Source organism: Dipodomys spectabilis, unplaced genomic scaffold (assembly GCF_019054845.1).
Source record: "Dipodomys spectabilis isolate Male_0828 unplaced genomic scaffold, ASM1905484v1 ptg000173l, whole genome shotgun sequence".
In the NCBI taxonomy this organism is placed as follows: domain Eukaryota; kingdom Metazoa; phylum Chordata; class Mammalia; order Rodentia; family Heteromyidae; genus Dipodomys; species Dipodomys spectabilis.
This window is the reverse complement of record NW_024870850.1, coordinates 3375993-3513434: the sequence shown is the minus strand read 5'-3', so window position 1 is coordinate 3513434 and position 137442 is coordinate 3375993. Positions and strand designations below refer to the sequence as shown.

General features: G+C 49.9%; 6 protein-coding genes across 17 annotated transcripts in view; 2 read left to right on the top strand and 4 right to left on the bottom strand.

Moving 5' to 3' along the window:
• Positions 1-15468, top strand: part of Marchf2 (membrane associated ring-CH-type finger 2) — a 20434-nt gene extending 4966 nt beyond the window's left edge. Inside the window, exons 2-5 of one of the 2 annotated variants that reach the window (XM_042693820.1) lie at positions 1156-1382; positions 6372-6567; positions 8411-8620; positions 14855-15468. In XM_042693820.1, the coding sequence (XP_042549754.1) occupies positions 1207-1382; positions 6372-6567; positions 8411-8620; positions 14855-15013 (741 nt within the window). In that variant the 5' untranslated portion in view covers positions 1156-1206 and the 3' untranslated portion in view covers positions 15014-15468. Of the gene's footprint in view, positions 1-1143; positions 1383-6371; positions 6568-8410; positions 8621-14854 lie in introns of both variants that reach the window. The other variant, XM_042693821.1, reaches the window with a different exon arrangement.
• A 2629-nt stretch (positions 15469-18097) lies between these two features.
• On the top strand, positions 18098-60042 carry Hnrnpm (heterogeneous nuclear ribonucleoprotein M). 7 transcript variants are annotated; one of them, XM_042693560.1, is made up of 18 exons: positions 18216-18358; positions 26809-26978; positions 35101-35153; positions 36078-36085; positions 36174-36267; positions 40122-40160; positions 40278-40313; positions 40952-41105; positions 42724-42773; positions 44022-44082; positions 47328-47429; positions 48487-48531; positions 48962-49039; positions 51751-51849; positions 55064-55117; positions 56765-57567; positions 58187-58238; positions 59623-60042. In XM_042693560.1, the coding sequence occupies exons 1-18, from the start codon at positions 18246-18248 to the stop codon at positions 59784-59786; spliced, it is 2175 nt and encodes a 724-aa protein (XP_042549494.1). In that variant the 5' UTR covers positions 18216-18245; the 3' UTR covers positions 59787-60042. The 7 variants fall into 7 exon arrangements, with proteins under 7 accessions (XP_042549493.1, XP_042549497.1, XP_042549494.1 ...); XM_042693563.1 differs by lacking the exon at positions 51751-51849 and having other exon boundaries at positions 18175-18358; XM_042693557.1 differs by having other exon boundaries at positions 40122-40313.
• Positions 60043-60594: 552 nt separating this feature from the next.
• On the bottom strand, positions 60595-69537 carry Pram1 (PML-RARA regulated adaptor molecule 1). Its single transcript, XM_042693822.1, has 10 exons — positions 69482-69537; positions 66000-67266; positions 65854-65914; positions 65705-65775; positions 61612-61669; positions 61356-61464; positions 61104-61266; positions 60982-61015; positions 60846-60880; positions 60595-60729 (listed from the first exon to the last, which is right to left on the bottom strand). Exons 1-10 carry the CDS (start codon positions 69482-69484, stop codon positions 60692-60694), a joined length of 1839 nt encoding a protein of 612 aa, XP_042549756.1. The 5' UTR covers positions 69485-69537; the 3' UTR covers positions 60595-60691.
• A 2921-nt stretch (positions 69538-72458) lies between these two features.
• Positions 72459-75943, bottom strand: Znf414 (zinc finger protein 414). Of its 2 annotated transcripts, XM_042693759.1 has the most exons (8): positions 75818-75943; positions 74963-75215; positions 74576-74683; positions 74378-74483; positions 73670-73763; positions 73423-73639; positions 73283-73333; positions 72459-72805 (listed from the first exon to the last, which is right to left on the bottom strand). In XM_042693759.1, exons 1-8 carry the CDS (start codon positions 75818-75820, stop codon positions 72537-72539), a joined length of 1101 nt encoding a protein of 366 aa, XP_042549693.1. In that variant the 5' UTR covers positions 75821-75943; the 3' UTR covers positions 72459-72536. The 2 variants fall into 2 exon arrangements, with proteins under 2 accessions (XP_042549693.1, XP_042549692.1); XM_042693758.1 differs by having other exon boundaries at positions 72460-72805; positions 73423-73763.
• Positions 75944-78812: 2869 nt separating this feature from the next.
• On the bottom strand, positions 78813-112214 carry Myo1f (myosin IF). The gene is given in 29 exon segments (XM_042693833.1): positions 78813-79262; positions 79476-79645; positions 79741-79936; positions 80797-80880; positions 81315-81463; positions 81637-81783; positions 82404-82549; positions 83570-83739; positions 83830-83944; positions 86181-86325; positions 86599-86697; positions 87079-87185; positions 89116-89197; positions 90533-90618; positions 91029-91196; positions 91535-91621; positions 92931-93017; positions 93151-93231; positions 94508-94704; positions 95137-95269; positions 96092-96226; positions 96341-96472; positions 98496-98585; positions 98687-98774; positions 99508-99602; positions 99693-99719; positions 99722-99784; positions 100192-100328; positions 112065-112214. Coding segments are annotated over 29 exon segments (3297 nt in total). The 5' UTR covers positions 112069-112214; the 3' UTR covers positions 78813-79185.
• Positions 112215-113598: 1384 nt separating this feature from the next.
• On the bottom strand, positions 113599-135601 carry Adamts10 (ADAM metallopeptidase with thrombospondin type 1 motif 10). Of its 4 annotated transcripts, XM_042693900.1 has the most exons (25): positions 135531-135601; positions 133939-134123; positions 133023-133369; positions 131528-131684; positions 130211-130428; positions 128574-128657; positions 128314-128459; positions 127676-127719; positions 127448-127553; positions 127204-127350; positions 126896-127037; positions 124742-124849; positions 124211-124356; positions 124041-124104; positions 122585-122687; positions 122204-122337; positions 121966-122089; positions 120193-120273; positions 119938-120101; positions 119660-119786; positions 119436-119565; positions 117238-117442; positions 116612-116788; positions 116362-116521; positions 113599-114350 (listed from the first exon to the last, which is right to left on the bottom strand). In XM_042693900.1, exons 2-25 carry the CDS (start codon positions 134024-134026, stop codon positions 114241-114243), a joined length of 3312 nt encoding a protein of 1103 aa, XP_042549834.1. In that variant the 5' UTR covers positions 134027-134123; positions 135531-135601; the 3' UTR covers positions 113599-114240. The 4 variants fall into 4 exon arrangements, 3 of the variants coding, with proteins under 3 accessions (XP_042549834.1, XP_042549835.1, XP_042549836.1); XR_006149610.1 differs by lacking the exons at positions 113599-114350; positions 116362-116521 and having other exon boundaries at positions 116706-116788; positions 119436-119561; XM_042693901.1 differs by lacking the exons at positions 127204-127350; positions 127448-127553; positions 127676-127719; ... (5 more) ...; positions 133939-134123; positions 135531-135601 and having other exon boundaries at positions 126907-127027.
• Positions 135602-137442: the final 1841 nt, after the last annotated feature.

Sequence of the window (137442 nt, the reverse complement as noted above, 5' to 3'; positions counted from 1 at the left end):
TTCTTGGTTGGGATGGGGATCTTGCTAACTTTTTGCCATGAATGGCCTCAAACTGGGATCTTCCTATTCTCTTCCTCCTGGATAGCTTGGATTACAGGCATGACCAGCCATGCCTGACTTTCCACTTAGAAGTTTCTTTTGGTCAGACCAGGGCCAGAAAGCAGAATTCTCCAGAAGTCATCTAGAATGGACTTCATAATTGCTACCTAAGGCTCCCACTGTCTCCCTGTAGCCGAGAGGACAGAGGCTGCCACCGACTTGCCTGGCCTGGGCCACTTCCTTGATGGCCTGAAGTGTCATTGCATGGCCCGACAAATGGCCAGATCAGAGTAGTGACTCACCATTCCAGCCATGAGGCCAAGTTTATAGCTCTGTTCTTTTCCTTTTTGTTTTGTTTTGGTTTTTATTGGTGCTGGAGAGAGAACCTACGGCCTTGAACATGCTGAGCAAGTGCTCTATCACCAGCTACACCCCCAGCCCCTTGGCTCACATGCTGAGAGCCCAACTCTAGGAGTTCCCTCTACAATGATTGGTGGATCTAGCACAGTTCTGGCCTCCCCTGGGATGGGATCCAGCACATAGGAAGTGCTCAATAACTGTCAAATGCTGTTCCCAAGTCTGGAAAGTTCATGTGAAAACTTCCTCTAGGCCTCAGGCCTAGATGGTGGAACCTTGCTTGCTTTTCTTTTCTTTTCTTTTTTTTTTGGTCTTGGGGCTTGAACTCTGGGCCTGGGCACTGTCCCTGAGCTCTTCAGCTCAAGGCTAGCACTCTACCACTTGAGCCACAGTACCACTTCCAGTTTTCTGGTGGTTCATTGGTGATAAGAGTCTCAAGGACTTTCCTGTTTGAGCTGGCTTTGAACCGTGATCCTCAGATCTGAGCCTCCTGAGTAGCTAGGATTATAGGCGTGAGCCACTGGCACCTGGCTTGCTTGCCTTGTCTTAGGACAAAGAGAGATTGTTTTTTTTTTTCCCTTGAGCCTCTATTGCCTGCCAGGCATAGAATCCTCCAGTCTCTGTAACAGAGCTCTATTTCACAGATCTGACAAACGAGGCTCAGTCAAGTCTCTTTGCATGTTTGCTACAGTCCTGACAACTCTAGTCCATTGGGCTCACTACTTTTGCCCCTTGATCGCTCTGCTGGACTCTCTCCAGGCTCCTGGGACCATGGGCCTCGGGCCCTGAGGACACAGGCTCCCTGTGGCCATGACGACAGGCGACTGCTGCCACCTCCCGGGCTCCCTGTGTGACTGCTCTGGAAGCCCTGCCTTCTCCAAGGTGGTGGAGGCCACTGGCCTTGGGCCACCCCAGTATGTGGCACAGGTGACTTCAAGGGATGGCCAGCTCCTTTCAGCCGTCATCCGGGCCTTGGACACACCCAGGTAAGTGGTAGCCACATGGTGGCCTGACCTTTTGTCCCCTTTTCTCCCCCTGGGCTGAGTGATTTTCTGCCAATGTGGGGTGTAGCCATTGCCAGAGGCCAGCGTGAATACTCCAAGATGCCAGGCAGTAACTTCAACATGGGAACAGAGGCCCAGGCTGAATAGCTCTGATTCCCCCAATCCCGGGTAATTCTGGGACACAAGAGGGTCCCAGGTAAGCAAGTCACTCACTAGGTTTTGGTAAGAGTCAAGCCCTACACTCAAGCAGGCACCTTGGCACTGGGGCTGTTGGGCTTCCAGTCCAGGGCCCCCCACTTCTGTCTGTCTTTCTGTCTCTGTCTGTCTGTCTCTCTTTTCTCTGTCTGGCTAAGTGACCTGGGTCATTTCACCCCCAGATCTCTAAAATAGAGTTTTGTTTGTTTGTTTGTTTGATTGTTTGTGTCAGTTCTAGAGCTTGAGCCCAGGGCTCAGGCACTGTTCCTGAGCTTGTTCATTCAAGGCTAGTGCTCTACCACTTTGAGCCATAGCTCCACTTGCAGCTTTTGGTAGTTAATCGAAGATAAACATTTCATGGCTTTTCCTGTCTGGGCTGGCTTCGAACCTTGATCCTCAGATCTGCACCTCTTAAGAAGCTAGGATGACAGATGTGAGCCAGCCATGCTCAGCTTAGAAACAGCATCTTCTTCAGTTTGTTCTGAGAACATGAAGTGATGGCAGGTTACCACCCCCACTTACTCTGTCATTGGGCAGCAGTGTCAGCTGCTCCAAGATGTCATACCCAGATGTCTTGACTGGTTCTGTGACTGTAAAAGTCAAACCTTCCTTCCTTCCTTCCTTTCTTCTTTCTTTCTTTCTTTCTTTCTTTCTTTCTTTCTTTCTTTCTTTCTTTCTTTCTTTCTTTCTTTCTTTCTTTCTTTCTTTCTTTCCCTCCCTCCCTCCCTCCCTCCCTCCCTCCCTCCCTCTCTCTCTCTCTCTCTCTCTCTCTCTCTCTCTCTCTCTCTCTCTCCCTTCCTTCTTTCCTTCCTTCCTTCCTTTCTTGTCCTGGTCAGGGTCTGACCTATTTCACTTATGGCTAGCACTCTATCATTTGAGCCACAGCTCCACTTCTGGCTTTTTGATGGTTCATTGGACATAAGAGTCTCATAGACTTTCCTGCCCAAGCTGTCTTCAAACCATGATTTCTAGATCTCAGCCTCCTGAGTGGCTAGGATTGCAGGCATGAGCCATGATGCCCAACATTATGCTTTCTCTTCTGTTGTGGCTCCAGGAGCATTCTCTGGCAACAACACTGAGACTGTGGACAACTCCCCAAGTCCCCCTCCTTCCATTTCCTCCTAATCTCTGTTCTTTGTGTTATTTTCCTGCCAGAATGTTATGAGCAAAAGCCGTTTTTCCTGTGTGTCACCTCTGGAAGGGCAGTGTAGCCACAGCCTAGGATGGTCAGGTCTGAAGTGAGAATTGATGGATGCTTTTCTCCACGTTTGCAGAGTTTTAGGAATGAACATTTGCACAAACAAATTGAAATTTCTCCATGCCTTGGCATAACCAAATGTAAAATGGGGACCAAAGGCAGGGCATGCTGGTGCATGCCTGTAATCCCAGCTGCTCAGGAGGCAGAGGTAGGAGGATCATAGAAAGCCTGAGAGCCTATCTGTAAAGCAAACTAAATGCAAAAGGGCACCTGTGTCCCCAGCATGAAATCCTGAGTTCATATTCCAGTACTACCACAAAGTAGGAAAAAAAATGGAGTCTGGACAGTTTTGAGAATGAGATCAGGCGCTTGTGCCCAGTGCATAGCCAGTGCTTTATAAATATTAAGATTTCCTTTATCCAAATTTGTTCTTCCCAAAATTTCCAGGATTTCTCAGAATAAATTCTAAACTGCTGTGGCTCTTCCTTCCTCCAGGTTCTTGTGATTTCCGTTTCCCTAAGCTGCTTTCTGGTGTGGAGATTCCTCTCCTGCAACTGTGTGTGTGTGTGTGTGTGTGTGTGTGTGTGTGTGTGTGTGTGTGTGTGTGTGTGTGTGTGTGTGTGTGTGTGTGTGTGTGTGTGTGTGTGTGTGTGTGTGTGTGTGTGTGTGTGTGTGTGTGTGTGTGTGTGTGTGTGATATCAGGATAGAGCCAAGGCCCATACAGAGGCCTGGGTATCTTCTGGGCCTGGGCCTCTTGGGGACCCTTTTAAAAGCAGCTAGGCCCCACTTCACAGCAGGACAGCTTGAGAAATGGATGGAAAAGTTTCTGAGGGAAATGGCTTCCTCTGGGAAACAGCTCTCAGACTCAGCCCCCTTTCAGTGTTCCCGACAATTTCTGCTTTCTGGGCAGAGATGTTAGGAAAACAGTGAGTCACATAGTGGATTCTGGGCCCACAAGGGCCACTCCCCCTTCCTCCTCATTGCCCTGGGAAGGACCAAGTGCCTGGGCTGGCTTTTTTTTTTTTTTGAGACAGGATCTCTCTATGTGGCTTTCAAACTGGCTTTAAATTCACAGTCCTAGCTGGGAACCAGTGGTTCATGCCTGTAATTCTCTCTAGTCAGGAGGCTGAGATCTAAGAATCACAGTTTAAAGCCAGCCCAGGCAGGAAAGTCCATGAGCCTTTCATATCTAATAAACTACCAAAAAAAAAAAAAAAAAAGGCTGGAAGTAGAGCTTTGGCTGAAGTAACAGAGCATTAGCCTTGGGGACAAAAGCCCAGATGCAGTGCCTAGAGTTCAAATTCCAGGACCAGCACACACACACACACACACACACACACACACACACACACACACACACACACGCACACACACACTAAGCCTGCTGCTGGTGGCTCACACCTGGAATCTTATACACTCAAGTGGCTGAGATCCGAGGATCATGGTTCAACCTGGACAAGAAAGCACATGAGACTTTTTTTCTTTTTGGTTGGTTGTGGGGCCTGAACTCTGGGCCTGGGTGCTGTCCCCCAGCTCTTCAGCTCAAGGCAAGCGCTTTACCACTTGAGCCACAGTACCACTTCTGGCTTTTTCTGCTTATGTGGTGCTGAGGAATCGAAGTTAGGGCCTCATGCATGCAAGGCAAGCACTCTACCACTGAGCCACTTTCACAGCCCTCATAAGACTTTTATCTCCAACTAGTCACCAAAAAAGCTGGAAGCAGAGTTGTGGCTCTGGTGATAGAGTGCTCAGGGAAAACACCCAGGCCTTGAGTTCAAGCTCAAAGACTGGCATGCATGCACACACGCACACACACACACACACACACACACACACACACACATCTAAATAAATAAATAAAATAATAACAGAGTCACCCTTCTGCAGCCTCCTGAGTAATGGGATGACAAGTATGTCCCATTCTGATAATATTTAAAGATATTCTTTTCTTTGTTTCTTTTTCTTTCTTTCTTTCTTTTTCTTTCTTTCCTTTCTTTTCTTTCCTTCCTTCCTTCCTTTCTTTCTTTCTTTCTTTCTTGCCACTCCTGGAGCTCAAACTCTAGGCTTGGGTGCTGTCTCTGAGCTCCTTTTTGCTCAAGGCTAGCACTCTACCACTTGAGCCCCAGTACCACTTCCAGCTTTTTCTGGTGGTTAATTGGAGATAAGTCTCACAGACTTTCCTGCCAAGCCTGGCTTTGAACCATAATCCTTAGACTCCTGAGTAGCTAAGATTAAAGGCATAAGCCGCCATGCCATTTAAAAATATTCTTAAGAATCCATCTTTCCCTGTCTCTTGGCTCTGTGTTCCCCTGTGTGGGCTACATTCCCAGGCTCCACATGGAGATCAAGTGACTGCCAGCAGCTTACATCAGCCTTGCTGTTTTGATATCTGGGGTAGGAGAGGTAGGGGGACAGAATATCAAGTATTGCTTCCCAGGGACTCTGATTATATCATACAAATCCTCCTCTGGGTTGGGCCCTGCAGCCCATGCTGCTCTGATTGGTCAGACCTGAAGTCCTTAGGGTGACATTGGCTCTGCCTCAGTCCTTGAGGACCAATGAAAAAGAGTGACTAGTTGTATTGCAGAAGACAGATTGGCCATTGGGCAGATAGGCATGCAAGATGCACACTCTGGCTACAGCACCTGTTGAGAGCAAGTGCCCAATTCAGAGTTCAAAACCTTAGCTGATGGGTACCAGTGGCTCGTGCCTGTAATCCTCAATACTTAGAAAGCTGAAATCTGATGCTCGGCTGACCCTACGACTCTTATCTTCACTTAGCCAGCAAAAAGCTGGAAGTGGAGGTATGGCTCAAGTGGTAGAGGGCCAGCCTTGAGTAAAATAAAAAAAAAGCTGGGCACTGGTGACTCATGCCTGTAATCCTAATTACTCAAGAGGCTAAGCTCTGAGGATCCCAGTTCAAAGCCAGCCCAAGCAGGAAAGGCCATGAGACTCTTATTGCCAATGAACCACCAGAAAACTTGAGCTGTGGCTCAAGTGGTAGAGTGCTAGCCTTGAGCTGAAGAGCTGAGGGACAGTGCCCAGCCCCAGAGTTCAAGCCCATGACCGATTAAAAAAAAAAAAAAAAAGAGGCCCTGAGTTCAGGCTAAGCATGTGAGCATGCACACGCACACACACACACGCACACACACAAATAAATATATAAATAAATAAAACCAAGCACTGGGCTCATGCCTGCAATCCTAGCTATTCAGGACAAGATCTAAGGATTGAGGTTTGAAGCCAGCCTGGCAGCAAAGTCCATGAGACTTTGGTGCTGGCAGAATCAGCACCAAAAAATAAAAAATAAAAACAACCCAAATCTCAAAGCCTCAGTATTGATTTAAAAAAAAATAAAAAGATGCTCACCCTGGGTCTACAATGGTTTCTACTCTGCCTCCCCTGTAAGACTCTTGAGAAAACTTTCTGAAGGAGAGGACATTTGGAGCCTGGCATTGGAGATTGAGTAGGAGTTCTCCAAGGAGCCACCCGGGGGCGATAGTGAGCTGGTAATCCAGTGAGTAGCTGGGTAGGTTTTAAGTAGGAAGCTGGATCATTGTCTCCTCTTGGTATTCTAGTGACTGTCCCTTCTGCCGGATCTGCCATGAGGGAGCCAATGGAGAGAGCTTGCTGTCCCCTTGTGGCTGCACTGGCACGCTGGGAGCCGTGCACAAGAGCTGCCTGGAGAAGTGGCTTTCCTCATCCAACACCAGCTACTGTGAGCTGTGCCACACGGAGTTTGCAGTGGAGAAGCGGCCTCGCCCTCTCACAGAGGTAAGTATTGCCAACTTGTGCTGGGGTGGGCCTGGCCTACGCAGGGGAAGAATGGCAGTGGGGGGAGTGGGGATGCAGATGCTACCCTGGGGGGCCCTGGGCTAGCTGGGGAAATGGACCTCCTTGCCATCCCTTTGTGACTAGGCCTGTGCTTACAGGCATGCCAAACCCTGTATCCTGACCTGCAAGTTCCTTTCCTTTTTTTTCCCCTTTTCTTTTGTGTGTGTGTGTATCTGCACGCATGCATGCGTGCTGTACTAGGGGCTTGCACTCAGGACCTGGGTCCTGTCTCTTAGCATTTTTCTTTTTTCTTTTTGGTTGGTAGTAAGGCCTGAACTCTGGGCCTGGGCGCTGCCCCTCAACTCTTCAGCTCAAGGCTAACACTCTACCACTTGAGCCACAGCACCACTTCCAGTCTTTTCTGCTTATGTGGTACTGAGAAAATCGAATGCAGAGCCTCATGCATGCAAGAGCCTCATTCATGCAAGGCAAGCACTCTACCACTGAGCCACCTTTCCAGCCCCTTAGCTTTTTTCTTGGTACTGACCCTGGGGCTTGATTCAGGGCTCTGTCCCTTAACTTATTCATGCAAGGTTGTTGCTCTATCACTTGACCCACAGCTCCATTGTCAGTTTTTTTTTTTGGGTCCGGTCATGGGGCCTGAACTCTGAGCCTGGGCGCTGTCCCTCAGCTCTTCAGCTCAAGGCTAGCGCTCTACCACTTGAGCCACAGTGCCACTTCCAGCTTTTTTCTTTTTGCTTATGTGGTCCTGAGGAATCGAACCCAGAGCCTCAGGCATGCAAGGCAAGCGCTCTACCACTGAGCCACCTTCCCAGCCCTTGTCAGCTTTTTTTATTTTGATAGTTAATTGGATAAGAGTTTCATGGGCTTTCTTGCCTACGCTGGCTTTGAACTGTAATCCTCATATCTCAGTCTCCTGAGTAGCTAGGATTACAGGTAAAAGCCACTGGTGCTTGGCTGTCCCTTAGCTTTTTCACTCAGCCCTGGAGCTCTACCACTTGAGCCACTCCTCCACTTCTGGCTTTTTGCTGGTTAATTGGTGATAAGAGTCTTATAGACTTTTCTGCTTCAGCCAGCTTCAAACTGCAATCCTTAGATCTTAGCCTCATGAGTAGCTAGGATTACAGGTATGAGCCACAGGTACCAGGTTTGCCATCCAATTCTTTATCTATCTACCTCAGCCTCCTATGAGCTGAGATTACAGATGTGTATTTCCACACCTAACTGAACTGTTAATATTCTTTATTTCTGAAAAGTTATTTATTACTTAATTTTTTTTTTTTTTGGTCAGTCATGGGGCTTGAACTCTGGGCTTGGGCGCTATCCATGAGCTTTTCAACTCAAGGCGAACGCTTTACTACAGAGCCACTTCTGGTTTTCTGGTGGTTTATTGGAGATAAGAGTTTCATGGACTATTCTGCCCATGCTGGCTTTGAACCCTGATCCTCAGATCTCAGCCCCCTGAGTAGTTAGGATGACAGGTGTGAGCCACCAGCGCAGGGCTCCTTAATATATTCTTAATAATCTGTGTATAAGACAAAGTTAGACCATGTAGAATTTTCCCCTTGTGACATCATTTAGAAAGTTTCAGGTTTTGGAGCTTTGCAGATTCAATCTGTACTACCAGTGTGAATTTACACAAACAAGTTTATCCTTGTATGACTCATTTTGCTCATCTGTAAAATGGGGGCAGACGTGGTCAACACCTCGCAGGCAGGAAAGAAATGAAGGACTGACTGAGGGAGGTGTAGGCCCGGTGTAGGCCTGCAGGGTCCCCCACCCCTCAGTTCTCTTTCCCCCCTATTTATCTGCTCCCCTACAGTGGCTAAGGGACCCGGGGCCTCGGACAGAGAAACGGACGCTGTGCTGTGACATGGTATGTTTTCTGTTCATCACGCCCCTGGCTGCCATCTCCGGCTGGCTGTGCCTGCGCGGGGCCCAGGACCACCTCCGCCTGCACAGCCGACTGGAGGCTGTGGGGCTCATTGCTCTCACCATAGCCCTCTTCACCATCTACGTCCTCTGGACACTGGTGAGTGACTGCAGGGGGAGGAGCTCAGCTGGGAGAGGCTGGGCCTGGGGTTTGCTCAGTGATAAGGTTAGGGAAAAGTTGTGTGTGTGTGTGTGTGTGTGTGTGTGTGTGTGTGTGTGTGTGTGTGTGTGTGTGTGTGTGTGTGTGTGTGTGTGTGCAGGGCCTGGGTGTATATGGGTCGAAGCCATTCCCTAATTCACCTTGCCTTGGGGAGCTCCAGATTTTTATTATTATTATTTATTATTTTTCTTTTTGGTCCGGTCGTGGGGCCTGAACTCTAGGCCTGGGCACTGTCCCTCAGCTCTTCAGCTCAAGGCTAGCGCTCTACCACTTGAGCCACAGCGCCACTTCCGGCTTTTTTCTTATGTGTTGCTGAGAAATCGAACCCAGGGCCTCTGGCATGCAAGGCAAGCGCTCTACCACTGAGCCACCTTTCCAGCCCTATTATTATTATTTATTTTATTTTATTTTTTTGCCAGTTCTAGGGCTTGAACTCTGGGCTTGGGCGCTGTCCTTGGCTCCTCTTGCTCAAGGCTAGCACTCTACCACTTGAGCCACAGTGCCACTTCCAGCTTTTTCTGTGACTAATTGGAGATAAGAATCTCATGGGCTTTCCTGCCAAAGCTGCCTTCAAACCACAATCCTCAGATCCCAGCCTCCTGAGTAGCTAGGATTAATGTGTAAGCCACTGGAGCCCAGCGTGGGAGCTCCAGATTCTGAGCTTGACAAAGATTTAGGGAAATTTGAACCAGGTGACATAGCAGAGAGAGAGAGACTGAGACAGAGAGACAGAGACAGAGCATGCACAGCAAAAGCATAAGCAAGAAAGACTCAGAGAAAGGGAGATGGGAGAGATATTGAGAAATTAGGGAACCCAGACACCAGTGTCTCATGTCTATAATTCTAGGTACTTAGGAGGCTGAGATCTGAGGATCCTGATTTGAACCCAATCCTGCTAGACCAATTTGTTAAGACTTTTTTTTTTGCCAGTCCTGGGGTTTGAACTCAGGGTCTGGGCACTGTCCCTGAGTTTCTTTTGCTCAAGACTAGTGCTCTACCACTTAATCCAGCACTACTTCCAGCTTTTTCTGTTTATGTGGTACTGAGGAATGGAACCCAGGGCTTCATGCATGCAAGGCAAACACTACCACTAACCCACATTCCCAGCCCATTGTTAAGACTCTTATCTCCAGTTTCCCAGCAACAAGCTGCAGGTGGAGACATGGTAGAGTGCCAGCCTTGAGTGAAAAAAACCAAGGGAGAGCATAAGGCCCTGAGTTCAAGTCCAGTACTGGCATATACACATGCATATACCCCCTCCCCAAAGACACCAAAATAAATGAACAAAAAAAGAAAAGAAAAAGAGATTGAGGAATGCCAACTATAGTGGCTCCCACCTGTAATCTCAGCATTTGGAATCCTAAGGGAAGAGATAGTTTCAAGGCCAGCCTGGGCTACATAGAGCCAGACTGAGGATGTGGATCCAGTAGAAGAGCACTTGCTTCGCAAGCGTGAGGCCCAGAGTTCAATCCCCAGTACTGCCCCCCACCCAAAAGAAATTGGAAGAGATGTCCGTAAATACGTACAATTTATATGTTCTTATGAATCCATGAGAAAACACAAAAAGAAACTGGGAGAATGAGACAGACAGATGAAGGACTGAGACCAAGGATGGAAGGGAGAGAGACTGAAGCAGAGAGGGGGACTTGTATTAGAGGAAGTCTCCCACACTGTCAGACCTCACACTCCACTATTGTCCAGCTCCGGGAAAACTAACCCTCAAGAAGTAGTGTTCAGGGCTGAAGCCCAGTGGTAGAACTTGTGCTGATCCCAGGAGAGGCCCTGGCTTCCATCCCAGCACTCCAAAAGCAATGTTGTTTTTCTTTTTCTTTTTTTTTTGGCCTGTCTTGGGGCTTAAACTCAAGGCCTAGGCACTGTCCCTGAGCTTCTTTTGCTCAAGGCTACCACTCTACCACTTGATGGGGCTGAGAAGGTGGCTCAGTGGTAGAGTGTTCAGGCCCCACAACCAACAAAAACAAAAACCCCACTCTACCACTTGTGCCACAGTACCACTTCTGGCTTTTTCTGTTTATGTGGTACTGAGGAATGGAAACCAGGGCTTCATGCATGCTAGGCAAACACTACCAGTAACTAACCACATTCCCAGACCTTATTTTTCTTTTAAGCAATGGGGTCTTGCTGTGTTGCTCAGGCTGGTCTAGACTCATGGCTCAATGCTTCAGTGTTTCATGTACTGGAGACTACAGGCCTATGTCACTGTACCTGTCTCTAAAAACTTCTTTTCTTTTTGTGTAGTACTAGGATTTGAACTCAAGGCTTAATATTTGCTAGGCAGACTTTTTTTTTTGGTACTGTTCCTGAGCTTCTTTGCTCAAGGCTAGTGCTTTACCCTTGAGCCACAGCTTCACTTCAAGGTTTTTCTGAGTGGTTAATAGGAGATAAGAGTCTCACAGATGGGCTGGGAAGGTGGCTCAGTGGTAGAGTGCTTGCCTTGCATTCATGAGGCCCTGGGTTTGATTCCTCAGCACCACATAAGCAGAAAAAACTGGAAGTGGTGCTGTGGCTCAAGTGGTAGAGCACTAGTCTTGAGCTGAAGAGCTGAGGGACAGCACCCAGGCCCAGAGTTCAGGCCCTATGACTGACAAAAAAAAAAAAAAAACTCTCAAGGACTTTTCTGCCTTTACTGCCTTTAAACTGAGTTCTTCAGATCTCAACCTCCTTAGTAGCTAGGATGACAGGTGTGAGCCACTAGCACCATCTTAGGCAGACACTCTTACCACAGGAGCCACACCCCCAACCTTCTTTGGGCTTTAGATATTTTTCAGGTATGATCTTAAGTGTCTTTTGTTTTGGCCAGTCATGGGACTCAGAGCCTAGGAGCTCTTTTTGCTCAAGGCAGGTGCTCTACAACTTCGGTTTTCTGGTGGTTCATTGGAGATAAGAGTCTCATGGACTTTTCTTCCCAGGCTGGCTTTGAACCATGATTCTCAGATTCAGTCTCCTGAGTAGCTACGATTACAAGCACCCAGCTGGTCTCAGTTTGATTTTTGTTTTTGTCAGTTGTGGGTTTTGAACTCTGGCCCTGGGCAGATAATTGGAGATAAGGGTCTCATGGACTTTGCTGCCCAGGCTGGCTTTGAACCACAGTCCTCAGATCTCAGCCTCCTGAGTAGCTAGGATTACAGGTATGAGCCACCAGTGCTCCATAGGTCTCAAGATTTTTTTTTTTGGGTCCGGTCGTGGGGCCTGAACTCTGGGCCTGGGTACTGTCCCTCAGCTCTTCAGCTCAAGGCTAGCACTCTACCACTTGAGTCAAGCCCCACTTCTGGCTTTTTCTGCTTATGTGGTGCTGAGGAATCGAATCCAGGGCCTCATGCATGCAAGGCAAGCGCTCTACCACTGAGCCACCTTCCCAGCCCTACGTCTCAAGATTTTGACTCAGTATTCTGTACCATGATCCTTCTACCTATCCTTCCCAAGTAGCTAATATTGCAGAAGTGAATCACTTTACTCAGCTTACTCTAGGATGGCCTTAAACCCTAATTTTTCTGATCTTTGCTTTTTAAGTGTCTGTGATTACAATTGTAAGCCACTATGCCTGTCTTGAAAAATATTTTTTTTTCTCTCTCTCTTTTTAAATTTTTGGCAGTATTGAGGTTTAAACTCATACTTGCTAGGCTGGTGTTCTACCACTTGAGTCATGCTCCAGTCTTTTTTGCCTTTGTTAATTTTTAAAGGTCTTTTATATCCTGGCTAGTCTGAATTTCAACACTCTTATTTACACTTCCTTACCAAGCTGAGATGACAGGCATAAATCACCAGGCCCAGCTGCTTTTTTTTTTTTTTTTTTTTTTTTGGGTCTGGTCGTGGGGCCTGAACTCTGGGCCTGGGCGCTGTCCTTCAGCTCTTCAGCTCAAGGCTAGCGCTCTTCCACTTGAGCCATAGCGCCACTTCTGGCTTTTTTCTTTTTGCTTATGTGGTGCAGGGGAATCGAACCCAGAGCCTCATGCATGCAAGGCAAGGGCTCTACCACTGAGCCACCTTCCCAGCCCCACCAGGCCCAGCTTCTTATTGGTTGAGATAAGACCTCATGAACTTTTTGCTCCAGACTGGCCTTTAACATTGTCCTCTGGATCTAAGTCTCTACAGTAACTATGATTACAGGTGGAACCTCTATGCCTGGGTGAAACTTACTTCTTGAAAGAAGCTGGTTACAGTGGTTCAACTTTTTGGAAGGTGGATTACTAGAGCTCTTCATTTGAGACCAGCCTGGGCAACAAAGTGAGACCCTAACTATGAGTGAATGAACAAATGAAGAATGACTATTCAATGCACTTACCAGTATAAATAGTCATGCATTGTGTAGTGATGTTTTCTATAACAGACCCAATAGTGGTCTCCAAAGAGTATGTTGCTAATAATAACATAGCTGTTATAGTATATAAAGACATCATGTTAGTTGGGAATGTGGTTTAATGGTAGAGTGCTTGCTTAGCATGCATGAAGTCCTGGGTTCAATTCTTTAGTACCACAGAAACAGAAAAAGCCAGAAGTGGCACGGTGGCTCAAGTGGTAGAGTACTAGCTTTGAGCGAAAGAAGCTCAGGGACAGTGCCCTGAGTTCAAGACCCAGGACTGGCACATCATCCTTGAACAAGAAAGCTAAGGGATAGCACCCAGGCTCTGAGTTCAAGCCTCAGCCCAAAAAGCAAAAAAAGGGGACTGGGAATGTGGCTCAGTGGTAGAGTGCTTGCCTTGCATGCATAAGGCCCTAGGTTCAATTCCTCAGCACCACATAAGCAGAAAAAGCCAGAAGTGGCATTGTAGCTCAAGGTAGAGCACTAGCCTTGAGCTGAAGAGCTGAGGGACAGCGCCCAGGCCCAGAATTCAGGCCCCACAACCGACAAAACAAAACAAAATGAAACAAAAAAGCAAAAAAAAAATTCCAATCAGTAATCAATTTAGGACTTTTTTTGTGTATATGTATGTGTGTGTATATGTGCCGATTCTAGGGCTTGAACTTAGGGCCTGGAGCTGTTCCTGAGCTTTTTTGCTCAAGGCTGACATTCTACCCCTTGAGTCACACATAACCCCATTTCTAGCTTTTTGCTGGTTAGTTGGAAATCAGTCTCCTAGACTTTCCTGCCTGGGCTACCTTTGAACCCTTGATCCTCAGATGTCAGCCTCCTGAGTAACTAGGATTACAGGCTTGAGCCATGGGTGTCTGGCATCCATGACTGCATTTGTAAAATAGAAACAGTATGAAACCAAAGATACTGTTTTGCAATCTGCTCCTTTTCACTTTGCTGATGTCCTTTGGGAAGAAAAAAAAAAAAAAAAAGGCAGCCAGCCAGCAGTCCTTCATTGTTTGAGTGTGCCATATTTATTTAGCCAATCCCTTTGACAGACACTGGGATTCTTTCCAGTGTGGCTTTATTCCTCTTTCCCTTCTTCCCTCTTCCCTTTCTCTCCCCCCTTTTTCTCTTTCTCTCTTCCTCTCTTTTCTTTTTCTTTTTGCAGGTCTTGGAGCTTGAACTCAGTGCCTGGGCACTGTCCCTGAGCTTCTTTTGCTCAAGGCTAGCGCTCTACCACTTAAGTCACAGTACTACTTCCAGCTTTTTCTGAGAAGTTTATTGGAGATAAGTCTCACAGACTTCCCTGTCAGGGCTGGGTTTGAACTGCAATCCTCAGATCACAGCCTCCTGAGTAATTAAGATTATAGGCATGAGCCAGGAGGAGTGCCCAGTTCCTCCTCCCTTTCTTTTTCTCTTTCTCTCCTTCCTATCCTTCCTTCCCTCATTCCTTCTTTCTCTCCCTTCTTCCTCCTCTCCTTCTATCCCCCCTGCTTCTGCCTCTGTTTCCCTAGAGTTGGGATGGAAACCAGGGTCTGACACATGTTAATTAGACAATCACTCTACCACTGAGCCACACCTTCTTTTTAGCACAGGATAATACTAGATAGATGTGCATTCATTCATTCATTCACATAGTGAGGTGCTCTTAGGCTTCCATGTTATGTGGCTGACTGACATTGAATCCTTTTCCAAGAGCCTGGATGATTTCATTCCCCCAAAGCAGAAAAGGGAGGCGGGGTGCTGGATTCTTGCTGGGGTGCTGGAATGCCTCACTTTTCAGGACTCTCTGAGGCCCCTTTTCCTCCTTTGGGCATGGAGCCTCTCTGGACCTTCCCCCTGACAGCAGGACTGCTCCACAGGTCTCTTTCCGCTACCATTGCCAGCTGTATTCCGAGTGGAGGAGAACTAACCAGAAAGTTCGGCTAAAGATCCGGGACACAGATGGCTCTGAGAACTCACGCCAATCACCACTGGCTGCTGGACTCCTTAAAAAGATGGCGGAGGAAACCCCTGTGTGAAAGCCAGGCTGCCAGGACCCTGCAGTGTGTACAGGGGCCAGAGTGACCTGGCAATGCCCTGGCATTTGGAAGGCCGGAAACTGCCCGATCCTTCTTGCACGGCCAGAATGCTTCTCAGGCTGAAAACCACGCCAATTGGAGATCCTGTGTGAATATAGTTTGGGTTTTTTCTTTCTTTGCACACTAGTACATGACAAAGACAGACGGACGTGGTCCTGAGCTTGGATGGAGCAGGCACTCTGATCTCTCATGTGTGCTTGGCGCCTCTTGGGCCAGCAACTGTGGCCAGTTGTGTCAAGGGTGTCCTTTGGGCTGGAAGGTTCCAGCAAGCTTCTTGCGCTTTTCTGCACCTTGGCAGGCTTGCTTTCCTGGCACCCTTGACTTTATAAAGTTGCACTGCGTTTCCAAAACCCACCCCTGAATGAATAAAAGGAGCTCTTGCTGGACAAAATGGATTTGTCAGGTACATTTCTAAACTGCTCAAAGGGAAGGACTATCTGAGGGAAAATATAAACATCTTGGCTTGTTTTGAGGGATCCCTTATTAAGCCCCCCCCCCCCCCCCCGGGGAAGAAGCAAGCTGAGTTTTAAAGTGAGGAGCAGGTCGCAGGGTTTTATAATAAATGCTTAAGATGAGCTTGGCATTGCACCCTTGTAATATCAGCCCTGAGAATTCTGAGGTAGGATTGCATGTTCTATACAATCATAGCTTAGGCTATATTTAATAAATGATTTAAATGTATACAATGGGTTGGGGTATGGCTCAGTAGTAGAACATGTGGTTAGTCTATGTGAAGCCCTGGTATTGTAAAACAGTTTCTTTGCATTGTCCATGAGTAGGCTAGTTCCTTGGCATTTATTACTCACTAGTGGTGCTACTGTCCACGTTTATCTGGTGTCACCATGGATGAGGCCCCATTTTGAGTTTTCTTGGGTCTCCTCCCCTTCTCTGAGTCCTGCTATCAGTTATAGGTGATTAAATTTGAGATCCAGTGCAGAAAAACCTTTATCTGAATCCTTACAAAGCTGCCCTGATCAAGGCTGAGCTGTGTGTCTTACCTTCTAGGATGACAGAAAAGAAGTTGAATGTGGTCATGCTCATAGGACCTATTTCTTGAACACTTGTGTGTGTGTGCTGGTACTAGGGCTTGAACTCAGGGCCTAGGCACTGTTCTTAGTTTTTCCACTCAAGGCCAGCTCTACTACTTGAACTGTGACTCTTAAGAGTGTCACAGACTCTCCTGCTGGGGCTAGCTTCAAATTTTGATCCTCAGATCTTAGCCTCCTGAGTAGCTAGGATTGCAGGTGTGAGCCATGGGTGTCCAGCTTTCTGATCACTATTTGTCTGCTGAGCTAGTTCCATTCCAGGGCTCTGTTTACATTTAATGCTCAGCCCTGAAAGAGGGCTTCTGGGGAATCTCTCTTTCTCTCTCTTTTTTTGCCAGTTGTGGGGTCTGAACTCTGGGCCTGGGCACTGTCCCTTAGCTCTTCAGCTCAAGGCTAGCGTTCTAACACTTGAGGCACAGCACCACTTGTGGCTTTTACTGCTTATGTGGTGCTGAGGAATTGAACTCAAGGCCTCATGCATGCAAGGCAAGCACTCTACCACTGAGCCACCTTCCCAGCCCTGGGGAATCTCTTTTTAACCCCCAGTTTACAGATGTGCAACAAACTGAGCTCAGAACAGTTGGGTAAGTTGCTCAAGGTTACAACTGATGGATTTGCTTTCTGTTGTTTTTGCACAAATATAGTCCTGATACATAACTCTTTTTTTTTTTTTTCCATGGGGCCTGAACTCTGGTCCTGAGCACTATCCCTCAGCTCTTCAGCTCAAGGCTAGCACTCTACCACTTGAGCCATAGTGCCACTTCTGGTTTTCTGGTGGTTTATTTGAGATAAGAGTTACACTGCTTTTCCTTCTCAGACTGGCTTTGAACCATAATCCTCAGCTCTCAACCTCCTGAGTAGCTAGGATTACGGGTGTAAGCCACCAGTGCCCTGCATAACTCACTTATAAAGAAGAAAAAGAGGGGCTGGGAAGGTGGCTCAGTGGTATAGTGCTTGCCTTGCATATATGAGGCCCTGGGTTCTATTCCTCAGCACCACATAAGCAAAAAGAAAAAAGCCAGAAGTGGCGCTGTGGCTCAAGAGGTAGAGCGCTAGACTTGAGCTGAAGAGCTGAGGGACAGCACCAGCCCAGAGTTCAGGCCCCACGACCGGGCCCCCCCCCCCCAAAAAAAAAAAAAAAAGAAGAAAAAGATATGCTAAGATGGGAAGGGAAAGGGGAAGCCAGTTTTGCAAAGGGGAAAAACCCAGGTGCTGGTGGCTCATGCCTGTAAGCCTAGCTATTCAGAAGATTGAGATCTGAGGATCATAGTTCCAGAGGCTGTGACTCTATCTCCATTTAATGAGCAAAAAGCCAGAAGTGAAACTGTGGCTTAAGTGGTAGAGTGTCAGCCTTGGGTGGGAAAAGCTGAGAGAACTCCAGGCCTAATTCACGCCCAGTACTGGAAGAAAAACAAAACAACTAGAAAACAAATGTTGGGAGCTGCTAGGCCTGTAGGAAAGAGAGTGGAGAAGACTTGGAAAGGCTGGAACCTTGAGATTGCTCATTCCGGCTCAGGCAGGTGGGCGGGGCCTCACAGACATCAGGTGAGTGGCGAGCTGCTTGTGTTTTCTTGGGATCATAGCCAAGCACGTTAGCTCTCTTGGCCTCTCCTAAGGAGCCACACAGCTTGGAACTCACTTTGGAATGTGGCGCCCCTAGAAATGATGTAGGGATGCTCCAGAGATGCCATTAAGGAGAGGAAGCAGTTTCCTTTGTAAATCTAATACTTTCCGATTACACGAGGGAGAAAGGTCAAGTTTGATGTTACCCTGTCTATAATAATCCTTTAGACCTTGCAGGACCCCACCTCTGGTTACAGAAAGATGGCAGTGACTAGGTCCAGGTGGGTGCATGTAAGTTTGCGAAGAGCGATGCTTCTCCAACTTGACTTGTTGGGCCGGCAGAGTGTTTGAACCCAAGTTTGTCCCAGGCAATGAATGAAAGCCACGAAACGGTTAGTCTCCGGCTGCGGGGGGCGAGGGGGCGTGGCCCTGGGTGAGGGGCGTGGCCCGAGGCTTCCAGTCGCGGCGCGCGCAGGCGTTACTGGTCACGTCGGGTCACGTGAGTGCGCAGGCGCATTTCCGCGCAGCTCCGCTCTCTTACACAAAGCCCAGACGCGGAGAAAATGGCGGCAGGGGTCGAAGCAGCGGCGGAGGTGACGGCGACGGAGCCCAAAATGGAGGAAGAAAGCGGCGCGCCCGGCGTGCCAAGCGGCAACGGGGCTCCGGGTCCGAAGGGGTGAGTATCCCAGGGTTCCTGGCTCCCGGGTCGGGCTCCCGGTCGGCGGCCTCCCCCTCAGCGCGGCCTTGGCTCGGGCCTTTCGCTGCAGGTGGTGGGGGCAGCCAAGGCTGTGAGGCGGGGATCCGGACGGCCCCGCGGTGCGTCTCCAGGCTCGTTTCCTGCCGTTGCCGGGCCTTAAGTACCTCAGGGCCAGACAGGCACCGTTGGCGGTGCAGCCGCTGCGCGTAGCGGGGTGATGGCGCGGGTTCTGGAGTTGGAGATTGCCGAGTTCGAGACCCGCTTGCTTCTGAAACTGATCTTGGACGAGTGGTTTCAACCCCTCTCCCAATCCCCGGGGCCTTTCGGCCTCGGATCTCAGTTTCCCGAGCCTAAGAGTGGGGGGAGGGGGGGGGGGAGAGTGCGCGCGCAAAGCCTCTCGCGCGGTCAGCCGGGGATAAACGGCTGCCGAGCCGGAGTCGGGGATCCTACTCCACCCCCTACCCCCACCCCACCCCACCCCTCGGCTTGGTCCCTGCCTTCGAACCTCCCCGGCTGGTCCCGGCCCAATGAGTCCTCCGATGCTTCTCGCGCCTCCTCCCCAGGTGCGCAGTAGGTATTAGTAGAGAATTGCTACTCTGTTGAGAAAGGGAGATAACTCCGTTATTTAGGGTCACCCGTTTCCACATTCCCATCATCTTTCTCATCTTTCAGAGCCCTGCTTTGAACTCAGCCTTAGGGTCCCTGGTTGTTGTTGTTTTGTTGTTGTTGTTTTTGGTATTATTTTGTGTGTGTCTTTTTGTTTGTTTTTGTTTGTTTCCTTAAAGGAGGAAAGGATCAGCTGTGTTGCCTTGGAACTCAAAATAGCAGTCACTTGAGAAAAAGACTCAGAGAAGGGTTTTTGGCTTCAAATGCCAGCAGTCGTGGGCACGCAGTGCTAATATCCGTTCTCCCCCCCCCCCCCCATTTCCCTACATAAGATTTGCCATTTTTAAGTGTGCAGTTCAGTTGACATTGACCGTGTTGGGCAACTGTCACCACTGTCCTTGTTCTGAACTTGTTTTGTTTTCATCCTGTGAATAAAATGTAAAATGTAGCCATCAGCCACTAAACTCCTCCCCCCCCCCCCAATTTCCTGCTGTGCTTTGCTCAAACTTTTTAAGGAGTGAAACTTTGTGATACACTCTGCGGATTGAAAGTAAATGTATTTAATGAGCATGCACTTGAGTATTGGCTACTTTACTATTATGTTTCTTCTGTAAGAAATTCCAGCCTCTTAGGTGAGGAAGAAAAACAGTTTCTGGTCCTTGGAAATCAAAGAGAAAGGGCTGGGAATGTAGTTAAGTAGTTCACTGCTAGTTTAATCCTCAGTTCTGAGGGCAACAACAAAACAGCAACAAGAGAAAAGTGTCCTCTGTTCCCAACACCTTACTGTGGAAGCCTCTGAATAGGGATGTGTCTTCCTACCCATTTGTTGGTGGTGTTGATGTGGGGGAGAGAGGGCTTGAATATGTGTTATAGCGAAGTATTGTACTAAGAATATTCCTAGCTTCATTTTGACTTTTTTCAGCATTTGTTCCCAGAAGACTTGTTGAAGGGCCTATTTGGAGGGCTTTAAAGATACTTTTATGTTGGGGCTGGGAAGGTGGCTCAGTGGTAGAGTGCTTGCCTTGCATGCATGAAGCCCTGGGTTCAATTCCTCAGCACCACATAAGCAAAAAGAAAAAAGCCGGAAGTGGCGCTGTGGCTCAAGTGGTAGAGCGCCAGCCTTGAGCTGAAGAGCTGAGGGACAGCGCCCAGGTCCAGAGTTCAGACCCCACAACCCTGCCCTCCCCTCCCCCCAAAAAAGATACTTTTATGTCCACATAGGAGTACTGCTACAACCTTTATAGGTGAGAGTTAAATTTGTTGAGGATTATAGCACTGGGACTAAATTTTAGGCAAATTTTCCACTGTCCATTTTCTTTTTTTATATGCTTTTTTTTAATTGTAAAAATAGTGTATGGTTACATGAGTAAGGTAGTGAGTATATTTCCTATCTAGCACTGTTACCTCCTCCTTTTGTTTTTCCCCTACCATCCCTTCCTTCCCCACCTCCCCAATTTCTCCATCCCCCCCCAAGTTGTAAAGTTCATTTCAACATAGTGTCCACTATGCATTTTCAAATAGCCATCTTGTAATGGAATCACTTGGCAGACTACCCGAATTTTACTTTTCATTGGAAAGGCTGAGCCAGGCTTAATATACCTCTATGCCAGGTGGAAAACATACCTTTGCAACAATAAAGTTCTGGAAGGAACTCTTTAGAAACCTATTCCTTGAGGAGGGAGATCAGTTAATATTTTTGTAGTGATTATGCTGTAGTAGAAGTGGCAGGGTAGAGTGTGGAACTCCACCTTCCACTACTGTTTAGGGGCTAAGAGGAAGAGAATAGAAAATGATTGAGATGAGGTAAAGATCAGGGATTTCGAGTATGCTCTTTTTTTTTTTTAAACCAGTCCTGGGGTGTGAACTCAGGGCCTGGGCACTGCTGCTGAGCTGCTTTTGCTCAAGGGTAGCACTGTAACACCTGAGGCACAGCATCCCTTTCAGTTTTTTCTATTTATGTGGTACTGAGGAATGGAACCAGGGCTTCATGCATGCTAGGCAAACACTGTACTGCTAAGCCGCATTCCCAGCCCTTGCTTTAATTTTATTTGTCGGTTGTGGGGCTTGAACCCTGGGTCTGGATGCTGTCCCTCAGCTCTTCAGCTCAAGGCTAGTGTTCTACCACTTGAACCACAGCACCCCTTCCAGCTTTTACTGAGGAATTGAACCCTGGGCCTCATGCATGCAAGGCAAGCACTCTACCACTGAGCCACCTTCCCAGCCCCCCTGCTTTATTTTTTAAATAGAATAATTTGAATGCATGATGGTTCTAGGAATAGAACTCAGGGCCTCATGCATGCCAAACAAGTGCTCCACCACTGAGCTGTATACCCAACCCTGTCGTATTTATTTATTTTCATTCCTGGGCTTGAACTCAGGGCCTGGACACTGACACTGAGCTTTTTTACCCAAGACTAGTACTCTACCACTTGAGCCACAGCTCCAGTTCTGACTTTTTGGTAATTAATTGGAGATGAGGATCTCATGGACTTTCCTGCCTGGGCTGGTGTTGAACTGTGATCCTGAAATCTCAGCCTCCTGAGCAGTTAGGATGATAGATGTGAACCACTGGCACCTCCTCTGTTTCTTTTGTTGATTGGGGTACTTAAACTCAGGGCCTGGGCCCCTCAGCTCTTTTCTGCTCCAGGCTAGCACTCTTTCACTTTGATTTACGGTGCAACTTCTGGTTTTCTGGTGGTTAATTGGAGATGAGAGTCTTGGACTTTTTGCCCAGGCTGGCTTTGAACTGTTATCCTCAGATGTCAGCCTTCTAAGTAGATAGGATTACAGATGTGAGCCCCCAACACCTACCTACCTTTTTTCCTTTCCCCTCCCTTCTTTTTTTTTTTTTTTGCTGGGCTTGGACACTGTACCTGAACCTCTGTGTTCAAGGCTAGCCCTCTACCACTTGAGCCACAGAACCACTTCTGGCTTTTTTTGTCAGTTGTGGGGCTTGAACTCTGGGCCTAGACGCTGTCCCTCAGCTCTTTAGCTCAAGGTGAGCACTCTACCACTTGAGCTATAGTGCCATCTCCTGTTTTCTTGTGGTTAATTGGAGATAAGAGTCTCACTGAGCTATAGTGCCACTTCCTGTTTTCTTGTGGTTAATTGGAGATAAGAGTCTCACTGACTTTCTTGCCCAGGCTGGCTTTGAACTGCAATCCTAAAATCTCAGCCTCCTGAGTAACTAGGATTACAGGTGTGAGCCACCAGCGCCCAGCTGAAAGTTTTTTTTTTTTCTAAAGTTTAGGTGTGATTACACACACACACACACACACTCACTCGCACGTGCATACACACAGGCAAAGTCTGATTTCACCTATTTCCTGATTGAATGGTTGTTTTAAAGATAAAAATGTATACTTAGTTTAATTTGTAGAGGCACTACTGCTAGTATTAACTCCTATGATTGAGAACTTCAGTTCCCAGCCCTTGCCATATACTATTCCAGTAACCTATCTTAAGTTATTTGAACTGGTTTACCCAGGCTTCCTATGTTTCCCCATTCTTTTAAAGATGATGCTGCACTTTAAAAAGTGAAGGTAGGCTGAGAATGTGGCTTAGTGGTAGAGTGCTAGCCTTGAGCAAAAAGAAGCTCAGGGAGAGCTCCCAGGCCCTGAGTTCAAGCCCAGACTGGCAGAGGGGGGAAAAAAAGGTATACTTGGGAAAAGGATTTTTGAGGACATTAGATTATGGGGTTTCTAGTTGATTGGAATGGACACTGTCAGATCTTTGCTTTCACCTTGTCTTTCTTTGATCTTATTCAGGACCAGAGAAAGATCCCAGGGCACAGAGATCTGCCTGTTTTGCTTGTTTTGTTTCGATGGCAATTCGCAAATGGGCTCTCCATTTCCATGGTTTTCAGTCATAGAGTTTAAAACTGAATTTTCTTCAGGAGGCTCAATGTTTAGGTTTCCCCAGCTAGAGCTCTTGATTGGTACCTTTTTTTTTTTTTTTTGGGTCCGGTCGTGGGGCCTGAACTCTGGGCCTGGGCGCTGTCCCTCAGCTCTTCAGCTCAAGGCTAGCGCTCTACCACTTGAGCCACAGCGCCACTTCTGGCTTTTTTCTTATGTGGTGCTGAGGAATCGAACCCAGGACCTTGAGCATGCAAGGCAAGTGCTCTACCACTGAGCCACCTTCCCAGCCCTTGATTGGTATGTTTTAAAACAATGTTTATAGCATGTTTTGTTGTTGTTAAAATGCTATGTGTGGGCCAGGTGCTGGTGGCTCATGCCTGTAATCCTGCCTACTTAGGAGGCTGAGATCTGAGGCTCCTGGTTCGAAGCTAGCCTGGGAAGGAAAGTCTGAGACTCTTAATTAAGTGGTAGAACAATATAGCATTGAGCAAAAAAAGTTTAGGAACAGTGCCCAATCCCTGAGTTCAAGCCTCAGGAATGGCACCCCCTCAGAAAGGGGGAGGGGAAACATATGTATAGATCTCCTTTGCTCTGTCAAGAAAATTATTGTAGGAAAATCATTGCCTTAAGACACTGTGTCAAGTCCCAACATGGAAACATAAGAACTAACACCTCTGTTTATACATGAGAAAACAGGCCAAACAAAGGCCAGTAACTTTGGGGTTCAGACTTAGAAGTGACCCTAGTACCTGCAGTACTGCTAGAAGTGGTAGGAATTCTAACCCTGTTTACTTAGGAGGAGAGTTGATGGGAGAGATCATGATTAGCCAGAGCAGGATTTGTTGTGGTGGTGTGCTCAGTGTTGAGCCATGTGATGTGGATTAGCCCCAAACCAAATGCCCAGCACCTGCAATTAGATTGGGTAGTTTATTCTTAGTTCTATGTTGATCAGGAGAATATAGACTACTCTATTACCTGCTGTGGCTGTAATTATTTATTTTTGGGGGGAGGAGGTCTGGTCGTGGGGCCTGAACTCTGGGCCTGGGCGCTGTCCCTCAGCTCTTCAGCTCAAGGCTAGTGTTCTACCACTTGAGCCACAGCGCCACTTCCGGCTTTTTTCTTTTTGCTTATGTTGTGCTGAGGAATTGAACCCAGGGCCTCAGGCATGCAAGGCAAGCGCTGAGCCACCTTCCCAGCCCCTGTAATTATTTATGTACAGTTGTAACATGTAAGCTGAGCAGTCTATACTTGTATTAAAGTAAAATGAAAGTCTTCAAAATTTGCGGTTTAAGTAGTAACTATTAGGGCTGGGAGTCTGGCTTAGTGGTAGAATGCTCGCCTAGCATGCATGAAGGTACTGGGTTAGATAAGTCAGCACCACATACACAGAAAAAGCTGAAAGTGGTGCTGTGGTTCAAGTGTTAAGAGTGCTAGCCTTGAGCAAAAGAAGCTCAGGCTGTGCCCAGGCCTTGAGTTCAAGCCCTAGGACTGGCCAAAAAAGAAAATAAAAACAGCAACAGCAACTAACTATTAAAATGCAGGCTCAAGCCTATAATCCTAGCTACTTAGGAGGCTGAGATCTGAGGATGGAAGTTTAAAGCCAGCCCAGGCAGAAAAGTCCCCATGAAACTCCTCAAATAACTACTCAAAAACTGGAAGTGAAACTATGGCTAAAAGTGGTAGAGGGCTAGCCTTGAGCAAAAGAGCTCCGGGACAGTGCCCAGGCCCTGAGGTCAAGGCTCACAACCAACAACAAAATAAAAATACACTTTTATCCATAGACCTTCTGGTGGACTGGGATATGTTGATATCTATTTTATGAATTTTTACCAACACTTTTCCTCATTTGCTAAGAAAGAATAAAGGACAGTTTGGCAGATCATGCTGCTCGCAAACTTTGGAGGGGGGGGTCAGGGCTTTTTTGCTGAGTATGCAGATGACCTGTGTCATAGTTGTGAGTTCATTTTGAGATGGGTTCTGTATTCAGCTATGTGTGCTTGTACAACATTCAGGGAGACAGTGCTAGAGAAAAGTTCTGCTGAGTGCTAGAGAAGAGTTCTAGGAATCTGGGAGTTAGAGAGGCCCTAACACATGTCCTTCTGCCAGCCATAAGTAGGGAAGCCTGCTGAATGTGGAGGAAGCAGCTTTGCTTTGTGTTAGTCAAGTAGGGATATAAGTTACACTAATGGTACCTTCATTGGTAGAGAACACTGTCCCCTTTTCCACCAAAGAAAGTCATATCCCAGAATATAAGCCCTTTAAATTAAAAGTAGCTTTATAAATCATTGATATCATAGTTGTGGCTTTTTTTTTTTCCTAATGATTTTGTGGATCACAAATTCTGCTAGAGCCTGGACTTTGGGGGGGAGGGTCACTAGGTGGGAAGCAGAAATGTACACATTTAGTCTCCCACTTGTCATCTCCCATTGGGGTCTCTATAGTCTGAGATGGCTGAACTCACACAGCATCTAAGAGAACAGCACAGTCTACCTGTACATACCTGCTGCTCTGGCTGTGCACAGGATTGCTGACACTCTTTATTTGGTCCATCTTAGGGCTTGAACTCAAGGCCTGGGCACTGTCCCTGATCTCTTTTGTTCAGGGTTAGTGCTCTATCACTTTGAGCCACAGTGCCACTTCTAGTTTTCTCATAGTTAATTGGAGATGATAGTATCATGGACTTTGTTGCTCTTGCTGGCTTTGAACCACAATCCTCAGATCTTAGCCTCTTAAGTAGCTGGGCTTGTAGGCGTGAGCCACCAGTACCTGGCTTGCAGTTAGCTTTTGATGACCTGTGCTGTGCTTTGGAAGTGTGTATTTCTTTTGAAACTTTGTCATGTTCTATTCCAAACCAGAATTGTATCTGTAGAACCTAGAGAAGTCCAGCATGGCAGTCTCCAATGCTTTATTTTCCAGACAGAGACTGGAAAAGAGATTATCAGGGAAGGGGAAGCCAACAGAGTCTCCACCCTTATTTGCCAAAGGTGGATTTGTTTGCATGTTGGCGTCTACCTAGCAGAATTGAGAGGCTAATGCTTCCTTTTCCCACTCCATGCTAGGAGTAGAGTAGAAACCAGGGACTTGCACATGCTGTAAGCACATCCTCTACCACTGAATTATCCTCCTAGCCCTTCCCAGTAATTTAGTTTTAACTAAACACTGAACTCTACTAAATATCAGCCTCATCTTTCTTTTTTTTTCCCCCCCAGAAGCTAGAAAGATTTTAATCATGATTCCTAACATGGATTAAGCACTAAAAATTTCACGAAGTTATGTGTGAACACAAACCGATTGGCTAACTAGAAACTAGCAAAGTTGCACTCTGATATCAATAAGAGGCAAAATAAAAAATAAGGAAATGTAACTTGATAAGCAAAACCTTGGACCTGTGACCCTTGGAAGGTAGAAATTCAGCATCTTTCTATATCCCCCCAACACAGCAGAAGATATGAAACTAGAATTGGTTCAGCCCTTCATCACCTGAGCCATCCTTTTAGCTTTTTTTCCCTTCTGGTATTATTCAGATAGGGTCTAATGGTTTTTGCCTGTGGCTGCAGTTCTCTAGATCCTTTAGTAACCAGTATTGCAGGACTTTGCTCCTCTGCTTTCTAAAATACCCTCCCTTTTTCCTTTTTCTACTTTGGAATAAGAGCACTTGAGCTGGGACCCCGTCTCTTGTTACAGTCCATAAGGATGGTCATAAGCCTAGGAAAGTTTTTCTCTTGAGAAAGGTATACTCCTCAGATCTCAACCTCCTGAATAGCTAGGATTACTGGCATGAGCCACCAGAATCCATCATTACAACTTTCTGCCTGGTATGGAGGCTTTTAGCTTGAATGTCCCAAATAAAAACCAGTATTGGTCTTGTTCTACATGCCTACAGAATTGCAAGCTGGCAAGTCAGCATTGGCTTTCACACTGTGGTGACATATAAACCCTTTATTATTTTTCTCTTTTTGAATTCAGTGAAGGAGAACGACCTACTCAGAATGAGAAGAGGAAGGAGAAAAACATAAAAAGAGGAGGCAGCCGCTTTGAGCCCTACGCCAACCCAACTAAAAGATACAGAGCCTTCATTACAAACATACCTTTTGATGTGAAATGGCAGTCACTTAAAGACCTGGTTAAAGAAAAAGGTAATGGTACTGGTGGTGGAGTAGGGTAAGAAGGTTGGTGTGTCTTCTCTGTGGCTAATTCCTTGCTTCTCTTTTGTCAATGGAAGTTGCTCTGGAAGAGAGTGTGTTGTGTCCAGTTTAGACTTAACCCCACCTCACTTCTTACTGTTGTCAAGTCCATGTGTCAGACCAAGGTATAGGTCTTTGGCCTACAGATGATTTTATTGGCTTACTACCATTAGTAGGGCTCAGTTAGGTTTGAGGGGAGCCTATTTGTGTTAAAGAAGTTTATCAAATTCTTCACGTTATTTTTCTTTTTAACTAAAATGGAGATTAATCTCCTAGAGTCTGGCAGGAAGGTAATTTGTTTAAATTTTGTGATGTCCTTCTAGGATCAATATTTGGTAGCTGGAATTTGTGCTGCTCAATTCCAGATTGTAAAATCCTAGCTTCTGTTTTGAGCTGTTAGGCTTCCCCACTTTGGGTTAAAAAAAAAAGAAAAGAAAAAAAGAGATTATATAGTTGGAGAGTTCAAAGAAATCTCCTGTGATGAAATGTCTTAAATAAGGGTGCACATTGTTCTAGTCAGGTGTCCAAATCCTGGCTTAGGACAGGGGAAGCAAACTCAGCTCTACTGCCACCAGGAGGTCTGAGGAGGCCACCCCATTGTCATTTGCCTCCCCTCTGAACACTGCTGAATCCTCTCCTTCATTCCTGTTCTGTTATTGTCTTCTGTTTGCTGATTCTTGGTCCTGCTGGTGGCACTGAGGACTAAAGAGATCACTCAGCCCTGGTTTAGATAAAACATTCATAGAGAACAAGTTGTGTGGTGCCTTGAGCTCCTCTCCTGGCAGAAGCTAGAATCAATCAGCCTTAATGAAGGCTGTGAAGGAGTGTTTGAAGGCTGTTTGAAGGAGTGAAAGGTATTGCTTTTCTGGAGCATTCATATTGAAGAGAGAGATAGGCTTGATTTGTCAAATGATTGACATTTCAGTGGCAAAGATGCCTCTTGGCCAGGCCTTTCGGTATGTGTATTGGTGCTCCCTGAATTGGGTTTTGAAGCCATTAATGGCCACTGCCATCCTTATCCTATCACTTCCTTTACCATGACATATAAGAAGCACTGGGCACAGGGAGACTGCATACAGTCATGTATGCTGCTCCCGTTTGTACTTCTCCAGATAACACAGATGGAAACATGTTCTGGTGTGACGTGTGTTTTCCTGCCTTGATCAGCCAAATCATTCCTGCCAGTGCTCCTGGGGCAAGAGTGAAGTTTCTTTTGTCTGAAGGACGTGTCATGTGGCATCCCAGATGCAGTGTTCTTGGTTTTTGGGACTGCTGCTTTAATATAAGTTTAGAATTTCTGAACAGTATGGTTGGGTATTATTTGACTTAGTTTTGGGATAACCCCCAAATTTGTGTTCTTGTGATTTGGTTGAACTGCTGAATTGCTATTTCCATTGATAATAAGGCATAGTAGTTCCAAGAACCAGGAATGTGGCTTTGAAAATGTAATTTGTTAGAATTTTTGTAAGAGATTGCAGGCCAAATTATTTTTCATTTTTAGGAGTGTGTAATCCAGTTTTGGGACATGATGGATAAATAGGTGATATTTTTACTGCTTTACAATTAATTCAGTAATTCAGTTTTGGAAGCCTTCAAGCTGGTAGCAGCAGCAGCAGCCATGCCGTTTCTGGATGTAGAAGCAGTTCACCTCAATCTACTATTTGCACAGTATTAAGTGTGGAGCCAGCCTGGTGGTTTATTTGGATACTTCCAAACTGGTTCTCATATTCCCCTGGCATACTGCTATGAATGCCTGGGCTCAGCCCTTTCAGTGTATTTTTGGTGGTGTAATTTAGAATTACAGGTGTGCAGTAAATCTGTTTGTTATTTTTAATGAACCTTAAAATGTTCTTGTTTAGAGCTCCCCTGTTCTGGTTAAATTAATTACTTTGCTATTAATTAAATTAGTCATAGTGCATTGTGGGTAAAGTGATTCATAACAGAAAGGTAATATTTTTTATAGTGATGTTCATCTTTTCAGTATATGAAATCTAAAGAAATTGTTTACATGTATAGGGCTCCTTAAGAAATATCTATTCATTATGAGGTTTGAAAAATAGACTTACACTCATGTCTTGGAATACCAAAAATATGTCTACATGGTTATTTTAAATAATTATTTGAAATCTCTTGGCAGGAGATCTTAAGTTCTTTTGAAGACTTGGCAAAAGAAAAAATGCATATAGACACTAATGGCCTGAAAGTATAGTCTCCAAATAATCCCAGGTGGACAGACCACAGAGATTGGGAAGACACAATAATCAAACCCCTCTTCTGTCTGCATTTGAAGAGACTATGATTGATGAAACCCTAGTCCTGTTGTTTGAGGAAACTAGTGGAATGAGAACTAGAATTAGTTGTCCTCAACTTGAATTTTCTGTCATTTGCAGCAGTGTCTAATTGCAGCTTCTGGGAGCTAAAGTAGTACTTTTGCCAAGAGTGGAGCTTTTCTAAGGATAATCATGCATGAAATTGTCTTTTAAGTACCAGTACCCTTCCTGATTCCTAATCTTCCCCTTCTTTGTTCACCAGGTGTATATTTTCCATTCTAGGACATTCTGGTGTTAATCTGATACCATATGAACTAGACTTTTACACTTTTCCTTCTCTATAGAATCACAAAACAGTTTTTTTTTGCTTGGTTGGGGGGCTTGAACTCAGGGCCTGGGCAGTCCTTGAGCTCTTCTGCTCAAGGCTAGTACTCTACCATTTTGAGCCACAGCTCCACTTCCTGTTTTCTGGTGGTAAGAGTCTCAAGGACTTTCCTGCCCGGTTGGCTTTGAACTGTGATCCTCTGATCTTAACCTCCTGAGTAGCTAGGATTACACGTATGAGCCACCACTGCCTGGCTCACAAGACTTTTTTGGTTGGCATTAGTCATGAAGTCAACATTGCTGGTTTTAAAGAGAAAAATGCATTTTGAGAGCTTTGTTTTGTTCTAAGCCAAATTTACTTTTTCTTAACCCCCTCTTCCTATCAATCAGGAACATGGGATAGGCACTTTATATCTTGCCTTTGCCTGCATACCTGTTTTCCACTTCCTACTCTAGCTGACCTAGTGGAACAGAGGAAAAGATTCTCTTGCCTTTCCTCTTGTTTAGGCTTTATTTTACTAGTTTTGTTTTGAGACAAGGTCTCACTATGTAGTGGAGCTGACCTTGATCTTACTATTGTAGCCTAGGCTGGCCTTGAACTTATCTCATGCAGAGTGCTATGAGTTTCTGGTTGAAAAAACAGTTGGGAGCTGAAAAGTAAAAAAACAAAAAAACATAGCTCAAAACAAGACAATTAAGAACCATTGTTATATGAAATTTGAATCGGGATTGTCAGACCAGGTTGGAAAGTGTCTATAACAGTCCACAGCTACTCAGTTGCTTCAACGGAGAGATGATAAGAGCCACAAGTTAAAAGTGTTTTATTGGGCTGGGAAGGTGGCTCAGTGGTAGAGTGCTTGCCTTGCATGCCTGAGGCCCTGGGTTGGATTCCTCAGCACCACATAAGCAAAAAGGAAAAAGCCAGAGTGGCGCTGTGGCTCAAGTGGTAGAGCTCTAGCCTTGAGCTGAAGAGCTGAGGGATAGTGCCTAAGCCCAGCGTTCAAGGCCCCATGACCAGACCCCCTCCCCCCCCCAAAAAAAAAGTTTTATCATAAGGGCACAAAGCATAAAAATTTCTGTGGCCAGAGGATCCTTAGAAATTTAAAATTAAAGTAGTATTGCACTCCACTGGAGAACATGAAATCCTCCGGGTGCTGGGCTGCTTTTTCCTGGTCTACCCAGAGAGCCAGTATGGAGCTGGGGCAGCTGCCTCCTACGCAGGCCTGGGCTTACCACTGAATAAACATGGAGCCTAGGTAGGAGGGGGTAGAAAGGAAGGTCCCTGATGTCCTTTATACTTAAATCAATCCTTAGTTTAGGAGCAGTCAATTTAACTTGTGTATGCAGATTTCTTTAGGCACTTAATCCATCTGTTATTATTTAATGTATTACTTTAAGTAAATTTCAGATTGCAACTGACTGAAAACTGAGGCCCAGAGGGCAATTGTAGTCCAGTAGAAAGTTTCTGCTGGTTCTTGGAGGTAATCTGCATTGTGAGTCTATAGGGCAGGATTCTTTCAATTTAAACATAGTCTCTACCCAGTCTAGTTTCCCTTGTGGGAAATTAGACTGGTGCTGAAACACTCATGCTGTGTGAGCTGAAGATGAGCCCCAGCGGTGCAGCCTGTGTGGCTCAGTCATTTTCTGACTTGTACATGTCAAGATGTCACTGGGTGGAATACTTAAGTAGTTGTCATATCCGAGAAAGAAGCTTCTGAAACCTGCAACGACTGATGATTCTATGTGACAATCTCTTAGAGTGACTATCTCAAAGTTGACCACTATGAGGTAAATAAGCTGTTTAGCAACATGCCCTGCTTTCTACTCCATGCTCTGTCCCATTTTTGTGGGGGCTGAGGTTAGTTATGTAGCTTCGTGGCATAGTGCATGCCTGTATGAGGTGCTAGGTTTAGTCCCAGCACCCCTGCTCCCCTCAAAGAAAAACAAAAAAATTAAAGGCCTTATCACATACGAATTCTCTTCAGTGAAACTTTGGCCTCTGTATTATCTTGATTTTCTTTTCTTGATGCTTCAGACTGAGCAGTAAATGGAAACACAAAAGCAATCATTTATTGTGATGAAAGTTTGTATGGAATGATTGAATCAAATTAACTCCAAACTGCTTGAGTTCTTTTTGAGTTGCTCACTGAGAATGTATTTTGTTTGTGAAGCAGTATTTTTATAATCCACTTAAATGTTGGCCAAACTGATTTCTTAGCATATTAAAATAAGGTAGAGTGTGACGTTTGGTGTTAGATTTGTCAGACGTTACTATTTTCATTTACGTACTTTCATGTTTAAAGCTGCAGTGGAATTTATCTTAGCCACCTCTTGGGGTTTCATGGGCTCTATCATTGCACCAGGAGCAGAGTATTATTTTCATTGGTGCCAAATAATTCCACCTCTGGCCTTGCTCCAGCTTGCTTGAGACAGTGCTGTGCTCTGGATGGTTTGTTCTTATACACTTGCTTTGTGGAATGTGACAGGCTTATGTGTATGTAATTGGCAAGTTTTGCCTTCAAATTCTGACACTGTCCTTACTACACAAAATTTGGCTTTAGTAAAGTAGAACTAAAAAATGAGCTTTTTTTTTTTTTTCTTCGCTAGTCCTAGTTGAACTCAGGAATTGGGCGCTGTCCCTGAGCCTCTTTGTGATCTACCATAGTGCCACTAAGGAAGCTGTCTCTTCCTACAGGGAAAGCACAAATTAGAAACAAATGCAGACCTCCTAATCTAACCTGATAAAGGTTTACAGATTTACAGTGTTAAGATCTGGTAAAGAGCATGGTTAGTTGCTGCTGGTGCCCTAGAATTACTCAAGTTCAAGCCATGTATGTCACTTACTCCACTGGAAGGGGAAAAGGGAGTAACAAATTTTTCCTTTTTTGTTGGTTGTGGGGCTTGAACTCAGGGCCTGGGCACTGTCCCTGAGCTCCTTTGCTCAAGGCTGGCACTCTTTGTCACTTGAGCCACAGTGGATCCACATCCTGCTTTTTGGTGGTTAGTAGAGGATAAGGGTCTTGCTGCTGAGGCTGGCTTTGAACCTTGATCCTCAGCTCTCAGCTTCCTGAGTAGCTAGGATTATGGGTGTGAGCCACCAGCGCCTGGCTATAATAAACAATTTTAGGCAGCCTTTTTTTTTTTTTTTAAGTGCACAAGATTGAAGCTGAGGGTGCCACCACTGGAATGCTAAATGATACTTGGTTTAACTGTTGGTGATATGGTGAAAGGTTTGGTTTGGATTTGCTTGCTTTATAGGTTACAATAATAACTTTCTAGACACAGGTTAGAAACTTTCAAGTGCAACAGTATTTGAGTTTTGACAAACAGTTACAACTGTCTTGACTCAGAGAGTGATTTTTTTTAAGGTTTTTTGAGCTGTAGGCACAGCTTGTAGGAATTAAGTTTGGGACACTTGGAGACAAAAGCTATTGGTCCTTGAATGTCTACTGCTGTTGAAATAAATGGCGCTTAACATGGCCTCGTGAACTGTACTTTTGGAATTGCTTTATTTGTAAGGGTAAAATAAAGCCAATTTGCATGACTGTCCTTTGGCTGAGATTGTTCTTAAACTTGTCCCATGAGAGTGTGTACTACTCCACAAGTTAACTAGATTGGTCCCTCTTGTTTTCCTTCTTCCTTCCTTTGCATTAATCCTTCCTGTTTTGTTGGAAAGGACTAGAAAGGTAAGGTGATGGCTTCCACTTGGCCTTCCTGCCTTTAGTTACTGCACTCTATTAGTAAAGATGTCCTTCAGCACATGGATTTTTATTTGTGAAATAATTTTACCTTTTTTCCACACAAGTTTCATTGCTGTATGGATTTGAAAAATCTTCAACTGGGTGCTGGTGGCTCACGCCTGTAATCCTAGCTTCTCAGGAGGCTGAGATTTGAGGATCAAAGCCAGCCTGAGCAAGAAAGTCCATGAAACTTACTTCGAATTAACCACTAGAAAACCAGAAGTGGCTGGGCTGGGAACGTGGCTCAGTGGTAGAGCGCTTGCCTTGCATACATGAGGCCCTGGGTTCGATTCCGCAGCACCACATAAGCAGGAAAAAAAAGGCTGGAAGTGGCGCTGTGGCTCAAGTGGTAGAGCACTCTCCTTGAGCTGAAGAGCTAAGGGACAGCGCCCAGGCCCAGAGTTTAAGCCCCATGACCGACAAAAAAAAAAAAAAAAAAAAGAAAACCAGAAGTGGCCCTGTGACTCAAGTGGTAGAGTGCTCACCTTGAGCTGAAGAGCAGCTCAGGGACAACACCCAGGCCCAAAGTTCAAGACCCACGACCAAACAAAAAAGACAGACAGATTCTCATAATCTTAATGAGCAGGATCAATGAAGGCCAGTAGTGCGTTCATTTTACCCTTATCCAGCTAAACCAGACTTCATGAGTTCATCCTTTGGAAAGAGTCGGGGGGGAGGTTTCTGACATAAAGGCTCCTCCCTTTTAAACTTTTGAGAGTCTGTTTAGAGATCTTGTGCTCCCGTTAATGCTTTAAGGTTGTTTTTTGTGTGCCATCTTAAAGTTCAGCAGCCATTTTGGTGGTTGTATTGATGGAGTCTAACATCTGGTCATGGTGGTCATGAGTTGGCAATCCAAACCTTGAGGAAAATCTGCAGTAGCTCTTGAAATCTTTCAATTTTCCCCTCTTTGTGTGGCTTAGAATTATGTGAGTCTACTTAATTGTTTAGTTACCACCTGAACCCTAAATTTGAATTTGTATCCTCTTATGGGGAGGGTTAGCAGGCAGCCAGAGTAAAGGCTGTCTTAATTCACTGAAGAGAATCCAGATGCTGTTACGGTTTTCGGATTGTATGTTTAAACATTCTGTTTCTAAGCTTTGGGGCCTAGTGTTGTGTGTAGGACCAGCTACTGAATTTGTGGGGTCCTGTGCAAAATAAAAGTGAAGGGCCTCTTGTCACAAATGAAGAATTTTAAGATGGCCTTAAAGACATTAAACCCATGCGGGCTGTGTCATTACACAGGTTGCACACCCATGAAGCTGGCCTGCGGCCATTCTGTGCCTTTGAGCTTGTACCCATCTTTATGTTAGTTACTGGGCAAGCTCCAATCTGTGGCATTACAACCTGTGTGCTGTTTAACCTGATGTCAATAGTAAGAGCATAGAGGTAAAACTTTCCCTCCCTTCCTAAAAAGTGAATCGTGCAGACTTCTTTCCTAGAGATTTGGATTGCCTCTAGTCATGAGTGAGTATTCCAGGCAGGGCCATCGACAATGGAAATCTGTGGAAGTAGCTTGTTTGTGGCGGGAGGAAAATCAAGGACATATTGTTAATGAGTTTTCACCTACTTTTACTGCACACCTGTAATGCCTAGCTTGGTGGTTTAGAGAATATGGAGTGTTTCTGGGCTTTCTTATAAGGCAGAGGCTCCATACAAGGTTGCTGATGATTGTTCTAAATTCCCATTGTTTTCTTGGCTTTTCTCCCTTGGTTTATGTGTCGTCTGGAAACTGATTTGTAGTTGGTGAGGTAACATACGTGGAGCTCTTAATGGACGCTGAAGGAAAGTCAAGGGTAAGTGTCTGAGAGAATTTCTTCTGTGGATTTACTACATGACAAATGTTACTGTATGGTGGCGTGGACTCGAATGAAATCAGGAAGGCAGTGAGTGCTCATGTTACAGTAGCTATGTTTGATCTTGCCAACACTCCAGTAGGGGGGAGGGGGTTTGCAAACGGGAGTCCCGCTTTTCCAAATGGCTGGCCAAAGAGCTTTTTGGTATTCTGTTTGGATGCCCAATTTGGATAACTGGGGACCATAGCAGTATTGTCTCTTTGTTAACAGAGGAATCGGCTGTGTGTGAATTATGCATGGAATTTTGGCGGTGGTACAATTAATGTAAAACGTGTGTTCTTGTCTAGAAAATGTTACTCTTGGTTGTTTGCTGAATTTGAAAGTTGTGTGAACCAAAGATTCCGAAAAGTTGCCTTTGTGCCAGTAAATTGTAAACCAAACACTACAAATCGGAACGTTCAAAATTGGCCTAGTTCAATGAGAAGAACATAAATGATTTTTTGTCGTGCAATAGAATGGCTTAGAATTAATCACAAGGATGAGCTTAATTTATGGAAGGGATGGACTTAGGAGCAGGACAAGGAATTGATTGAGTATGGAGGGAAGCAGATCTAAAGTTGGTGTGATTTCTTGGAGAACCTGAACTTAGGTCTGCTCATTATAGCTTCTTCTGCTATAGTGCAATGCTGGTAACGTGCAGGAAAATGACATTCAGGAGCCCAGCTTTTAATAAGGAAGGCTAGGCCAGGCATTTTTGTTTGTCAACTTCCCCTTAGAAGGGTTAATTTTTAAATAAAACTTCCTTCGTTACATAAATCATATATTTATAATCTGTTTATGACTGTCATTGATATTTACTATGTTTTTCTTTTCTTCTTTTTCCCCTTTCCTTGCTCGTCTGACTGGTCTTGGCTTCTTCCAAAGGGATGTGCGTAAGTATCCTCTAGTTACTTACTGATGTTATTTGAGCCTTTCAAGTTGTAGGACTGGTTCCACTCACTGTCTTTTGACTCCTCATAGTGTTGTTGAATTCAAGATGGAAGAGAGCATGAAAAAAGCTGCTGAAGTTCTAAACAAGCATAGTCTGAGTGGAAGACCACTGAAAGTCAAAGAAGTAAGTTCTCTCTCTGCCTTGCACAAGCTAGGCAAGTGCTCTACCACTCAATTCTAACCCTAGCCCCAGAGTAAACTCTTGGCTAACACTATATGTACCATGTATTAGTTCTTGAGTTGTGCCTGTTCAGAGTGAGAATGAGCCTTGGCTGAATCTTGAACAGAGTGGACGAGGAGGATCAGTCACGTGTTCCTGCAGCTTTCCTGTGGGATCTTTGGTACAGTGGCCAGGCTGACTCTGAGTGGCCTTAGCTAAGCCGACTGCTTCTCTAAGGGTTTGTTCTGGGCCTATGGTGCAAGTAAGAGACTTATTACATCTACCAGACGAAACACTGTTCTTGCTCATTTTCTTCTTTCTTGCTCACTTTTTTTCTCTATTTTTCTTTTTTGGGTCCGGTGGTGGGGCCTAAACTCTGGGCCTGGGCACTGTCCCTCAGCTCTTCAGCTCAAGGCTAGCACTCTTATCACTTGAGCCACAGCGCCACTTCCAGCTTTTTTCTTTTTGTTTATGTGGGGCTGAGGAATCGAACCCAGGGCCTTATGTATGCATGCAAGGCAAGCGCTCTACCACTGAGCCACCTTCCCAGCCCCTCTTTACATTTTTTTCCTATACTGATCTTAGGGCTTAAACTTGGAGTCTGGGCACTGTTCTGAGATTTTTTTTGCTTAAGGCTAGCTAGTGCTCTACCACTTGAGCCATACCGCCACTTCTGGCTTTTTTTGGTGGTTAATTGGAGATAAGAGTCACAGGCACTTTCCTGTCTGGGCTGGCTTCCAACTGTGATTCTCAGATCTCAGCCTCCTGAGTAGCTATGATTATAGTTGTGAGCCACTGGCACCTGGAACTCTGGTATCTTTTTATTTGTGATGAAGATCAAACTCAAAAGCTTTATGCAGGTTATGCCAGCACTCTGTAAGCACTGTCCTTAGCTTCTAGATGGCTGCTTTTTTTTTTTTTTTGTCTGTCGTGGAGCTTGAACTCTGGGCCTTGGTGCTATCCTACTCAGCTCTTCAGCTCAAGGCAAGCACTCCCCCATTTGAGCCACAGAGCCACTTCCGGTTTTCTGAGTCTTTTATTAGAGATAAGAGTCTCACGGACTTTCTTGCCTGGGCTGGCTTTGATCCTCAGATCTCAGCCTCCTGAGTAGCTAGGATTATAGGTGTGAGCCACCAATGCCCAGCTCTGGTTGTTGTTGTTTTTTTTTTAAGAGATTTTTTTGTTGTTGTTTTGTCTCAATACTGGGACTTGAACTCAGCCTCATGCTTTTAGCTTTTTAAAAAAAACTCAAGGGTGGTGCTCTATCACTTGAGCCATACCTGCATTTCCAGCCCTTTTCTGGTTAATTGAATTCTCACAGATGTTCCTGCCCAGGCTGGTTTTGAATCTCCATCCTCAGATCTCAGCTTTCTGAGTAGATAGGATTACAGGTGTGAGCCACTGGGACCTGGCTAGGAAGACAATTTTTTTTTTATTGGTGGTGATTAAATCCTTCTTTGACTTTTTTTGGGAGACAGTCTCACCATCTTCAAACTCATGGTCCTACTGCTTCAGCCTCTCAAAAGCTGGGATTATAGTGATGTACCACCCTCCTTTACTTCTTTTTAAGTCTTGAGGAGGAAGAGTGTATTGATAGCTCAGTGTGTTGATACAAAAAAAAAAAAAAAAAAAAAAGCATGGTAGAGTTTAAGGTTTCTCTGGAGTTTAGGTTTCTTTGTGGTAGTAAATAATGATAGGACAGAGTTCGAGAAATGTTCTTTTTTTTTCCCCCCACCTGTGATCATGAAGCTTGAACTCAGGTCCTGGGCACTGTCCCTGAGCTCTTTTTGCTCAAGGCTAGTACTCTACCACTTTGAGTCACAACTCTGCTTCCGAAAAAAATCTTTTTTTTTTTTTTTTTTTGGTCGGTCGTGGGGCCTGAACTCTGGCCCTGGGCGCTGTCCTTCAGCTCTTAAGCTGTAGGCTAGCGCTCTAGCGCACTACCACTTGAGCCTCAGCCCCACTTCCAGCTTTTTCTGCTTATGTGATGCTGAGGAATCAAACCCAGGGCCTCATGCATGCAAGGCAAGTACTCTACCACTGAGCCACCTTCCCAGCTCCCGAAAAAATCTTGTTAATACCAAAATTCTACAAAACATGCCCAGAAGTTCCTTCTCAGACCCTACATCAGGATGAGGAGCCTGGGGAATGCATAACTGTTTTCAGACATTGCACAAACCCCACTACACTAATTAGATTCAACCATGTGGAACCATGAAGATCTTATTCCTATCTGGAATACTGCATAAGGTTAGCCAGTTGTGTCACCCTACTTCTTCACCTTCTTCACTTACTGGTTCTCTTGAGAGTTATATTTTTTTACATTGAACTTTATGCCCTTTCATTTTAGTTGGAGCTCTTTTTAGACTGTTGGTTTAATTCATTTTGTCTTGTTATTGAATACCTTTGAGAAATGTCTTAGAAACTTTCTTTTTTTTGGTCAGTCCTGGGCGCTGTCCCTGAGCTCTTCAGCTCAAGGCTAGTGCTGTACCACTTGAGTCACAGTGCCACTTCCAGCCTTTTCTATTTATGTGGTGCTGAGGAATTGAACCCAGGGCCTCATGCCTGGGAGGCAAGCCCTCTACCTCTGAGCCACCTTCCCAGCCCCGAAACATTTTTTTAATCTCTGATGTTGTGTGTGTGTGTGTGTGTGTGTGTGTGTGTGTTTTGTCAGTCATAGGTCTTGAACTTGGTTTGGGCACTGTCCCTGAGCTCTTCAGTTCAAGGTGAGCACTCTACCACTTGAGCCACAGTGCCACTTCCAGTTTTCTGGTGGTTAATTGGATATAAGAGTCTCACAGATTTTCCTGCCCAGGCTGGCTTTGACCCTTGATCCTCAGATCTCAACCTCCTGATTAGCTAGGATTATAGGTGTGAGCCACTGGTGCCTGGCTTATGTTTTAAATTTTATTAGAATAAATTAATTGTGCAAAGGAGTTTCATTTGTGATGTTTAACATCATGCACTTTGATCAAATTAACCTTGTTTATAATACTCTTTCATAATCTTTTTCTTCCTGCCCTTTTGACATTTTCTAGTGGATTTCATTATGTTCTTTCAGTTTTCTTGTTTGTTTTGTTCCAGTCCTGGGACTTGAACTCACAGCTATCTTTGAGCTTTTATGCTCAAGGTTAGTGCTCTACCACTTGAATCACAACTTCATTTCCAGTTTTTTTTTTTTTGTTGGTTGTGGGGTTTTAACTCTGGGCCTGGCTGCCATCCCTCAGCTCTTCATGTCAAGGCAAGCACTCTACCACTTCAGCCACTGTGCCACTTCTGGTTTTATCTATTTATGTGATACTGAGGAATTGAACTCAGAGCCTCATGTATGCGAGGCAAGCACTCTACCACTGAGCCACCTTCTCAGCCCTTCACTTCCAGTTTTTTGCTAGTTAATTGCAGATAAGAGTCTCACAGACTTTCTACCCAGCCTGGCTTCAAAATGTGATTATCACATTTCAGCCTCCTAAGTAGCTATTACAGGTGTGAATTACTGTTACCTGGCTCTTTTTTCCCCCCCTTTTTCCTTTCTCTAGTTATACTGAGATTTGAACTTTGGGCTTTGAACTTGCTAATTAGGTGCTCTGTCATTTGAGCCAAGTCTCGTGACCTCTTTTGGCTTTTTGATAGTTAATCTCATCTTTTTGAATAGGATTATAGGCGTGAGTCTATATGTCTTTTTGAGCTAGGTTTATCTTGATTAGCATGAATCTCTGAAGGTTTTTTAAAAAACACAATTATTTAAAAACCAATTATTATAAACCTGGTTCTGCCTACTCTTAAGTCGGTTCAGTGTAACACTTGTGTGCTTATTTCAGGATCCTGATGGTGAACATGCCAGGAGAGCAATGCAAAAGGTGATGGCTACGACTGGTGGGATGGGTATGGGACCTGGTGGCCCAGGAATGATTAATATCCCACCCAGTATCCTAAATAATCCCAACATCCCAAATGAGATTATCCATGCATTGCAGGCTGGAAGACTTGGAAGCACAGTGTTTGTAGCAAATGTAAGTAAATGGAAATGTTGTTTAACATGGAAAATGTATAGGACTCAGGCCTTTGAGCCAATCTTGTCAATATGTGATACAAGTAATTCTGTGTTTTGAGAGAAAAGAATTTGGATTCTCATCTTAATTTTTTAGAATTGAGCCTTAGGGTTGTGTTTTGTGGCCTGGTAACCACTGTGTTGTAAGTCGTGGGCATGCATACAGCTGCACTGGAGCCTTGTTTATTGCTGTTGCAGAGGCTGCAACAAGGGCAGGGCAGAAGTTGGCAGAGATGGAATACTGACACCTGCCTCTCCTTATGTGTGGCGTAGATGATATCTTTGTTGTTTGCAAGGGGAAATATTTGTAGAACAAAGCAATTTGGGCAGTAGTAAACCTTAGCAGGGGACATTTATTTTTAAAACCAGGAAATCGGTGTTTGAGACAAGCATGGGATCTAAATTGTTCTTTTTAAGAAACGGACAGTAGATGTAAAGCCCACGCCCCTATTAAAATCCTGTTTGAAAAATTTCACTGCAGTGAAATCCTAATGCCTGTTTCCAGTCAAAGCATGTCTTCTTTTAAAATATTTTTTATGTGATGTTTAACAATGTGAACATTGTAGTTTCTATCCCCCCTCCCCCCTTTCTCCTGATTAGCTGGATTATAAAGTTGGCTGGAAGAAACTGAAGGAAGTGTTTAGTATGGCTGGTGTGGTGGTCCGAGCAGACATTCTGGAGGATAAAGATGGGAAAAGTCGCGGGATAGGCACTGTGACTTTCGAGCAGTCCATCGAAGCTGTGCAAGCTATATGTATCCTTGTGCAGGAGTTTAACACATGGTGAACAGGGGGACTTCAGCAGTGTTAAGGCAGTAATTATATAACTGTGCATGCTGGAAGGAACACATTACTGAGAGATTTGAAAATTCTCTGGGGTGGGGTTGAGTGAATACCCTGTGAGATATGTTGGGTGGTTAGAGCTAGGTAAGTGCCTAGAGGTGGGGTTTTCCAGTGCTTGTTTATAGAGGAGTTTGGGTTTGAAGGGAGAAGTCTGGAAAATGCATCACGAGAGATTTTTTTTTGGTCAGCTCTGGGCTTGAACTCAGGGCTTAGGCACTTTTCGTGAGCTCTTTTTGCTCAAGGTTAGCACTCTACCACTTTGAGCCACAGTGCCACTCTGGTTTTCTGGTGGCTAGAGATAGGAGTCTTACAGACTTTTCTGCTCAGACTGGCTTTGAACCATGGCATCAGCCTCCTGAGTAGCTAGGATTACAGGTGTGAGCCACTAGTTCCTGGTGAGATAACATTATTAGCCTCCTTTTAAGGATTCTGTGTCTTCAGTGAATAGACATTTGAAAGAGGCAGTTTTCCCTGCCCTAGATGTGTACCCTAGAAGTTAAATTTTGTTGTTGTTGTTTGGATTTTTTGCTGTGGGTCCTGGACTTGAACTCATGACTTGGGTGCCATCATCGAACCTTTTTTTACTCAAGGCTAGCGCTCTACCACTTGAGTCACAGCTCTATTTCCAGCTTTCTTGGTAGTTCATTGAAGATAAGTGTCTTGGGGCCTGGGAATGTGGCTTAGTGGTAGAGTGCTTGCATAGCATGCATGAAGCCCTGGGTTCAATTCCTCAGTACCACATAAACAGAAAAAGCGGGAAGTGGCACTGTGGCTCAAGTGGTAGAGTGCTAGCTTTGAGCAAAAAGAAGCTCAGGGACAGTGCCCAGGCCCTGCGTTTAAGCCCCAGGACTGGCAAAAAAAAAAAAAAAAAAGATTTTGCTGCTTAAGCTGGCTTTGAACCATGGTCCTCAAATCTTAGCCTCCTGAGTAGCTAGGATTATAGGTGTGAGCTACCAGTGTCCAGCTAAGTTGTACCTTCTTGAATCACAATGAACAGTGCCACACAGTCATTAAGGACTGGCAAGACTGTCTCTGAGTACACTCAATGAATTTAGGACACAGAAAAGTGTGATGGTACTACTGGAGGAAGGTCAGGTGAAAAATGTAAGGTCCTGAAGCTTCAGGCCAGAGGAGCAAGTGGAGATTTACCTTTTTTTTTTCCCTCTAGCTTTCATAAATTATTATCCTTCTGCTTATTGTAGAAGCACATGCATGAAAATACAGTGAAGAATTGAAATTGCTATGAATTTGCTGCTTAGAACAGACACAGGGTCATCTAGCCTCTGGGTTGTACAAGGCTTTTGACATTGGTCTGTGACAGGATAGACATGTGCCCTGGGTTGAGTTTTCTATGACCTGTGCATGTGGGAAGCACCCAAATGACCTTTAGCTGAACAAAGTTTCCCACTCTGACTTTGAGGGACTGGTAGCTTTGAAGTGGTACTCTTTGTCCCCCCCCCCCCCCCCATTTTTTTTTCCTGCTGTGGGTGGTTTTACTGATGTAACAAATAACCTTAATTACAATATTAGCTATGTTTAATGGCCAGCTGCTATTTGATAGACCAATGCACGTCAAAATGGTAAGTAGAGATTGTTTTCTCTGTCATATACTCAGATATCAAATACGTGTAATGAAAATGTTCCTGAGAGCTTCCCACAACTTCTACTCTGAGCTGACAGACACGGTCCCCTATGTTGAACATATATGTGACGGATATAACCTTTTGCTCTTGCAGCTTATCTGTAGATTTTTCTGGTTTGCCTTTTGGCTGTTGCTGGTATGTTCAGGAAGTCAAATATCCTACTTGAGCATGTGATGAGTTTGTTTTTTTTTTTTTTTTTTTTTTTTTTTGTCGGTTGTGGGGCTTGAACTCTGGGCCTGGGCGCTGTCCCTCAGCTCTTCAGCTCAAGGCGAGCGCTCTACCACTTGAGCTACAGCGCCACTTCCGGTTTTCTGGTGGTTTATTGGAGATAGGAGTCTCACGGTCTCTCCTGCCCGGGCTGGCTTTGAACCGCGATCCTCAGATCTCAGCCTCCTGAGTAGCTAGGATTACAGGCGTGAGCCACCAGCGCCCGGCTATGTGATGAGTTTTAAGAGGAATGGTTAGAAGTGTAGGCTTCTAGTTTTCAAAGTATTACAAAACAGTGTTTGGTTAGCATATTATACTTGGGGTGAACATAAGTCTTTGATTCAGACAGCATTTCAAGGTATTTCAATTGTAATAAATATTAGCTCTGCTACAGTGGTGCCAAAGATGATAATAGTTAATACAGACATCACTGGAACATGCCGAGGGTACTAGAGTTAGAACTCAAATTCAGGAACAACAAAAAAGGAATTATAAAATGATACTTCAGTTACTTAAGACATTCAGTTTGGCATTTTGAGTTGATAAAAGGATTCACGTGACTCAAAAAGTATGAAAAGAGCGAGGTTTCATTTGTCCTTCTTGCCCAGGTCATAACCTTTCCCCCACAACAGCATGCCTGATTTTTATCCAGAAGGCAATAAACACACTTCACGTGTCTTTTCCTCCTCATACAGTGCTATGTGACAGGAATGTGTCATAATTTATACAGTTTGTTTAATAGTGCATTTTTTGTGTGTACTCCCTGTCTTTTTCTGCTCTTTTCTCCCTCTCTTTTTTATTTTGTGGTGCTGGGGATGGAATCTAGGGCCTTGCACAAAGTACACAAGTGCTGTTCCTTTGAGCTTCAGCCTCAGCCACCCACTTCTTTGTGGATGGGAGTTATTCACACATCCTTTTTGCTATGACAAGCCCTCTTGCAAGGGACTCTGAGATACATTCATCTTCTTCCTCTTTCAGGATGAGAGGGCTTTACCAAAGGGAGACTTTTTCCCTCCTGAACGTCCCCAGCAACTTCCCCGTAAGTATTTTAGTTTCAGAAGTATCCTAAGGAAGGAAGAGCCCAAAACTGCAAAAGGGAGGGGGACAAAGGTGAGGCTGCTGTGAGAATCAGAAGATAGCTTGGGTGCCCGCACAGAAACATGTTAACAGCATCTTCATAGCAGTTTGGTAGGTGCTTAGTCAGGCTTGGTGATGCATATCTATTAAACCCAGCACTACCGAGTCTGAGGCAGAAGACCCAGACTTCAAGTAGAGATGAGACATTATGTGATGGATAGATAAGTGTAATCTGATAAATCCACATGATGGAATATATTATTCAGTCATAAAAAGGAGGGCTGAGCACCTAGTGGCTTACATCTGTGATCCTAGCTACTCAGGAGGCTGACATCAATGAGTTGTAGTTCAAAGCCAGCCCAGGCAGGTAATGAAGATGAGACTCATCTCCAATTGACCACCAGAAGCTGGCAGTAGATCTGTGGGTTGAAATAGAGAAAAAACAAAACAAAAAAAAAACGCTCAGAGACAGCTCCTAGGTCCTGAGTTCAAGTCCCATAACTGACCAAAAAATAAATAAAAGGAAGGAGATTAAAAAAGGGAGAAAATAGACAAGGGATTCCCAGGGGCTGGGGAGAGGTGAGGAGTGACTGTTAGTGGGGATAGTTTCTTTTAGGAGTGATGAAAAAGTTAAGGGAATAATGTGGTTGCATAGATTTGAATATACAAAAAATCCCACTGAATTCTTTACCTTTTTTTTTTTTTTTTTTTTTTTTCTCGGTCGGTCGTGGGACTTGGAACTCTGGGCCTTGGCACTGTCCCTCAGCTCTTGGCTCAAGGCAAGCACTCTACTTCTTGAGCCACAGAGCCACTTCTAGTTTTCTGAGTGGTTTATTGGAGCTAAGAGTCTCATAGACTTTCCTGCCCGGGCTGGCTTTGAACCATGGTCCTCATACCTCAGCTTCCTGAGTAGCTAAGATTACAGCATTGGCACTGGCTGAATTCTGTACTTAAATGAAGGTTATGATACATAAAAAAGATTATCAGGTACAAAATGTTAATGAGTAAAAGAGGAAATTGGCTATTGCATCATGTAGGTGAAAGGTGAAAATGTTTTGTGACCAGGAAGGCTAGTAGATTTGAGTGGTCACTGGTGTGAATGGCACATCAATATGAAGTCCTAGTCACCTGCTCCCCAAGCAGGGCAAGCCAGGCTAGAGCATCAAGTATCTACATTGTAGGAGTTAAAGTAGATCTTAAGGGAAGCCTATGGCTTCAATATGGAAAGGAGGGGGTGTTATTGTTCAAAGGCACCATTGTTTGGGGGCAAGGCCACATTATCTTAACATGCCCACTTTCAAGTTAATGGTCACTGGTGCTCCTGTTGATTCTTCCTCTTGCAGGAGGAGGAGCCCTGGGCTCCAGGGAGGCCATTATCCCTGGCCCTTTGTCTCCTTTCCCAGCTCCAAGGGTTGACTAGTTTGCTTTGGGAGTCAGTAGCCTTGGTGACTTGGTGCTGTTGCCATGCAGTTAGAAACAGGGATGTTAATCAGATTAAATACCTTCAAGTGTCTGATGCTGTTGGTGACTCCATCTCAGTTGGTTAAAGCCTCAAGACCTGGTTACCCAGAGCGGTACATGCATCAAGCCCATTTGTGTATAGAGGGGTTTGGAGCTGAGGGTAGGCTGGGTATCAAGTTAGGGAACTTTGTGGGCAAGAATAGAGATGGGTTCCTTGAGTACATTAGCTGCATTGTTATTAAAATAGCACAGATTGAGAGTAGTATGGCCCAGTATGTGAACTGACAGAATAGCATTGTTTTTCATGAGTAAAGTCTTTTGGGCTGCTAGATTTAGGAGGATGTGGGTGGGCACTGGACACATTTGTGCTTTATGTCACTTGATAAAACTTGGGATTTAGGGTGCTGGTACTGGGGATTGAAGTCAGGGCCTGCATGCTGTTCCTGGGCTTTTTAAAATTATTATTGTGAAAGTATCGTACAGAGGGGTCACAATTACATGCACAAGGTAATGAGTGCATTTCTTATCAAGCATTGTTGCCTCCTTTTTTTCCCCTTACCATCCCTTCCTGTTTCCCCCTACCCCCAACCCCCTCCCTCCTGGGCTTTTTTGTTCAGGCCTAGCATTCTACTTGCTTAAGCCACAACTCCACTTTTCTCTTTTTACTGGTTAATTGGAGATAAGAGTCTCATAGGACTTTCTGGCCCAGGCTGGCTTCAAACTGTGATCCTTAGATCTCAGCTTCCTGAATAATAGCTAAGATGACAGGTGAGCCACTGGGGTTTGGCCTGTTTTTTTGTTTTTGTTTTTTTCCCTTTTTTGTGTCAGTCCTGGTGTTTGAACTCAGGTAGGTGCTGTCTCTGATCTTAACTTACAGCTTTTTGGTAGTTAATTGGAGATAAGAATCTGATGGATTTTACTGCCCAGGCTGGCTTCAAACTGATCCTCAAATCTCAGTCTTCCTAGTAGTTAGGATTATTGCTGTGAGGCACTGGTGCCTGGGTTCCATAAATGTTTTCTTAATTTAGGAAAAGAGACTCAGGATTCTTACTGTATAGGTTAGTCTCGATCTTGGCAACATTCAAGTGAACAGATTTTGTTGTATAAACTCCATTCTACATTGCATTTAAAAAGACGTGTGGGCCAGGCACCAGTAGCTAATAACCTGTAATCCTAGCTACTCAGGAAGCTGAGATCTGGGGATCGAGGTTCAAAGCCAGGCTGGGCAGGAAAGTCTGTGAGACTCTTAACTTCAATTAACCACCAGAAAAACCGGAAGTGGTGCTGTGGCTCAAATGGCAGATCACTCCCCTTGAGCTCAGGAACAGTACCCAGGCCCAGAATTGATGCCTCATCACACACACACACACACACACACACACACACACACACACACACACACACACACACACACACACACACACACACACACACACACACACACACACACACACACACACACACACACACACACACACACACACACACACACACACACACACACACACACACACACACACACACACACACACACACACACACACACACCAAAAAAACAGCCATGTGAAGCAGAGTGCTCCCAACTACACAGGAACCTGTTTGGGCCCTGGGGACCCACAGGATGATTAGGGTTGGGGGACAGTGATCATAGCAACTGACTGTGATCACAGTAGTGATCGTAGCATACTGACTTGTTTGTTTTCTCAAAAAAGAACCTACACTTCTGACTTTCTCTTTGCCTTTTAGATGGACTTGGTGGTATTGGCATGGGTTTGGGGCCAGGAGGGCAGCCTATTGATGCCAATCACCTAAACAAGGGCATCGGCATGGGAAACATAGGACCTGCAGGTGAGAATTACCGTATACCTTGATGGAGGGTTTCTGGAGAAGTGAAAGTTATTAATTACTGGGATAATTGGACCTTGAATAGTTCAAATGGAATAAAGATCTAATTGAGATAAAATTCTTATTTAGCTTCATTTTGATAAAGGCAGTGTTTTGTGTTTTTACTGAGTTGTGTTTATTTTTAAAGCCATTATACCTTTCCAGCCAGAGGGTTGGTCTTGTCCAAGGCCACACTGTCACCAACAGGCTACAGGTCTGGCTACAATACCTCAGCATGCTCTGGTGCCCGGATAAGTCTGTCACCTAGACCTCCTTGGCTTCTCACATGTCTTCTAGAAGTGGGGAGGGTCTCACTGCATGACAACATGACTGTCCCAGGTCACAACACAAAAGTGTGGGCATAGACTAGACGTGGCTGTTTAGTGTTATTTTGTGTCATGAGGTATTTCTATACTATTAGGTGTGTTTGATTTTTATGACATCACACATTAAGTTTTTTTTTTTTCTTGATATCATTTTGAAATTGTGCTTTGGTGTCCCTCTGTACTGCCATACTGCCACTGTCATTTTTGCTAGTTGTTAGCTTTCCTCCCATTCAGATCTTGGCCACAAGCCCAAATAGCTGTACCTGAGCCATATTTTCTAGTTTGACCCCCTGAGGAAGGCGTGTTCTAGGAAGAGATTGGGGGGGGGGGGGGGGAGTTGCTCTTTTTTTTTTTTTTTTTTTAAGACTCTTTAAAGGGATTTTATTAAAAGCCCACCTTTGTTCTATAGAATTCTGAATTCTATAACACAAGTATTTCATGGTCTTTTTGATTATTGTGTTTAAAATGTCCAACCTGGTTCATAATGAAACTGTGTAGACAATATAGAGCTTTAAGCCACATAACACTTTATTTGGTTAAATAGTTTGTAATGGGAGTCAGTCCCATCCCTTCTCCTGATATGTCTGTTAAAGTATTTTTGAGTCATGTGATGGTTTGGAATTTTTTTGTGCTGCTTAAGTTAAATGTTACTGCTTTGATATAATTTTAGTTTGCATTGACTTTTTCTTTTCAAGGAATGGGAATGGAAGGCATAGGATTTGGAATAAATAAAATGGGAGGTAAGAAATTGAAAGTGAAGTACAAAATAATCTCTTAGGTCTGGCTTTTCTCTCTGCCTTCTTTCTCTTTTATGCCTTGCATGATATTGCCACTTGAGTTTCCAAAAGATTTGCATCTATCAACCATTCTACCTATCCATTGTTGCAGTGGGTGTGGCTGTTGGTTCTGGCTCTCTAGCTCTGTGACCTTGGGCAAATCACTCCATCTCTCTGGACCTCTCTCTGCTTTGTGTATCATCTAGGGGGTTGGGACCAAGTTAACTTTTGGAAGGTGGTGATAGTTTCCAAAATAGCGTTTTTCTTTCCAATGCTCTTGAACTTGGTAAGTTCTTGGCAGAAACTGCCAAAGAGATGTTTTTCTTCCTTTCCCTGATGTGTCTGGACAAGCAGTCTCCTTGTGATGGTGCTAAGACACACACCTTTTTTGCAGGCATGGAGGGACCCTTTGGTGGTGGTATGGAAAACATGGGGCGATTTGGATCTGGGATGAACATGGGCCGGATAAATGGTAAGATCCATGTTTCCTTCTGCTCCTACTGACCTCTGCTGGCTATGAGCTCCCAGTGCCTTTTAGACTGCTGATGTCCCACCTCTGCTTTTCTTCTGAATCACATGTCAAAACATTTTGAGTTGCTTTAAATATTTCAAAGCTAGACTTGGTTCAGTTAGTCACTGAACTCTTGAAGTATCCATTGTTTAGAATCTCCCCATTACTTGTCCTGTAAAGTTTTAGCGAATTTTCTTACTGCTGCCAGTGCTCTCAAGCATGTAGACATCTGTTCTTAGGCTTTATACATGATCTCCAGTGTAGGAATGCTTTGGGATTCCCATGAGAGCTGGGTTGGGTAGTTCTTCACCATCTGTCCAGACAACTCCCAAGTTCTGGGCAGAGAGAGACTAACATAGCATTCACACACGTTCTAGAAAGTACTCTCATTCAGATCTCACTGTCCTGCCACCTCCTAACAAGTCTGTAACATTAACACCATGTTATTCCATTTAGTCCTTAGAAGCATCACATGGCACACATCTGAATTTGTGGCAGTGACTTGCCTGAGGTCATGTGGCTAGTGAATGATGGTGCTGTGGTGTAAGCCCAGGCTGCTCCAAAGCCGGGCTCTTCGTCATGCCCATATCCTGCTTTCTAGAAACGCCTCCAGCACAGCGTCAGCCTCAGTGCTGAGAATCTGGAAGTCTTCTTAAAACCATCTATGCTGGTTGACTCTGACCCTTCCCCCTACCCTGCCTACTGGAAAGCTGCTGTTTTTATTCTTTCTGCTTTCCTGGACTGGGCAATTAGGAGGATTTGGGTTGTAGTAAGTAGAATATGGAGAGAGAGCAGGCATCTTAGTCTGTCCCTGGGAAGCTGGGTGTGGGGTTGGCTTTTGTTGTCTTGCCTTACCTAGGCAACGGGTGTGTGTTGGGGGGTTTGTAGGAAGTCTGCTGTTAGTAACAGGAATAGAGGTTTGTGTTTGAAGGGTGACTAGGCTTTCCTACTGCGCTTGTGTGCATAGGGCTTATTAAAAGTTTTGAGATGTGTGGCTTGATCAATCTGGACAGATGAGAGATTGGGGAGGAAAGATAGGTTGCAGTGCAGTTCTGTGGTGGGCAAATAAATATGGGTGAGCTTGTGACAGACAGGTAGGTATAGTCCATTGTGAAGGTTCCAGATGCTTATTCTCTGCAGAGAACCCAAACCTGAGTATCTGTTGTTTGTGCTGGGTGCCTCTGTGAAGCTGACATTGTGAGCTCCCTCTCCAGCCTCATCCTGGATCTGGGTTTCTCAGATTTGAGTGAACTTTCCTTAGAGCCCTTGGGTGGGAGTTATACTGAAAAATTGAGAGCCATTTTGCATTTGACTTGTTTAATTGATAACCCCAGTCCATTCCTGTGGACACTAGTGTTGACCTAAGCCTGGCACATTGGTGCTCGAGGGTCTTTTGGCAGTTGGGAAAGTGAGTTGTGAGGCTTTAGCCAAAGCATTCAGGCCTGCTACATATGGCCTCTTCATCTGAGAAGCTGGGATGCTTGGTGTTTCTTAAGCTGAGCAAGCCCTGCCTGCCCACCCTCAGGCAGCACACTAGCCTTGATTCAAACTATGCTAATACCATCTTTGCCAGAGTCAGTGATTCATAACTCCTCTGAGCCTCTAGAGCATCATTTTAATTGTTCACGGAAAGAAGGATGCAGGCCATATGACAGCATTGTTTGTAATTGTGCCATAAAAGATGTCCATTAAGCTGGGCACTGGTGGCTCATGCCTGTAATCCTAAATATTCAGGATGCTGAGATCTGAGGATTGCAGTTCAAAGCCAGCCTGGGCAGAAAAATCACCATGAGACTCTTACCTCCAGTTAACCACCAGAAAACCAGAAATGGTGTTTTGGCTCCAAAGTGGTAAGAGTGCTAGCCTTGAGCAAAAAAGCTCAGGGAGAGCACCCAGGCCCTGAGTTCAAGTCCCATAACCGACAAAAAATAACTTTGGTGCTAGAGATAGAACCCATAGAGATAGAACCTCATTGAGCTGCCCCCAGCCCACTAATACTAGCTTTTTCAGGGACCCCCCCTCTCTCAACATGGGATGTGACATGGATGTACCAGGTAGGAGTTGTGAGTAGCAAGCAAGTGTTCACTATTGTGCACCTTTACCCCCAGAAGCTGAGGTTTTGTTTTTAATAGCTTATACTAGTAATATGTGCTAATTATTTTTTTTCATAACAACACAAATAAATGTGTAAAAGCTGACAAAGAAGTTGCCCAGATCCCATTATGTAGGAGGGTTAATTAGCTCAGGAGCCAGTAGAGAAGTGTGTGCATGGTCAGTGTGTTCTGAACTTGATCACCTTCACTGCACCCCAACTTGGTGTGTGACCTTGACATGTTATTGACTGGTGTAAGCCTCAGTTTTCTTTGTGAAGGAGCAGTGATGGGTAGTGCAGGGCAGGCTGGGTATGAGGGTGCAGTAGAATGATGACAGAGCTCCTGGCTAGGCCTGTGGTGAGTACCAGGAAGTGGCACTGGTAGATCAGCCAACTGCAGCCTGTGTTGACTGCTGCAGGTGTCTCCCAGTTTCTGTGGTAGCTACAGTAGTTATGGCTGTCAGAGTTGGTAGGTAGCTGACATGATGTGGTTGTTATGGGTCTGTAGTTGTTTTGTTTTGCATGTTTGAAACATCCTGGTTATTCCTGGAAAGGCCTAGGGTAATATTTTTTTCCACAGAGATGGAACGTGGCATGGGTGCAGGATTTGAGAGAGACTTTGCCAGAAACGAGATGGGAATGGCTCGAAGCTTTGGAGAGCCCCTTGGCAGAGGAATGGGTAAGACAGCCCCTCAGACCCCATGTGGGCGGGGTCCACCCATGGGCTGATAGGCTGCCTAAGCTCAGCCTTAGGTTGGGGCTTCTTTCTCAGGCAAAGTCTGCTGGTTTTCTTCAGGCTTAAAAAAAAAATCTGTCTTGTAGACCTATTGGTTCTTTATAGAACCCTTTTTCTTCTTTCAGATAGCTTCTTTTTTAAATTGGCATAAGTTTTCTGCTATTGTAGGAATTAACACTGCTGCCTAGCATAGCCCTGCTGCTGAGCAGGCAGGAGTCTCTCTCACTAGGGCCCAGACTGTACAGTGAGCTTATGGATGCCCTGGGAAGAGATGTGGTAGACAGGGACATTTTATTGCACTGCACGCTTTGAATATTGGGGGCCTATTTTCTAGTTTGGCAAAGCAGTTTCCTTTTTGCTTTGCCATAGGTGTCATCTTTCTCCATTTATTTTAGATAGTTGTAAGAATTGGAACTTCCCTGTCTGTTCTAGGGCTCTGAAGCTATTTTCTCAAAGGCAGTCTAGAGAACCCATCCTCCCCACCCAGGCTGCCTCTCCTCCTGTGCCTGCACGAAGCTGCTCAGGGGCTTTCACTGTTAGAGTGCTTGGATATCTGTGGGCAGATATCCAGTGTAGTTGGTGTCTACTTGGTACAAGCTGTATGTATAGAATTTGTGAAGGCCTAGAAAGATTATCTTGAGGTTTGTTTTATCATGCAGCTCAGCACTTTCACTTTAGGTCATCTCTTGCCCCCCTATCTGCAGTGTTCTTTCTGGAGGTCAGAAACTACTGGAGCCTGATTGCCTGGATGCCCAGTTTGGTGGTAATTTTTGAGGCTTTTCTCTCACCATAGTTGGGTATATTGGCTAGTGTCCTTGAATCTTACAGGCTCTAGAGAATAATTGTCTTTGGGAGGTACTTGCTCTGGCTGCTGCTGCCTCTTCCAGGTTGTTCTTTTTTTGTGGGGGGGAGGGTCAGTTGTGGGGCTTGAACTCTGGTCCTGGGCACTGTCCCTCTCAGCTCAAGGCAAGTGCTCTACCACTTGAGCCACAGCACCACTTCCAGTGGTTTATTGGATATAAGAGTCTCACAGGCTTTCCTGCCCGGGCTGGCTTTGAACCTCGATCCTCATATCTCAGCCTCCAGCGTAGCTAGGATGACAGGCGTGACCCTCCACCAGTGCCCGGCGCCCAGATTCATTCTTAATGCCAGTCCATCTATGGTCTTAGAATAGTTGAGTATTTGAAAAAATACTAAAAAGTGTACTGTCATTTGCTCAAATGTGGTTGCCTTTAGCCAGAAGAACAAGATGACATAACTACACCCATAATTCCTTTTGGCTTTTCATCTTCAATTATTGCCAATCTGTGCCCCTTAAGTCTTATCACTGCAGTGGCTTGGGTGGATATGGCCTTCTTGCCTATGAGATCACCTTGTATGGCACAAGAAACTCTTCCTGATCTGACCTTAGTGGGCATCTCACCCGTGTCCCCTGGTACTTTGGTAACATTCTTTTGTTGCAAATAAAATTTCTGTGTGTATCTGTTGGTACTTTTCCTTGAACTCCAGACCTGGGTGCTGTATCTTAGCTTTTTTGCTGAAGTCCAGGGCTCTCCCACTTGAGTCACAGTTATGCTTTCAGCTTTTTTGCTGGTAAATTGGAAATAAAAATCTCAGATTTTCCTCTCCTGGCTGGTTTTGAATCTCAGCCCTCAGATATCAGCTTCTTGAGTAGTTAGGATTTCAGATGTGAGCCATTAGTGCCCAGCTCTAGGATAGTTATCTAGGATTTGTGCATTAAGGATTGAGTCATCAGTCTGCTGCCGTATGTACTGTTTCCTGCCCATTGTCCCTTCTCCCAGTGTGGCATTAGATCTTACTTGTACAGATATCTGTATTTGTTACTTCAGAGACAGATCTGTGGTCCTTCATCTTGGAAGATATAGTGCACCTGAAGGGCTGACACTTGGAGCTGTCTAGGAGAGCATTAGAGGTCAGCACGCAGATGGGGTCTAGTGATAGAGTGTCGGGTAATGATTCCCAAGCTCTGGGGCAGAATGTGAGCAGCACAGAAGGTATCTCAGGATCGAAAAGGCATTGCTCTGTATGCCTGATGAACAGCCATGCTTTGTTCAGAGCAGCAATGCCAGGAGTACAGTTGATGCTGGAGGATTGGAGTTGGCAGAGGCTGCAGCATTTCAGGTGCAGAGGGTAGGAAGAAGTAGGAAGCATGGGTTTAGGTGGGGGGTCAGCAGGGCTGAGAGTGAATGCTGGTGATACGTGGTACACTGGTGGGAAGCAGTGAGTGCTTCCAGGAAAGCAGAGTGAGCCAGGCTAGGCCTGGAAAGTTAACAGGATCTTGGGTGTCATGGAAGAGTGAGCTTGCTACTTGCTGGCAAGCAGAGTCCATTGTTCTTGGTGTGCTTTCCCACCTTCCTGGTCTAGCAGACCAAGTACAAGACACCACTGTGGGCTAGCTTTTAATTGCTTGGTATTATGGTGATAGTATGAGGCCTTTGTCCAAGAACTTGAGGACCTGAGCAGTTGGGTACATGTTCTTCCATACAGCAAAAGAACGAAGAGACTTTGGAAGGGGATGCTAGCGATGGCATTCAACCAACACCAAGGTCTGATGGGCCAGCATCAGTGTTTTCTGTGTGGGACAGTGGCTTTGTACTTTGTCTCCAGCTTGGCTTGTTCTGGGCAGACCCATGTGCAAGCACTGTCGGTTTCCCCTTTCTCACTGTAAGTAGTTGTAGCTTCAATGAGATGTGAGGCTGGGAGTAATGTTGAGAAAATGTGGAGGCTTTAGACTTGTGAGCATGAGTCCCAGGGAGGCCCGGATTTCCTGCCCAGGTGGTCATGGGAAAGCCTCAGGGCTGAGGGTCCAGACCAGCTTTGGGAAACTCCTGAGCAAGGACTGAGGCTCTGATTTTTCTCTGACTTTGAGCTTGGGGGGGGGGGGGGGTACACAGGTTCCTCGCTCTGCTGGACGCATTCTGGAGCTGCAGCAGGTCCCAGTGTTGTGACCATTATCATCAAGGACTCTTGAGTCTTCTGTCATGTGATCTTGTCTGTCTGTGTTTCTCAAACCTTTTTCCTTTGCTTTCTTTGAAAAAAGAATTATCAGTAGTATTTCTGCTTTGGAATCTGTAATGAGTAAGTTTTTATTATCAGAGAAATTTGGCTAATTGTTTTTTCTTCCTGATTTCCTTAGAAATCCTAAGTAATGCACTGAAGAGAGGAGAGATCATTGCAAAGCAGGGAGGAGGTAGGAAACACTTAGTTTGATGTTTTGATTTTGAGAAGAGGCTATTAATGGGGGACAGCCTAACGGTATAACAAACCCCTCTGATCCAGACTGCTCAGGGTGGGAGCCGGCTCTACCTTTTCCTAACTGTGTGATGTGTGGCAAGTGGCTGAACCTCCCTGTTTTTATGTGAAGTCACATGTAAGATGTGATATAATAGTACCTGCCTCAGAGAGTTGTGAAGAATTGAGCCTGTGTGTGTTTGTCTTGTGTTGTATGTGTTGTTAGCCTTGTCTCTGTTACTGCACTGATGTAGTTTGATACTGCTAACGTATCCATTCCTAAAAATAAATGTTTTCTCCTACCTGGCTATAAAACAAAATAGACTACTTAATGCATAGCATGTGCTTATTAAAATGTGCAAATATACGGAAAGATTCAGAAAATGATAACAAAAGTCTTTATCTGCAGGCCCATCACCAAGCAGGAAGAGCTGGTGTGTACCCTCCTGGGGTACAGTTTAATGGGCATTTAGAATGTCCTCTGTAGCCGGGGCACATCTGTGGGGACTGCTTGCAGAGCTCTGGTGGGCACTTTCTTCCTGGTCCTCTGCTATGGGCATTAGGTGCTGCCCTCCTTCCTGCTGCTCTTGGGCAAGCTCCTTTTTTTCTAATGAAGTGAAGAAGTTAGTTTTGGGCCCATTCTGCTCAGATTCTTATCATTGTTCACATTAGGCTTTGTTTGGCCATGTGGTATACTGCTTTTCAGCTAAGGAAACTGGCCTGGAGAGAGGGAGGTGGGGTGACTGTGCCAGGTTGCAGCCTTGGTCAGTTTTTACAACCAGTTACAGAAGTTTCTGGGTGTCCTCTTCCTGCCTGTGCATGTGGGTCTGAACTGCATGGGTTAGTAGAGCTGGCGCTGCCTGGACCTCGAGCTCTGAATTGGGGAAGTGCTGGGCCGTGGCATTGGCTTTGGTGCTAGGCCAGACACACCCATCCAGTACTGCTGACCTACCTGTGCCTCTGGCAGGTCCACCCCACAGTGTGTCAGCCTCTTCCCTCCACTACCAGTGAAGTAACATTCAGCTAGCAATTTCTCTGATAGTGTAAGGTCCCTGGAAGTGGACAGTTGCACACATTGGTCCCCACAGGAGCCAAATGGGCGTTCTCTTTGTTCCATTTGTTTCTGCTTATTCACATGGCTATGTCATTGCTTCTCTGTGTCCGGGGAGAGCTAAGGAAATGTAGGCTGGACCCACAGGGCTTTTTAGGGTCAGGTTGGGAGAGAACCAGGGTGTGGTGAGTGACTGTGAGTTTTAGTCCCCACATAACTACTGCCCCCTGCTTGCATCAAGTAATTGTGTCCTCAGCATTGCTCTATGTGTGGTGAAGGGAAGCTGCACGGGAGTACAGTGTGTGGCCCACAGAGTTTGCCACAGATCCAGCACCCCAGAAACACCATGGAGGTGTGTTCTTAGGTTTTTAGATTGTGCTGTGGAAATTTCATGTGTGTCATGCAGTAGGAAGAATGTTGGTTAGGACCCCTGTGAACTAATTTCCCAGTTTTAGCATTTGAGAGTGTCTGCATGTTGATGGTCGTGGTTGAACTGCAGTACCCAGCTGTGGCACATGTGTCCTGATAGCCCCGTGTTCTGTATCCCTATTTCAGGTGGAGGAGGTGGCAGCGTCCCCGGGATCGAGAGGATGGGCCCTGGCATTGACCGCATTGGGGGGGCCGGCATGGAGCGCATGGGCGCCGGCCTGGGCCACGGCATGGATCGAGTTGGCTCCGAGATGGAGCGCATGGGCCTAGTCATGGACCGCATGGGCTCTGTGGAGCGCATGGGCTCTGGCATTGAGCGCATGGGCCCCCTGGGTCTCGACCACATGGCCTCCAGCATCGAGCGTATGGGCCAGACCATGGAGCGCATTGGCTCCGGAGTGGAGCGCATGGGTGCCGGCATGGGCTTTGGCCTGGAGCGCATGGCCGCGCCCATCGACCGCGTGGGCCAGACCATTGAGCGCATGGGCTCTGGTGTGGAGCGTATGGGCCCTGCCATCGAACGCATGGGCCTGAGCATGGAGCGCATGGTGCCCGCAGGCATGGGGGCCGGCCTGGAGCGCATGGGCCCCGTGATGGATCGCATGGCCACTGGTCTGGAGCGCATGGGCGCCAACAACCTGGAGCGCATGGGCCTCGAGCGCATGGGTGCCAACAGTCTTGAGCGGATGGGCCTGGAGCGCATGGGCGCCAACAGTCTCGAGCGGATGGGCCCTGCCATGGGACCAGCCTTAGGTGCTGGCATTGAGCGAATGGGCCTGGCCATGGGAGGCGGTGGAGGTGCCAGCTTCGATCGCGCCATTGAGATGGAGCGTGGAAACTTTGGAGGAAGCTTCGCAGGTTCCTTTGGTGGAGCCGGAGGCCATGCTCCTGGGGTGGCCAGAAAGGCCTGCCAGATATTCGTAAGAAATGTAAGTGACTCTAAGAAGTCCTCACATGGTTAGGCATAGGAGAGGGTCAGTGGACCAAACACTGGTAGGCAGCAGGGACCTGGGCATCATGGAGAGCAAGTCTTATTTGTCTCTGACCCGGGATGGGGGTGGAGGGAGGCTGGAATGTGAGGATTGAAGGCAGGAACAGTGGTCCTGACATGCCAGGGGATCAAGCAGGGGGTGGAAGACACTGCTTTCTCAAACCTTGTGATTCAGACAGAGAAGGGAAGCCTTACATGTAGTACCTTGGCCAGTGGAAACTGTGGTCAATCTCCCCCTCTCCCATCCCCCCCACCTCCCTTACTCCTGTGAACTCTGCTCTCTGGCTTTCCATCTGCCAAGGACAGGGAACTGGCTCTGCCCCTCCAGAACCTCATTCCAGATACAGTGAGATATTCTTGCCATGTGTATATACAGGGGCTGCATGGTGAGACGTGCTCATGGGAACTGCTAGAGATGGTGTACACTAGGGGAGCACTCTGCCCTTGGTGCCACCCACAAAGAAATGGGTTGAACAAGTCATCCTCATAGATGGTTGGGATATTTTTACTTTAGACTTGGTTGAATTGCACATTAGTGTACCTCTTTTTCCCCTCAGCTCCCATTTGATTTTACTTGGAAGATGCTAAAGGACAAATTCAACGAATGTGGTAAGTGTGAGAAAGGGTCTATAGGCGTTTTCCTGTGTTGTGGCTTGTTGGTGATGCTTGGGTCCACAGCAGACCCTCCTAGTCGCCCCAGCTGCTATCCATCAGCTATGGCACTGGGCCTCATCATTGTTCTGTGTCCCAGGATGTGTTAGGTGACATGCACCTGTGTTCCTTCCCTTCCCTTCCCTTTGAGAAAGATCTTGCCAAGTCACCTAGGTTGGGCTTGAACTCTCAGTGCTCAAATTCAGCCTCCTGAATAATGGGATTACAGCTGATTATCACTATACTAAACCTTTTAGGGTTTTTGAAAGGAGGTAGTGCTATCTCCTATAGATGAGTCACACAAAGCAGCCTTCCTGGGGTCACGTGGTTTTACAGATAAGAATCTCATGTGAGACCAGGTTGCTTTCTCCCATAGAGCTGCTAGTGTGGCTGAGGGTCTCTGATGACCATTTCTTGGCATACCAGACCACCTTTCTGGAAGGCTTCTTTTGTGGCTGAAATTAAGCTTAAATCTCTTCACCCTCTGGTGTGAGCCCAACTTGCATCACTGCTGCCCTTCTCAGCTGTGTCTGCCCTGGGCTGTCTTCTCACTTCGTGTTCATAGGGCTTAGCTCAGGTTTCACCACTTGCTGCTTCTCCTTGGCCTTGGCTGGGGGAAGCTGTTGTCAGAACTGCTTTCCTGCTCATCTCTTACCCTCTCTTCCACTATAGTTTCCCCATCACACTGTGTGACCATGCCACTCCCCCCACCCACCCAGAAGGTGTGCACACACCACAGGCCCTGGGGAACTTGTCCTGCCACCCTCTTAAGCTCCTCTTGTCCTTCAGCCTGAGCTACAAAGTGCCAGCATTCCTGGCAGAAGTCCTGCTGAGTTTCTACCAAAATTCTTTGGGAACTTGACCATGAGACACCCTTGGTGGGAGGTCTCCTGGTGGAGGTGGTGGCTCTAGAGGGCTGGGGTCCCCTGCCCTTGACTACATTGTCCTGTCCCTGGCTTCTAATGAGTGTGGAACAGCTCCTTGGGCTTGTTGGGGCAGCACAGAGGGGCAGTTGAGTCAGAGATGGAGTCTCTAAAGAACTCACATAGCCCTGGGTCGCTGGTACTTCCTAGAGCATAAAGGGAGTTTTTGAAGTGCCCAGGAAGGCCTATCTATTGATGGCAGGCAAGACTCTCATTCTGCCCACAGAACAATGGCAGCGTGGCTGAGGGGCCATGGTCACTGGCTCTGGCTGAGGTTGTGTGAACGTTCATGCTTCACATGCATGGCCTCCCCTTTTGACTCTTTATCACTAAAATCCATCAGGTGAAAAGGAGCCCATTCTCAGGCTGGGCTCTGGTTTGTCTGACGCGTGTGGTCTCTTCTTCCTTCCCTGTGCTAGGCCACGTGCTGTATGCTGACATCAAGATGGAGAATGGGAAGTCCAAGGGGTGCGGTGTGGTTAAGTTTGAGTCGCCAGAGGTAGCCGAAAGAGCCTGCCGGATGATGAACGGCATGAAGCTGAGTGGCCGGGAGATAGATGTTCGAATTGATAGAAATGCTTAAGCGGTTGCCTTTTTTAAACATCAATACCAGACCTCCGAATTTGTATTTTTTCTTGTTAACCATTTTAATTTGTTGGCTGGATGTATAAAGATGTTTAAAAAATTCAGTTGCTTTTTGGGGTAATTTGAATTACTTTTTTAATGACTGGGGTTCCATTTGACTGTTTGCATTGAGATTGCAATGTGCACAATTGTTTTTGTAGTTGTGGCATCTTGACATCGAATATGACTTTGATAATAAATACCAGTTCCTGAGAGCAAGTGGCCTTGTGTGTGTGCTGAGGCAGCCATCTGACGTTTGGAGGGCTGGGCCCTTGAGTTATCTTTCTCTTTCTGGGTTTGTGTGGACTGTGCCTGGGAGGGACCAGGGTCATGTCTGGGTTAGGAAAACTCCTGTGTGAGCCTCCTTCTAGGGGGTCTTTGACTGCAGTGCTGGCTGTAGGACAGCCCTGAAAGCCACCTGTCTCATGATGTTCTCTGTGGCCAGTCTGCTCTTTTCTGCTGAGCAGTGGCAGTTTCCATCAGAGATTGGGGTGAACTTGATACCATGGCCCTGGGCATCTGGAACTCCACCTGTTCCCGATGGCTCTCAGAGACATCTGCTGAGGGGCTACCACTTGTCCTGGAGTTGAGCATGTGCTGTCACCTGCTCTGGCTGCTGGCTTCCTCCTCACCTTCAGGGCTGAGAGGAGACAACCTCTTCCCCTCCCATACCCCCCTCTGCTTCACCAGGGGTCTGCTCCTCGGGGAGTGCTAGTCTTAACAGGAGAGGAAAGACAGGAAGCAAGGATTGCTTTAAGGAGGAGTTTTATGTGATCGCTGGGCACCTGAGCAGCCACCTCTGCCAAGCTGGGCTCCTGTGTTAGTAGGTGGCTGGGTGGGTGGTCCTGGGACCCACCTGTGGGCCTATTGTGCCCTGGGAAATGGTTGGTTGTCCAGAGGATCTGAAAGGAAGGATGACTTCCAGTTACCCTTTTCTCCAGAGGCATAGCAGTGGACAGCCCCTCAGCCCCTTGGGGAGTCACCACAGTCCCCTCCCACCAGCCGGGAGTCTACATACCCCAGAAGCCAACATCGTCATACACCTCCGTTTCCCTGAGAGAGCACAGTTGGGTCAGTGGGGGCCCTGTTGGCCCATCCCTCTGTCCCCCCATCCCTCCTTTTCCCCAGTCACCATCAGGCATAGCAGTACTCACAGGGGCAGCAGTGCGGTCCTGGGCACATAGCCATCTGAAGAGGGAGAGGCATGTGAGTGAGTGATTTGTGGCCTGGGGTGTCTTCCATGCTCCTCCCTCTCTGGGGCACCTGGTCCACTCACACTTGCCCTTGGGGTCCCGGCACAGCATCTCTTCCTTGTTGGTAAACTCGATCACCTCCAGGATCTCTCCACGCCGGATCCCCAGGTGCTTGCCACCTCCGCGCCTGGTCTTAGCATTGGGGTCGATCATCATCCTTGTGTGAATCACGATCTCACCTTCAAACTGGGGGGGAAGAGAGAGGTGGTACTGCAGCTACCTCCCATTCTGGTCTCAGCCCTCCCAGGACTCTCAACTTGGCTTTGTGGTCATACCTTGAACTTCTTCCGGAACTCCCTCTCTGCCTTCTCTGCCTTTCTGATCTGCTTCAGCTGCTTTGGGTCCATGGATGGTAACTGCTGTGATGGTGGGGCCTTCTCTTTCCTGATGTTCCCCCCCACCCCCCAAATGGGGTGATCATTAGCAAGAAGTGTTCCTCTCAGAGTCGGAGAGCTCAGCCCCACCCCACTCCGTTTATCATTCTCAGAGTCGGAGAGCTCAGCCCCACCCCACTCCGTGTATCATGAGTACCTGAGCTCTGGCTCTTGCAGTGGCCTCTTGGTTGCTGGGTGGGTAGATACCACTTTATCTGGTGACAGTCAATACCGAGTCAGAATAAAGATCCTTGTGTGCCTCCCCCCCCCATCAGCACCTCTCTATCCTAGTGGTAGATTTGGAGTGAGGCTGCTCTGTGTCTGATCCTTTTTTATTTTTTGGTTGGTCCTGAACTCTGGGCCTGGGCGCTGTTCCTCAGCTCTTTAGCTCAAGGCTGTCATTCTACCACTAGAGCCAGAATACCACTTCTGGCTTTTTCTGTTTATGTGGTGCTGAGGAATCGAACCCAAGGCCACCTTCCCAGCCCCTATCTGATCCTTTTCTTGGCCTCTTCAGGGCTCCCTTGTTCTAGTGGGTTGACTGACATCGATCAGACATGAGGGAATGGCTCTACATGCTAACCCATCTGACCCTCACAGCCATCCTATTGGTGCCAGTAGGTGATATTGACATTTGTAGTTTGCTACTGCACAAACAAAGGCTAAGAGAAGTCAAGCAGCTTATAGGGTCACCTAGTAAGATTGCTTTGTAGGTAGGCTGTTTTGCTTCTGTCTCCTGGAGTGGGCTGGGAAGTGTAATGAGATGGGGGTCAAAAAAAGAAGGAAGCCAGTGGCTTATACCTGTAATTCTAGCTACTCAGGAGGCTCAGATTTGAGGATCGTGGTTTGAAGCCAGTAGACTCTTTAACTCCAGTTGGAAACTTCTCTCCAATTAGCCACCAAAAAGTCAGATAGTAGAGCTCAAGTAGTAGAGCACTATCTTTGAGTGAAAAAACTTAGGGACAGTGCCTGGGCCCTAAGTTCAAGCCCAGAACTGGCACCAAAATAATCAAAAGAAAGCTCTCGGGGCTGGGAAGGTGGCTCAGTGGTAGAGCACTTGCCTTGCATGCTCGAGGCCCTGGGTTCGATTCCTCAGCACCACATAAGAAAAAAGCCGGAGCCGGGCGCTGGTGGCTCATGCCTGTAATCCTAGCTACTCAGGAGGCTGAGATCTGAGGATCGCAGTTCAAAGCCAGCCCGGGCAGGAGAGACCGTGAGACTCCTATCTCCAATAAACCACCAGAAAACCGGAAGTGGCGCTGTAGTTCAAGTGGTAGAGCGCTTGCCTTGAGCTGAAGAGCTGAGGGACAGCGCCCAGGCCCAGAGTTCAAGCCCCACAACCGACAAAAAAAAGAAAAGAAAAAAAAGCCGGAAGTGGCGCTGTGGCTCAAGTGGTAGAGTGCTAGCCTTGAGCTGAAGAGCTGAGGGACAGCACCCAGGTCCAGAGTTCAGGCCCCACGACTGGACCCAAGAAAGAAAGAAAGAAAGCTTGTCATATTAGCTCCTTGGGAGACTGAGATTTTTAGAGATTGGGATTCAGGTCCAGCCTGGGTAGAAAACTTCGCAGAACTCAGCCAAGATCTGGATGTGGTGGCCTATACTTGTTATCCTAGCTACAATAGGGAGTCTGGCATAGGCGAATTTCTGTTGCAGGAAGTGAGATCCTATCTTTACAACCAGGAAAAAGTAAGAGTGTCTGTCTAGCCATTATAAGCCCTGAGTTCAAACCCCAGCACCACTAAAGGCAGGCATAGCCCATCTTTTTGTTGGGGGTGGGGGGGTGTCCGGTCGTGGGCCTGAACTCTGAGCATGGGTACTGCCCCTCAGCTCTTCAGCTCAAGGCTAGCGCTCTACCACTTGAGCCACAGTGCCACTTCCGGCTTTTTTTTTTTTTTTTGCTTATGAGTGCTGAGGAATCGAACCCAGGGCCTCAAGCATGCAAGGCAAGCGCTTTACCACTGAGCCACCTTCCCAGACCCCCATAGCCCATCTTTAAAAAGCTGTAGTGGGGTCTTAGCCTGCCCCTACTGACAGACTGGACAGGGTTTCCTAGAGCAAAGGTACAAAGTCCATACCACTTCCTGGCAATGGAATCAGGCTTCTGGGCATGTAGGCCCTGGTGGCCAAGGATCTGGCTGCCAGCAGATGCCTCTGGAACCCCAGGGGAGTGAGGGCCTGAAGCTGAGGGCTGCTTTTACCAACACTATAGCCTTGCCAGAGTGATACTGTCCAGGGACATTTACGTTAGACCTACCCCATTCCACCACTGCTGACCTTGGGCCCACTGACAGACCATCCAGGCACCTCTGCTACTGCTTCAAAGGCTGCCTGGCAGTAAGTAGGCTCCACCCAGGAGCTTGCAAAGGACCATGGTACCCTGAGCAGGCCACTCACTGCTGCCTTTCCCCAGGCCTGCTCATATCCTGGGAAGGCGTTGGGCCCTTCTGAGGAATCCCTACTGTTCTGAGAACTGTGGGAAGAGCTGGGAGCCCTGGTCCATCTGACTGCTCCCCCTCCCCCCTCCCAATCTTCCAGTGAGAGGATCATTTTGAAAAAGCCAAAGCAAGCCAGGAGTAGTGCCCCGAGTCCCAGCTAGTGAGTGAGGCAGGTAGGAAGTTTGAGGGTAGCCCATGCAGTTAGTGAGAACCTGTTTCAAAAATACAGAATAGCTATGCTTGTGACTCAAGTGGTAATAGTAGCAGGCTCTGGGTTCAAGTCCCAAGTAGCTCAAAAAGTTTTTTGTTTTGGTGTTGATCTTGGGGCTTGAACACAGAACCTGGGCATTTTCTGTCTCTGAGCTTTTTTTACTCAAGGCTAGCACTCTACCCCTTGTCACAGCTCTACTTCTGGCTTTCTTGGTGCTTAATTAGAGATAAGAGTCTCAGATTTTTCTGACCATGCTGGCTTTGAACTTCAATCCTTATATCTCAGCCTCCTGAGTAGCTAGGATTACAGATGTGAGCTATTGGCACCCAGCAGTAAAATAAATTTAATTAAAAGTCGGGTTGGGAAGATGGCTCAGTGGTAGAGCGCTTGCCTTGCATGCCTGAGGCCCTGGGTTTGATTCCTCAGCACCACATAAGCAAAAATGAAAAAAGCCGGGAAGTGGCGCTGTGGCTCAAGCGTTAGCCTTGAGCTGAAGAGCTCAGGGACAGCGCCCAGGCCCAGAGTTCAGGCCCCACGACCGGACCCCAAAAAAATTTTTTTTTAAAAATTAAAAGTCAGTGCAGGCTTTGAGTGAGCATTCTCTGCCTTCCAGGAAGCCCCAACCTCCTGAGTAGGGAGAACAATGGGCTGTCACTGAAGCAGTCATCTGTTACAGGAAGGAAGGCCCTGGGCCTCTGAAGTATGAGCGGGACCTGAAGGCTGCTGGAATAGAGGCCAGGGTGCTGGACTGTCTTCCCACACCCCCTAAAAGCAACCCCAGACCCAAGCCACAGTCTCCCTCAGTGGAAGTAGGAGGGGCCCCACCAGGAAGCTGTGCTAAGGATGTTGTAAGCAGCTCCTGGGGATCGCCCAGAAGTGAAGGAGCCCAGGAAGGAGGTGGAGCTGGAGGATCTGGAGGTGGCCTGTTATGTACCAGGCATGGACTGGTGGGAGAAGTTGGGAGCCCTTCCCACTACCCCACCCTACCCCCTGAAGCTCTGGACCAGCTGTGAGCTGAGCAAGTCTCAGATCCCAAAACTTGTGCATCAGTGACATGAGGGTGACACTGCCTTGACTAGGGTGGGGTTGGGGGCTGCAGCAGCAATGAAGCTCCTCGCTGTTGCCATGGAGATGCTGGTCTGCCCAGCCCACCCTGTGACTTCTAGTGGCAGAGACTTGGAAGGAAAAGGTCTTTTGGAATCCTGGGGATAGTTGTGTCTACCCCCCACTGCTATGCCCTGAGTCCAGGCCTGTGTTCTTGGCTGGCATCTTATCCCCAATCACAGGGTGGCTCAACACCTCACATTCCCTGGTGCCAGTGGCTCATACCTGTCATTCTAGCTACCCAGGAGGCTGAGTTCTGAGGATCACAGTTCAGAGCCAGCCCAGGGCAGGAAAGTCCATGTGACTCTTACCTCCAATTAACCACTAAAAAGTGTTCTTATTAGCTGGTGGCCTCTGGGTTTCCCCTTTGTTACAGGCCAGGCCAGCAACAGCCAGTGTGCCCTGGATCATTGCCAACAGATGTGGGGTAGACAGTATCCTTGTAAGGAACCCTTCCCTCCCTTGCCTTAGCTGCCTGGACACCTGGCCCGCCAACAAACCTCTGCCCCTGGGGCCTGGGTCATCGGTGGATTCCACATTGTCATATAACTCGTAGATCTCATCAGGGTCCCTGCAAAGATACCAGAGATGAAGGGTGCCCCCTTCAGGACTACCCCTGGTCCTGGGCTCCCTTCCTCTCTGCACTCACTGTGGGGTGTTCTTTGGCTGTTGGGCTTGGGTTCCAACTGAAGAGCAGGTTGTCCTTCCAGCTGTGGGGGGAAAGAGACTGGGAGGATGGCGGCCCTGCCCCGGAGCCCCAGCCCCTCTCCCACCCGAGCTACCACCCTGACCCACCTGTGCCTGCTGCTGACAGTCTCCGAAAACTCTGGATATTGAGGGGGCCTGGGGGCAGTGGGGGCTTGACTGGAGGGGATCCCAGGCTGCTGGCAGGTGGCAGAGGCCTTCTCCGGGGTAGGTGTTGGGCTCGGAGGTCCTCTGACCTCCAGCGGGGGGTTCCAGCCAGACCAGACCCAGGGCTGGAGCCGGCCATGGCAGCAGGCAGCGAGCTTTCAGAAACCCAGCCGGGGAGTGGTGGCTTTCGAGGAAAACCCTTAAAGGGCTCTGACTGTGTGGGGGGCTTCTTAACCCCAGCATTGGGCTCAGGCTGTGAGAACTTGCGAGGTGACCCCTGGTGCTCAGGATGTGGAAGCTTCCTAGGGAGCGAGCTGAATTCAGGCTCTGAGGAGGTCCTGGGGAGACCACCCGCCCCAGCCTGTGGGAGCTTCTTGGGAAGCACCTTGAGCTCCAGCTGCTGTGACCTCTTGGGAATCACACTGACTTGGGGCTCTGAGGAGGTCCTGGCCAGGTCACCAAACTCAGGCTGGTGGGGGGGCTTCCTGGGGAGGTCACTTGGCTGGGGCTGGGGTGGCTTCTTGGGAAACATACTGAAGCCCCCCTGCTGGGGGGCATGGGATTGGGGGTCACTGGTCTCAGGCTTCCAGGGGGGTGTCAGAGGGACCTCGCTGGACTCGGACTGCAGCAGTAACTTCTTGGGAGGCCCACTGGCCTGGGGCTGTGGAGACTTCCTGGGAGAGGTGCTAAAGTCAGACTGTGGGGAGTTGGGGTAGGGTTCACAGGGCCCTGGCTTTAAGGGGGACAGTGGGGGCCCCTGGCTGAACTCAGGCTGTGGCAGTGACTTTCTGATGAGGCCTCCAGACTGGGGCTGAGGTGGCTTCTTGGGGAAGGTAATGGACTCAGCTGGTGAGGGCCTCTGGCTGGCCCCAGGGTGCTGAAACTTCTTGGGGAGTACACTGGGCCTGGGTTCTGAGGGGGGTTTGGCAGGATGGTTGAGCTGAGGCTGCGGGGGCTTTTGGCCAAGCGCAGGAGGCTCTGGCTGCGAGGGTTGCTTGGTCTCCCCGGCCTCGGGCTGCAGCGGCTTCTTGGAGACTCCACTGACCTCAAGTTTGCAGGGCTTCTTGGGGAACTCTGGGAACTCCGGGGACAGAAACTTCTTCTGGAGTTTGTTGAATTCAGGCTTTGGGGGTTTTGGGGGGAGGTCACTGGGCTGTGACTGAGAGACCTGGAACTTGGCTTGGAGGCTCCGAAAATCCTGATGGCTCCCCTGGGGGACATGGAGTATCAAGCTCGTTCACACAGAATGGTGGGGAAGGCAAGAGACAGCACGGTACCCACAGAGGTGATGGCCGTAAACCATCACCCTCAACCTCTCCTTTCCATCAGGCTCCTGGGGTCAGGCTTGCCATGGCTCATCCTTGACCTCAGCTCTGGGCCCACTGACCCACTTTAGCTGTCACCCCCACCAGGACTTCTCTCCCAGCTGTCTCCCCACAGTTGGTCTTCCTCCCAGTTGGTCTTAATGTTCCCCGAAGTCCTTTCTGTTCTAATTTCAAAATGCATCCGGAATCAACCACTTCCCACTCTCTCTACCATCACCCCAGCTGGAGGAACCAACCCCGCCTCCCAGATTATAGTAACTGGCTTCTCTGAGTCTGCTGCCCCCACCCCAGGCTTGCTCAGTCCCCTCCCCCTTCCCCCCACAGGAATTAGAGGAAGTCCTCACCTAGCCAGGAAAAGCCAAGATCCCTGAGTGACCCAGCTGTGCGTATATGATACCATGTATCAAACTTTACATGTATTGGTTTTCTGTATGTCTTGAATAGGTTTTATTTTTCTGTCTCTGTGTCTGTGTGTGTGTGCACACGTGCGCTTCTGCATGCTGGTCTTGAGGATTCAACTCAGGGCCTAAATGCTCTCCTTGAGCTTTTTCTACTCAAGGCTGGCATTCTACTACGTGAGCCAACAGATCTATGTCTGACTTTTTTGGTTAATTGGAGGGAGATAAGAGTCTCATAGACTTTCCTGCCCAGGCTGGCTTTGAACCTTGGTCCTCAGATCTCAGCCTCTTGAGTAGTTAGGATTCCAGGCATGAGCCATCTGTGCCCAGTTTGATGAGGTTGATTTTTTTTTTTTGCTATGCTATGCTGGGGATGGAACCCCCAGTAATTCATTCACATTAAGCAAGTGCTTTGCCCCTAAGCTACAAGCTGCATTTCATTGCCTGGGGTTTTTGTTTGAGACAGGGACATCGGCCCGTGCTGAGATTACAGTCATTCATCACCACTTGACTGGGTAGTGCTGAGCACTGGTAGCTCTTCCCTGTAATCTCAGCTACCCAGGAGGCTGAGATCTAAGGACTGCAGTTCAAAGCCAGCCCAGGCAGGAAAGTCCATGAGACTCTTGTCACCAATGAACCAGCAAAAAGCCAGAACTGGAGTTGTAGCTGAAGTGGTAGAGCCATCAGCTTTAGAGCAGAAAAAGCCAAGCAAGAGTACAAACCAACTTGAATTCCAGTCTAATAGCAGTACGTGTGCATGTGTATGTGTGCGCGCGCGCCCGTGCACACACACGCCCACACCCCCACACAATAATTTAGTCTCCATCCGCGCATGCAACCCTAGTTCCTCTAGCCTCCTGCAGAAGAGACTTGGCTCCTTTTAGCTGTCATCCAGTCCTGGCATATAGTAGGTATTCACTCAGTATTCCATAAAGACAGAATGCACATATCAGTCACTGACACCCACGTTGCTCATGGGAGAGGTTCACAGTGGGCAGCCCCCTGGCTTCTGCACACTATTTAAGGATTTAGGGTATTCCCTTTCAACTTCAGTTGGCCAGGTACTATGGGTTACAGACACAGATGCCCAAGAAAGCCCAGCCTCTGAGGATGCTCTGTTCCTGAGCCCTGGAACCTGGGCCCTCTCTTTACCTGGGACCAAGGAGAGGAAGGAGTAGGAGGGCAGATCTATATGCAGTCCTTGCCTCAGTTTCCCCATCCAGAGATTCAGGGGATCAGGCAGGCCTGTGGGAGAGGGCTTGAAGTGCTGCTCTAAATCCCTCAGCCTCAGTGAGTTAAAGCAAAGGCTCCTGGGTGACCATAGGACTACGTAAGTCAGATTAACAGGTCAGGATTTGGTGACTGGCTTGGGGAGAAAGGGAGCAGCAGCTAGTACATGACCCACTTAGTCACCTTCAAACAGGAAGCTTCTGCTCTGACCCCTGCCTCCTTTCCCAGGCTACCATCCATGTTAACCAAGGGAGATCCTCCTGGGCCCTTAAGGTCAGACCGGGCTTAGGTGGCAGGAGCCCCGGTTGTGTCCCAGTTGCTTCCTACCTTTCCACCTTGGCCTGGGTTCCTCCTGGTTCCCTCAGCGACTTGCCCATCCCACAACCTCGGGATACCCTCCAGTTCCCACCTGTTCCCTTTGCTTCCCGGCCATTGTAGGCCTCTCCTATATTCCCTGTTCCTGGAGACTCACCATGGCTGCAGGTAGGTGACGTGCCGCTGCTACAAGCTGCGGTGGTTGTGTCCAGGAAGTTAGTTAACTGTGGTTTTGGCTCTCCAGCCCAGCGTACAAGGTGGGGGCTGCTGCTAGGGTGGGGAAAGCAGAGGAGGAAGGAAAGGAGGCGGAGACAGCCCCAGTGGGTCCCCAGATCCTGAGGGGGCACTGCTGTTCCTCCTCACCCCCCATAGAGTCCCTGTCCTGCCTGCTACTCTGAGCACTAGTGCCTTTGGCAGTTGGTAATTTACCCCAGTCACCAGTGCCTTGACTCTTTCCTATCCCCTACACTCGTCCACCTTCATGTCCTGACCTCTGGGAAAGTGGAGAAACCCAGGTTATGGGGGTTGAAGGGATGATAAGGCCACATCTGTCTGCCCGTGTTGCTACATCTGCCTTATTTCAACACCCCTCCCTTTTAGCAAGACTTCCTGGTTAGGGACAAATGTCAGGCCAGGGCTGGTGCCTAGGACAGAGAGCTCAGCTAGGTTGGCAGATTTGGGGGTCAATGACAAGGTCAATGACCTTGATCCCAAAGAGGAAGGGGGTAGGTGTGAGGACACCCCAAGTTTCCACTGAAGGGAAATGGAAAGAGGAGAAACGCCAGGACAGGAGAGCAGGAAACCAGTTGAGCTGTGCTCTGTGAAGCGCGGATGAAGGCAGTGAGACTCAATGGAAAAGTGGGCGAATCCTGACTGCAAGGCTCAGTCATAGCAGAGGGGACTGAGGAACCCCGGTTCTCAGTGTGGCTTGATCAAAAATAGGGGTGGGGTGCATTTTAGCCCCTGGCCAGGTGACTTCAATGTACAGTTGAGTTGTGAGGTGCTAGTGTCCCTGGAGTCACCCTAAGATCTTGGGAAAGAAGAGCTTCTGGCTCAGGTGGTGAGTCAGCTCCCAGGTGGTATGGGGACCTCATTTAGAGTAGGAAAACAAAACAACAAAAACCACAGAAGACCCTTGGGAACAAATCCCATGAGAAGGATCCTGCCTAGGCCAGAAGGAAGGAGAAAGCTTGAGCTTCGTTTTTACAGTTTTATAAGAGCATAGAGCTCAGTGCCAGTGGCTCAGGCCTCTAATTCTAGCTACTCAGTAGGCTGAGATCTGAGGATCAGGGTTTGAAGCCACCCCGGGCAGGAAAGTCTGTGAGACTTATCTCTAATAAAACACCAGAAAACCGGAAGTGGTGCTGTGGCTCAAGTGGTAGAGCGCTAGCCTTGAGCTGAAGAGCTGAGGGACAGCGCCCAGACCCAGAGTTCAGGCCCACGACCGACAAAAAAAAAAAAAAAAACAAGGATTGTCCAGGATCATCCGTAACATGTGAAACCAAAGCAAGGTAAAGGGCTGAATGGCAGCTGGAGGGGTTTGGGGGTGTGGCTCTCCCCAACCTCCAACTCCTTGGAACTTGGTGGGGGACGGCCAGCGCAGCCCAGCGGTGCAGGGCCCAGCCCGGCCCAGCCTCTCGGGCGCGCAGCGCCTCCCCGCGGAGCATCTGGGGCTTTGGCGGCGGCTTCCTGGCTGGGGCCCGCATCTCAACTGATCAGGAGGCAACAGAGCAAAACGGACTGGAGGGCGGGCCAGGGACCGCCTGGAGGGGACGGGGAATCTTCGGGACGCCAGCACAGATAGGAGCCCGACGCAGGGGTCGGGGCGCGCCAACTCCTCTGCCGGCCGCCTCGGCCTCGGGGGTAACCGAACTCCGGGCACCTGGCGGCCGCTCAGCCAGGTACTGCCCCGCTCGTTCCTTCCCCACCCTAGGCCGCGCTCCCGGGCGCCCCCTGTGGGACGACCGCGGCAGTGGCCCGACTCAGTTTACTGCTGCTCCGCAGTTAGGGGGCACAGGACACTGGGGGCATCCCAGTTTGGCCAGGAGAGACCATAAGGCTGCCCAGGGGAGCGAAAGGTGGACTGCTTGTGGCCTTTAGCAGTCAGGGTGCGGCGGGAGCTACGCAGGCTGCCTGGATCCCTGGTTCTCTCGGTGGGTAATTGACGGAAGGGGAGCCTCCGTGAGCAGGCTGGGGCGCAGCATAGTCGCGATCTGGGGGTGGGGGTGGCCAGCTGAGGAAATTTATGGGCAAGAGGAGTTCCCTGGGGCCACTGATGCCCTAGAACTGGGCCGGGGCGATCCTGTACCCAGGGATAAAGTAGGGGACTGGACAAAAGCTAGATCTCCAGGTGTGCTGGGCCAGGATTTTCTCCTCTGTGGGCAACTGGCTGGGACCCCTCGCCTCACCTCCATCTGTACAATGGGCCCCTTGTCACCCCTCCCCCCACTCAGTTCTTGAGAGGGTCCTAGGCAGCCAGAGGGGGGAGTCACTGCTAGCAGGGGAATCACTGAGCAGATACTGCCCAAGGCCCTTCCTCTACTCATTCTGGCTCCCTGATACATATATACCTACGTGTGTACATGCGCATTTGTGCTAGTCCTGGGACTAGCTGTCAGGGCCTGGGTGCTGTCCCTTGGCTTTTTCACTCAAGGCTGGCACTTTACCACTTGTGGCCACAGTTCCACTTCTGGATTTGGTGCTTAACTGGAGGTAAGAGTCTTACAGGCTTTCCTGTCCAGGGTGGCTTCATACTTCAATCCTCAGGTCTCAGCCTCCTGAGTAACCAGGAGTGAGCCAGCAAGTGTCCAACCTCTGAGACTTTTAAAATCAATAAAATCCTGGGAGATTCCATAGCGTGTGGTTTCTGTACTTGGTGGGTCAGGGTAGTGGGCATGGAGCTGAGGACCTGGGTCCCGGGGTTGAGGCGATCGGGTGGAGGGTGTGGGGCACGGGTCCTGTACCCAGTTGGAGCCACCTGGAGGTGCAGCTTCCATGTCGTGAGTGCCCCAATTTCACAAAGCGCCTGTCCACTGCGCGTCAGGGGCAAGGGACCCACACACGGCACAGGCTGGCTCATGGCGCCTCTTTATTGTCCCCACCCCTCAAGTTACAAAAATCCCCACACCCTGCCACCCACCCCCGCACAGCGGGGCGGCGTTTCAAAGCTGTGGGACCCTCACCCTCCCACCCCCTACAGCATCCATGACACTTTAGGTGCAAGCGGGGGTCGGGTCTGGGTGGGGCAGAGGAGGGGTTGCCGGAGCCTCGGCCCCGCCCCCCGCTCCTGGCTCCCCGCATTCCTCGGCCTTACCCTCCGGGGCGTGGGGGCGCTGTGGCCCCGGGGCAGCCAGGGCGCCGGGGCGGTGGTCCCGCAGGTGCAGGGTCATGGCAGGCCGCGAGGCCGTGGAGAAGGCGCACTGCATGCAGGAGTAGCGGCCGCGCGTGTGCTCCCACACGATGCGGCTCGGGGCCGCGCTCCCTGCGGGCGGGCGGGCAGGCAGGACCCCCGGTCAGCCACGGACCTCGCCCCGCGAGGACCTGTCCCCCAGGGATGATCAGACCCTCCCCTGAGCCGCCCCACCAGCTCCGGGGCCAAGCCGGGCCGATGTCCCGATCGGGAAGGACACTAGGCCTGGCAGATCGGAGTCCTCCATCCCCCCCCCAGCCCTGCCCGGGACTCCACGAAGAGGGGGGGGGGCAAGGACCGCGCCGAGGTGAACGGGGCGCAACTTTTACGCAGGAACGCCGGCGCAGATGAAGGTGTAGCTGCCAGTGATTTTAAAGGCAAAATCGTGTATTTTTAAAGGGTGACATTTCCGTTCACCTGGAAGGGAGGGGGGGGCGGGCGCCGCGGCCTCCCCGTTTCCAAAGGGCCCCGCAGGGCGCAGGAGAAAAAAGCAAAAACAAAAAACCCAGTAAGCCCCATCCGCCCTCCCTGGTGGTCACCTGCACGCACCTGAGGGCGCGTCGGGGCCGCCCTGGGGTCTCCGGGGGCTGCCGCCAGCACCTGCAGCGAGGGGCGGGTCAAAGTTGGGGTTCGGGGGAGCCAGGCCTGCCCTCCCTCCGGGCAGCCCTCCTCCCCCGCCCCGCACTCACCTTGGCTCTTTTTCCAGACGGCGGCGCTGGAGGCTGGCGGTCCGGGGGCGGCTGCCAGGAAGGGGCGCAGGCGGGGCGGACTCACGCCAAAGGGCGCGGGGTTCAAGTAGGGTAGGAATGGCCCGGTGGAGGCCGGGGTCGTGAAGGGTTCGAGCAGCGGGAAGGGCAGGCCCGGCGCGGACGCGGGATCGGACTCCGAGGCTCGATCCGATGCAGGTGGCTCCTTGTCCAGGGCCGAGGGTGGTGGCGGCGGGGCGGGGCTCTGCGCATGCTCCGCGCACACGTGCAGGTGCTTGAACAGCGAGCGGTGCGTGCGGAAGCGCAGGAGGCAGTTCTCACACCTGGGGGCGGCACAAGGCGAGAGGGAAGGGGCCTGACCACCACTATCAGGGGACTATCAGGGGACCTGTCCTGGGGAGGAAGGACGCTTACCCTGAGTCCCCCCCCCCCACCTCCAACGTTGTTTTGACCCTTCCACCCATCTCCAGTTCACAGCGCTGGGAAAACCCTTAAGGAAGCCTCAATTCTTTTCCTACTGGTGTTTACACATGACAGTCCGGGCCTAGGCCGTTAGCTTTTTTTTTTTTTTGCTCCAGGCTAGCCCTCTAAGCACATCACCACTTCCGGCTTTTTGGTTGTTAACTGTTGTAAGTCTCTTGGACTTTTCTGCCCCGGCTGGCTTCAAACTGAGATCCTCAGATCTCAGCCTCCTGAGTAGCTGGGATATGGGGGGGGGGGGGGGAGCCACTGGTGCCAGGCCGGAAGCTTTCATCTTTAGGGGGTCAGGTTTTCTAGTTGAGAGGTGAAGAGGAGCTGGATGATCAGTCACGAATGCCCGGACCCATTTGTGTCCCCACCCAGTTCACATTTTTGTTTATGATAGGGCAGGGCCTCCTCACAGCCAGACAAAGGGGTGAAGATCTGGATTGTGCAGTTGGGGTGCTCAGGGTCTCACTTGAAGTAGCGATTGGGCTTGTAATGCAGTTTGCCATGGGCCACCAGCTCCTGCATGCTGGGGAAGATCTCTGAGCAACTCATGGCTGAGCAGTGGAAGAGCTTGCCTGGTAGGGGCAGAGACAGAGTTTTAAGAGTGTAGTGGTCAGGGCTGGCCCTGAGGGCTCCACCTGCCTCCCACCACCTACCCTGACCCTACCTTCCAGTGACTGTGTAGGTGGGCAATGGGTCCGGAGATGCTGTGCCAGTTCGCGAACGCTGGGGAAACTGAGGCAGCAGCCAGGGCTAGAACAGGGTATTTGTTTTCCTGCAGGACATATGGGGGTGTGTGTGTGTCACTAATCCTTCCCTTATTGACACGTCCTGAACTACATCCCCAGGGCTCTACATAAGCCCCCTCCATCCAGACTGAACAACCAGAAGGAGGGGCCTGATTAGCCCCACTCATTACTGGAGCCAACCCTGGCATACACTTGGCGGCTCAGTACGTGTTGAGACATTCCTCAGATGGAGATAGTCTACACTCCTCACTGATATTGTTTCAAGACCTGTGATTAATTACCCGGTTTACCCCGTCACAGATCACCTGCAGGAGGGCGTCGTCTGGGAGGCCGCAGGTCCTCACTGGTTACGGAGCCGGGGCCAGGGCCTGGGGAGGCAGCCTGCAGTCCACAGTCCCACACTGGAAGTGTGGCTGCCGGGTCCGGGCCTGGCTCCTCCTCCATTGAAGAGGAGTCTCCGGCAGCCACATCCAAGGGCAATACCTCCTTGTTGGTTTCACCGGAGCTGGTCTCTGCAGTGGCCAGCATGTCCGGGCTGGGCCCGGACTGTTCCTTCTCCTGGTAGTAGTGGCGGAGAGAACCAGTGTGGATTCAGGGTTTGCTTGGGCCAATCATAGAACATCTCCCACCCCAAAGGTCCACCCGCCTCAACGCTCCTGAATTCCCCCAGGCAAGCATCACCCATCATCCCGCATTCTAAGGAGTCACCAGCAGGAGGGGGAAAGGGAGAGTTAGGGTGGATCCAGGCCCGGCCTCCTAAATCCCAAATGCAAAAGGAGTCCTTGGTGCGAGATTAAACGTGAGAAGCATCGCCTCCACGCCAATCCAGGCAGGGAAGGGGCGTGTCTTAGAGGCAGTGGGCGGAGCCGAGACTGTGGAGGCGGGGCAGATTGGCCGGGCATGAGCTCTGTTCAATGAACGTGTAGGTGAGGAGGACCCGGATGTGTGAGGCTTAGGGGCGGAACGTCAAGCCTGGTGGGCGTGACCCACGCCCAGGCGAGGCCCGGAAGTAGGCGCAGGACTCTCGCTTAGTGACAACCCAAAGCGGGCGGGTGCCCGGATGTGGGGGCGGGGTCGGTCGGAGGGTGTGTGCGGGATAGGGCCGATCCCTGCCAATCCCCACTGCTCCGCCGCGCCCGCGTCCCGAGCACCGCGCTCACCATCTTCCACTCAGCTAGACTTCTTGCTTCCGAGGTTCCGGAGGTTCTGGCTCAGACGACGGCGATTTCTTCAACGAGGCGGCAGCTCGCGTTCGGGATCACGTCGGCGCCATTTTTTTTGTCCCCCAGCTCTCGCGAGAGCAGGGGCGGGGCTTGCGCTGGGCTCTCGGCCAGGGGGCGTGGCAAGAGGCCGCCGTGCACCTAGACTAGGGTTTGGATTTGCGAACTAGGCACCTTTGCTTAGCGTGGGGCTTGAGCAATTTCCTGCCCCAAGGTCCTCACCTGCAGAACCTCCTTCATCCCCTCCCTCCCGGCTCCCCATCACCAGCCCTCGCCATTTTTCCTTTTATCTTCTCTTTGGTTAGATTTCCGTGGACGCTGTTCCTGACCTTTATCAAGGCTGGCGCTCTACATTGAACCACAGTTTACTTCCGGCTTTTTGGTGGTTATTTGGAGATAAAGCGTCTCTCGGACTTTCCTGCCTGGGCTGGCCTTGAGCTCCGCAGATCCTCTGATCTCAGCCTCCCGAGTAGCTATGATTACAGGCTTTGAGCCATGTCCTTGCCTGGCCAAGGACAAATATAAACTATATGTATGTGTAGTGCATTTCTATCTATATTCTTAAAAAGCAACACATTGTTTTTCTTGTTTTAGACAGGGTCTAAGCTCAAATGCAGTGTGCTTCTGCCTCAGCTTCCCAAGTGCCAGAATAAGAGACTTGTGATACTACTCCAGGCTACACAGATGATTTCCATACCAGGTGGAAGGGTGTGTATGTGAAGGCTGGTGCAAGATAGGGAAAGATTGGGTGAGGCTTAGAAGGAACGGAGCCCCAAGGAAGAGAGAGAGGAGGGGCTAGATTTTAAAAATGAGTCCACAGGATGTGGGGTTGAGGGTTGAGTGGGGCCAAGGTGATGGAGGTTTGCAATCTGAAGCTGCCTGTAACCTACATTTATATAGCTGTCTGTTAGTATGCACCAAATTCACTCTCCATCCCCAGTACCCAGCCTAACATCCATTCTTCCACCCTGCCTAGAAGGTTTTACTTCTTGCCAGTGGGTACCCTCATGGCATTGAGGCCCACAGTGCTGAGAGGGGAAGGCAATCTTTATGGTGATGGAAAAGAAAGGAAATGGAAATTTGATTCCTCCATTTCTCCCTCTTCCTTTTTCTTCTTCCAGTATTGAGGGTGGACCCGGAGCCTCTCATGCTAGGTAAGCATTCTACTACTGAACTATAGCCCCAGTCCTACCCCTATTTTCTCTTCTGTACCCAGGAAAAGCCCAGCTGATGAGCGTGATGGCTCACATAGTCCTCCCCCACCCTCTGCTCACCTCCAGGTCTTGCACAGAGAGAAACACATGGTGGTTGCTCAGCAGAGTAAAGAAACTAGAAGACACCAGGCACTGGTGGTTCAATCAGGGCAATCCTTAGCTACTCAAGAGGCTGAGATCTGAAGATCATGATCCAAAGCTAGTGGGGCAGAAAACCCTGAGAGAGTTGATTTCCAATCAACCATCAAAAAGCCCAGCTGGAGGTGTGGTAGAGGATCAGCCATGAGAAAAAAAGGCTGATCAAACAGAAGGCTCTGAGTTCAAGTCATAGTATACACATATACATACCCACACACAGAGAGACAGAAATGGAAAATGGAGAGCTTCTGAGACATTCCAGGGATCGTTAGGCAATTTTTCAAAATGATTGAGCAATAATCAAAAGTGCTGAGACCTAGCTAGTACCTGGGAACTTTCTGATGGATAGTCTTTCTGGGATCCATCACACCTCATTCTTTAGTGGGATAAGAGTGCCTTCATTACAAGGTGTCTGCCATCAAGAGCTATTGGGACCATTCCACTTTAGCCTCCAATGCTTACCAAGCTTCTCTGCACCCCTTCTGTCTTGGCCCTGTCTCTCCCAGTCTGGCTGCTCTTTGAGGGGCTGGGTCTACAGGACATGACCAGAGTGGACATTGGTTCAAATTGGCCTTGCAGAGAGCCCTAGAATGCGCAGACTCTAGTAGAACATCCCCAAATGTCAGAAATGATTCGGACCCTAGTCTATCAAAGGCTGAGAGGGCACCAACAGAGTGGGGGACAAGAGCCAGGGGTGATCCATGGTGGCTTTGGGGGAATCATTGGGATCTGCCTCCTTCCCCAGGGTCCACTCGTATCCCAGATGGGCTTGGGGGGGCTTCAGATTCAAGGCCAACAACATTTACGTCATTTGGGATGCGATTTCTGAATAGAACTGGGGCAAATTCAAATATGAGTAAAAGCAACCCATATGAATGCTGGGCTTGACTGTGGAGTCTCAGGTAAGTGACTGAACCACTCTGAGCCTCTGGTTATCCACCATTAAATGGAAGCATTAGGAATGGTGCCATGGGAATCAGAAGGATCACCTGAGCCCAGATAGTCAGGGCCAACTCGGGCAACATTGTGGGGGTCCTGTCTCAGAAAAACAAAACACTGAGACAAAAAGTGGGGGGGGCGTTTCAGTTCTCCCTTCACAAGATTAAAACAGTATCATGTTGGCTGGGCACTGGTAGCTCATGCCTGTAATCCTAGCTACTCAGGAGGCTGAGATCTAAGGGTCGCAGTTCAAAGCCAGCTATTCAAAAACTGGAAGTGGAGCTGTGGCTCAAAATGGTAGAGTACTAGCCTTGAGCAAAAGAGCTTGAGGACAGCACCCAGGCCCTGAGTTCAAGTTCCACAACTAAAAAAAAAAAAAGAGACATCATCTTAGCCAGGTGTTGGTGGCTCATAGCCATAATCCCAGATTATTCAGGAGGCTGAGATCTGAAGATCATGGTTCAAAGCCAGCCTGGGCAGGAAAGTCTATGAGACTCTTACCTCCAATTAATCAGCAAAAATCTGGAAGTGGAACTGTGGCTCAATTGGTAGAACACTAGCCTTGAGTGAAAAAGCTAAGACACGGTACCCAGGTCCTAAGTTCAAGCCCTAGTACCAGCACATGCACACACACACAAAGCATCATCTTTATTGTGGGTGCTCAGTAAATGACCCCCCACTTTCACCTTGCATGTGTTTATTTGCCTGAGTAATCAGAGGAGGGGGAAGAGTCCCTCCCCAGGGCTGTGTCCCCCCACTTCCTCTACAAGATGGCACATGACACATTTCCTACACACAAGGCAGCTAGCTTGGAGGTAGGTTCTGCAGTTAGTTCTGTTTGACACATGAAGAAACCCAGACTTGGATGGCAGGCATGACATGCAGGAAGCCAAGGTCCAGCTGGAGGTGCTGCAGTGGTGACCCCCTACATCAGTAATCTGGCTGTTCTGGCCAGAGGCTCCTGCTAGCAGGACTCGGCAGGTGGCTAATGAGAGGATATAATTCCAGAGTCAGAGTTCAGATCTTCTCGACGTAATTTCCTGGGAAGAGCCCCTCCTGGCCATGCAGCCTGCCCTTCCACCAGCCGGAGGAATCTGTAGGAGAACAGAATCTGAGAGGGTGCTCTGGAGAAAGCCTGCATGGCAGCTCTGTGTCCAGGACTACCAAGCTATGCTACACAAAAGAGGGTGTGTTTGTAAGCTGCTTAACATTGTTCTTGTGGGGAGACACAGGTGGGCAGCAATGGCAGCTGCCTGGCCATGTGATGGGTCTTACATTCCACCCTCAGCCCCTGCCCCAGTACGAACCTTCCATGAGGATCTCAATGACTTCATTCACATTGAAGCTCAGCTCATCCACATCTTGGCCTATATACTGGTACAGTGCCCGACACCTTGGGCCATGGGTTCGAGGCTGGGGCTTGGGTCGACCCACACCAGGCACAGGTCTCTGCCCCACGCTGCGCTTCCTCTGCATGCTGTAAGAATGAGGATGGGGTGTTTATCACAGCTCCAAGTATTCCCTTAGCCCCTCACCACTTCCTGGGACTTGAAGCCCTCCCACCCTATCTACCCTGCTACGCCCTGGTCAGGCACATTGAGGAACTCTGTGTTGAGCTCTGAGGGTGGTCGTGTCCGAGGTCGTCTGCTGGCCCCCAGAGCTGAAGATGGGGGGCCCATGGGAGGCCTCTGGGAGCTCCTTCCGGATGTGATCTCCAGGGGCAGGGGATTTCTTTTGGCAGAGGAAGGTACGCCATTTCGGTCCAGGCCTGAGATGGAAGCAAGGATGGGGATATATGAGTTTGTTTTTTTTTTTTGTCGGTTGTGGGGCTTGAACTCTGGGCTTGGGCACTGTCCCTGCGCTCTTCAGCTCAAGGCTAGCCATCTACCACTTGAGCTACAGCGCCACTTCCAGTTTTCTGGTAGTTTATTGGAGATAAGAGTTTCATAGACTTTCCTGCCCGGGCTGGCTTTGAACTGAGATCCTCAGATCTCAGCCTCCTGAGTAGCTAAGATTACAGGCATGAGCCATCGGTACCCGGCTTCTTTAAGAGGAGTCTTTAGCTTCACATTCCCAGTCAGAGAGAGAAGGTGGCCACACTCTCAAGCCAGTGTGGTAAGGACTGAATCTGAGGGAGACAGGAAGACTAGAGGGATATCAATCCCATAAGAGGGCTTTTGTGGGTAGGTCTTGAAGGATGAATAGGCGTTTCACAACTAGTGTGAGAATTTGTGAGGCAGGTAGAAGAATAAATGTAATGAGTATGACAAAATGAAATGTAGTTTGCATAACAGGATGGAAGGAGAGGTCCGTGGCTAGCTGGGGTTGGTTCATGAAGAGTTTTAGATATCAAATTAAGGAAGTGGTGCTGTGGCTCAAGTGGTAGAGTGCTCTCTTTGACTGAAGAGTGCAGGGACAGCGCCCAGGCCCAGAGTTCAAGCCCCACGACTGACAAAAGCAACAACAAAAACCAGGACCTAAATGTCAAATTAATTTTAACCTGTATTCTGCGGGGAATGAGGCCATATGATGAAGTCTGGACAGAGAAGATTCCCTTGCCAGTACGTCTAGTCTAGACCATGGGGTCCTCTAGAGGCAAAGGTAGGTACAAAGGGAGGTGTATCTCACCTCTGGGGGGCCCAGGGGCTGCTTGGGTAGGGGCCTGGGCTGATCTTCGGGGTCTTCCCTGGGTCATCCCCTTTCGTGTGGGCTCTGAAAATGGAAGAGTCATGTATTTCAGCAGTACACAGGTCAGACCAAGCTCTTCACCCCATCTGCAAATCCTGTCCACCATGGCTCTGCCCATGACCACGCCCCCTTAGGCTCATTGGCTTTTTCATCAGCAACGCCCACCACTCCAGGATCTGCTCCTCACCTGGGTCCTCCCACTTCAGGACACACCCCTGCCATTCTAGAATGCCACGCCCTCCCACATTTCTCTTCCAGTCATTGGCTGCTTCTCTAAGGCCTCGCCTCCGGTTGCCTCTGGAACGGCCCTGATGTGGCCTTTGCCCACTCCAGAGGAGTCCCCCAGGCTCCGCCCCTCAGCGTTGATTGGTCCATGTAGGCACCGCCCACCCACACAGAGCCAGCCTCTTCCAGACCACGCCTCTTTGGCTCTGCCCTTTAGTTCCGCGCAGACTCACTGGAGCTCTTGGGCAGTCCATCGCCCACGCTGACCGTGAGGGTCCGGCCACCAACCTTGAGCACCGCCAGGTCGCCGGAACCGCGGGAGAATGTGACACTGCGGGTGCCACCTCCTCCCCAGCCCTCCTTCTTCACTCGGAACTGTAGTCTGGAGGAGAAAAGGGAGTTCGGGGGTAGCAGCTGGGGTGTGTGTGTGTCTTCCCACCGCAGCCTGGCAGGGCTGGGGAAAGTGGGTGGGCTGTGGCCCGTGGGGTCCATCCAGGTCCTCAGGCTCAGCTGCCTGCCCATGGATGAGGATGAGGGTGTACTTGGGGGGCCTACGTGTCGCTGAAGGTTAGGGGCAGGGGCCTCCGGGCCACCTCCTCGAAGCGCTTGCACAGAAGGCTGATGAGCTCCGTCTTGAAGATGCTTTCCAGGAAGCTGTCTGCGGCGTCCTCTTGGAGAATGAAGAAGTCGTCTTGTCGTGTGCTGGGGAAGATAGGAGGAAAGACAGGTACAGGATAGGTGGTGGGGGGGGGAGGAGGTTGGAGAACTGACTTGTGGGATCTAGTAGGGGAGGGTCAGGTAAGGAGCAAGAAAGAGAAGGCTTAGGTGTGGTCTAGGTAAGGTCCAGGGAGGGCTCAGGGAAAGGAGGAGGCACTGGTGGCTCATGCCTGTAATCCCACCTACTCAGGAGGCTGAACTCTGAGGATCCCAGTTCAAAGCCAGCTCAGGCAGGACTCTCATCTCCAATTAAGCAGCCTGTCTGATGGGCTGTTAAAAACCAGAAGTAGGCTGGGTGCTGCTGGCTCACACCAGTAATCCTAGCTATTCAGGAGGCTGATATCTGAGATCACAGTTTGAAGCTAGCCTGGGCTGGCAAGTCCATGGGCCTCTTATCCACCAATTAAAACAGCACATAGCCAGAAGTGAAGGTGTGGCTCCCATGGTAGAATACCACAGTGCAAAACCTAAGGGACAGCAGCACCCAGACTGAGTTCAAGCCACCAGTACAGAAACACACACTCACACACACACACACACACACACACACAGAAACAAGTGCAGCTGAAGGGTGTCTATGGGGCAGATAAGGGAACTTGTCTCACCTGAGGGAGACACCTCGCAGGGCCTGGATGTCCAGCTTCTTCTTCAAGATTTCACGCACCTGGCCTTTCTCAGGTCCCTTTTTTACCTTCTCTCGTCCAATCACATATACATACTTGGGTGTCAGGATCAAGTCCCGTCTGATGGGCTGTGGAGATGAGGGACAGAAGGCCTGGTGGCTGGAGCCCAGGGCATGGGCCTCAAGCTGAGAGGGTATACGGGCCACAAAAACTTGACCAAAGCAGGGTGGGGTGGGGGCATCCAGGCTGTGTGAAACTATCTACCCCAGCAAATTTATATGGATGACCTCAGTATACCTGCCCCATGGGACTTGCCCAGCAAGTTCCTGGGCTAGGTGAATCCAGTTAGTTATACCTGGTAGATAGGAATGTATACCTCAGGTGAGGGTATCTGTGCTAGATGAGGGTGTACCTGGCATGGAGGTGCCTGGCTGTTTAGGCCAGGTGAGAGTGCACAAGCTGGGTGCACATGAGTACCTGTGCTACCTTGAGAGCACACACCTGATCAATCAATGCTGAATGGGTCAATCAGGCCTTAGTGCCTGTGGACTAGGCCTCCTGGGCCTATGAGTGAGTCTGTGGATAGGTGTATCTGGGCCAGGTAAAAATGTGGCCAATTGGCATAGATATTTGTCTAGGCTGGGTGAGGCTAATGGATGGATGCACCTAGGAAAGGTAATGGTGGGCCTGTGGTGTGGGTTTCTAGGTTAAGATAAGTAAATGTGGAATTATCTGGCCAGGTGATTTTTTTTTTTTTGCCAGTTCTGGGGCTTGAACTCTGGGCCTTGGCACTGCCCCTGAGCTCCTTTTGCTCAAGGCTAGCACTCTACCACTTGAGCCACAGCACCACTTCCACTTTTTTTCTGTGATTGGAGATAAGAGTCTTATGGACTTTCCTGCTCAGGCTGGCTTTGAACTGTGATCCTCAGATCTCAGCCTCCTGAGCGGCTAGGATGATAGGTGTGAGCCACGGGCATGTGGTTAGGTGATTCTAATAGATGCATGCCAGGACCAGGTAAAGATGTACCTGTGGTGAGATGGATGTATGGGAGATAGGTAAATATACACCTGTGGACAGGTGTGTCTGGACCAGATGGGGCAATCCCTCTGGAGACAATCCTGGGTGTGTCCACCAGCTTGGGCCTCACCTTGAAGCGGCGGTCATACTTGGTGACCGAGTCAGCGAAGTCCACACGCTCCCTCTTGCCCAGGAACTGACGCAGCTCAGGCCGCTCCTCCAGCCCCAGATAGTCCCCGACAAAGTTCCGGTTGATGCTATTCCTCCTGCGTTCCTTCTTGTTGAGCAGGATGTTAGAAGCTGAGAGGACACAGGATCACTCCTGAAGGTCACGGGCTGGCTCCCCTGTCTGTCTGTCCTCAGCCAACCCTCCTACCCCAAGCCTCTCACCTTCCTCCCGCATCTCCTCGTACTTTCGCACGGCTATGTGACGCCGCCAAGCCTTCTGAATGGTGCGGGCAAAGCCATCGAACTTGCGCTCTCGCATTTCTTCCAGGAGGAAAAGCTGGTGGTGGGGGGGGGGGGGGGGGAGGGCGGAGAGAACAAGGAGGTCCTTGTGTCTCCCGAAGGGCTGGAGTGTCTGCTTTTCCCCGGGGTCCCCCATTTCCCACATAGTCAGGCACTGTGGTCATGCATGGTGGCTCACGCCTGTAATCCTAGCTACTCAGGTGGTTGAGATCTGAGCATCACGATTCAAAGCCACCTTAGGCAGAAAGTCTGTGAGACTTACCTCCAATTAACCAGCAAAAAACTGGAAGTGGAGCTGTGGCTCAAGTGGTAGAGTGCTAGCCTTGAGTACAAAAGCTAAAGGGATGGCGCCGAGGTCCTGAGTTCAGGTCTGAGTACTGGCACCACACACACACGCACACACACACACACACACACACACACACACACACACACACAAACACACACACACACACACACACACCCAAAACAGGAAACTTTTTTTAGTTCATTTAGATCACAAGATCCAGGGGACTCTCTCATTATGGGGCTCACATGAGGTGTTAAGCACGGAATTGAACAGTCTATTGGGATAGAACATTCATGAAAAACTCCCAAATTCAAATAGAAATTTAGATTAAAAAGTAATAGTATTGGGACTGGGAAGGTGGCTCAGTGGTAGAGCGCTTGCCTTGCATGCATGAGGCCCTGGGTTGGATTCCTCAGCACCACATAAGCAGAAAAAAAAAGCCAGAAGTGGTGCCATGGCTCAAGTGGTAGAGCGCTATCCTTGAGCTGAAGAGCTGAGGGACAGCGCCCAGGCCCAGAGTTCAGGCCCCACGACCCCCCCCCCCCCCCCGCCAAAAAAAAAGTAATAGTATTGTCAGTCAGTGATGGGAAATGCTAATAAAGTTGAGACTCTTATCTCCAATTAACCACCCAAAAAAGCCAGAAGTTGAGCTGTGGATCAAGTGGTAGAGCAAAAAAGCCAAGGCTCCAAGCTCAGGCCCCAGTATTAGCGCATGCACACACAGAGCAGAAAAACGGGGCTAGAGGTGTGTGTATGGCTCAAATGGTAAAACATCTGCCTATCAAGTTTGAGATGAAGCCTTAGCACTGCCAAAGATAATTAGCACTTCACTCAGAGGACTTGTCACATATAGCTTGCATGTTCTGTGTTTCTCAGAGCAATTCTCCATGGTGTTCACATGCCCATGTGTGTGCCAGGCCTCCTAGGTACATTCTGTGTTTTGCTGACTGGATAGGGTATAAATAGAAGGAGGGCTGGGAATGTGGCTTAGTGGCAGAGTGTTTGCCTAGCACGCATGAAGCCCTGGGTTCAATTCCTCAGTACCACGTAAACAGAAAAAGGCAGATGTGATGCTGTGGCTCAAGTGGTAGAATCCTAGCCTTGAGCAAAAAGAAGATCAGGAACAAGTCCGGGTCCTGAGTTCAAGCCCCAGGACTGACAATAAACAACCAAACAAACAAATAAGAGAAGACCAGACAAGCGGCTGGGAAGGTGGCTCAGTGGTAGAGTGCTTGCCTTGCATGTATGAGGCCCTGGGTTCAATTCCTCAGCACCACATAAGCAGAAAAAGCCAGAAGTGGGGCTGAGGTTCAAGTGGTAGAGGTTCAAATGGTAGAGCGCTAGTCTACAGCTGAAGAGCTGAGGGACAGCGCCCAGGCCCAGAATTCAGGCCCCATGACTGACAAAAAGAAAAGAAAAAGAAAGGAGACCAGCCAGGTAGGAGTGGGTGGTCCACTCAACTGGGAACCACCTCCACACCTTCTGGACAGGTAAGACAAGCACCTGAAATGTTATTTCTGCTCTGTGAAGAGGACCCAGTGGCAGTACTGGGATTTAAACTCAGGGCTACCTTCTTACTTGGCTGGCTGGCTTGCTTGGTACTCTAGACTTGAGCCACACTTTCAGCCCAGCTTTTTGCTGGATATTTTGGAAGTGGAGTCTAGTGGACTTACCTGCCAGGCTGGCTGAGAACCATGATCCTCCCAATCCCAGTCTTCCCAATAGCTGGCACCTGGCTCTCTCCTCTCTCTTTGAGACTAGGTCTTGCTGTGTAGCTTCAAATTCATTATGTAGCTCAGTCTGTCCTCCATTCTCCTGCCTCAGCCTCCGAAGTGCTGGGATTACAGGCATGCACTACCATGCCCAAGTATTTTTTCTCTCTCTTATCTCTGGAATTAGTGTCTTTCTCCATCTATTTTTCAGTTTTTCTCAGCCTCTCTCTCTCTCCTCTTTCTGGCTCACTCCCTTGTTTGTGCTCACTTACCGACTCTGGGTTCTTCACGAAGACCTTGGTGCTGCCCATCTGGTACTGGTCAGGATCCATGTTGACCGCCCGAAGCAGGTGCTGAACTCCCTGCCGTTCGTCCCCACGCCACCGCGGCCACGTTTCAGGGGTCAGAATGGCGTACCTGGAGACAGATGGGATTATGGGGGGGATGGGGGCAGATGGGGCCAGCTGGCCATTCTGATGAGGGGCGGGGCATTAGGAAGGGGAGTGGCATTGGGGAAGGGGTGGGTCGGGTGTTGAGGAGAGGTGGGGCAATCAGAGGGGCGTGCTTCGGGCAGGGGCGTGGCATCGATGAGGGCGTGGCATCGAAAGGGGTGTGGTGTCGGGAGGGGCGGGGCATATGGAAGGGGCAGAGCACTGGGAGTGAGGTGTCGAGAGGGGCGGGGCTCCTTACCTTTGCAGGAACTTGGAGAACTGGCGGCGGTATGCGAATCCGGCCCTGCGCACCCGAATGTTCTCTCTCAGGCCTAGGTACTCCACCTGGTGCTTGACCCTGTTGGGTGGGCGTCCTGAGTACCCAAGGGCTGGAAAGTGCACCCCAAAGGTCTGGGTGGGGGGAGGAGCATCTAGATTTGTGCTGGGGCCGGTTCAGAGGTCTGGGGGGCTTTGAGGCTCAGCTTGGAAGGTTGGGAGAGGGGCCTGGATTCATCCCGGTGGTCAGTTCTTGAGTTGGGGTCTGGGGAATTGTGGAGGTATGTGTGCAAGTCCCTGGATCATCCCACGCTCAGTCTGGGGTTACCTCGGGGGTCAGGGGTGTCTTGTTGAGTTTTGACTGAAATCATGAAGCCCCAAGGGGTTTTAAGCTGGTCTCAAGGGCTCAGTGTGTGGGTCAGGTAGGTCCAACTAGTGGCCAGACCTGGCCAACTGGGGTCACCTGTTCTCCTCCCAGTCTCGGGGTCGCTTGGTCTCGTTGGGTTTGATGCAGCGGATGTAGTGGGGTGTGCACCTCTTCAGGGTGGCCACAAGGTCATTGGCTTGTTTCTGAGACAGAGAAAGGCAGGTGGTCGAGGGAACAGGCATATAGGTAGGTCCCTGGGGCCTGTTTCTTCCCCCATCGCCAATAAACAGAGACATGGAAGTGGGGGGTGGAGGGGATTGAAGGCACCTGATAGGCCACAGGTATGCACACCTCACTTCTGATTGCTTGTGTGTCCATCCCCCTCCAGCCCAAGACTTGAGTTCAACATATAGCTTGGTGGTAGTAAGTGCTGAGGAAAGGTTGGTTGCCTGGAGAGTATTTCTACTGGTCTTTTAGGGGGACAAGGGCTTTAGAGGTGTGCAGGAGTCAGTCTTGGCTTATGCACTTTAATCACTTGGGTAGGACAAGGAAGGAACTCAGTCCCTTCAGGTGAGAGGACTAGTGGCAGTGGCAGGACAGATTCAGTGTGGCTGTGTCTCTGACTAATGCCTTGCCCTCCTTGAGCCCTTGGCTCCTCAACTTCTAAGTGGGCCTGCACCATTTCTGTGTGTCTGTGTCCCTGTTGCGCCAGGATTCGCTGATTGGCTGTTGGTATATTATAGGGATGGGCCTTCCATATTCATGGCAGCCTTTTGAATTACAGCGGAAACATGGAAGTAAGCCAAGTAAAACCTAAGGAAGTCCATTCACGTGGAATATTACTCAGCTGCAAAAAGGAAGACAATTCTGACATGCTGAGACATGAGTGAATCTGGAGGATACAATGCCTAGTAAAAATCAACCCCACACAACAAATACTGTGTGACCCTCTCATAGGAGGGCCTTGGAGTGGGGTCACAGAGTCAGTAGACAAGAAGTGGAATAGAGGGCCTGGGACGGGCATGTGCGCACGTGTGTGTGTGTGTGTGTGTGTGTGTGTGTGTGTGTGTAGAGGGTTGGGAGGGGAGTTGGTGTTTCACAGGGACAAAGTTGCAGTTTGGTAAGATGCAAAAGTGCTGGAGATGGATTGTGCGGGTAGTAACACACAACGCAAATGTGCTCATGCCACTGAACTTCCACGCACACTAAAAGGAAAAATAGCCAATCTTATGTGGTTTTTTTTTGGGGGGGGGGGTCAGTCTGGGGCTTGAATTCTAGGCCTAGGACTTGTCCCTGAGCTCTTTAGCTCAAGGCGAATGCTCCACCACTTGAGCCACAGTGCCATTTCCGGTTTTCTGGTGGTTTATTGGAGATAAGAGGCTCATAGACTTTCCCTCCTGGGCTGGCTTCAAGCAGCAATCCTCAGATCTCAGCCTCCTGAGTAGCTAGGATTACAGGTGTGAGCCGCTGGTGCCAGGCCTTATGTGTATTTTACAAATGAGAAAATGGGTTGGAGGGGTAGCTCAATGGGAGAATGCTTGCTTAGCACCTATATAGGAGGCTTTTGGCCCAACCTCAAGCAGTTCAAAGAAAAGGAGGAAGGAAAGAAGGTGGGAAGAGCAGGCGAGAGAAAGGATGGAAAGAAGAAAAGACAACAATAAAGAGACTAAAAGAATGAAGAAAGATGGGCTGGGAAATGTAGCTTAGTAGTAGATTTCTTGCCTAGCATGCATAAAGCTCTGGGTTCGATTCCTCAGTACCACATACACAGAAAAAGCCAGAAGTGGTACTGCTGAGGCTCAAGTGGTAGAGTGCTAGCCTTGAGCAAAAGAAGCCCAGGGGACAAGTGCACAGGCCCTGAGTTCAAACCCTAGGACTGCAATAATAAATAAATAAATAAATGAAGAAAGAAAGAAGATAAGAAGAAGAAAAAGATAAGGAGGAGGAGGAGGAGGAAGAGAAGAGGAGGAGGAGGAGGAGGAGCAGGAGGAGGAGGAGGAGGAGGAGAAAGAGGAAGAGGAGATGATTGGCAAATGACCAATTACAGACAATGAGAGAGAAACTATGCCAGCTGGACAGGGCAAACCATAGTCACCTCCAACCCCTCTTCCCCCTCACATATCCTAGACTCACTTTGATCTTGGAGCCAGCAGTGCTAGGGCGCCCCTTCTTGTCTATGTCCAGCTTCTCAGGAAAGAGCATTCGGAGGAAGTCCCTGGGCAGGAGAGAGGACGTGTTGGAAGTGCAGCTGGACCCTGGGGCATCCCTCCCACAGGTGGGTCGCTGCTGTGCCAGGATGCACAACAGGGTTCTTCCTGAATGAGATGGGTGAGGGGTGAGGTTGGTGGTGTCCTTTTGCTGCGAAGAAGCATGTGTGAAGATTTTTGTGGTTGACTCTCTGCAGATAATAGTCAACGATGAGAAATACCCTAAGTGTCCATCAACTGGGGATTGCATATGTATATATATATATATATATATATATATATATATATATATATATACATATATGTATATATGCATATATTCATATATAGATATGTATATGCATGCATGTAGTATTGGGGCTTGTACCTCCCACTTGCTCAGCTTTCTTGCTCAACTGGTGCTCCACAAACTTGAGCCACACACTTCCAACTTTTTACTGCTTGATGGGAGTTAAGAGTCTCTCAGACTTTCCTGCCCAGGGTTCACTTTGAACTATGATCTCAGAGCTCAGGCTCCTGAGTACCTAGGATGACAGGTATGAGCCACTGGTGGGAGCATGGCTTGTTTTGTTTGTTTTTGCTTGGGGGTAATGGGGCTTGAACTCGGCGCCTCTGGCTTGTGAGGCAGGTGCTCTGCTGCTCAAGCCACATCCCTTAAGGCCTGAATCAGCTCTTGCCACATGAGCCATGCCCCGCAGCATGCAAGCCACACCCCCTCACTGGAGCCACACCCCCTCACTGGAGCCACACCCCCTCATTTAAAAATATTTTATTGTAAGGGTGATATACAGAGGGGTTACAATTACATAAATAAGAATGCCAGTTGAGCAAGTGAGTGATTTTGAGTTCCAATCATAGGACCTCCGGAACCAAATGGAAATGGTAGAAACTGGTACCTAGCTGTATTCAAGGTGTGTGTGTGTGTGTGTGTGTGTGTGTGTGTGTGTGTGTGTGTTTGTTTTCTGTGCTAAAGAGACAACTGTCCAACCAGTGCTTTTCAGTGAGGAGCTCAGGATGGGAACTGTAAGGAGTTGGTCCCAGGTTTCTCTGGGGAGAATCCCTGAGGATTAGGAGAACAGGATTCACTCCTGGGGTGCTGGCTGGGTGATAGAACCCAGGGTCCTCATGCATGCTAAGTAAGCACTCTGCAACTCAGCTATGTTCACCCCTAGCCTGTGCAGTTGGAGATCAGAACTTTGCCTCTATCACGTGCTGCCCCCGACAAAGCCCCTGGTGTGTTGGGGGGCTCTGGGGAAGGTGGTGTGGCCCCCAGTCCTCCCTCCATCTCTGTGGTGGTGGTGGTGGGGCTGTGCCCGAGGTGCCCCAGGCCCTGGAACACTCACTGCTCACTGGTCTGCATCAGTTCGATGAGGTCAGTGAAGAGAACGTCTCGGTTCCTCTCGCAGAAGCCGCTGACGTTGTAGGAGACCTGGGGGGAGGTGGGGGGGAAGGGTGAGGTGGGGTGGGCACTGACCAGGGACGGGTCTCTACCAGCCTGCTTCAGGGCTCTGAAGGAGGGAATCTAACCCACTTTTGGTGGCTTGCAGGAGCTTAGGAATTCGCTTTCCAAGGTAGGATCTGGATGGTGGGCGCTGTGTGCTGGTTTGGGATTGGGGTGGTTCATGTTGGGGTTTAAGGTGCTGTGCATGCATAGGGAAGGGTCCTGATTGCCCAAATTTGGGCTCCTGGTGGGGGTTCCAGCCAAGCTGAGGCTGTCACGTGTGGGGCCTGTACACACTGGCAGCCTGGACGCTGGAGAAACAGGGAGCCAGGTTCTAGCAACCTGGGGGTGGGGGCACTGGGAGGGTCCCTGATCAGCAAGGGGAGGGAGGGACACACTTTGCCAGCATAGTGGTGGATGACGAAGCCAGCGCTCCAGCTGTTGAAGTGTTCGTGGGTGCCCACGGCCGCCTGCAGCTTCTGCAGCAGCGTCTGGTCAGCGCCACCGCCCGTGGCGTGCATGGTGGCACACACGTCGTCCAGCACGCTCATGATGCCCGGGGGACTCTGTGAGGGAGCAGAGGGGGGCTCAGGCTGCTCCCCTGCACCCGGCTGTGTGCGTATGGGAGGGGAGGGCTGCTGTGGTCACCCTCTGGCTGGGGTGGAAGACAGTGTGGAGGACCCCGTTAGGGATCCAGGCCTCTTTTTCTTCTCCAGACAGGAGTCATTTGGTGGGAGAGCCAACATGGCTACCCCAAGGCTGAATAAATGAGAGAGGGGAGCAGGTGTGCTGTGGGGCTTAAGGCGATGGTGGCAAGTCCTGGGGTACCACAGCCACCCCTGGGCCTACCAGGCCCCAGTTCTGGGGTACAGCAAGACTCCCCAAAGTCTGTCCTGGCTCTCACCAGCTTGTTTTCAATGAGGTCACAGACGATTTTGTTGTTGAAGTACTCGATGGGGGTCCAGCGGATGCCCTCCTGCACATACTCCTCCTGGGGGGTGCAGAAAAGGGGGTACAGAATTTTTTTTTGGGTCCAGTCGTGGGGCCTGAACTCTAGGCCTGGGCGCTGTCCCTCAGCTCTTCAGCTCAAGGCTAGTGCTCTACCACTTGAGCCACATCGCCACTTCCGGTTTTTTTCTTTTTGCTTATGTGGTGCTGAGGAATCAAACCCAGGGCCTCATGCATGCAAGGCAAGTGCTCTACCACTGAGCCACCTTCCCAGCCCCAGAATTATTTTTCAGTGATACTAGGTTATTGAATTCAGGGTCTAGCACTTGCTAGGTAAACACCCCACCACCCAAGAGCCATGCCTTGCCGGGCTCGGTGGCTCACTCCTGTAATTCTAGCTACTCGGGAGGCTGAGATCTGAGAATCGAGGTTCAAAGCCAGCTTGGGTTTTTGTCGCCTAACCACCAGAAAACTGGAAGTGGTGCTGTGGCTCAAGTGGTAGAGAGCTCTCCTTGAGCTGAAGAGCTCAGGGACAGTGCCCGGACCCCAGAGTTCAAGCCCCACAACTAACCAAAAACAACAACAAAAAGAGCCATGCCTCCCAGCCTCCATCAGTTATTTGCAGTGTTGGGTGTGTCTTTATGCCCGGGCTGGCCTGAGCTGCCATCTTCCTATTTGGCAGGAGTGGTTGGGATGACAAATGAGTGGCACCATACCCAGACATTGCTTGAGATGGAATCTCATGAACTTTTGTCTGGGCTGGCCTTGGACCAAGACCTCAGGATCTCTGCTCCAAAAGCAGGTAGGATTACAGGCTTGAGCCCCTGCACCCTATCCCTCTAAATGGCACACCCCCAATAACCTAAAGACCTCCCAGTAGGCCCCACCTACTGGGGTTTGCCACTTTCCAATAGCACCATTTAGGTGGCCAGTGGGACTTCTCTTTCTGTGTCTCTTTGTCCTCTCTGTCTCTTTCTTTGCCCATCTGCCTGCCTGCCTGCCCTCCCGCCTGCCCACCTGCCTGTCTGTCTGTCTGTCTGTCTGTCTGTCTTCCTAACCATGAGGTGAGCAGTTTGCAGTTTGTTCATCAGATACTTCCCATCGTCACCATCAGTGTCCCCATTAGAGGCCTAAAGCTCTGACCCTTGGACTGGAATTTCAAAGCCATGAGCCAAACAAAAAGCAAAACCCTTTCCTCTTTATAAGCTGATTATCTCAGGCATTTCATTATAGCAATTTGAAACTGACTGACACAACAGAGGGAGAGGCAGGAGAGGGGGCACAGTGGATTCCCAGTGACCCCCCCCCCCCCCTCCACATGGCCAAACTCCATCCTTGGTTTCCCTGCCCACCTGCTCTGCCTTTAGGGTGAGTTCAATAAAGATTTGTTGCAGCTTTTCATTGACGAAGTTGATGCAGAACTGCTCAAAGCCATTTTTCTGCCGAGGAAAGAAAGGGGTCTCTTGTCACTGGGGTGATGCTGGAGGCTGTCCTGGCCACTGGGTTACCTCAAAGTCACAGAGGGGAGCAGGATGAGGGCTGGGGTGGGGATTAGAGGCCCAGGGACCAAACCTGGAAGATCTCAAAGCCGTAGATGTCCAGCACACCGATGCTGTACTCTTCCTGGGGTTTCTGCATGGCGCGGTTGATGGCCTGTGTACAGGTGGGGACCAGTTAGTGATCATCCGCACAAATCCAGGTTGCCAGCAAGCTACTCTCAGAGTCTTTCTTGCTCTTTCTCTGCCTGGTATTCAAGTTTGAACTCGTTCAGGCCTCCTCTGGCTTGGCTTGCTTGCACACAGCTTATGTTCTACCCCCTGAAACACACCTCCAGTCCAGCTTTTTGCTGGTTAACTGGAGATGGAGTCTAGAAGGCTTTTCTGCCCAGGCTGGCTTTGACCATCATCCTCTTGAATATATAGGGTTCAAGGTCCCTGGCTTTTTTTTTTTCTTTTTTTGTGGTGCTGTGTCAGGAACCCAGCCTGGAACTTGCTGGGCAAACTCAGCACTAAAGCTGGGAATGTGGCTTAGTGGTAGAGTGCTTGCCTAGCATTCATGATTCCTCAACACCACATAGACAGAAAAAGCCAGAAGTGGCATTGTGGCTCAAGTGGTAGAGCGCTAGCCTTGAGCAAAGAGAAACTCAGGGACAGGGCCCAGGCTCTGAGTTCAAGCCTCTGAGTTCAAGCCCCATGACTGGCTAAAAAATCAAACAAACAAACTCACAACAACAACAACAACAAACTCTCAGCACTGAGCCCCACCCCATCTTAAGATGGTAGAGATGGATAAAACACTGAGGTCAATGCCTGCACATACTGTTATATAACGTTTTGCTGCAATTGGGATTATTTATTTTTCTCAGTATTAGGATTTGTAGTTGCTGGGCAAGTGCATTGTTTACCACTTAAATTGCACCCACAGCCCTGTTTGCTTTGATTTTGAGATAGGCTCTTACTTTTTGCCTGGGGCTGGCCTGTACTATGATCCTTCTATTATATTTCCTCCTCTAGCTGGGATGACAGGTACACACCACAGTGCTCAGCTTCTTCTGTTGAGATGGGGTCTTTAAAACTTTGTTTGAACTCAAGGCCTGGGGGCTGTCCTTGAGTGTCTCTGCTCAAGGCTGTGCTCTACCACTTGAACCACACTCCTGGCTTTTTTGGTGTTTAATTAGAGATAAAAACCTCATGGGCTTTCTTGCCTGGGCTAGCTTCCAATCCAATCCTCAGATCTCAGCCTCCCAAATACTCCTGTATTTGCAGGAGTGAGCCACTGTACTGGGCTATGATTATTCTTGCCCTTAACATGTCATTTTCCCTTCCTCTCCCATTCCATCCATCACTTTGTCTCCTTGGCAACCCTTTACCCGGCTCTGGGTGATAAGAGGCAACTAGCCCTCACTGTGGGATGGGGCCTAGACGCTCACCTCCACCAGGAAGTCAAAGAGGCGAGCATACAGCCCCTTGGCCAGGGCATCGCGGGTGTAGGCCGCCTGCTCCACGTTGAGGGTGACATCGATAGACTCGCTCCGGCCGCCCCAGCGGCTGTCCATCTTGCGGCTGGTCAGCTTCTCCTGCAGCCGCTCGCTGTCGATGCCCAGCAGGTAAGCAGGAAAAGCCAAGACTGCAGGCCAGGCATAGGAGGCAGCGGGTCAGGCTCTTGGGGACATACATGCTCCTCCCTCCCTCCCTCCCTCCCTCCCTCCCTCCCTTCCTTCCTCCTTCCCTTCCTTCCTTCCTTTTTATGCCAGTCTTGGGGATTGAATTTAGGGCCCAGGCACTGTCCTGTAGCTTTCTTACTCAAGGCTAGTGCTCTACCCCTTGAGCCACAGCTCCACTTCTGGCTTTTTGGTAATTAATTGGAGATGAGTCTCATGGACTTTCCTGCCAGGGTGGTTTTTGAACAAGGACCCTGAGATCTCAGCCTCCTGAGTAGCTAGGATTACAGGCGTGAGCCACCAGCTCCCTGTCTTTCCCCATAGCACTGACGTCGTAGTGAGGAAGCAGATGGCATTCATGAGGCCTCAGGCCTTTCCTCCCCTGCACCCAGACTCACGGTCCACACTTTCCACCCGTGCGTAGTTCCCCTCTTCACAGAAGCTGACGTTTCCCAGGTGCAGGATCCCAGCCACGAGCTGCAGGACTAGCTGCTGGACACTGGGTGGGATCCCAATGACCTGCATGGCGCCCTGTGGACACAACAGGGGACGCAGCCTGTGTCACCCACCTGAGTCTCCAGCCTGACCCCAGTGACAAGCTCCCAGAACCACAGCATGGATGCCTGACTTGGCTTTCATCCACTTGCCATGTGATGTTAGCTAAGTCCCTGTACCTCCCTGAACCTTGGTTTCTTTTCTCTTCTTCCCTCCCTCGTTCCCTCCCTCCTTCCTTCCTTCCTTCCTCCTCCCCACTCCCTCCCTTTCTCTCCCTCCCTCTCTTCCTTTCTCTGTCTCTGTCTCTGTCTCTCTCACTGCAAGTACTAGGGCTTGAACTCAGAGACTAGCTTTTTTCTTTCTTTCTTCTTATTTACTTGTTTGTTTGTTTATTTTTTGCTGGTCCTGGGGTTTGAAGTCACAGGCTTTTTGTGCTTCTACCACTTTGAGCCACAACACCATTTTGGCATTTTGCTGGTTCATTGGAGGTAGGAGTCTCATGGATTTTCCTGCCTGGGATAACTTTGAACCTCGATCCTCAGAACTCAGCTTCCTGAGTACCTAGGATTACAGGCTTGAGCACCAGTGCCTGGTCACTGAGCCCTTCCCCTCCCCCCCCCCCCCCCCCCCCAGGCTAGCACTCTTAACACTTGAGCCACAGCCCCACTTCCCAGTTCCAGCTTTTTGCTGGTTATTGGAGATAATTCTCCCAGATTTTTCTGCCCAGGCTGGCTTGCAACCATGATCCTCAGGTCTCAGCCTCCTGAGTTATTAGGATGACAGGCTTGAGCCATTGACATCTTCCCTGAGCTGTGAGGGAGTGGCTGGGGGGCTGGAATGGCGGCGGCCCGTTCTCACCAGGGTCTCACTGAAGTCATTCCGGTCATCGGTGCCATCTACCTTGTAGGTGTCTGACTGGTTGAGGTAGTAATAGTAGTCAGGGGGCATGAGCCCCAGGTTCTGCCGCTGCTCCTGAGAGGCTCCTTCCAGCAGCTGGAGATGGCCGAAGGTCTTGGGTGTAAGGCTGGCCCAGCACAGGCCTCCTGGTATCCTCCCCCCCTTTCCCTGTCCCCCCAATGCCCCGTCCCATGGCCCCCCATCTCACACCTGGTAATAGATGTGGAAGTTCCTCTCATTCTCATTCTGCATGACCACGCGAGATTTCTCCAGCAAGAAGTTGGAGATCTTGCCCCCATCTGGCTCCCCACCACGGCTGAACTGGATCTCAAAGTACTTGCCCTGAATCCCAGAGAAGCCAGTCAGCCCTCCTCCCTCACCCAACAAGGGCCTTGGGGCCCGGGCAGGGGTGGGGTGGGGCTGCAGGATTAGGGTCTATGAATCTGATCTCTCTAAAGGGAAATGGTACTTTTTGTGGAATACCTTAAAATTTCCCCTGACTGCACTCTTCCTTCCTTCCTTCTTTTTTTTTTTCTTTTTGGTCATGGGGCTTGAACTCTGGGCCTGGGTGCTGTCCCTCAGCTCTTCAGCTCAAGGCAAGTGCTCTACCACTTGAGCCACAGAACCACTTCTAGTTTTCTGATGGTTAATTGGAGATAAGAATCTCCTGGACTTTGCTGCCCAGGCTGGCTTTGAACCACAGTCTTCAGATCTCAGCTTCTTGAGTAGCTAGGATTACAGGTGTTTGCCACCAGCACCTGGCTCTTTATTTCTTTTTCCTTCCTTCCTTCCTTCCTTCCTTCCTTCCTTCCTTCCTTCCTTCCTTCCTTCCTTCCTTTCTCCCTCCCTCCCTCCCTCCTCCCTTTCTTCCTTCCTTCTTTCCTTTCCTGTCCTAGGGCTTGAAGTCAGGGCCTGAGTCCTGTCCCTGAACTTCTTTGCTCCAGGCTGGCACTGCACCACTTGAGCCCCAGCTCCACTTCTGGCTTTTTTGGTAGTAAGTTTGAGATAAGAGTCTTATGGAATGGGGGCTGGGAAGGTGGCTCAGTGGTAGAACGCTTGCCTTGCATGCCTGAGGCCCTGGGTTTGATTCCTCAGCACCACATAAGCAAAAAGAAAAAAGCCGGAAGTGGCGCTGTGGCTCAAGTGGTAGAGTGCTAGCCTTGAGCTGAAGAGCTGAGGGACAGCGCCCAGGCCCAGAGTTCAGGCCCCACAACCGGACCCCCCCCCCCCAAAAAAAAAAAAAAGAGTCTTATGGAAGCTGAGTGCCGGTGCTCACGCCTGTAATCCTAGCTACTCAGGAGGCTGAGATCTGCGGATTGCTGCTTGAAGCCAGCCCAGGCAGGAAAAGTCTGTGAGACTCTTATCTTCAATAAACCACCAGAAAACTGGAAGTGGCACTGTGGCTCAAGTAGTAGAGTGCTTGTCTTGAGCTGAAGAGCTGAGGGACAGTAACCAGTCCCAGAATTCAAGCCCCATGACCAACAAAATAAAACAAAAAACAAGAGTCTCATGTGCTTTTTTGTCCAGGTTAGAGTCTAACTGCAATCCTCAGATCTCAGACGCCTCTTGCATGGCTAGGATTACAGAAGGAAGCCACCAGTGCCTGGCTCTTTTATCATTTCAAATGCAATATATTTCTTTCATTTATTTATTTGTTTTTCTCTCAACCAATAATTCTTGAGATCTGAATTCATGGTTCAGTTCTTTTATTGTTTAGGTATGTGGATCACACCCTAAAACCCACAATAATAACAGTAACAACAATAAAAATAAGGTAATTTCCTAATGTTCTTCTGTTTATCCATAAACTGGGGATGATATTAAAATCCATCTCATAGATACCAGTAATTTTAATTTTCCTTCTATTGTTTTCATTTTCACTTGTTTTGGAACATTATGTGAATGAAATTACGTAGTATGAACTAATAATACACACATTGACATAAGTGGTTCTCAAAACACATACTGTTTGTACATTACTAGGGCTTGAACTTAGGGCCTGGCATGCTGTCCCTTAGCTCTTTCCCCTCAAGGCTGGTGCTCTACCACTTGAGCTATACCTCCAGGCTAGCATTTTGCTGGTTCATTGGAGATAAGAGTCTTCCAGCGTTTCCTGACTGGGCTGGCTTCAAATATGATCTATTCTGCTGGAGGACATGTTTTTTTTTTTTTTATTAGTTTTATTTTATTTTCCCAAATGGACCGTACTTCTAAAAGTAGTTGTGTCCTGCTAAATTTGATCCTGGCTCTGTGTGTGTGTGTGTGTGTGTGTGTGTGTGTGTGTGTGTGTGTGTGTGTGCGCGCGCGCGCATGTGTATGCATGTGGGGGTGGGTGGAGGGAAAGGGGAGGGTCATATTGACTCACAAAGCGGCTGGAGTTGTTGTTCCGCACAGTCTTGGCATTGCCGAAGGCTTCTAGGAGTGGGTTAGACTGCAGGATGATGTCTTTGACGTGCTGGAGGCAGTGGCAGGTAGGAGGGGTGGGTCTAGGTCAGGTGGGTAATTGAGGAGGACACGGCTCAGCTCATCCCTCCCCTCGGTCCCTTCTCGACTCACCTGGACCTTCTCTCCCCCTCCAGACACCTTGGAGATGTAGCCCATGATGTATTTGGCAGCCACAGTCTTCCCAGCTCCACTCTCTCCACTGGAGGTCCGTGGAGGAAGGAACGGTCATGCATTGAGTACCTACTGTGTACCACACAGAACTCCAGATACCAAAGAAGTCTCTACCAGCTGGGTGTAGTGGCTCAAGCCTGTAATCCCAGATACTTAGAAGTGAGAAATCAGGGGGATTTCAGTTCTATGGCCTGGCCCAGGCAGAAAAGAAATTTGAGAGACTCCATCTCAATTAATGGCTGGATGTGTTGGGCATGCCTACCACCCCCCTGTGATACGGGGGCAGCAAATGTAGGAGGCCTGCAGTCTAGACTGGCCTGGGCATGAAGTAAGACACTACCTTGAAAATAACCCAATGGAGCCAGGCACTGGTAGCTCACACCTGTAATCCTAGCTACTCAGGACACTGAGATCTGAGGATCTCGGTTCAAAGTCAACCAAGGCAAGAAAGTCTGTGAGATTCTTATCTCCAATGAACCACCAGCAAACCAGAAGTGGTGCCGTGGCTCAAAATGGTACAGCACTAGCTTTGAGAGAAAGAGCTCAAGAACAGCACTTAGGCCCTGAGTTTAAGCCCCATGACTGACAAAAAGAAAACAGAAAAAATCCAGCTGGCATCAAATAGCACAAAGTATTTGAAAGTAGAACAAGGTGTTGGGGACAGAGGAGAATAGCCCTTGGGCCGCCAATTCTAGGCCAATGCCCCCATGGGGGGGTGGGGTGACCTTTAGTGATCCCTGAGCCTCCACCCCCTGCCATACCTGATAATGACACACTGGTTCTCCCCGTCGATGAGCATGTTCCGGTACATGTTATCAGTGAGGGCGTAGATGTGCGGAGGGTTCTCATACTGGGCCTGGTGGAGGCAGGGGGGAGGTTGGGTCTCAGCTCTGGGCTGGGAGCTGGGGGGGGGGGGGGTGTCTTAGGGTTGGGGCCTGGGCCTCACCGCGCCCTGGTAGAGGTCGATCTCGCGCGGTCTGTGAAATAGGGCATCTGCTTGAAGGGGTTGACGGAAATAAGCACAGAACCGATGTATGTCTGAGGGTGGAGTAAGTTAAGGGCCATGCAATGTCCTCATTTGTCCCCCAAGGACCCCCCTGGGGTCTCTTCTGTTTCTCATAGGCTCTCCAAAAACCCCCACTGTTTGAAGATCTCAGGTGTGTCCCTACTCTCTTCAGGAAACAAAGCTGGGTCCAGAAAGGAGGTGAATTGGAGGGGTGTTGTAGCTGAGCTACCAAAGGGCAGCCAGAGCTGTCCCCCCCTAACCCTGGGGTCAAATCACTGTCCTCGGTCCTCCCCCCCCCCCCCCCCCCCCCCCCCCGGCCACCCATCCTCCCCTCAGGGTCTGGCCTCCTTCGGTGCCTCCTTCAGCCCCTCCATCCTGCCACCCCTTCCTCTACTGCCTGGTCAGCCTCCAGCCCTTCCCCGCCCGCCACGCAGGGTACAAAGATGTAGTCATCCATGAAGCGTTTGCGGAGGTTGCCCACGATGGCATCCTCTGTGATCTGAGTCAGCAGCACCATGTCGTCCACGCCGCTCTGCTTCACGTTGTGACTCTGCCAGTGGAACCGCTCCTTGCTGCCCTGGGGGTGGAATGGGGGTGAGCCATGCTGGAGAGGGCCAATCTGGTCCACCAGCTGCAGAGTCTAACCTACCTCAGCCCTCTCTGTCTTGGATCAAGATGACAGAATGGGCTGGGAAGGTGGCTCAGTGGTAGAGCGCTTGCCTTGCATGCATGAGGCCCTGGGTTCGATTCCTCAGCACCACATAAGCAGAAAAAGCCTGAAGTGGTGCTATGGCTCAAATGGTAGAGCGCTAGCCTTGAGCTGAAGAGCTGAGGGACAGCACCCAGGCCCAGAGTTCAAGCCCCACACTGACCCCCGCCCCCAAAAAAATGACAGACTAGGTCCCAGCCAATCTCTGATCTATCCCTGAGCGCGCCTTCTGTCTCTCTGTCTCTGTCTCTCTGTCTCTGTCTCTCTTTCTCTCTCCCCTAATCCTGGAGCTTGAACTCAGGGCCTCGGTGCTGTCCCCGAGCCTCTTTGTGCTCAAGGGTAGCACTCTACCACTTGAGCCACAGTGCCACTTCTGGATTTTTCTGAGTAGTTTATTAAAGATAAGAGTCTCATGGACTTTTCTCCCTGGGCTGGCTTCAAATCACAATCCTCCGATTTCAGTTTGCTGAGTAGCTAGGGTTACAGGTGTGAGCCACCAGCGCCCAGTGTCTGCGCCATCTCTTATGGACCCTCTCCTATTTTGTGCAAATGAATATGGATGTGCAAGTGACTGTAATTATGCCCTGACTGGCATTCCTTCCCTGGATCCTAGGGTTTAGGTTTAGTTTTTGTCTTGAGGAATCTCTTCACACACACTTCCATAGTGTTTGCACTAATTTATAAACTGGACATTTCTACCTCTTCAGAGAAGTGTCTGTTTAGCTCCTGGGCCTATTTGTTAACTGGGTTATTGATTCTCTGGGGATTTGGTTTCTTGAGCTCCTTGTTTTTGTTTTCCTGGAAGTAAGACCATTGTCAGACATATAGCTGGCAAAGATCTTTTCATTCTGAGCTGGTTGACAGTGGCTCATACCTGTAGTCGTAGCTACTTAGGAGGCTGAGATCCGAAGATCATGGTTCAAAGCCAGCCCAGGCAGGAAAGTCTGTGAGATTCTTTGTTTTTGTTTTTTTTTTGGTCAGTTGTGGGGCCTGAACTCTGGGCCTGGGTACTGTCCTTCAGCTCTTTAGCTCAAGGCTAGCACTCCAACACTTGAGCCACAGCGCCACTCCCGGCTTTTTCTGTTTATGTGGTGCTGAGGAATCAAACCCAGGGCCTCATGCATGCAAGGCAAGCACTCTACGACTGAGCCACCTTCCCAGCCCAGTCTGTGAGATTCTTATCTCCAATAACCTACTCAGAAAAAGGCAGATGTGGCTCTGTGGCTCAAGTGGTTGAGTGCTAGCCTTGAGTGCAGAGAGGCTCAGGGACAGAGGCCTTGCCTTGAGTTCAGAATGTTATTTTAGCTTAGTGACAATATCCTGGACTGGGCAGAAGCTGTTTTGTGCATGCATGAATGTGTGTGTGTGTGTGTGTGTGTGTGTGTGTATGCTGGTCCTGAGGCTTGAACTCCGGACCTGGATGCTGTCCTTGAGCTTTTTTGCTTAAGGCTAGTGCTCCACTGATTGAGCCACAGCTCCACTTCCAGTTTTTTAGTGATTAAGTGGAGATAATAGTCATGGACTTTCCTGTCCAGGCTGGTTTCGATCTGCAATCCTCAGATCTCAGCCTCCTGAGTAGCTAGGATTACAGCACATTCATTCTTTTTGAAACTATGGGAGTTGGTGTGTTCCATGTGGTATGAAGCTATATGTCAGGATTTGGGGCCCCTGTAAGAAGTGGGGACTGTGATGGAGTATTTACTTAGCATGCAGGAGGCCTTGTGATTCATCCCCAGGATGGCAAAATAGGGGTACTAGAGTGATGCATCAAGAGCCCCAGGTTGCAGGGAGCAGGGCCCAGGGGAGGGGGGAAGTTTGTGAGGAGCAGCAGCAGGATACAAGTGGTTGAAGGTGGCAGCCATCAGAGTGGGGCTGGGTAGGAGGTGAGAGGCCCAGATGGGATATGGGAGGGTGGGGATGGTTGGGAAGCCGCCGAGAATCTTGCACCAAGCTTGGCTCCTGGAGACCCCACAGACTCTCAGAGAGGCCCAGGAAGGTGTTGGCTATTTTGTCTTGGGGAGTCAGAAGTCAAGTGGGAGGTGAGGAGGTAGAGATGGGGTGCAGAGGTGGGGCTGCTGTGTGCCCATGAGGTTGCGAAGAGGAAGGACAGAAGCAGGGGTGGGAGGGTCAGGTGGATTTCCTGTTTTCAAGATGAGGAGGCCAGGGTGTGTGGGTGAGTGCTATGAAGAAAAGGCCATAGGTGTGCTATTTTGGGGACTTTATGAAATCTCTGGGCTGAGGGCTCGGGTGGGAGTTTGGAGGCCTGGGACAAAAGTTAGCATCCTACTAGCATTTGCTTGCTGCCAGGTTCTGGTGTAATTCCTTCCTTCCTTCCTTCCTTCCTTCCTTCCTTCCTCCCTTCCTTCCTTCCTTCCTTCCTCTCTCTCTCTTTCTTTCTTTCCTTCTTTCTCTCTTTCTTTCTCTTTCTCTCTTTTCTTTCTTTCTTATTGTGAGAATACCGTACAGAGGAGTTACAATTACATGGGTAAGATAACGAGTACATTTCTTTTTTTTTGTTTTTGTTTTTTGGGTCCAGTCATGGGGCCTGAACTCTGGGCCTGGGCGCTGTCCCTCAGCTCTTCAGCTCAAGGCTAGCACTCTACCACTTGAGCCACAGCGCTACTTCTGGCTTTTTTCTTTTTTTGCTTATGTGGTACTGAGGAATCGAACCCAGGGCCTCAGGCATGCAAGGCAAGCTCTCTACCACTGAGCCACCTTCCCAGCCCCCACAAATACATTTCTTATCAAGCATTATTGCCTCCTCATTGTTTCCCCTTCCCATATTCCTCCCCTTCCCCCACCCCATTCTCCCCCCACCCCCCACCAAAGTTGTTGTTTTTCCGACATAACAACTTGTACATCTCATTGTTGCAATGGGTCCACCTGTATCCCTAGTTAAACGATTTGTTTTCTTCCCCTTCCCCTCCACAAATTATACCAACATCAAATACAGTGGAAGTATGGGTTATAATGTGGGGGAGGGACATACAAAGCAACATTGTCTTTCTTTCTTTTGTTCCAGTGTAATTCTTTCTTTCCTTCCTTCTTTCTTTTTTCTCTCTTCTTTTCTTTGCTTTTCTTTCTTGTTGGTCCTGGCACTTGAACTGAGGGCCTGGGCACTGTCCCTAACCTTTGTGCTCAAGGCTAGCACTCTACCACTTGACCCACAGAGCCACTTCTGGCTCTTTCTGAGTAGTTTATTGGATTAGTGTCTCATGGATTGTTCTGCCTGGGCTGGCTTTGAACTGTAATCCTCAGATCTCAGCCTCCTGAGTAGTTAGGATTACAGGCAAGATTTTTTAATTTCTGTGGTGATGATGGGATGGAATCCAGGGCCTTACTCATGCTAGACTCTCACTCTACCAATGAGCCACATCCCTAATTCTAATCTCACCTTTTCTTTTTTTTCTCTCTCTTTCTCTCTCTTTTTCTTTGTGCCAGTTCTGGGGCTTGAACTTAGGGCCTGGGTACTGTCTCTGACCTTGTTTTGCTTAAGGCTAGCACTCTACCACTTGAGCCACAGTGCCCTTCCCTCTTTTTATGTTTATGTAGTACTGAGGAATCGAACCCAGGGCTTCATGCATGCTAGGCAAGCACTCTACCATTAAGCCACATTCCCAGCCCAGCCATCTTCCTTCCTTCCTTCCTTCCTTCCTTCCCTCGTTTCTTCCTTTGTTTCCTTCTTTCTTTTTCTTTCCTTTTTTTTTTTTTTGTGTGTGTGGCAGTATTAGAATTTAAATTCAGGGTCTGATACTTGCTCAGCTGGTGTTCTACTACTTGAACCACTCCTCCAACCTGGCTTTTTTGCTGGTTAATTAGAGATGAGTCTTACTGACTTTTCTGACTGCCTTTTTCACTTTTCTGGATGCCTTTGAACCTGAGCCACAATCCTCCAGATCGTAACCCCTTGAGTAGCTAGCATAACAAACGTGAACCATAGGCATCTGGCTTTGACCTCAGCTTTTTTTTTTTTCTTTTTGCTTATGTGGTGCTGAGGAATCGAACCGAGGGCCTCATGCATGCAAGGCAAGCGCTCTACCACTGAGCCACCTTTCCAGCCCCTGACCTCAGCTTTTTAAGTGAATTGTTTCATCTCACCATACTATTATTAGATTCATTTTGCAGAAGAGAAAACTGTGGCACTGAGGAGTCGGGTCACTCAGCGGGAGCAGAGCCAGCCGGGAGGAGAGAAGGCACAGGAGGCTGGCTGCCTCCAGTCCAGTCTGGGGAGGAGATGGCGGGGGTTGGTGTTTCCAGTCAGCTGAGGAAGATTGTGTAAGAAGTGCTTGGAAGGTACTTACTTCTGAGAAACACTGACTCCATACTTAGGCCCACAAATTGCCTGGGTGAAGCATCAAAGCTGAGTACCCAGACTCTATTTTCTTTTTCTTTCTTTCTTTCTTTCTTTCTTTCTTTCTTTCTTTCTTTCTTTCTTTCTTTTCTTTCTTTCTTTCTTTCTTTCTTTCTTTCTTTCTTTCTTTCTTTCTTTCTTTCTTTCTTTCTTTCTTTCTTTCTTTCTTTCTTTCTTCCTTTTCTGTTGGTCGTGAGGCTTGAACTCAGGGCCTGGGCTCTGTCCCTGAGCCTCTCTGTGCTCTACCACTTGAGCCACTGCACTACTTCTGGCTTTGTGTGTGTGTGTGTATGTGGTACTAAGGAATTGAACCCAGGGCTTTATGCATGCTAGGCAAGCACTCTACCACTAAGTCACATTCCATTTTGTGTCTACATTCTTTGAGCTGTCCTCCCCTGCAGTCACTTTGTAGCCATCTTGGAAGCCAGGAAGGGGCTGACGGGAGCTGCCCCCCCCCCCCCATCAGGGGGCACCTGTCAGGGAGGGTTCCCTGCCAGGTGCCAGTGAAATGTTGAAATAAGGATTCCCCCTGCCCAGTCCTGGGACAGCGCCCTGTAGGACTACCTGAGGCCCCCTCTGAGCAAGCCTGGTACTGCTTAAACTCTGCGCACCTCACCCCTGCCCCTATCTCCCTATTTAACTCACGTCTGTACCCCCAAAAGATTATCTGAAGCCAGGTGCTAGTGGCTTACACCTGTGATCCTAGCTACTCACGAAGCTGAGATCTGAGGATCACAGTTCAAAGCTACCCACCTCCCCCCACCCCCGGGGTGGGGGGGAGTCAGAAAGCCGTGACTAGTAAGACTCTTATCTCCAATTAACTACAAGAAAGGCAGAAGTGGAGCTGTGGCTTAAGTGGTAGAGTGCTTGCCTTGCATGCATGAGGCCCTGGGTTCGATTCCTCAGCACCATATAAGCAGAAAAAACCAGAAGTGATGCATGTCTCAAGTGGTAGAGCGATATCCTTGAGCTGAAGAGCCCAGACCCAGAGTTCAGGCCCCACAACTACCACCACCAGCAAAAACAACAAAAAAACTCAGGGACAGTGCTTGGGCCCAGAGTTCAAGTACCTGGATGGTCATAGAAAAATCTATCAAGCAAAGAAGACCTGAGGTAACAAATCTTCCTTCCCTTCCCTTCCCCTCCCTCTCTCTCTCTTTCTTCTTTCTTTCTTTCTCTCTTTGTTGTTGGGCTTGAACTCAGGGTAGTGTGCTCTAGTACTTTGAATCCTAGAACTACTTCCAGTATTCTGGAAGTTAATTGGAGATAAGAGTCACAGACTTTCCTGACCAGGCTGGTTTTGAACTGTGATCCTCAGATCTCAGCCTCCTGAGTAGCTAGGATTACAGGCATGAACCAGCAGCACTGGCTTGCGGGCCCTTCCTTCCTTCCTTCCTTCCTTCCTTCCTTCCTTCCTTCCTGTCTATCTGTTGTTGTGAGGCTTGAATTCATGGTCTGGGCACTGTTCCTGAGCTTTGTCACTCAAGGCTAGCACTCTACCACTGATCCATAGTGCCACTTCCACTTTTCTGGTGGCTAATTGGGGATAAGAGTCTCATGGACTTTGCTGCTCAGGCTGGCTTTGAACTGAGATCCTCAGATCTCCATCTCCCAAGTAGCTAGGATTATTGGCTTTAGCCACCAGCACTCAGCCAAATCTCCTTTCTCTGCCCTTCATCATGTCTCTTTATTTGGCATATGGAGGCGAGTAGCTGGTTCTAATGTAGAATTTCTGGAGTTGGGGCCTGGTTCTAAACACCCCAGTTTCAACAGGGATGGGAACAAGTTTGGTCCTGTCCCGGGTTTCCCCTTTCTGGCCAAGTGGTCCAAGGCCACTTCCGCTTGCTGGGGCCGAGGCCCCAAGGCCAGCTGTCTGGCCTCTTTCTCCTCTAGCTTTCAGAATTGTTCCTCTTCCTGTCCCTCCTCTTCCCTTACCCAGCAGAAGGGCCTCTGTTTCTCACCCCCTACATACTGCCTGTGGTCTCCAGATTCCCCTAGACACCCATGGGTCCTGAATAGCACAGGCTGATTACGTGGTGGGAAGAAGGCTTTCCAGGATGTTTTAGGGTGGATTTATCCAAACCTCAGTTTCCCCATCTGTCACGTCATTATGATCTCCTGTGGCATTGGTGAAAGGGGTCATCAAGTGAATGTAGATCTGAGGGGGCTTAGGCAGTCGTGACCCCAATAGTGTGTAAGTGCACCAAGCACCCATGGCTCATGCCTGTAATCCTAGCTGCTCAGGGGCTGAGATCTGAGGGTCATAGTTCAAAGCCAGCCTGGGCAGGAAAGTGTGTGAGACTCTTATCTCCAGCACAAAGCTGGAAGTGGGGCTGTGGCTCCAGTGGTAGAGCATCAGCCTTGAGAGAAGGGGCTCAGGGAAAACCCCCAGGCCCTGAATTCAAGCCCCAGCTTGGACAGAAAACCCAAACTCAAAACAACCCAAAAAGTGTTTGATAGAAGGCTGGGAAATGATAGTTGGTCCACACATCAAGGGAATGAATCAGGGCACGAATGAAATACCACAGGCCTAAGTCTTCCTCGTGAGGCCCCCCGCCCTGCCCTGTATCCCCCAAAATCTCCAAGGGAGAAATTGTTGTGTCTAAGTCTGTCTCTTGGGGGTGGAGGGCTATACAGGGGCTGTGGTGACCACAAGCCAAATATGACTCAACTCTTGCTGGGATCTTGTGAAAGAGTCAGGGGCTGGAGGTGGCTGAGGGGAGGGGGAAGTGGCCTCTTCCTTCAGCTCAGCCCAAAGCACTAGGTGGGGGAAGGGAACAGCTTTCCCAGTGCCCAAGAAGGTAGGGACTGGCTGTGGTCAAGGTGGTCAGATGGGGGTGAGCAAGCTCCACAGTGAACACACTTCCTGGTCCCTGACTGCCCCCAGGCAGCCCCCTGTTCTCTCTCTCTCTCTCTCCCTCTCTCTCTCTGTGTGAGAGAGAGAGAGGGAGAGAGAGAGAAAGAGAGGGAGAGAGAGAGAGTGTGTGTCCTGGGGCTTGAACTCAGGGCCTTGCATTCTCACTTGGCTTTTGTGCTTAAGGCTGGTGCTCTACCACTTGAGCCACAGCTCCACTCTTAGCTTTTTGGTAATTCATTAGAGATGAATGTTATAGACTTTTCCTTCCTGGGCTGGCTTTGGGTGATCCTCAGATCTCAGCCTCTTGAGGAGGAGCTGGGATGACAGGTGTGAGTCACCAGTGGCTTGGCTACTAGTTGCCATTTTTGACTTCCTGACTCCCATTTCCTGGCCTGAGGTCAGGGGGAAGAGATGGACAGGAAGGGACAGAGCTTTTGCAATTTGCCCCCGAGGTTCTAGGCTCACGGCTCACGGGCTGACAGAACACAGCAACACAACAGCCACTTCCTTCCTGGGGACCTTGAACTGTGCACCTCAGACGCTGCAACAGTGGCCATCATGGAACCATTTCGGCTCCCCGGCCCCGCCCTTCCCCCGCCCCCCCCCCCCCCCCCCCCCCGGGTGCTGGGGAGCTGGGTCCTGACCTTCTGCTGCAGCTCAGTGGGGTTCTGCAGCCACACCTTGTACCCCACTCCACTCACCCACACATGCACCATGCAAACAACACTTGGACCTCCAGAAGTTTCTGGGCCTCCATCCTCCACTTCTGCCTCCAGAAGTCTTAGCTGTGGGTTGGGGCCCTTGCTTTTCTGAGCTGTACCCACCTCCCTCAAACAGCTGGGAAATCCTGGCCTTAAGTTTCTTGCTCTCTACGGAAGAGTTTTGGACATGGGGTCTCTGGGCCCAAAGGTAAACCCAAGCTAGCTCTCCTCCTCTTTCTTGTCCAATCAGTTGCTGGTTTTAATGACTCTCCCTCAGAAATCCTTCCTTTTCTGTCCACTTTCTTGGCCACTGGGCCTTGGACCAAGCAGCCATATCACTGACCTCCCTTGCTTTGTGTCTGAACCTTAAAAACAACCATTTTTGTCAACTGGTTGACTGCCCCCTTTCCACCTCCAGAAAATCAAAAGAAACAACCAAGATCATCAACCTTGTCTACAAACACCCACCACCATCTGTGGTCATCAACCAGTCGTAAATCGCTACCTACCATCAACAAGGACAACCAGCCGGGCTATCATCCCAGCATTTACAAGGCTGAAGGAGGAGGATGGAGAGTTGGAGGCCAGCTACACAATGGGTAACACAGTGAGACTCTTTCTTAAAAGAAAAACCAGGGGCTGGAAAGGTGGCTCCGTGGTAGAGTGCTTGCCTTGCATGCATGAGGCCCTGGGTTCGATTCCTCAGCACCACATAAGCAGAAAAAGCCAGAAGTGGGGCTTGACTCAAGTGGTAGAGTGCTAGCCTTGAGTTGAAGAGTTCAGGGACAGAGCCCAGACCCAGAGTTCAGGCCCCATGACTAACAAAAACAAAAACAAACAAAGCAAGCCCACAAGAAAACCTCCACCATTGGGGCTGGGAAGGTGGCTCAGTGGTAGAGTGCTTGCCTTGCATGCATGAGGCCCAGGGTTCGATTCCTCAGCACCACATAAGCAAAAAGAAAAAAGCCGGAAGTGGTGCTGTGGCTCAAGTGGTAGAGCGCTAGCCTTGAGCTGAAGAGCTGAGGGACAGCGCCCAGGCCCAGAGTTCAGGACCCATGACCGGGCCCTCTCTCCCCCCCAAAAAAAAGAAAAAAAAAAAGAAAACCTCCACCATTGACAGCAAGCATGGGCAATACCACCAGTCCATCCAAAGACTACCCACACATGACTACCATGAGCAACACCCTGTGTCCCATTCAAAAGCCAACAATGAATTGTCAGCCAGCGATGAACAACCAATCAAAAGTGAACACAACCACCTATCCACCACTCTTATCAAATCCCGAAGATTTCCTACCCAAACCAACCTGCCATCAACGACCAACTTTCCAGACCAGCGCTCATCAAAGATACCCACAATCACTACACACAAGAATTGCTGTTAACAGCAACCTGAAACAAACAGCAGCAATAACACCACAGCCAACAACAACCCAACAGCAACCTAGCAGCAAGCACCTGAAGCAATTCATTCACCAAGAACAAGCACCCAGCCCATCTTAAAGCCCAAGCCAGGTCAGCTATGGGTACTGACCTCACATCCTTGCTTCCCTAAAGGACTTTTAAGATCACTGTTTGAAAGGAATTTTTTCTTTTTCTTAATTCAGGCCTCTGCATGCTAGGCAGGCACTCTACCTTTTGAGCCACATCCCCATCTATTTTTACTTTATTTATTTTTTTCAGATAGGTTTCTTTTTCTTTCTTTCTTTCTTTTATTTTGGTCTGTCATGGGGCCTGAACTCTGGGCCTGGGTGCTGTCTCTCAGCTATTCAGCTGTAGACTAGCGCTCTACCACTTGAGTCACAGTGCCATTTCTGACTTTTTCTGCTTATGTGGTGCTGAAGAATCGAACCTAGGGCCTCATACATGCAAGGCAAGCACTGTACCACGGAGCCACCTTCCCAGCCGCCCCCCCAACTTTTTTTTTTTTTTTTTTTTTTGCTCTGTCCTGGGTCTGTCAGGGCCTGGGTGCTGTCCCTGAGCTTTTTCATTCAATGTAAAAAAGTGCCTCTCAAAGTGGCACTCTACCGCTTGAGCCACAGCTCCATGTCTGGCCTTTTGGTGCCTATAGATAAGAGTCTTATGGACTTTCCTGCTTGAGCTGGCTTTGAATCTTGATTTTCAGATCTCAGTTTCTTGAGTAGCTAAGATTATAGATGCCAGCCACCAATCCCCGGCTATAGATTGTGTGTGTGTGTGTGTGTGTGTGTGTGTGTGTGTGTGTGTGTGTGTGCCCCCAGGCAGGCCTCAGGCAATGACCCTTCTCTCTAGAGCTTCCTGTGTAACTAGGGTCACAGACAAGTGCTATCATGCCTGGTTTATAGACTGATAAGGAAATCTTTACAAATTTTTTGCTTGGTCTGGCCTGAGATCCTCCCAATTTTTGCTTCCTGATGGCTGAGATCACAGGCATGAATTGCAGTGTCTTCATTTCTGTTCCATCATCTGCTTTGATTCTGAGGGAGAGGAGTTTGATTTTGGGTCTTGCTAGGTAGCCCAGACCAGCCTGGAATGCATGATCTTCTTGCCTCAGCCTCCCCAGTGCTGGGATTACAAGCTTGCTCTACCACGACTGCCTATACATTGTCTGATGCATTTTCTTCCCTCTCAGACACCCATCTGCTGAGTCGTCTTGTTGACTAAGGGTTTTTCCGGGTTTCAGTGGGCGGGGTTCGTTTCCTTTCAGGTAGCAAATTTGTCCTGTGCGTTTGTCTCATTCTGTCCATCTGATCTCTGTCATCTGGTCTCTTGGCTTAGATGCCTCTTAGTGATTACCACTGCAAGTTCACATGTAGGGCTGCGAATCACCCAGAGCATCTTTAGCCAGGGCCACCCGATTCCTCACTGGCTTTCTGCACGATCTTTGCAGCATCTGCTTCCTGTGCCATCTCCCTGCCTCTGTCGCTGTCCTAGGAACACACCCTCATCCTTGAGTGACAAAGAATGAAAGCTGAAGTGGTCTGAGGACTCTCAGCACTGTGGGATGACTGTGTTGTCTCAGGATGTCGTTGGGACATCCTGTGCCAGTCCCTCCATCTTGTCACCATTGCCAGTGGACCCCCAGCCTCCATATTACAGCAAGTGACATTGCTGTTTTAAGTGTCTCCATCACCATGTTTGGGTGGTGGCATGAACCAAGTCCTCTTCCCCTTTCCCTTTTGTCTTTTGCCTACCTGGATTAGAAGCCTGGCTTTCAGCAGCTAAGCAAGCACACTACCACTCCGCTGTACCCCCAGCTCTATACCCCCGGCCTCTGTCACCCGCAGACCCACACTGTCACTTCACCCTACTGTCTGGGAGCCACAGCTTCTGACTTCTAAGTGTGGTCAGAGGCCCCAAGAAGGGGAGTGACTTGGCTCAAGGCCACTGGGGAGAAGAGGAGTCCCCAGCTTGGCAGGGCACTGGGTTTCTTAAGGCCCAGGGAAGGGGCTGTGTGAACCCCCTCAGAGATTCCCCTCCCTCCCCCCATCTGCCAGTTACTGCTTCATTGTCGGTCCCATAGCCAATCTACAACTCACGTGGGAGCCTGGTCCTAGGAAAGGGACACAAAGTGGGGTACCTGAGCTGCCTTGAGGGACCCCCCCCCCATAAAGGATCACTCCTCCCCACTTTCTGGTGGTGGTCTTAGAGCACCACTATCTACCTGATATCTCCCTCACTTACCCCCTCCCCCCACCGTACCCCTGAGGACTTACCATGGTGGCAGCTGGTGCCCCAGCTCCCGGGGCACCTGGCTGGGCTGTGGCAGGGGTCCAGGCTCACCTAGGGGGCTCTTGGGGACATGGTCCTTCTCCTGCTCTGGCCTGAGTTCCTCTTACAGCCACCTCGGCTCTCTCACTTCCTTTGACGGGAGGGGCCATGGCCACTGGGGAGGGAAGCTGAGCCCCGAGGGCGGGGAGAAAGCTCAGTAGTCCCAGGCTGGGCTAGGGGAAGCTGGCTGTTTTTTGGGGGTGGGGTGGGGGTGATGGAAGACTGTGCTGTGAGCCACAGGAGAGGTCAAAGATGGTTGCCAGACACAGCCAGAGCCCCAGAGCCCCATTCTCCATCTCCTCAAGGCTATAGGCTACAGCAATGTGTGCACTTAGGTCAGCCAGCTGCAGGACCAGCTGTAGTCTTTTGCTGGGAGCTGTTTTGAGCGGCTCAAGGCAACCTTGGGACGAACACCCTCTTGTGTCTGGGAAAGGTAAGGGACAGACAGGAGTGGGGGTGGGGGTGGGGGGGGTGGGGCCAGAAGCCAAATGCACCTAGAAGTTCTCAAAACGTTCTGTGCCACGCCTAGATTTCATCACCTGACCGCTTGGTTCCCCCATCTCCTCAGTGTAAAACAGCGACTCCCAGCAGCACCCTACCTGACTTAAGATCACACCAGACCACACAGGATTTTTCCATTGGCATTTGAGGAAATGGCAGTGCCAAGAGGCTATCACCTTTCCAAGCCACTCGGCCAGATGTTCTTGTTATCTTCGGCTGGACCTATGCACATCCTAACAGGTGCTCCAGCGGGCGCCCTCTGGTGGCCATGTGAGGGTAGAGCCTGTGTCTCCTTGTGGATCCAGAGCAGGTTTGCTGTAGGGATATCAAACTACAGGCAGGACCCCACTTTGCTGGCTTTGCGTTCCACAAGAAGCTGTACTTTTGTCTTAAAATGGCCGTTAATTTTTTTTTTTTGTTGGTCCGGTCGTGGGGCCTGAACTCTGGGCCTGTGTGCTGTCCCTCAGCTGTTCAGCTCAAGGCTAGCACTCGACCACTTGAGCCACAGCGCCACTTCCAGCTTTTTTCCCCCTGCTTATGTGGTGCTGAGGAATTGAACCCAGGGCCTCATGCATGCAAGGCAAGCACTCTACCACTGAGCCACCTTCCCAGCCCATGGCCGTGTTCTTGTCTCTGTTGGCCCAAGTCCTCTCTGGCAGCTAGGATAACTTTTTTTTTTGGTTTGTTTTTTGATGCTAGTCCTGGGACTTAAACTCAGGTCCCTTGCATTCAACCTTAGCTTCTTCACTCAAGGCTGGCACTCTCTGTGGGCCATAGTTCCACTTCTATCCTTCTGCTGGCTCATTGGAAACCAGTCTCTGGAATTTGTCTGTCTGAGCTGGCTTTGAACCGTGACCTTCAGGTCTCAGCCACCTGAATAGCTGGGATTACAGGTGTGAGCCACTAATGCCTTGAGGAGCTGTGGTCTTTTCTGGCCCCAGGGCAGGCGCAGGAAGGGACTCAGCCACACACACACTCACACTCACAGAAATCTATTTAAGACAGAACTTTATTGATGTAGGGTTTCCTGCGAGGAGCGTTAGCCCCAGGGTGAGGCCTTGTAACCGGCATGATGGGGGTGGCTTGGATGTTGGGGTCCCCCCATGGATCAGTGAGAGCAGAGGTTGGGGTGAATCTTCCCCCTGGTCGGTTTTGGGAGAGGGTGTCATGGAGGTGGTGCTAGGTCCTGTCCCCCTTAGCAAGCCTGGATCCCCACCAGCTCAGAGTGGGAGGGAGTTAGTGCTGGGGGGAGGGTGCTGGTAGCCCCCTCTCCCACTCCCACTCTTCACAGTACATATTTCGATCAGAGGGTAGGGGAGGGGACTCCTTAAGGGTGGGTGCAAATGGTGCTGGGACAACTAGGTACCCCCTTCCTTAAATCCATCCCTGAAGAGGGGGGGGATCTGGTTATGAATTGGACAAAGGACTTTAGAGGGACTGGGGAGGGGGTAGCCAGCTCCTCTTCATCCCCTAACCAGAGGCCCTGTAGGGGTTCCCAATAAATAAGTTCCAGCTCCATGTCACCCTTCACTCCCAGCTCCCGCCCTCTGGGACCCTCTCTGGTTGGGGTTCCCCCTCAGCCTGCGGCTCCACGACGGCTCCAGGTACTGCGCGCCCCACTAGCGGCCCTGGCAGGTTTTACAACACATCTGGCGGAAGTAGGCTCGGCTGCAGAACTGGAATTTGAGCACCAGGGGGCAGTACGCGACCTTGTTCACATCCTTGCACTCTGCAGGAGAGGAGCCATCAGTTTTCACTGCCTCACCCAGCCACGTTCTACTTAACCAGTGACTTTGCCTTTCTGTGCTGGGTTTCCTCAACTGTCAAGGGAGGCTTATAACTCCTGTCATTAGGCTATTTTCAGCATGGAGAGAGCTCAGGATTATCCATGAAAAAAAATCTTTCCTATTCAATCAGTTGAAATGGGGCTGGCCTCCACTCATAATCCTTCATTGCTGGGTCTCCTGGGTAGCTAGAATGACAGGTATGAATCATAGCCTTGTCTTTTTAAAAAACTGATGTTAAACTCAGGGCTTCACACATTTGCTGAGCTTGCTTGCTTCACGGATGGTCTATTACTTGAGCCACACCTCCAGCCCAGCTTTTTGCTGGTTATTTTGAAGATGGGAGTCTTGAAGACTTTTCTACCTAGGGTGTCTTTGAACTTTGACCCTCTGGAACTCAGCCTCCTGAATAGCTAGGACTGCAAGTGTGAGCCACCACACCCATGTCATAACTGACATCTTGATCCCTGGTTGGAAGAATCTGTGTATTTTGTATTCACATATTCAACAGTGTATGTTCATGATGACAATAAAGAGTGCTTACCAGCTTGTAATGTCTGTGGTTTCCAACAGATCTTGTGTGTGTGTGTGTGCGTGTGTGTGCGCGTGCGTGTGCCTATCCTAGGGTTTGAACTCAGAGCCTGGGCACTGTCCCTAAGCTTGTTGTTGTTGTTGAAGGCTAGTACTCTACCACTTGAGCCACAGCTCCACTTTGTAGCTTTTTGGTGATTAATTGGAGATAAGTCTCCTAGAGTTTTTTGCACAGGCTGGCTTGGAACTGTGATTCTCAGATCCAGCCTCCTCAGTAGCTAGAATTACAGGCGTGAGCCACTAGCACTTGGTCATCCAGTGGATCATTTTTATTCCACCTCTAAAGTGGTACCTCATTCTGAGTGAGTCTATTACTTACCCCCCTTGACAAGATGAGGAAACTGAGGCACAAGAGTGAAAGGTAGTCCCAAACACATCATCCACTGCTCTATATGAAAAGACAAATTTATAGCTGGGCATAATGGCATACACCTGTAATCCCAGCACTTGGGAGTCTGAGCAGGATGATTGCTTGAGCCTAGAAGTCTGGGTCCAGCCTGGCTATCATAACAAGATCAATTTAAAAAAAGAAAAAAATTAATAAATGGGCAGTGGTTTTCAAGGGGCCATGGAACATGGGGTGACATCTGCAGGCATTTTTAGCCTTAACTGGGGTAAAGTTGTCATTGGCACTGATTCTGTACAGGACAGAATCTTATGGAACATAACCTCAAGAGTGCTTGAGGCTGATAAACTGATTTAAAGTACAAAGTGCCAGGTGCTGGTGGCTAATGCCTGTAACTCTATTTAGGCTGAGATTTGAGAATCACCATTTGAAGCCTGTGGAGGTCAGGGAAATCCATGAGACTCTTATATCCAGTTAATTGGTCTGTAAGGAATTGCAGGAGAGATGGCACACACATCATCTTGCCATATCAAGAGAAAAATGTCATCATTGTCTTGATAGTTAAACGTGTTTTGTTGGGAATATGATTTTTCTGTTTCTGTGCCATGCTCTAGAAGGTTGATTCAGTAATAAATCTGGGGAAAGTTTTGTTTGAAAGAAAAAAAGTTTGGTTGTGTGCTAAAATAAAACAACTTTGTTGTTAAAAAATAAAAACAAACAACAGCTCAAGGATAAGCTGGGCGCCAGTGGCTGACGCCTGTCATCCTAGCTACTCAGGAGGCTGAGATCTGAGGATCTCGGTTCAGAGCCAGCCCAGGCAGGGACTCTTATCTCCAATAAACCACCAGAAAACCGGAAGTGGTGCTGTGGCTCAAGCGGTAGAGCACTCGCCTTGGACAGTGACAGGCAACCTGGGAGACCTGGCTTGTGTTTCCAGATGTTTCCAGAAGTCCTCTCCACCTGAAGCCCTCCTGGTGTTCCCCCCCCCCCACTCCGTGGGGTGCTTGTGACCCACATACCTTCGGGGCCATCCCCGGGGGGCGCAGGGTCGCACTTGGCCTCGCACTGCTGGGTGGTGGGCGGCCGCAGGGCCTCGGCGCAGTCCCGGGACGGCTGGCCGGTGTGGCCGGTGCAGCGCACGGCGCGCTGCTGCTGGCCCAGGCCGCACTGCGCGGAGCACTGTGGGGAGGAGTCCCTGAGCTCGCCCCAGCCCGGGACTCCCCCCTCCCTCCTCCCTGGTGTGTGTGGGGGGGGGGGACGCCCACCTACCTCGCCCCACTCGCTGGCCACCCAGCGGGCCGGGGGGCAGCGGCGGAGGTTGCAGCGCATGGTGGCGGGGGGCTTGGCCGTGGGTGGGCACTGCGCGGGCGGCAGCGTGGCGCGGTGGTCCGCGCTCTTGCAGAGAACCACGCGGTGCCGGAGGCCCGGGCCACAACTCGGGGTGCACTGTGGTTGGAGGAGGGGGAGGCGTCTCAGACTGGGGCGCAGGCCTCGTGGAGTGGGAAGGTAATGGAAACACAAGGGGGCCCCCATCCCTTAAGCGAGCATGATGGCAGGGGGGACCCCATGATGTTCACGCCTCACGTGGATTCCCCAATTCTCATCCTGCCCTTCCTCAGGGCTCACACAGATGGCAGAGGGGACCCCCCACTGTGGTCCTCCCCCAGAGGGTTCCCCAATTCTCATTCTTCCCTCCCTCAGGGCTCACACAGATGACAGAGGGGATCCCCCCCAGAGGGTTCCCCAATTTTCATTCTTCCCTCCCTCAGGGATCACATAGATGGCAGAGGGGACCCCCCCCACGGCGGCCTCCCCTCCAAGGGGTTCATCAGTCACCGTCCTCCCCATCCTCACCCACCAAACACCCGAAGAGGGCGGGCTGAGTGTGTGCTGACCTCAGACCAGTCCAGGGCTGCCCACTCGGGCGGGCACGTGGGGCCCTGGCACGCCTCTAGCACCGGGGGGCGCGGCTGCGGGCACGCGCTGTCATCCAGCGACTTCTCCTCCACGGCGGACACGCGGCGCTGACACACCACCGAGCGGCTGCGCACGCCCGCATCGCAGCTGCGGCTGCACCGCGTCCAGTTCCCCACCACCCAGCTGTGGGGGCGCAGCAGGGGTCAGGGGTCAGGGGTGTTACTTTCTCCTAACTCTTCCCAGGTGAACCAGTACTGGGTAAGGAGCACCCAACCAGCCAAGAGCAGGTTCAGCTGGGTGTGGGGGCTCACGCCTGTAATCCCAGCTACTCAGGAGGCTGAGATCTGAGGATCCTGGTTCCAAGCCCGCTGGGTCAGTGAGATTCTTCTCTCCAACTAACCAGCAAAAAAAAAATCAGGAATAGAGCTCAAGTGGTAGAACACTAGCCTTAACTGAAAGTCTAAAGGACAGCAACCAGGCTCAGTACTGTCATTGGGGGGTGGGGAGAATGAGGGCTGATCCCTAGGACTATTAGCTTGATTATTCCTTGACTGTTAGCATGAATTCTGGCTCCAGGACCATCTAGCCTGGCCTTTACCCTGGGAAACACTATGACTTTGACCCCATGAACTCCGTAACATTGAGTTGTTTATTTAGCCCACACTGAGAGTTGAACTCAACCTCAAGTTCTGGCCTGGCCTTTTCAATGCTCAAGGTTGAGCCACAGTTCTACTTCCAGCTTTTTTGCTGTTTAATTGGACATAAGAGTCTTATGGACTTTTTTTTCCCACTTCGACTCCCTTTGAACCTCCATCTTCAGAGCTCAGCCTCCAGAGTAGCTAGAATTACAGGTGTGAGCCACCAGTGCCTGGTGAACATTATAACTTAAAAATTATTTTGAGCCGGGCCCGGTGGCTCACGCCTGTAATCCTAGCTACTCAGGAGGCTGAGATCTGAGGATTGCGGTTCAAAGCCAGCCCGGGCAGGGGAGACCATGAGACTCCTATCTCCAATAAACCACCAGAAAACCAGAAGTGGCGCTGTAGCTCAAGTGGTAGAGCACTCGCCTTGAGCTGAAGAGCTGAGGGACAGCGCCCAGGCCCAGAGTTCAAGCCCCACGACCGACCAAAAAAAAAATTATTTTGGGGGCTGGGAAGGTGGCTCAGTGGTAGAGCGCTTGCCTTGCATGCATGAGGCCCTGGGTTCGATTCCTCAGCACCACATAAAAAAAAAAGAAAAGCTGGAAGTGGCACTGTGGCTCAAGTGGTAGAGCACTTGCCTTGAGCTGAAGAGCTGGACAGCGCTCAGGCCCAGAGTTCAGGCTCCACGACCAGACCTGCCCCCCCCCCCCCCAAAAAAAAAGAAAAGAAAAAAGAAAAATTGTCTGTACTGAGGTTTGAACTCAGTGTCTTGTGCAGGTACTCTACCACTTGAGCCACACCCCCAACTCTGGAGTCATGCCCGTGTGTGTGTGTGTGTGTGTGTGTGTGTGTGTGTGTGTGTGTGTGTGTGTGTGTGTGTGTGTGTGTGTGTGTGTGTGTGTGTGTGTTTTCTGGTCCTAAGTCTTGAACTCAGGGCCTGAGCACTGTCCTTAAGCTTTTTGGCTCAAGAATGGCCAGTCTACCACTCGATCCACAGCTCCACTTGTGGCTTTTTGGTGGTTAATGGGTTAAGAAGAATCTCATGACCTTTCCTGCCTGGGCTGGTTTCAAAATATGATCCTCAGATCTCAGCCTCCTGAGTAGTTAGGATGACAGAACAAAGGATGAGCCATGGACAAAGCACTTTTTTTTTTTTTTTTTTTTTTGCCAGTCCTGGGGCTTGAACTCAGGGCCTGGGCACTGTCCCTGAGCTTCTTTTGCACTCTACCACTTGAGCCATAGCATCACTTCCAGCTTTTTTGTTTCTGTGGTACTGAGGAATGGAACCCAGGGCTTCATGCATGCTCAGCAAGCACTCTACCACTAAGCCACCTTCCCAGCCCCAGACAAAGCATTTTTGTCTGCAGCCAGCCTTGGACTGCGAGCCTCCTACCTCCAGTGTAGCTGGGATGACAGCTAAGAGTCCCCTTGTCACTCCCCAGACCACAGCACTTCACTGCAGTGCTCAGCCTCGTCTCCTAGTTCTGTGTCCCATCTTTCCTAGGGGACATCCTCACCCCACCCTGGGCACTCACTCAGGTGGGCAGGGCTCCGTGTTGCAAGCGCGCTGCCTCTTGGGCAGTTTGCTGTGGGCGCTGCAGTAGTGGTGGGCCACGGTGGAGCGGTCCAGCTGGTTCCGGCACTCCACCACCTGCACCTGGCTGCCTGGGGGAGGGGAGGGGCTCGCTCAGCCCGGGGCCAGCCCACAGCACCAGAGGCAGGTGTCTACTGCCCACCCCTGAGCCTGCCCTGGCCTCACCGCCTGCACACTGGGCTGAGCACTTGGTCCAGGGCGCGTAGTGCCAAGAGTAGGGGGGCAGGGTATCCCGGGCGATGGGCGCGTTGAAGCGGTAGCGAAGGGCAGGAAGCTCTTTCCGAGCCAGCACCTGGGGTGGGTGGGTAGATGGGTGAGAGGGGAAGGTGAGGAGCAGCCAATGAAAAATGTCTCCCAGAGTCTCCATCCCTCAAAAAAAAAAAAGAAAAAGAAAAAGAAAAAGATGCTCAGGTCCTCCTGTCTCTTGCCCACCATCTTGTTACCATGACAACAAGTGACGCATTAATGGGTCCCAGGGCTTCAAGGCTCTGGGCCTGGTCTGGTCCCTGACGCAAGTGAAAAGTGGTTCCGGCTAGGGGCAGGCGATGAGGCTGGGGGGTCCCCGGCAGGCCCTCCAGCAACAGGGACTCCTGGTCTCCCTTTAGAGCTGGGGGGATGGCACAGGGGTCAGGAATGAAGTCACAGTGAACCCTCCAACCCCATCAGATCTGCAGTCCTTACTCACCCCCATTGCTTACCCAGGTGACTGAGGGACAGGTTCAGGTCCAGGAGGAAAATGTGGACTGACCCTTTGGGGATCCAGACGACATCCTCATACCCTGGATGGGGGAAGCTCAGATGTTACCCACTATGCCGGTCCCCCACAATTCACCTGCCCCCAACCTTTGGGCCTTTGATAATTACAGCTATTACCCCATTATAGAAGATAGCCACGGGACCACGGGAAGTGTATGTCTTATAGATCAGAAAATGGAGGCTCTGTGGCTAGGTGGGATTTGAACTCCAACTTTTTCACTGCGCTACTAACCACTTACCTCCTCACTAAGCAGCAAGGCTGGGCAGAGGTAGCGGGGAAGGGCGCCAAGGTGTCTTTGACCTACTGGGGCTTGAAATCAGAGCCTCATGCTGTTTGCTTAGGTTTCTTGCTCAAGGCTGGTACTCTACCACTTGAGCCCTACCTCCACTGCCAGCCTTTTGCTAGTTTCTTTCCCAAAGGCTGGCTTTGAACTGTGATCCTCAGATCCCAGTTTCCTCAGCAGCTAGGATGACAGGTGTGAGCCACCTGTGCCTCTTATATTATTCTTATTCCTCTTTCCTTTCCTTCCCTTTCTCTCTATTTTGCTTTAATTATTTTTCAGATAAACTCCCTTTTTGCCTGGGCTGGCCTTGGACCAAGATCCTTCTACCTATGCCTTCTTCAGAGTTGGGATCACAAGCCATGAAGCACTCTAGGTGGCTTGTTGGTTGAAATGAGATCTTACGTACTTTTTTTTTTTTTTTTAATTTTTTTTGGGTCCAGTCGTGGGGCCTGAACTCTGGGCCTGGGCGCTGTCCCTCAGCTCTTCAGCTCAAGGCTAGTGCTCTACCACTTGGGCCACAGCGCCACTTCTGGCTTTTTTCTTTTAGCTTATGTGGTGCTGAGGAATCGAACCCAGGGCCTCATGCATGCAAGGCAAGCGCTCTACCACTGAGCCACCTTCCCAGCCCTTACGTACTTTTTTCCCCCTCTAAACCCTGGTTGGCTTCACACCACAATCCTCTAGAGCTCACATTCCCAAGTAACTGAGGTTACAGATGGGCACTCCATTCCATCTTTTCTTTATCTTCATTATTCTCCCTAACTCTGGCCCATCTGTAGAATATCATTCTCCACAAAGCTATTTGGTTCTTTAAAAAACCCAGTCAAGTTCTGCCTGGGGAATGACACCCACATTCTAAGACCCATACCCAGCAGACCGTGTGCAATTCCTGCTGACTCCTGACTTGCTCTTACCATCCCAGCCTCGCCAGCCTTTTGGATGATTCCCGAACTCCCCAATCTCCTCAATCCCTGGACCCAGCCCAAGCTGGGAAGGGGGTTCTCCACATCCTTCCAGTGTCCCTCCCCCAAAGAAGACTTCCCCTGCTGGCACACTGAGTCCCCTAGCCCCTTTGGCTCACGGGATGCATAGTAAACCCCTTCTCACCCATCCTGACACCCCAAGGATGGTGGAGGGCAAGAGCTGAGCTTGCCTTGTCTTCGTTATCTAAATGACCAAGATCTAGGCAAACGGGACCCACACCAGTACCTGAGGCCCTTCCTCCTCCTGTTTTGAGGGCATTTTTGTTCCCATCTCCCAACAATAGGACTTTTGGGGATCCCTAATACCCAACCTCTAAGCCTAACTCAGACTCCACAGAAAGGCTGGAATCTATAGAATTACTTCATCTTGACTACTGTGGTAGGCCAACCCTGACTCGAGCCACCAGGCCCTCGTGTGGCATGTGGGAGGGGAACGGGGGATCCTCACCTGCCCCAGGCAAGGCTGGGCTGAAGACGCCCTCGATGGTCTCGCAGGAACTGCCGTCACCTCCACATACTCGGCACTTGTCCTCCCTCAGGTCAGAGCCCAGGACTCGGTCACAGCCCACGTGCTGCAAGGGAAAGGTGCTGGTGCTGGTGTGTGTGTGTGTGTGTGTGTGTGTGTGTGTGTGTGTGTATTTTGGAGATGCCCGACCCTTCTCCTTCTCCTGGGAATCTCCACTTACCTTGCACTCACCGCTGACACAAATGTCCACCGTGTCCGGGCGGCAGGGTGTCCCGTCCACCACGGCCGCCGCTCTCTCCGTGTAAAAGTTGAAACCCTCTGCTAGGCAAGTCAGGGAACAGGCCTTCACGCCCCCTGGGGGGCATAGACCAATCAGACCTGGGGCCAGGCCACCCTTGGAAGTCCCTGTCTGTTTCATAGGAAGAATCGAGGCCAAGGACAGACCCTAGACCCAACACCAAGGCTGGGGTGGGTGGAGGATACATCCAGCCACCATTCACCACATCCTGGGCATGCTTTCCTTGGGAAGAACCTTGGAATGCTGGATGCTTCCCATAGCTTCCCTTCACCACCCCTAAACCCTCAGGGGCTCCCTGCTCACCCCCTCGGTATGTCTTCCATGTGTAGAATTTTCCACGGAAAGGGATACTGTCAAACTCAGAACACTGCATTTCCCTGAAATCCTGGGAGCCAGGAGGACAGTCCTGGGGAGGGGAGAGGGAAGAAATTGGGGCACAGAAGAGGTGCTAAGCTTGGCACGGATCAGATGAAGGCAGAGAGACTAGGGAGGACGCTGCAATGGTCCAGGACAGACTTGATGGTGACCCATGCTAGATGTCCAGGTGATTGAAGCAGATGACCCATTAGAGGCTAGGGGTGATGACTGGGTTCTTCATGAATGAGAGCACATAGACCCCCAGAGACGTGACTCCTCAGGTGGTGGTGGGGAGGGAAGAAAGGCCACTGCTCCCTCCAAACTCTTTGTGCTGTCTGAGCATCCTCTCCTCCTCCTGTCAGCCTCTGGCTTATATGTGTTTATCTAAAACTCTCTACACAAGAGACTCAGCCATGGGCATTGCGTTAGAAAGGAATAGAAGAGAAAATTCCAGAGAGAAGCAAAGATGGTCACTCCTGGTGAGATATAGGCACAAACAGAAGCAAAAAAGAAGAAAGAGAGTAAGAAGCAAACAAGCCAGCCAGGCTCCAGGTCTGGAGAGAGGACGGTCAGTCAGGTTGCGGGGGTGGGGGGGGGGAGATGACAATAAGGGGACAGGGGCTTGGCTTTGGGGGAAGTTGGGCCGTGAAGGAGGAGCCACACACTGGAATGGATCTAGGGTATGAGGACAGAACAATTACTTGGGGGGGGGGGGAGGGCAAGCAAGGGACATTCCTCTAGTAAAAGAATGTAAACACTAGAGGTAGAGCTGGTTGTGGGTACTCATGCCTATAATCCTAGACACACAGGAGGCTGAGATTTGAGATTTGTGGTTTGAAGGTAGCTGGCAGGAAAGTTTATGACATATTTTTTTGTGTGTGTTGGTCGTGGGGCTTGAACTCTGGTCCTGGGCCCTGTTCCTCAGCTCAAGGTGAGTGCTCTACCACTTGAGCCACTGCACCACTTCCAGTTTTCTGGGAGGTTCTCGGGAGAGAAGAGTCTCATGGACTTTCCTAACTGGGCTGGCTTTGAACCATGAGACTCAGAGCTCACCTTCCTGAGTAGCTAGGATTACAGTTGTGAGCGACTGGTGCCCAGCTACTTTATGACACTTTTATCTCCAATTAACCAGCAAAAAGCTGGAAGTGGAGCTGTGACTCAAGTGGTAGAACACCAACCTTCAGCCAAAAAGCTTAGGGCAGAAGCCGAAATTCAAGCTGCAGTACCACCCTCCCCTCCACCCCACCAAAAAAAAAAAAAAACTACTGGAGGAAAGGGGTAGCTGGAGAGAAACCCAAGCTTAGAGAGGAAGTGGGTGGAGAGGAACAGGGCATAGGTCGGGTAAGGTTGGAGCAGGTACCTGGGGAATTCAGGAAGCGGTTTGGGGTGCCGGGGATCTCACCTCGGTGTTGCAGGAGCGGTGGCGCCGCCTCTCCCCTAGACAGTACTTGCCCCCGATGGTTGGCCTGGAAGTGGGGGAGACCCGAAAGAGATGGTGTGTGTGTGTGTGGGGGGGAGGACAATGGGGTTGGGGAGGGGAGCATCTCACCCGGCTCTTTCCTGAGGACTGACCTGGGGCTGTCACAGTGGCGGCTGGACGTGGACACACCGCCGCCGCACGTCCTGCTGCAGTCACCCCACGGGGCCCAGGGGCCCCAGGCCCCGTCTACGCCCTCTGGTCGCGATCCGAACGGGACACACACCCGCTTGTAGCACCACTGGACAACAGGGGTGGGGGAAACGGGATGGGGAGCTCAGGGTCCGTCCCCCTCTTCCGCCCCCAGCTGCAGTCCCTCTGGACGAGGCCGGGGTGGACAGAGGTACGGGGTCTAAGGACTTTGGGGATCGGCTGGAGCGTCAAGGCACAGCCAGGAAGCCGCCACCACCAGACAGAGGTGCGGCTGGAGTGGTGAGGGGCGTGGCTTCAGTGAGCGGGGGCGTGGCCTCGGGCCCGGGACGAGCGAGCGGCGTCGAGGGGCGTGGCTTCGGAATCGGGAAGGGCAAACCAGGACAAGATCCACAAATGGGGGCGTGGCCAAAGCAGAGGGAACCTCTTACGCGCAGGGGGCGTGGCCCCGAGCCGAAGGCGGGGCCCGCGCTCACCCCCTTGTCGATGGTGTGCGTCTGGCACAGCGTGCCTTCGGCGGCCGGGATGCTGTTGGTGATGCACCGGTTGCTCTTGCTGAGACACCAAAGCTCGCTGCAGACCTCCTGCGGGCCAAGGCACCCGCTCAGGCTCGACCCTCCACACCCCAGTCCTTGAGAGCTGCCTCTCTTGCTGGAAAGGACTCACTGCTATCCTGGGTCCCCTTTGGACTTGTCTGCCAACAATCTATGCTTTGTGGAGCCCCTTGGTATACCATGGATCAATCCTCTGGCTGATTTTACTTGCATTTTTATCAAGGTTCAGAGAGGCAAGGCCTTCTAACTAAAAGCTACACTGCAACTAAGGGGCAGCCTGTAGTCTAGTCCAGATCTTCAAAGTGGGATGTTGGCTAAAGCCCCTTAGTGCCTTCTAAAACTCGGACCTGCTGTGGGAAGGGACAGGAAGGAGTCTCACTTCCTTTTCGGACGGGCTTAACAGTGCAGGAGAGATCAGGGGCCTATTCTGACCTTGGCAACCCTGGTCCATGGCAGGAAGCTGCACTAATCTCAGGCGATCACTGTGACCTTTTAGCTCTAGGTACTATCACCAGAGAGAACCAATCAGCACTAGGTTGTAGTCAGATCTTACCTCTTCCACCCTGCCCTATGCTTTCAGGATCTTTCTTCTGAGGAGAGCTCTTTGAACCCAAATGCTTCCAAACTTTGCAGATTTGGCATTGAACTAATCAGTGGCTGTAAGAAGGGACACTTGTAGGGCTAGTTACTATTCAGATAGGGTTTTGCATTTTCTCCCTAGGGTTGGCCTCAGACCTCAATCCTCCTATCTATGGCTTCTGGGCTCTTAGGCAAAACCACCATGCTCAATCTTATTGACTGAGACGGGATCTGGCAACTTTTTGTCTTGGGCTAGCCTTGAACTATTCTTCCAATCTTTACAGGTGTGAGCCACCATGAGTGACAGTGAATGAGGTGAAGTGAGGGCCTGGATTCTATATTATCTTGGACATATCCTTTCTCTGGAAGGTGTAGAGAACTGGGTAGGGCCAGGACACACTAGGACTGAATCTGAAAGGACTCAAAAAGTGGTATTCAAAGGCTGGGCGCTGGTGGCTCATGCCTGTAATCCTAACTACTCAGGAGGCTGAGATTTGAGGATCATGGTTCAAAGCCAGCCTGGGCAAGAAGATCCATGAGACCCTTATCTCCAGTTAACCACCAGAAAACTGGAAGTGATGCTGTGGCTCACGTGGGAGAGTGCTTGCCTTAAGCTGAGGAGCTGAAGGGCAGTGCCCAGGCCCAGAGTTCAAGCCCCACGACAGAAACAGGGGGAAAACAAAAAAGAAAAAGAAAAAAGAAGTAGAATTCAGGAATGGAGAGAGGTGGGCAGAGGAGATGCTGAATTCTGACAGTCAAAGCAGAAGGACATCAAGTTATCAGCTTCCTGGGTTCTCCCGGCCCCCAAACTCATTTTTTACAAAACTTTTTTGGAGTAGTAGTGGGGATTGAATTTAGGGCCTAGACCAAACGCTCCCTCAGGCCTTTTTTGCTTTAGTTTGATTTTCATATAGTCTTCTCTTTGCCAAGTATGCCAAACTCAGCCTCAACTTGTGATCCTCCTAACTCCATTTCGTCAAGTAGGTGAGACTACAGGTGTTCACTACCACATCCTGCTCCGAGCTCACTTCTTGATGCACGGACCAAAGAGTTTTGGGCATCTGAACCTCAGGAAACAGCAAAGAACATTCAGGAAACTCACAGCCTGTCCAGTCAAAGACCAGAGCCAGGAGACCTTGTGAACCAGTCAGTAGGGGACACGGGGAGTGAAGACAGTCCCTGGAAGGTTCTCTTCGATTTGTTGCCAAGCAAAGTAGATGGCTCATTCCCAAGGAAACCATTAACACCAAGCAAGGATATTTAGTTAAAAACTGCCCAGTGAGAGGTCTTGGGATAGCCGGCAAGATGCCCATCCCCAGCCAGGGATCTCATTTCTGTCCCTGGCTAGTTGGGGGACATCTGTATACCCCATATACTTCATTCCTTCTAGCTCCTCACCTCACCCCCACTTCTTGGCTCTCCCACCCCACTTTCCCAGTGGGGACCCTCTGCAAACCCCTCCCCTCCCAGGAAGGAAAGCAGGAAGGCTCTCTCTACCCCGTATTTACACTGACGCGATTTGACTCCGTGCTGGAACCGACATTGCTCGTCGGCATCATAGGCTTGGCCGGGGGCCACGGTTGGGTACACGAAGTCCTGTCTGGGGGGGCGGTTGTTCAAGCAGAGCCCCAGGCCCGAACTGTGACGACAAGAAAGGAGCTGTCATTCCAACACCTCAGGGAGCCCCTTAGCTTGGATAGACATCTTGGGGGGGGCTGCAGCCCTGATTTCCACAGGCCCCATCCCCACTGTGATTGTGGCCCTTCCCCTCCCCCGCAGTAGGACTGGGCTGGGTCCATCCTCACTCCAGGAAGCTGGTGATATAGTCCCGGCTGCAGGACGACCACACGAATGGGTTGGTTTTCATGGTAATGTGGGCAGCCATGAGCTTTGCTGGATCTTGGCCCCTGGCGCCGCAGCTGTTCCCCACACCGTCGTGGTTCATGCCGAATCTGGAGAGAGGGGTGTCCTCGGCTCTGCCAGACATTGAGGGGACCCTCCCCCCGCAATGCCTCCTGTCCTCCCCCCTCCTGTGTTCCCCGGCCTCACGTGTGCCCGATCTCGTGAGCAATGGTGAAGGCGGTGGCCAGGCCGATGTCCTCATTGATACTGCAGCTCCTTTCCCGTTCGCACATCCCACCCACGGGGGCCAGGCCTAGGGAATGGCCATGGGGGAGGGTCTCAGGGGGAGCTTCTTAGCCCCAATCACCCCGCCAGGGCTCACCCCAGGGTCGAAGCCACCCTCACAGGTGTCCGGAACCTTTGGGACCCCAGTACCTAATGTGCCGCACGGTTTGCTCTTATAGATGCAGATGTCATAGCTGTGGAGAGAAGGGGGAGGGCGCAGTGAGAGGGGTGGCCCGTCTCCCCCTGGGATGTTGCCATGCCCAGCTCTCGGGACCATCCTGCCTAGGAGGTGCTACTTGCTTCTTTCCCCAAACCACATGCTATGCCCCAGCTGGCCTTGGGGAGGCGAGGATTCCTGTTAAAGGCGTGACTGAATGAACTGAATGAAGAAATGGGACAGCTGCAGGAGTGAATGGGAGAGGGGCTGACAGAATGGTGAGTAGCTGAATAAATGGGAGCGTGCCTGAATGGAAGAATGAATGGGTATGAATGAACGAGGAAGTGCATGAATGGCAGAGTGACTGAATGAAAGGAATGGCAAGTGAGTGACTGAGTGAATGAGAGTGCAAATACATGAATGGGAGAATGGCGGCTTGGATGAATAGGAAAGTGAGTGCCTCCATAGTTAGGACCTAAACAATCCAACTGCCCTCCTCCCTCCTCACATATCCGGGTCCCCAGCCCCTCCCCTAACCTCCATCAGCAGATGTGACCCTCGTTTGGACCCTGGTGGTCCCTGGACCCCGGTGGTTTCTGAGCCCAAAGCCTGGAGCCCTCCCGGCCCTCACCGCGTGATCAGCACTGCCGTGTCGTGGTTGGCCATGCCGTTCTCTGGAATGGCATTGCCGTGGCCACTGTGGTTCACAATGGACTTCTGCCACTTGCAGAAGCTGTCGAGGGACTTCCCAGCGTGGTGGGTGATGTCTAGGGTGGGCTGAGGATGGGCAGAGAGAGGTGCGTGGGTGCCCTGTCAGCCTGGACAGCTTCTGTGAGGTGCGCACGGCCCTCCACCCTGCGCTCCCCCTCCCCCGCCCCAGCAACCCCTCACCTGGTCCTCAGTGAGCAGAATGAGGCGAGTTACCAGGATGTTAACGATGCTGCCCAGACTTGAGTCCTGGAAAAGTTTAGCAACCTGACCTCCAAGAAACAAGAGAAACCGAGTCTTAAGAGTAGCCCAGAGATGGGAATGTGGCTCAGGGGTAGAGCTCCTGCCTAGCATGCATGAAGCCCTAGGTTCAATTCCTCAGTACCACATAAACAGAAAAGGCTGGAAGTGGCACTGTGGCTCAAGTGGTAGAGTGTTAGCCTTTAGCAAAAGAAGCTCAGGGATAGTGCTTAGGCTCTGAGTTCAAGCTCCAAGAGCCCAGATTAGAGATCAGGAACAATACCAACACTATGAGCGGGCTTTAATTGAGCACCTACTGGATGCTGTACCACACAGCCTATGGCCTGTATCCTCTCCCAGGTATGCTCCATTTGCACCCTTACTTTGCAGACCAGAGATCAGAAAGGGCAGCACACACATACACAGAGTGGTGTCATGAAAGCTGGGTCTCGGTGGCTCATTCCTATAATCCTAGCTACTCAAGAGGCTGAGATCTGAGGATCGAGGTTGGAAGTCAACCTGGGCAGGAAAGTCCATGAGATTCTTTTTTTTTTTTTTGGTGTGGTCGTGGGGCTTGAACTCTGGGTCTGAGCACTGTCCCTCAGCTCTTCAGCTCAAGGCTAGCACTCTACCACTTGAGCCACAGTGCCACTTCCGGCTTTTTTGTTTTTGCTTATGTGGTGCTAAGGAATCGAACCCAGGGCCTCAGCCATGCAAGGCAAGCGCTCTACCACTGAGCCACCTTCCCAGCCCTCCATGAGATTCTTAAATCTCCAATGAATTACCAGAAAACTAGAAGTAGTGCAGTAGCTCAAAGCGGTAGAGCGCTAGTCTTGAGTTTGAAAAAGCTCAGGGACAGTGCCCAGGCCCTGGGTTCAAGTCCCATGACTGACATTAAAAAAAAAAAGTGGGAACTGGGGAAACAGCATGTTTCTTTCCAGCCGTCCTGAGTCGGTGTATCCTTGATCTGTCTACTTGACCTCTGACCCCTGCTCACCCCTTTGGCTGCTGTGTCTTTGCACAGAGGTTGATGGAAGGGTGTCCATAGGACATCACTCCACAGGTTTCTGAGGCACCCATATAAGCTGTGGGCACAGGAGGAAGGGCAGAAGTGGTGGTGGGGGAAGAGCAGGCATGGGCATAAATGATGCAGAATAGGCTAGGCAGGGGTTGTGGAGTCCTGGGCTGACACTGTCCTGTCTGGAACCCTCCAAGAACTCTGGCAAGTTTTAGATAATGTGGCAAGCCCAAGAGAAAGGGAGGCAGATCAGAAGCAAGACACAACGTGACCAGAAGCAAATGTTCAATCTCTATACTTTCAAATAGCTGGGATTATAGGCATGCGCCACCATGCTTGGCCTGAGTCTATCTTGCCATATCCTCATTTTACAGATGGGTAAAAGTCAAGGCCCAGAGGGGCAGCACCTTGCTTAGAGGCAAACAAAAAAGTTTCAGGCTGAAATGTATAAGTCCAGGCTGGCTGCCTAGCCGGTCTTTCTGTAGAACCCCTCTGGACCCAAGTGGTGTTTTAGGGATCTGCTCTCTTTCCCTGACCTCTGCAGGAAGGGGGAGGCACTTACAATGTTCATGATGGCCAGCACGTACTGTTCCACGTCTCGGCGGCCATGGTAGGCTACCACCATCTTGTCGGCCACGACGAGGGTCTCCACGTAGCGCTCTCGGCTGACTGAGCGCTTCAGGCCCGGCTGGCCTCGCTCCGTTTCATTCCCCAGGGGCCGGGCGGGCGGTGGCTTCAGGGTGCGCAGCCACCATGGCCGACCTTTCCATGCTTTCTCATCTGGGGGAAGCCAGTGATGCAGCTGAGCTCTCCCCCTCCCCCCACAGTGCTGGCGGGGCCGGAGATGCCCAACACCGCCTTCCTTACTGCAGCTGAGAAGGGGCTGACTGCGTATTAGCCCGTCTCCTGTCAAACCATCAGCTCCAGTACCGCCCAGATGTCCAACTAGACACCACATCTGCCCCTTGGCCAAGCTGCCTGGCTGAACAGCTGCTCAGTGTGCCATGAAAGTCACTCCAGTTGTCATTCCAGACTTCCTGTCCCCCACTGCCCTGATGGACTGTGGGAGTTTGCTTGCTCCTTCCTTCCTTCCTTCCCTCCCTTCCTCCCTCCCTCCCTTCCTTCCTTCCTTCCCTCCCTCCCTCCCTCTGTCGTTTTTCTTTTGTGCCACTAACTAGACTGGAACTCAGGGCCTCACACTCTTGCTCAGCTTTTTCACTCAAGGCTGGTGCTCTACCACTTGAGCCACAGCACCACTTCCATTCTTTTGCTGGTTAGTTGGAGATAAGAGTCTTACAGTCTTTCCTATCCAAGCTGACTTTAAACTGTTGCTCCTCAGACCTCAGCCTCCTGAAGAGCTGGGATTATAGGCGTGAGCTACTGCTGCCTAGCTTGCTCTTCCCTTCCCTCTCTCCCCTCCTTCTTTCCCCTTTTCCCTCCCTCTCTCCTTTCTTTCTTCCCTCCCTTCCAGGTGCTCCATTACTTAAGCCACTCCTCCAGCCAAGCTTTTCACTGGTTAACTGGAGATACTGTCTCTTGAACTTTTCTGGCTGGCTTTGAATCTCCATCCTTAAGATCTCAGCCTCCTGAGTAGCTGGGATTCCAGGCTCACTGTTGACTTTCCTGGGGCTGGGGGGGGGGGGGGGAGTGGTGGTGGTGGTGGTGGTAATCTGTGATGTAATTAAGCCTCAGTGCTATGGGGCTCAGCGCTGCTGCTGTTCCTGACTTTATGCAGGTGCAATTCCCAAGTGACATCTCTGGATCTATCTCTGTCCCTCTGGTAGCTGACCTCTGGATGGCCAGACACCACTGCTTACCTGTGCCTCAGCCTCTGGGAAGGGTGGTGCCACCTCTTGCCCACCCTGAGAGACAGGCTCACCTCTCACTCCACAGGCTGTGTCCAGATGGGGGTGGCGCAGGGAAGAACGTTTGTATACCACATGCGGGCCGCTTTCCTCTGGTCCCCGGGCCCCCTTGGCACCCCCTCGCAGGGGCTCGATTAGGTATTCCTCCTCATCTGCCACAATCAGGCCATGCTGTGGTGGGAGAGAAAGCTCAGCTCCGTTCCTGCTGCCTTAGAACTCTACAGTCTCACCTCTGTCTTTTGTCTTTTTTTCTTTTTTTGGCGGGGGTTGGGGGCATCCCACAAGAGGACTTGAACTCTGTACTTGATGCTTTTGCTCACTGGCTGGCGCTTTACACACTGAGCCATGCCTCCAACCTCATGTTGTTTTGGTGGTTCTGGGGATTCGAACACAGGGCTTCAAGCTCTGCGAGGCTGGTGCAATATGGCCAAGACATCCCTCCAGTGATGTTTTTCACTGGTTCGTTTTAGATGAGGGTCTTGATTCCCACTTGGCTGTATACCTGTGATCTGCCTCCGACAGACTCATCCTCAGCGGGGTTACAGGCATGCTACCACATCCAGGTTCCCTCCACAGAGATGGAAGTCTCTCAGACTTATCTGCCTGGTCTGGCCTGGTGCCTTGATCATCCCAAATCTCAGCCTCCCATATAGTTTGGGATGACAGCATGTGTGACCCTGGGAGCAGTTATGGATTGATAAGGAAGTCTCACAAAACTTTCCTCCTCAGGCTGGCCTTGAATTGCAGTCCTCCCAATCTCAGCCTCCCAAATAGCTCAGATTATAGGTATGCACCAGTTACCTGCCTCATTCCTTCTATTTTACTGGTTTTATTTTATTATGCCTTTTCTAATTTCTTGGGATGTTTATCTATTTTGCCTATTTTTGTGATGGCACTGGGGCTTAATCTCAAGGCCACAGCAATGCTCTTTAGTCAAGGCTGGTACTCTACCACCTGAGCCACAGCTTCACTTCTGTGGTTTTAGTGGCAGATAAAAGTCTCATGGACTTTCCTGTGGGGCTGGCTTTGAACTGAGATTCTCAGTTCCTGAGTAGTTAGGATTATAGGCATGAACCACTGGAACCCAACATTTTCCGGTAAGTACTGCTTTAGCTGCATTTCAAAAAGTACTGATTAGCTCAAAATACTTTAAGTAGGTCCTGTTAAGAGTCCTTTGCTGACTTCTATTTTTTCTTTTTTTGCTGGTCCTAGGGCTTGAACTCAAGGCCTGGGTGCTGTTCTTGAGCTTCTTTTACACAAGGATAGCTCTCTATCCTTTGAGCAACAGCTCCACTTCTGGCTTTCTTGGAAGTTTAGTGGACTTAAGAGTCTGGACTTTCTTGCCTGGCCTGCCTTTTAACCTCAACCCTCAGATCTCAGCCTGCTAGGATTACAGGTGTGAACCACTGGCAACTGGTTCTGATATCTATTTAGAAATGTTTTATCTTAACTGCCCACACTGTGAGCAGCCGCCGCACCCCCCACAGCTTCCCAGAATCCTCAGCTTACCAGGCCCCCACAGGTGCTGATGGCCACATGGGAGCTGCTGGCCTGGCCTTGTAGGTGGCCGGCATAGAGGCAGTGGGCCCGGGCAGCCCTCTGCCAGGCCAGGCCCTCCCGGGTCCAGTACTCCACAGAGACGTGCCCTGCCAGCAGACGGGGGCTGTGGGTCAGATTCAGCAGGAAGTGGGTGCTGGGTGCGGCCACCTTGTAGAAGAGGCGGGACTCAGCTGCGGCTCCCGTGCCCCGGCGCTGCCTCGGTTGGGCAGGGGGAGAGAAAGCCAGCAGTGCCCCGTTGTGGTCCACACGGGTGGGGAAGGCGATCTCATAGCTCTCCAGGCTGGACAGGAACTCATCTGTGGGTGAGCATCAGAAATCTGGAGTGTACCCTGGTCTGGGGCAGATAATACTGGCCTTACCAACCCCAGACCCAAGTCACCAATGGCAAGGCTCGGCCTAAATGACCCCAGCTTTCATCCACGACACACCCATCCTACCCCGTTCCCCTGACCCATTTATGGTAAGATCAGAATTTGAACTCACAGCTTTGCATTTGCCAGGCAGGTGCTCTACTACTTGAACCATGCCTCCAGCTTTTTTTGTTCTAGTTGTTTTTCAAACAAGGTGTTGATTTGAGATCCAGCTGACCTGGATGGTAAGCTTCCTGCTGATACTTGCCAAATAGCTGGGATGGTGGGCTCCTGCTCAAAGCTCAGCTTTTATTGTTTGAAGTAGGGTCTCCAGAACTTGTTTCTTTTTTTTTTTTTTTTTGCCCAAGGCTTACCTTGAACTTTGAGCCTCCATATGTCTTCCCCAGGGTTACAGGCTATACTTGTAAGTTGCTTCAACCCTTTTTGTCTTGAGTCCTAACTGGCTTCTTTAACATCCTTCTCCCTCCCCACTGCCATCCTTGGACAGTGCCTACCTTGAGATCGAAAGGCCTGTGTGAATTTGAATGTGAGGCCCAGCCCCAGGGCAACGGCCCAGCGGAGGATCTGGTAGGCGGGAGCCATAGGGGCTACGTGTCCACATGTCTCTCCCAGCCCCGGCTGCTGGCAGCCCCCACAGTGCTGCCCCCTTGTTCACAGCCTGGGCAGCATCACCGGGTTCCTGGTGGTGGGGGGGTTGGGTAGAGAGAAGAGGGAGCCCCGTCAGAAGAAGGACCTGCCTGGCATAACCAACACAAGATCCCTTTACCTGACTGATCGGGAGATGGGGGATGCAGGGGGAGACCTACAGCTCCTCAGATGACCAGGACACTTCCCTCATGAATAAGGAGGTTGCGTCCCGCTCTGGAACGGGACTGTCAGGGGCTGAGACACTGTGGCCACCTACCACGTGCCAGTGTGTGGCTCACAAGTTTCCCAGATTAACGAAGAAGTCCCCACTTTCTTCTCCCTTTGTAGAAGGAGAGTGGATGATGATGAAAAGATTGAAGGTCACGTGGCCACCAAGACTGGAAACCAGATTCAATGACTGGGCTGGGGGCGGGGAGGCGGGGACAGAAGCTGCACACCACAGGGGTACAGCTTCTCCTGAGAGACACTGTCACGTGGCCACCCTGGACTGAGAGTTGCGTGGCAGCAAAGGGAAGAAATCAATTGGGAGAGAATCTCTGCAAGGTTAAAGGGCTTGGAGGGAGGCAGGGAGGGGCCTGGCAGGGGGCCCAGGGGCTGGGGTAGGACGGGAATGGGGGGGTGTGTGTGAAGAATGGGAAGGTTGGCACAGGGTACACTTGAAGACAGGGGTGATGGTCAGTGTGAAATTCTGACCCAGACTAAATAGCGAAGGCAAGTATGGAGGTCCTCCAGCCCCCATCCTGGGTGGGGAACACCCTATACCACACACTAAATGGGGCTGGAAACTCCCAATATGGTGGTCCTTGTTCCTGAGGCCTCTTGTCCCTCCCTCCTCCATTTCTAGCCTGGCTCCTGATCCTGCATCGTCAGGTTCTGGGCTGGGGAGGTTCGGCTGTTCTGGGGCTTGTGGCTCAGGCCAGCCGGTTGGTTGCAGACATGACTTTGGGCCACAACCTTGTGCCAAGGCCTCCTTCCCCCCTTCCCTCTTCCTCTGTATGATCACACACTCTCTTGTTTTCTTTGTGGTCCAGCCAAGTCTGAGAGCCGGTCCTCAAACAGGGCCACAAGGGAGGGAAGCCAGGTTTCTTTGTGATGTGGATGTAGAAGGCCCACATTCCTCTCTCGGGCTTGGATTCCTCCACTCATGGGCAGCTTACTCCCACACATTTTGACTCCCTGCTATCCCAGTCAGTGAGGGTAATGTCCATTCTTTTTTTATTTTTGCCAGCCCTGGGGCTTGAACTTAGGGCCTAGGCACTGTCCCTGAGCTTCTTTTGCTCAAGGCTAGCACTCAATGACTTAAACCACAGCACCACTTCTGGCTTTTTCTGTGTATATGTGGTCCTGAGGAATGGAACCCAGGGCTTCATGCATACTAGGCGAGTACTCTACCACTAAGCCACCTTCCCATCTCCCATTCTTCTTTTTTTAAAATTACCTTAAGGTAGCTTCAGTTGGTGGCGTGGTGTTCAAACCTTGCAGGGTAGGTCCTTCCCTGCAGTGTACACTTGGGCTTGTGGGCCTCTCTGGGCTTCAGTTGCCTTTTCTGTAAAGCCAGGGCAGGTAGACAGGCAAAGAAAGGGACAAAGAGGAATCAGGCTAGGATGCATCAGGAGATCAGACATGCTCAACCAGATCTGGACTCGAGATTCTTCCAGGATGGGCTCTTCTAACTGCCTCTTGCCTTAACTCCCACCCCTTACCCAAAGGGCCTGCACCCCACTATCCCCATCCCTCCCCGCCCCTGCCCCTCTGCCCCTCCCACACTGCCAGTGACTCTCTTAGTCCTGGCTATCTTTTTTTGTTTTGGTGCCAGTCCTGAGGTTTGAACTCAGTGCCTGTTGTTGTGGCTGAGGATTTTTTTTGTTTTTGTTTTTTTCTCTCTCAAAGCTAGCATTCTACCACAGTTCCACTATTGTGTAGGGTTTTTGTTTTTGTTTTTTTGGTTAGTTAGCAAGTTGGAAATAAGAATCTCAAGAACTTTCCTGCCTAGGCTGGCTTCAAACCATGGTCCTCAAATCTCAGCCTCCTAAGTAGACAGGATTATATGTGTGAGCCACCCAGTGCTGGCCTGGCTATCATTTTTGGGTCTCTCATTCTGGTCCCCAAATAGTCCTTCTAGCCCTTTACCATTGTCCCTGGAGGCTCCTAACAGTGACTTTTAGCTCAGATAAGGTGTTGGGGGGGGGCAGGACACAGCATGGATGGGAAGAGGGAGGGGACTTACCCCTCCCACAGGGGTGGGGTGGGGTCTGCAGGAGGCCCTTAAGTATCAGGGTGAAGGCAAGAGTTCCAAAAAACATGATCCGCTGAGAAGGTGGCTCAGTGGTAGAGAGCTTACCTCGCATGCATGAGGCCCTGGGTTCAATTCCTCAGCACCACGTAAGCAGAAAAAAAAAAAGCCGGAAGTGGTGCTGTGGCTCAAGTGGTAGAGCGCTAGCCTTGAGCTGAAGAGCTGAGGGACAGCGCCCAGGCCCAGAGTTCAGGCCCACGACTGAACACCCCCCTAAAAAAAGTTATCAAAAAACCCCTAATGCGGTATCAGTGATGAGGGACCCATGGGTGATGTCAGGAGATTTTAAAGGGAAGGTTAAGGAGAGGTGTATGTGTAGTATGTGTACTGTATATATGCGTGTGTGTGTGACCTGGTGTGTGTGTATGTGTACGCTAGGTTAGGTTATTTTCCACATAGCTCTTCTAGAAGGAGTAGGGAGGCCGGCAGCCTGGGGGAGGGGGCAGGCCCACAGGAGGAAGTGCCTCCCGGAAACCGGGGCTCCATCCCCTCCCGGGGATCCTGGGGGAACCCACAGGCCGAGGGGCCTCTCTGTGGAGCCCAGGGGAGCTCTGGGCTCTGTGCATCTGGCTGGGCAGACGATCTGCCAGGGCAGTCCCTGGCCAGAAAGCAGACAAAGGCTCCGTCGCCAGCCTGCCTGCCAGCCGGCCTGCAGGAAGGAGGGCTGGGGTGCCCTCCCCCCCCAAGAAGCTGCTAATTAAAGGCCAGGGCTGACCACTGGAGACAGACACAGTCTCCGTGACCAAGTCAGGGGAAGTGGGCGGCGCCACTGGTTCACCCAGACACAAACACACTGGCAGGGAAACCCCCCTCCTAAGTTCCAGGGTGACCCCCACCTGTACAGCCTGAAGGCCTGGTGCCCTATGAAAAGACCCTCTCAGCTTGGATACACAGACGCTTACACTCTTAAGTGTGTGCAGACACACTTACTTGCACATGGATACACAACTCACAAACCCAGAAATCCCAAATACACACAGCTTGGGCCTACTCTCAGAAAACACAGCGACACAGACCCACAAAACACATACAAAATCACAAACAGCAGACCAGACAC

Bases quoted from the DNA above. Each gene is read 5' to 3' on its own strand.
- Adamts10 (XM_042693900.1), bottom strand. From the start codon at position 134,026: ATGGCTCCCGCCTACCAGATCCTCCGCTGGGCCGTTGCCCTGGGGCTG. The intron at 127,351-127,447 runs GTGAGGCCGGGG...CCCTCTCTCCAG, and splicing joins GCTCACGAGATCGGGCACAC to ATTCGGCATGAACCACGACG. The intron at 117,443-119,435 runs GTGAGTGCCCAG...GCGCCCCCACAG, and splicing joins ACGGAGCCCTGCCCACCTGA to CTGGGTGGTGGGGAACTGGA.
- Znf414 (XM_042693758.1), bottom strand. The intron at 73,764-74,377 runs GTGAGACCCTGA...TGCCGCCCCCAG, and splicing joins AAGCCCAATCGCTACTTCAA to GTGTGAGAACTGCCTCCTGC. The intron at 73,334-73,422 runs GTGAGTGCGGGG...CCCTCGCTGCAG, and splicing joins CGTCTGGAAAAAGAGCCAAG to GTGCTGGCGGCAGCCCCCGG.
- Hnrnpm (XM_042693557.1), top strand. From the start codon at position 18,246: ATGGCGGCAGGGGTCGAAGCAGCGGCGGAGGTGACGGCGACGGAGCCC. The intron at 36,268-40,121 runs GTAAGTTCTCTC...TGCTTATTTCAG, and splicing joins GACCACTGAAAGTCAAAGAA to GATCCTGATGGTGAACATGC. The intron at 49,040-51,750 runs GTAAGATCCATG...TTTTTTCCACAG, and splicing joins GAACATGGGCCGGATAAATG to AGATGGAACGTGGCATGGGT.
- Pram1 (XM_042693822.1), bottom strand. The intron at 65,776-65,853 runs GTGAGTGCAGAG...GTATCTTTGCAG, and splicing joins CAGCCAAAGAACACCCCACA to GGACCCTGATGAGATCTACG. The intron at 61,267-61,355 runs GTATGACCACAA...CTTCCCCCCCAG, and splicing joins AGTTCCGGAAGAAGTTCAAG to TTTGAAGGTGAGATCGTGAT.